This window comes from Peromyscus leucopus, chromosome 2, assembly GCF_004664715.2.
Source record: "Peromyscus leucopus breed LL Stock chromosome 2, UCI_PerLeu_2.1, whole genome shotgun sequence".
Taxonomy (NCBI): domain Eukaryota; kingdom Metazoa; phylum Chordata; class Mammalia; order Rodentia; family Cricetidae; genus Peromyscus; species Peromyscus leucopus.
Genome location: NC_051064.1, coordinates 35,038,695 through 35,182,873, shown reverse-complemented (window position 1 = coordinate 35,182,873; position 144,179 = coordinate 35,038,695). Strand labels below are relative to the sequence as shown.

Below are 144,179 nucleotides of genomic sequence, written 5' to 3'. Positions count from 1 at the left end.
AGTTACTTAATCAAGAAGATTCCTGGTTTTCAGAAGAAATCCAGAATGAGTGCCCATTTGTGTATCTAGCTCAGATGTATGGCCCAGGAGGGTAAGTACCAGTTTAATGGGAATGTAAATCTGGTGTCTTACACTAGCAGAGCATTCATAGCAGGAGTTTCATGTCTCAATTAGGTAATTAAAACTTGTTGAAATGAAATATCAACTTTCAATTGCCGTAATTCAAAATAAAGTAGCATGTGTAATTAAAAAATTGACTAGGGAAAGATGGAAAGAATAAAGTTTGTAAACAGGATGATAAATCTAAAAGTAATAAAACGAATTTCAAAATGGATGGGAAATTAAGAGGAAGTAAAGCTACCTTTGAAAACATTGCTCAATCTATAAAACTTGGATCTTAAGCATGGCACACTATTCTGGAGATAGGCCAAGCTCTAGATAATTTCCAATATTTGTTCAGCAAATATTTATTGAGTATCTACTGTGTGCCAGGTAGCTATTTCAAGCCCTGGCAATATAGCAATGTACAAAATAATCTTTGTGCTTACACAGCCTATAAATATAGAGTGGAGACAGTGAATATATGATGTGTCAAATATTGTAAGTACTACAAATAAAATGGAGCAGCTTCTAACTATTAAATACTAGTGATTGATAAAATAGACTAATCTGTTATTGCATTGTGCATGGTCAATATGGTATAGGATTATCTGCATCACTAATATATATAAAATTTTAAACTTTTGTTATTTTTATATGAGGGGTGTTTTGCTGGCATATATGTAAGTGCATCAAGGATGTCATATCTCCTGTACTGGAGTCATAGACAGTTGTATGAGCTTCCATTTGGGTGCTGAGAATTGAACCCAGGTCCTGTGGAAGAAGGACTGATACTCTTAACTGCTGAGCCATCTTTCAGGCCCAGGGTCATTGTTAGGATTTTTATTACTGTGGTAAAACACCATGACCAAAAGCAACTTGAGGAAGAAGGAGTCTACTTCATCTTACAGCTTGTGGTCTATCATCCAGGGAAGTTGGGGCAGGAATTCAAGGCAGGAACATCGAGGCGGGAACTAATGCAGAGACCATAGACTGAGCTGACTTGCTTGACCTGCTCTCATTTAGCACCCAGGACTACCTGCCCAGGGATGGCATTGTTCACAGTGACCTGGGTCCCTCCCACATCAATCATCAGTCAAGGACATGCAGCACAGGCTTGCCCACAGACCAGTCTGGTTTGGGCATTTTCTCAGTTGAGGTTCCTTCTTCCCGAATGACTCCAGCTTGTGTTAGATTGATATAAAACTAGCCAGGATAACGGAGTTTCCTTAGTCCAGTCTTAAAAATTCTCCAAGAGACCTGCCTGGACTGAGTCTACCAGGTTGATCTCAGTCCTCAGGGGGAGGCTTTGCCCTGGAGGAGGTGGGAATGGGGTGTAGGCTGGGGGGAAGGGTAGGGAGGAGGGAGGGGGGAGAACAAGGGAATCCGTGGCTGATATGTAGAACTGAATTGTATTGTTAAATAAAATAAAATAAAATAAATTCTCCAAGAACAGATATTGATATCTCTTTTCAGTTTAGTGACCATTGGACTTCAATTTAGAAAACTGTATTTATTTGTGTGTGTGTGTGTGTGTGCGCGCGCGCATGTGTGTGGGTGTACAGATATGTGTGCACAGGCATGTAGGGACCAGAGGTTTATGTAGGGCATCTTGTTTAGTCACCCTCCATCTTAGGTCTTGAGGGAGGGTCTCTCCTCCTCAACCTAGAGCTCCCCAATTTTGCTAGACCACATGGGCAGCAAGCTCCAGGGATCCTTCTGTCTCTACCTCTCCCAAACTGGAATTTCAGGTGTGTGTTACTATACTCCACTCAGATCCTCATGTGTGCATAGCAAACTCTTTACTTGCTGAGCCTCCCCCCCCCCACATCCCCCCTCCGCCCCGCAGCTTTTAGTTCAGAAAAACATATCAAAAAATTAATAGCCCAGGTTAATGTAGCCCCTTACTGTAGCGTGTCCTTTTGTGGGCTACGTTAGCTTAACAGCAATGGCTCTTTGAGCCGGGCTGACAAGGTATATTACATAACAGCAAGAGCTGCAACAAAGAGGAACACATTTAAGCAACAATATAGCTTGAATGTGTTTAAGTACTTGACCTCCTGCTTAGTGAGGCTGAACCTTTAAGAGATGAAGTCTAGCTAGAAGGTAGTCACTGGTGCCTGGCCCTGAAGGTGACAGCCTTCACTGCTTCCCGCCCCATCTTTGTTGACTGGATAGCTTTAGAGATATGACCAGGCCCCACTGCCTTTCCCTGTGTCTTTTAAACTGTGAACCAAAATAAACTCTTCCACTCTTTTTTTATCCATTGCTGTGATAAAACGCCATGACTAAGGAACCCAGTAATATATATTCAAATACTTATTTTATCTTTAAGTGTGTTGTGTATGTGTCTACATTAGTATATGCCACATGAATACAGGTACCCATGAAGGCCAGAAAAATGGTGTTGAATCCCGTAGAACTGGAGTTACAGGTGCTTATAAGCCACCTCCAGTGGGTTCTGGGAACTGAACTGGGCTTCCTGGAAGAGTAGAAGGAATTCTTAACCATGAAATCAGCTCTCCAGCTCCAAAGATCTAATTTATTTTTAGCTTAGTGTATGAGTGGAAGGAATGTTCAAAATTGAGCACTTCAGCAGGTATGATGGGACAAAGCTAGAGTGTGTATAAGGAGAGTGAGTTAAAATGATAAGATTTTATAGGTAGTCAGAAGTAAAGATGTTAGCTTTTTTGTTTGTTTGTTTGTTTGTTTGTTTGTTTTTCAAGACAGGGTTTCTCAGTGTAGTTTTAATGCCTGTCTTGGATCTCTCTCTGTAGACCAGGCTGGTCTCAATCTCACAGAGATCCACCTGGAGATGTTAGCTTTTATTCTGAAATATTTTAAACACAAAAAGGTATGATTTGACTACATCTTAAGGGAGAGTTATGGTTTTGAAGATTAAGTTGTAAAGAAACTGAAGGAGAAGCAGAGAGATTGAATATATTATTTCAACAGTAGTTCTTTTTTTAAAAAGATTTATTTATTTATTATGTATACAGTATGTTTTACTGCATGCCAGAAGAAGGCACCAGATCTCATTATGGATGGTTGTGAGCCACCATGTGGTTGCTGGGAATTGAACTCAGGACCTTTGGAAGAAAAGCCATTGCTCTTAACCTCTGAGCCATCTCTCTAGCCCTCAACAGTAGTTCTTATTTTGTTGCATTTCATTCTGAGATGGATCTACTGTGAGACAATTAGAATAATGTTAATACTAATCACATATTCTTTCTCATTTTTTTTCCAATTTTCCAATTTGAGTATATATCTTGAAGTAACTGTAGAAACCAGAACAGTGAAAAATGGTGTAGGGGGTGGGAAAGCAGCATAGAAGGGAATATCAGGGCACAGTGATCTGATGAGATAGTGGAAGGCTCTAATAGTGTACAGGGAAGATAAATACAAAAGAAGGAGAGAGGAGGGCAAAATAACAGTAAAGATATCTGAAAAAAGTCATGATGAAGCATACTATTAGCTATTTACCTACCTCCCTACAAATACCAATAAAATACATAAGTTGGTATATATATATATATATATATATATATATATATATATATATATATGAAATTTAAAAATCAATATATGAATGTACTTAAATAAAATTTTCCTACTGAGGATGACAGTGTTCACTCCCTTCGAGAAGGTACCATGTGAGCTTCCGAATGAGGGAAGCAACCACAGTCCTTCCCAGCTATGACACCTGGGAAATGCAATGACTACCATGGCATGATAACCCTAAGGGAGCAGCAGTGGCGTACATACCTTGGTGGTAACCAACAGCTCTCTAATTGGACTTAAGGCTTGCTCAACAAAAGGGAAATCATGCGTAGTGGTGGAAACCTAACCAAATATCCAGGGCTAATGATGTCATGGATCTTGGAGGAGAACCTACAATTACCACTTTACTAAACAAACTATATTCTAAATATTTGTTCTTATAACCACAGGTAAGTGTAGTCCTCATCCCTCATCAAGAAAGCTCCTCTTTGGAACAGAGTGAGACCATTATAGAAAACCACAACCAATCAAAATGAAGAGTTGTGGAGCCCAGTCTAAATGAATCTACAACACAGCTCTTTCACCTGAGGCTCAGGGATCACTGAAGAAGAGGGAAGAGAAGGAGACTGTAGCCAGTGGAACAGGGAATTTGTTGTGGGGTTGTGTCTCTTAGAAATATCAAAAACTACACCCATAACGTCTCACCAAAATTATTTACTGTCTAAACATGAGCTGAATAAGGACAACATGCCTCAACCCTACACAAAGAACTACAGGCAACTAATGAATACAGAGAGAGAGGGAGAAATAGTCTTACCAAGAGAAGAGCACATTAGTTAGTTATCCAATGCCAAATGATCATCCCTGAAAACATACATACAAGTAGCATGATACAGACTGAACTGGTTATACTTAGCAATAGGTATACATATACGTATGTAATAATAGTTAATGAAAAGAGAGACCATGAATTTGAAAGAGAGCAAGGGGGATATATGGAAAGTTTTGGAAGGAGGAAAAGGAAGGAAGAAGTTATGATTAATATTATAATTTCAAAAATTAAGAGAAGTGATTTTTAAAATATAATGTTTTAATTCTTAGACTGAGCAATAGACAAAAAAGAAATGAAATGGATACAAACATTTAAGCAAGAGGACAAGTAGTCCTATTTGCAGACTATTTTAAATATAGGATATTTATATAAGACCCTAAAGACTCCATCAGAAATCCCTTAGAATGAATGAACAACTTCAGCAAAGTTGTAGGACACCAAATCAACATATGATTTCAAGAGCTTTCTAAAAAATATATTTTATTTTATTTTATTTTATGGGTATCTTGCCTGTATGCATATATATACATATATGTACACCCACATGCTTGGTGCCATAAATCTCCTGTAACTGGAGTCACAGACAGTTGTGAGCAGCCATGTGGGTGCTGGGAATTGAACCCTGTCCTCTAGAGGAGCACCCAGTGCTCCTAACCACTGAGTCATTTCTACAGCCCCTCAAGAGCTTTTTTTTAATGCACTAGTAACGAACATGCTGAGAAAGAAATCAGAAAGATAATGTTGCTCACAATAGCTCCAGAAACTAATAAAGTATCTAGAAATAAACTGAACCAAGGAAGCAAAGCACCTCCACCATGAAAACTTTAAAATACAGGAAAAAAAAAAAAAAGAGAAAACAACAAAGACACTAGTCAATGGAAAGACTTCCCATACTCATGGTTTGGGGGAATATCATAAAAATGATAATATCGCCAAAATACAGGTATAGATTCAATTAAGCTAGCTTAAAATGCCAGGAATGCCCCTTATAGAAACAGAAAGAACAGTTCAAAAATCCATATGGATTCTCAAAGACCCCTAATTGCCAAAATGATTCTCAGTAAAAAGAGCAATGCCAGAGGTATTTCAGTAGCTGATTCAGATTGCATACAGAGTTGTATTACCAAGGCCAGCAGGGTACTGGCACAGAAAAAGAAGTACAGACCAACAGAATACAAGACCCAATAATAGTAAGCCATATGACTTCTGACCATGGTGCCAAAAACATATGTTGGAGGAAAGACAGCCTCTTCCAACAAGGGTGCTGGGGAAGTTTGAGAGCCATTTGTCAACAAAGGAAACTAGATTCCTGTCTCTTACTATGTACAGAAAAGCTCAAAATGGATCACATTTTTTTTGAATGAGTAAATATATTTTATTGAGGTGTACACCTCAACAATTTCAATTATTTCAAAATGTGTCAACAAAAGAAATTACCAAAAAGTGACATAGCCCATAAAGTTATAATAGGAAAACCGATGGAATTTAGCAAACATTTCTAAAAATAAACCAACTAAAAACCTAGTAGGGTAGTAGGGTGTGCTGATGCATACCTGTAATCCCTGTGTTTTGGGTGCTGAGCGAAGAGGATTACAAGTTTGAGGCTAGCTTGGACTACACAGCAGCACTCCTTGTTTTTTTTTTTTAAAAAAGGCAACAAAACAAAAGTAAGCCTTATAATTTTAAATTATATAAAAATAATTTCTAACCTGTATACTGTATATATAGCATTGTTTTCAGTGCCTCATACTTATTAAACTATTTGCTCTTCACCCTGTTTCACAGACATGAAGAAGCTGAAGATTTGTCCAAGGTGAGGGACCTGAAATAACAGAACAGGAACTTTACCTTAGCATGCTAGGCACAGAATCTGTATATCAAAGATCTTAATTCAGGACCTGACACTTGGAAATTGCTCAAGGGAAGCAGAGGAGACACTACAAGATACAGGCAGTTTAATACCTCCCTGAGAAGTGCTCCAGCATCTCAGGAAACAATGGCAAAGTTGACAAATGGGATTGCATGAAATTATAAAGCTTCTTCAGGAGCTGGAGAGATGGCTCAGCCTTTAGGAGTGCTTGTTCTTGCAGAGGTCCTGAGTGCTGTTCCCAGCACCCATCTGGTAGCTTATGATGGCTGATAACTCTGTTTACAGGGGCTCCACCATCCTCGTCCTCTACCTGAATGAGGCAAATGGGTGATGAACATATATACATACAGGCAAAACACTCACACACATATAGCAAAATAAATGACTAAATAAAATATGATTAACTAAAAAGCTTCTTTACGGCAAAGGAAACAATCACCAGAGTAAAAAATCAGAACAGGGAAAAAGTTACTAGCTTCATATTGGACTGGGGGTTTATAGCTGAGGCTGTTTTTCATGCCTGTATTACTAGTATTTGTGAGGCTGAGGTAGGAGAATTGCAATAAGTTTGTGAAACCACGTCTAAATTGAAAGAAAAAAATGGGAAGATGGAAGATTAAAGATAAACAGCACTGACCTCTGCCCCATTTCTCTGAAAGAAGTGAGACATGTAGACAGTGGATGGAGGAGAGCACTCATCAGCAGACTGTGAAATTAGATGCAATGCAGAAATACTAAATGCTAGGTTCATTAGAGGAGTGGCAGACTCTAACCCAAAGCACAGACCAGAACAGCAGCAAAGGGGGAGGGTTCCCCTCCCTCACTTTTGGCTAACAAAGAAAAGACAATGAAAATACTTAGAAACAAAGACAACTGAAACAAAATATTTCAAAACAGCCCCACAAGCTGCAAGAGGCAGCTAGCAAATTCCCAGGAAGGATAATAAGTCGGCTCAACTGAGTCTAAAAAAAGCCCCAAACTTCACTTCCACCTATAGGCAACACAAAATATGGAGAAGCACAAAATCACGTGCATACTGAGTACCAGTTGACCTGAACTGAAACCTAGTGGCTCAAATTCAAACTAAGTCTGCAGATGCTGACAAGTAACTAATCAGAGCCCTGGTAAAACTGGCAGTTAAGACAAAAGATCCAAGAATGGGTGAGGCCACAAATTTGAAACCCATCAAAAAAAAAAAAGTGTGACTACCAGTCCATGTAGAAACAAAGATGGGACTGCACTCCACCCTAAGAACCAAGAACTCCTGAGGAGGTGAGGCTAACCCTGGCTGACACCTGGGCAGACATTTAACAGGCAGTATCTGTTGGTTGCTTTTGCTCTTTTATGTCCTTTGGCTCTTTGGGGGACCTGCCACCCATCTCCCAAATAAATCACACATGAAGCTTATTCTTAATTATAAATGATCAGCCTTAGCTTGGCTTGTTTCTTGCCAGCTTTTCTTAACTTTATATTTTCTTTTGTCTTTGGACTTATACCTTTCTCCTGTGTGGTTAATTTTTTTTTTTTTTTTTGTGCATCCCAATAAAGCTTATCTGAGGATCAGAGGAAAAAGCCAGACACTTAGTAAATATAAAAGTCAGGCAATGGTAGCACAGGCCTTTAATCCTAGCATTCCAGGGGCAGAGATCCATCCGGATCTCTGTGAGTTCAAGGCCACATTGGGAACAGAGCCAGGCATGGTGACACATGCCTTTATTCCCAGCACTAGTTAACCATAAAGGTCTGGAGGTCTGTATAGACAGACAGGAAGTGACAGAACTGGGCAGAAAGAGGAAGTGATGCAGCTGGGTGGGTGCTGTGGATATCACTCTATGTAAATAAAACACTGATGGCCAGTGACCAGGCAGGAAGTATAGGCGGGACAAAGAGAGAGGAGAATTGGGGAAACAGGAAGAAGGAGGAGAGAGACTGCAGCCACCGCCAGGAGAAGAGCATGTAGAGATGCCGGTAAGCCACCAGCCACGTGGCAAGGTATAGATTTATAAAAATGGGTTAATATAAGATAAAAGAACAGTTAGCAAGAAGCCTGCCACGGCCATACAGTTTATAAGTGATATAAGCGTCTGAGTGATTATTTTATAAGTGGATTGTGGGACTGCGGGGCTTGGGGAACCTGGAGAGAAGCCCTCCAGCAACAAATGGCGCCCAACGGCTCGAGTTTCCACCTTAAACCTGAGAATATTTAATAACCAATTCTAAACAGAGCCAAAACCAGGTTCCTGCTTCTTGTCTCATACGGGCAGCTAGATGCGACAAAACGCAAGTTTGGACACTGGCGGGTTCCTGGCGGGTGCGTTTGACCAGCAGTATGGCGGAAATGAGGCATCTGCCAGCGGCAAATTAAGCTGTGTGGTAGATTTAGTCTTTACTAGTATTTAAAAAAAAAAAAAAAAAAAAAGAGGTTTCTGGGCTACACACTGCTTTGATAAAAGCTTAGACCCACTATTTCTGAGACTTGATGACTCCCAGAGCTGGCGGAAAACGTACCACTGCCATGTTGGGAAGCTGAAGTGGGTGGAGCCAGCAGCCACAGCGCCGTTTCAGGCTTACAATGGTACAGTTTAAAGCAATAGGCTCAAGGCTCAAGGTAATATAAAACATAAGCCACATAAAGATGGCTACCACACAGAGAATCTGGATTATGTTCTCTTTGATATTCATAACTAAAGAAAAACATTTGATTACAAAACCTGTTGAGTTATGCCAAAATGTATATTTTAAAGGTACCTTGACTTCAAAATTTGGATATAAGGATATGTTACTTTGGAAAAGAGGTTCTGCTTTTGTTTCCACAGAAAGCCAGAGGCTGTGGACTTGTTCCAGATTAAGACACATCAGGTTTCACCAGCCAAGACCCCCTGAAAGGACTCCGATGACACCATGGCCCAGATGATCCAACATCCAGATCGGTTTCAAGGCAACTGGTTCACACAATACAGCCTCACGGACTACCCCATAGGTCTAAAATTTTCTTTGCGTCCCCATAAGATACAGCGCCCCCCTCCAGCAGCAAGTAGTAAGAGATGCTACGCCCAAATTCCCAAATATACCAAGCTGGCTTTAGAGGTGGAATTGGCTCACTCCCCTCTAAACCCAGACATATTGCTTAAAAAAAAAAAAATGGTTAAGTGATTCTTGTGTCCCAAATCAGAAGAGCCCTCTGGTGTGGGACAGAGAAAAACCAATATTTTTATTTAAAACAGGTTGATTATAAATGTGATCTCTTTCTAAAAAACAAAAGGGGATATGATATATAGGAGGATATGGAGATGATAAGATAAAAGGGTAGATTAATGAACCTACTTTTAAAGAACAACTTGTTTAAAATGTTTTACATTGGTATAGAGTTTAGTTTATGTTTAAAATGTTTTACATTGGTATAAATTTTAGTTCATTGATACAAACTTGAAGTTAATTTTGTTATACTGTATATATATATATATATATATATATATATATATATATATATTTCTATTCTTGTTTGAGGTATTATGTTTATATAACTCATTTAAAATTGTAATGGATAATTAAAAAATAGATTAAGAATTAGTCATCTATGATAATCATATCTGTAGCCATGTTAGTTAAGTCTTCTAGGTATACATAGATATATTTCAGATAGATAGGTAATCTTCAAACACTTCATAGACCTGGAGAATATGGCATTTAAATAACTTAGATTTCTGTTGACGTGAGACACAATTGCTCCTGGCTACACCAATTTGATCCCAAGAGAATGTTGGGCTTCTAAGACATTTCCATTTGAAAGTTTGTCTTTTTGGCACAAAATGGCCTACTGGGCAAAGAACTGCCCTTGCCTTGATGGCTGACAGTACAAATACAATGCTGTCCTTTCTGGACAAGTGGGACACAAGGAAAGCGGCCACTGTACTCTGCCAAGACAGGGTAAGATGGTCTCTTAAAATTCCTGCTTCTAAAAATGGTCTGTCAGATACTCTAGGCCTGTAGCCAATTTGAATGCACCAACAATGCTGAGAAACATTAGGTGATTGTCCAGGCTGCCAGCTGTCTTGGTCTACTCTTGCAAGATTCCCGAAAGTTGCTTGCATCCATCTACCATTTCTCAGGTACCATTATGTTCCTTCTCAGGTCTTTGATGTGGTTGAAGACTAGATAGTCGTAATTTCCTCAGTTATGATAAAAGATAAGTTAGCTATAAAACCTTAAACTCACAAATATAAGATAGATAGGACATCTTCTTTAATATTGTAACTATAATTCTTGCTCGGTAATTGTTTTGTTATATGTAATTTTACCATGTTAAAGTTAAAACCTTCCTTTTTAAAAAAAGAAGAAAGGGGAAGTGCTGTGGATATCACTCTATGTAAATAAAACACTGATGGCCAGTGACCAGGCAGGAAGTATAGGCGGGACAAAGAGAGAGGAGAATTGGGGAAACAGGAAGAAGGAGGAGAGAGACTGCAGCCACCGCCAGGAGAAGAGCATGTAGAGATGCCGGTAAGCCACCAGCCACGTGGCAAGGTATAGATTTATAAAAATGGGTTAATATAAGATAAAAGAACAGTTAGCAAGAAGCCTGCCACGGCCATACAGTTTATAAGTGATATAAGCGTCTGAGTGATTATTTTATAAGTGGATTGTGGGACTGCAGGGCTTGGGGAACCTGGAGAGAAGCCCTCCAGCAACAGGTGGGAGGAAGTGACATGGCATAAACAGAAAGGCATGAGTAGACAGGAAGTAGGTCTCTTTGGAAAGCTGAGGAGTTGGTGAGGTAAGGTTGGCTGTGGCTTGTCCTATTCCTGATCTCTCGGCTTTCATCCCAATATTTGGCTTCAGGTTTTTATTAATAAGACTGTTTAGCAATTCATCTTATATTCTTACTTCTATATTTCTTATTTTCATTTTTACTCATGGCTAGCATGTGGATGGTCCCTAGCATCCTCCTCTCCTTGTTCTCTTCTTCCTTCTTCCTTTCTTCCCAGATTTCTCTCCTTATTTATTCTCTCTGCCTGCTGGCCCTTCCTATCCCTTCTCCTGCCTTGCTATTGGCCATTCAGCTCTTTATTAGACCAATCAAGTGTTTTAGACAGGTAAAGTACCACAGCTTCACGGAGTTAAACAAATGTAAGATAAAAGAATGCAACACATCTTTGCATCATTAAAGCAAATGTTCCACAGTATAAACAAATGTAACACATCTTAAAATAATATTCTACAAGTATCCTGGACCAATCTGTTCTGAATACACAAACAGCACACTTCTTACAGTACAATTTGCTGCCTAAGACATTTCAGGGGGAGGAATGACGTCATACCTGTTCTTTAAGAAACACATATTGGCTAATGCTAAAGTTCTTTAAATTTTGCTTCTCTGTCTCTTTGGCTTTATGTTTATAAATCTTATCATTTCTCAGTTGTTTTTGTTTTCACTTTTATATGCTCAATTACATTTTATGATCAGTCCATGTGTTTCTACATCTATTTCCCGATTTCTCTTTCTACAATGCATATACTTTTCTTCTCATTCCCACCTCCATTTTGTTTTATCCATCATACTTCTTCTTTTTGCTTCTAAGCCATACATTTTTAAAATAGCATTAATAATCTTTAAATCTCACTTATCCCAACATCTCAACTCTCTTTCCCTACTTTGACCTCCTCTGCCATTTCTCTGTGGCTCTAACACTAATTGCTAGTTTCACTAAGCTTAATTTTTCCCATTCCTACCTTTAACGATGAATATTATACTTCACACCAATGGCCTTTCTCTCTTCATTCCCCCAAATTTCTTGGAGTTGGTGGAATGATTATCTTTACTTGACTACTATGAGCCTACTCATCAGTTGCAGTTGCTGCTGTGGTCTGTACTGTACTGTCACAGTGATGCTGGAGATTGTAATTGGGGCTTTGAGCACACAGGCTATGTTTTGAGTTACTGAGCTACACACCTAGGCCAGTGGGAAAGAATTATACCTCAACCCTATTACAACTTAGTCTCACTTGAATATTATAAAAGCTTCAACTGGAAACAAAATGAGATTTAAAAGAGTCTAGGACTGACCTAGCCTCAAATGCATAAGTCCTAATTCAGAAACATAAGAAGCCAAAGCATCATGATTCCTCCAAAAATTAACAGTTCTACAGTAATTAATCCAATAAGCGTGAATTAATTGAAATTCTAGAAAAATGATTTTAAAGTAGTGTAAGAACATAGCACTAATCTTAAAAGGTCTTATTAAATAAATAAAAAAAAAGATATGGAAGCCAGATATTGCGGTGAATGCTGAAAGATCAGAACAAGCCACAGATAACCTCACCTTGCCAACTACTCAGCTGATCCTGTTTCCACAAATCCTCAGACTGGAAGCCTCTGAGTCCTCTCCTCACCCAGATGGATTTCAGCTGAACAGCTGCTAAAAGCCTAAAAGCTTAAAAAGCTTCTAGTCCTCACACCTTGTTTACCTTTCTATTTCCTGCTATCACTTCCTGGACTTAAGGGCATGTGTCTTTCCCAAGAGAGACATGAGATCTCAAGTGTTGGGGTTAAAAGTGTGTGCCACCATGCCTGGCTGTTTCCAGTGTGACCTTGAACTCACAGAAATCTGGATGGACCTCTGCCTGCGGAATGCTAGAATTAAAGGAGTGTGCTACCATTGCCTAACCTCTATGTTTAATATAGTGACTGTTCTGTTCTCTAACTCCCAGATAAGTTTATTGGGGTGCACAATATACCAACCACATAAGAACAATAAGAAAATCAAAGAGACCATATGCTCCTGAAGTAATTCATAGAAAATAAACAGCTGAATGAAATGGGGACACCAATACAGGAAATGAAAAAACAATTCAATGAGGAGAAAAAATACTGAAAAAGTTATGTTGAAATATTAGGACTGAAAAGCTCAAAAAAGTCAGATAAAATGCTCAGTAAAAAGCTAATACTAACAGAATAGATGAAATGAGACAGAATGTCAGGATTTGAAAACAAGGTAGATGAATTAGAACATTCAGATATTAGGAAAGTTAAAGTAATAATAAAGTTTGAGCAGAACATATGAGATGCTACATACACCAAAGGCCAGTGTTATGAATCATGAGTATAAAAGAAGAACTACAATGTAAATGCAACAAAAACATAGCAGAAAAAAACAAATGGAGGAAAAGAGATAGCCATTGGGAAAAAGAAGGCATTATAATGTCAGACAGACAAAAAAAGTCAGCTCCAACTAATATAGTTAAAATACTAATTAAACAGAGCAAAAAGAATGAAGCTTCAAGAGAGGCACCAAGTCACATAGAAAGGCAAACCCATTCATTGCAGCAGCAGGAGAATTCTCAATAGAAGTATCAATTCCAGGATGCCATAAAGTGGTACATTCTGAGATCTCAAAGACAATGATTGCCAATCCAAATCACAGGACAGAGAAAGCTATCTTTCAAAAGTGACAAAGAAAGAACCTTTCCAAGATAAATGCAAACTGGAATAATTCATGACCACAGGAAAGAACAAAGTGCAGAAGAAGAGCAAGGAAGCAATAAGGATTAGGAAAACACTAAGTATTAACACACACACACACTAGCAAAATGGCGGAAACTAATACATACCTTTCAACAACTACTCAATGTTAATGTTCTTAATTTTCCAATTAAAAAAAACCTAAATGGGAAGGCTAGATTGGAAAACAGAAACAATCTATTTGTTTTCTGTAAGCGGCACGCAGAGCAGATGGAATGAAGAAGCAAGCAGGGATTCTTACTTGAATACCAAAGAAAGCAAGGGGCGGAGCTGCACCTCCTGGGTAGAGGGCTAGTCTAACATACATAGAACCCTTGGTCCAGTCTATAATACTGCCAAAAAAAAAAAAAAAAAAAAAAAAAAAAAAGATAGGTGGAGGATGACTGGAGAGATGTCTCAGAGGATAAGACTACTTGATGCATAAGCATGAGGACCTGAGTTTGGATCTCAACATCCACATAAAAAGCTTGGCATGGCCATGTGAAAACCTGTAACACCAGTCCTATAAGGCACAAGACACAGGAGGATTGTTTGGTTACCAGTCTAGCTCCAGATACAGTGAAAGACTGTGTCTCAAAGAAATAGTGGAGACTGAAGGGTAAGATACCCAGTCTCTTTCTTTGACCTCGGTGAACATGTATAGGCATCCTTCCACGTGTCTCTACAACACACACACACACACACACACACACACACACACACACACACACACACGCTTATGGTTACACATGCTTTTAATATCAATACTGGAAAGGGAGAATTAGGTAGATGTTTGGGGGTCATTGGCCAGCCAAACTAGCTTAATCAGTGAGTTCCAAGTTACATGAGAGATTGTCTCAAAATATTAGATGAACAGAACCTTACAAGCAACTCTCAAGGTTGACCTTTAGCCTTCACATGCATGTGTCACACATGTGAAAGTGCATATTCAAACATAGACACACACACAAAGAAACATATTACTATGTACAATGAATAAACAATAATATAAATATATGAAAATGAATTATTGTAAATAATTTTAAAAATGAATTAATGTAAAAACATCAACATATATTATATATCCAAAATATATAATTCACAAATTATATACCAAACAACGACATAATCCAAGCAATAAATAAGCAAATTAACTGAATACATATTTCTCAAAAGAAATATAAATGTCTAATAAGTACACAGAAAAAAATTTCAATGTCCCAACCATCAAGAAAATGTACATCAAACCTATAAGATTCCAGGCCCCAATCAGAATGGCTATAATCAAGAAAATTAAGAAGTAAAAACAACAAATGTTTGCCTGCATGTGGGTGGGAAAAATAATTCTTACTCATTATTGATGCACCCAGACCAGCCATTTAACTGTTGCTTAGGTTCCCTATAGAGTTAAATACCATATGATCCAGGTATGCCATCCCTGGACATGGACCAGAAAGTCTTTCCATCAGCATGTAAAGGATTTACCCACATATACAATCCATATTTATTCCTGTACCATTCATAGTAGCTAAGTCTAGAGAATCAGTCTAGGTGCCCATTAATGGATGAATGCATTAAGAAAATGGCAGAACATATATACAATAGTGTATTTAGTCATTAGGAGGAACAAGACCAGATTATTTGGGGAAATGGGTGAAACTGCAGAAGTATCATGCTAAACCAAAGACAGATTCAGAAAGACAAATCTTGTCTACTTTCTCTCACATATGGAATCCTGATAGAAGGAAGACATGAGAGCCGAAGGCAGCTGTGAGGGAAGAGGAAGACACTAGAGGTTCCAGAGAGTGGGACCAAAAAATGTCTTGACTGTGAAAGGGAAGGAAGTGTATTGTGTGCCTATATTACAGAGTCACAATGAAACACTGTTTTGAACAGTTAATGTATGCTAGGAAGAAAATTACCATCCCCCAGATCAGCTGGAGTCACATGGTCTCTATCTGCCACCAGATTCTCAAAGTATTTGTGGACTAGAAATTTACCTTTTAGATACTCTTTCAGGTTTTTTTCCCCATAAATAATGATGTAAACAAACCTCCCAGTAACAACAGTATTTTAGTAATTTGCATATTTTAGAGCTAGTTAGGTTGAATTGAATATTAAAATCGAAAACAAGAGGAATATCACATTCTACTACTTAATCTCCCATCCATTTTAATAAGGTGGCATATGAATAAAGAAATGTTAAAATTCCATGGATCTGCCACAATTCTAAAAAAAAAATAATGAGTCAAAACTCAATAAAAATGGGAGAACAATGTGCCTTGTTAACAAAATATCAATAAATCAGCCTTAGAATGAGGACTTTACAGTGACAGTGGCTTTCGTAAGCTTGGGGGCAACTTCCCTATGTAACAGATGAAGAGACTGTGACTCCAAGTTAAATGAAGGCCAAGAATCAATACAGCACAGTCTGTACCACCATTTCTCCTGCTGCTTTACTGCTAGATCATAATGACCCAGCAACACTTTTAGTGGTTTATCTGATTTATTATGTCCCTCAGAATTCAGTGACAGTCATATTTGGGAAAATGTTTTTATTTTTTTTACAGCATGTAAGTAACAAAGGTCCTTCTAAAAATTTTGAGCTTAAACCAATGTAATTAGTGGTACATTTCTTGGAAGAGCACACCAATTGGTTATTCAGTACCAAATGGTCATCCCTAAAAAGATGCATACAAGTAACATTATACAGACTGAGCAAGTTGCAGCTATGGGTTCAGGAATACACACACACACACACACACACAACAACAACAACAACAACAACAACAACAACAATTAATAAAAACATGGCCATGAATTTGAAAGAGAGAAAAGCAAAGAGTATAAGGAAAGATTTGAAGGGATGAAAAGAAGGGAGGAAATGATGTAATTATATTAATCTCAAACAATTTAAGACATTTTTAAAAATCAAAATATTATTTCCTTTCCTGTTGACATATTTTGAGTACTTGGAGTGAGATGCAGTATTCACAGTGCACCGTGCTGTGGAATATTCCTTTACACTGTGTGAATATGTGTCACTGTGACTGGGTTAATAAAGAAGCTGACTGGCCAATAGCTGGACAGGGAGAGGTTAGGCAGGACTTGCAGAAAAAGAGAGTGTGAGGAAGAAGAGCAGGAGTCTGGGAGAATTGCAAGGAGAGGTGAGAAGGTGATAATCTGCTGTACTGAGAAAAGGTATTGAGCCACATGGCAGAGCATAGACAAGAAATAAGGGTTAATTTAAAATCTAAGTGTTCGCTAGTAACAAGCCTGGGATATTGGCCAAGCACTTAGAATTAATAAGTCTCTGAATGGTTATTTGAGAGTGGCTGCCAAGGTGCAGATAAACTCCGCCTACATTGTGTTACCTGCTTGTTCTTGTTCAGAAGTACAGGCTCCAAAAGGTTTTGAACGCCATTTATACTGATTCCCTACAGAAAAAGGAACTTACTATCTAATGACTAGTTTGACTACATTATCTTGGGCCAATAGAATACAAACAGACTTGATAACCAGTGTATCCATTTAGAGGCTTTTCTGATTCATTCCTGTTGTCCCCAGTGCTCTGCCACCACAGGGCCAAATTTTCAGTAGAATCTTTGATTCAGACTAGGTCCCAGGTGATATGAATGTGAACTTGGAGTCCTCTCTGCACAGTAGCTCCAGCAACACAGGACAGGCGTAGTACACCCGTGAAAAAGACATTCTGTTTAAGACCACTGGAATTTTAGATTTGCTACTCAATGTAGCAAATGTCTAATGAAACCTATGTGTAAATGGGCCTAAGTCTAACTCTGAACCAAAGACCTAGTGTCATTGTGGAAAGCTATCAAAGTAAAAACGATGAAATCCAAGACCAGGAATCTTTCCTATAAAAATGTATAAATATCAATGTGCCTACAAATGCAGTAGTGATAGGATGTTTTTTTTTTAATGTAGCGTAGAACATGATACATATTTGAATTATGGTCATTTGTGTTTAGAAATAGGAGTAATGAATCTATCTGACAATTCCATAATGTAAAATTATACCAACATGTAGAAAGGAAATGTCACAATTTATCTAGGGATATAATTTTCAAAGTCAATGAAAATTTTCAAACAATGGAAATATGGGGGCTTTTACAAAGTTACAAGCCCACAAACACACTGCTTTGCCAATTTACATGATTCATGTTAGATTTACATCAGTAAAAATAATTTGCCTTTCCTTACAGTTTTCAAAGCATCTCTTCGAGAGTCTGCATTTGCTTCAGATAATTACTGAACATGTTTGAGAAAGTTTTCTTTTCCTTTTTTCTTCAATATATCCAATGGCAAAGGATTCCATAGGTTTTGAAGGGCCACTTGACTACCAATCATTCCACCACTTGAGCAAAGCTGTCTGTCTTATTATGACTTTTCCCAGAAATTATGAGATGAATGTTTAAGAACTTCATCAGCTGTGGTGACCTGGAGCCAGTTAACATCAGCTCAGGAGAGCAAAGGCTGTGATCTCATCATGCCTCAGCATTAAGTGACTTCATCAAAGACGGCTTCCAAGCAGCCATGAGAGTGTTTGCATAACAAAAATTGGCAAGCCTACATGTCAGGGCTTCTTTTCTACTGTAAAGTGTTGGTTAACATTCATTGGTGAGAATCCTGGCTTGAGATATTCGCTGTCTGTATTGGTTACTTTTCCTGTTGCTGTGATGAAATACACTGACAAAGCAGTTAAAGAAAAGAGTTTCTTTTGGCTCAGATTTTGAAGGTACAGTTCATCATAATGGGGATGTCATAGTGACAGGAATGGGAGGAAGATGGTCACAATACTTTTAGTCAGGAAGCAGAGGGGGATAAATGCTTGCAATCAGTCCACTTTCACTTTATCCGTCTCTTTCGTTTGTTTGTTTGTTTGTTTAAGATATTGTCACACTATGTGGTCCAGGCTTGCCTCAAACTCACAAAGACCCATGTGCCTCTGCTTTCTAGATCCTGGGATTAAAAAACTGCACCACCAGAACCACTTTGCTTCCCCCTTTTTATGGAGCCTAGGTCCCCTGGATGTTGTACCTCTCTCATTCAGAATGAGTTTTCTCACTTCAATTAACCTAGTGACAAGCATGCCCAAAAGTATCCTGGGTGAGTTTAGAGTTTACCAAGCTAATTCTATTAACCACCACAACTCTAGCCTAGTTCTTCAATGAGCTCTGCTCACTTCTGAAACCTTATGAGCTGAGTCTTCGTGGTCCATCTTTCTCTAAGCACTCCTATCCTCCAAGCTCCCACCATGATGGTCCATTAAGCTCTGCTTGCAAGTCTCTAGTGCTTTTGTAGTTCACAGCTGTCCCACAAGCCAGAGGCCTAAAATCCACATAGTAAGACTTATTATGGCACTGGTTCCATGTCCAGAAGCACAATCTGTATTAGTCATGGTTCTCTAGAAGAACAGAACGAATAGAATTGCTGCAAAGGGAATATTAAACAGAGGATTTGTTAGGTAATGCAGATGACCAGGCTCTTAATTACCTCCAATTCCTAGCTTTCTGGGTGAAAATATAGGTTATACATCTTTTCTATGAAAAGATAACCCCCCACATGCTTAATATTCCTGTTTTCCCCAGTGATCTGTGGACATTCGTGCTCCCAATAGAAGGCCTTGAGGATTTCTAGAGAGCTGCTGGAGACTGGTTCTGGTATCCGTGAACAGGCAGCTGCAGTACTGCTTTTCTGACCCCTTTGTATCTAGTGCCAGAAGGAACTGCCCATGTAGGGGCAGAGTCTTCCCCTTCACAGAAAATACGCTCACAGACCCAGTCAGAGCTGTGTCTCTCCATGGATCCTAGGTCCAAGACTAACCATCACAGCTTCTTTAACATTTGATATTTAAATGTTTAAAATCGTTATTAAAGCAGCAGAATTTGGTTTATGAATGGGGTTTCCGGCTGGGAACTGACAACTAGCACTAGTGGTAAAAATAGGGAAGAACTCAAAGCACCAAATAATGTGGTCTGATGACATTCCAGAAGCGCTTTCTCACAGTCTAGACCCTGGGAAAACCGATGTATCCAGAGGAGAAAACGAAGCCCCTGGTGTTGGCAAACTGTGCAAGTAGAAAGCGGAAGATGTTCATGAGAAAGACAGAACTCCTCCAGCATCCTAAACATTTTCTCTTTGCTGTGTAATTATAGGTGGTCATACAAATGCTACTGATGGTGAGAATGCATGCTAGGTATACATACTGTGAAGCTTCCCAATTTTGTCAGCTATAAGTACTTAGGGATATTTATTTGGAGCTTGACTGGTTTTTAGTTTTTAGAATTAGTTTTTAGAACTTTTCATGTTACCAGAATTTCAAGACACACAAACTTTACTTATAGTGTCTGTCAGCTAAAATGTCTCAAGTAAGAAGAATATTATGCCAGTTCTTGGGCCTGTGTTGTATGTAATTGGATCTGGGACTTGTCAGTATTCTAGAGAAAGTGCCGCAGAAACAACCTCCCATGCAAAAAGATCTAACAAAATAAACACTCCTTTACTAGAGAGACTTGAAATAGTTGCATACGCATAAACATTTGTGACTACACATAAATGTGTCTGAGAAGAAACTATTGACAGATAATACAGAAGTCCCTTTAGACATTTCCAACTATCATTTGGTCTAAGATATCAAAAGTAAAATCTAATACATGGATAAAAGTTAAATTTAGTTACTGAGTCAAAGTAGAAAGCATCATACTGACTGGGTTGTTTTGTTTGTTTTTGCTGTAGACCCAGGAACCCACAGCCTAGAGATACACTGCAAGAATAATGTCACTAAGGTTTTAATCTACTTTTAGGTCTTAAGTGACATGTAAAATATTTTTATTGGTGATAACAAAGCATAGTCTTTGGCAGATTTGTTTAAAAGTTACTGTAGTAAATACTTATTACTATTTAGTACTACTCAGTGACATTTTCCAAATTATGTTCTGAAACACTAAAGTCTCCAGATATTAGCAGATAGTCTACGAGATCCTGGGAAACATTAGAAACTTTACAGCAGCTCACCACCAGAGTCTCCACTGGCTTCTCAAGGCCCTGAAGCTCAGTTATCGACACCAATTTAACTTCAACCAATACTTATTTCCCTAGAGTTTTGCCTTGGCACACACTGATTCTGAAAAATTCTCAGTGGACTATTATCTACACCATGTTCTGCTCCCCCAAACTGTGCCTGGCACAAAACCATCAATATGCAGACCAAATAGATGTACAACTGGTTTAGTTCATGACATTTATTTCATCCCAGCTCACCATAGTTTGCACATGAATAAGAATTTTGGAATAACAACATAACTAATAATGAGATTTGTTTCTACAAAAACCAAATTCATGATACTTTAAAAAATATTATTTTTTATTTTACGTGCATAAGTGTTCACCTACATGTATGTATGTTCACCACTGCTTGGTGCCCATGGAGGCCAAAAGAAGGCATCACATTCTCTGGAACTGGAGTTACAAATGTTTTTGAGCTGTTGTGTGAGTGCTGGGAACTGAACTCAACTCCTCTGTAGAAGCAGCAAGTACTCTTAACAGCTGTGCCATCTCTCCAAGCCCCATCATGATACATTTTTAAGGGAAAAGAGGACAATATTGTATCAAACTTTAGTTAAGGTTAACAAACCACACAAAATTTTAGTCGCAAAGAAGGTGCAAAGAAGTGCCCTGAGAACTAGTTTAAAGTTTACTTAATGGCAAACACAGATAATGAGAGTTTAAATTGCATCCATGCAAATGACGCCACTTCATGGTCTGAGGTTATCCTCTTCTAGATGAGCATTTCTAAAAAAATTTCCACCACTGACTCCTTTGTACCTCATAAATGTCCACATCAGGAGTTCCCAACCTGTGGGACACAACCCCTTTGCCAAACATTTATCTCCAAAATATTTATATCACAATTCATAACAGTAGCAAAATTACAGTTATGAAGTTGCAACAAAAATAATTTTATGGTTGGGGGTCACCACAGCACGAGGAACTGTATTAAGGATAACAGCATTAGGAAGGCTGAGAACCACTGTGCTACATGAATCTGAGTATATACTGGTGTATAAAGTAGGTATACCAGTCAAATGCTTATTGATAATATGTCATAAATAAACTTATTTTAAAATTATTCCATAAACAAAAATTTTACTATTAAGATGGAAACAAATGCTGGGTATCAATAAGATGGGTATGACTTATTTTTCCACAAAGAATTAAAATTTATCTGAATATTTGATTCTGCAGCATCTTCTACATTTCTAAGAGATGATCGATATTTTGCTTTATAATTGTCAATATTGAGAACACTGCTTCATGTAAATGTGTAGTATAAAATAGCAGGGATATGTTTCGGGTAATTTCAGACATAGTTGGAAATTCTTTTCTACTCCCAGGCTAAAATTTGTTTAATGATTTTGAATGAAACTGGTCAGCAACTCAAACAACAATTGTTAAAGTCAAACACTCATTCTGACACAATACAATTCAAAGATTACTAGTTTAGTACTTATATACTAAGAAATGACAGGACAATATTGAAAATCCTTATTCTCCACAATTACATCATTGTTTCTTTAAAGGCAGAGAATAGCTATGCACAGTAAAAACACTGTCATTCACAATTTACAAGAGTCTGGAATCTGAACCAAGGTGTTCCAGGCAGTTGTTGTTCACTATGGTTAATGGATGGCACCTACAGTGCAAAGTGCACATGTGTGTTCAGAAGTAAATTTTCAGAGAGCACACACTGCAGCATTGTTAAGTATTGCTAGAAACACCGCAGATTCAAAGTATATTCGATTTTGAGTTAATATTTGCCATTTGCACATTCGGAAATTTTTGACAGTAGCCTAATTATGCTACCTCCCATTCAGTTTCATCTCATGACCCATGGTTGAAGAAGCTGAGGTCTTGATTATAAGGGCTGTGATACAAATCAATTAGCCCAAACCTTCCATTATATTCTGCAGTGTCCTGAATTGATCAGCTTCAAAAGTGAGCCAGGGAGACATTGATACACATTATTCCAAAACACACCTCACAATTGGAGCCACTAGACATGAACATCTTATGCAAACAAAATGCAAGACGTCTTTTAGTTACCTGCACAGAGCCTTCCCTGCATCAGAAGAAATGGGTTTTGTATATTCTACAGTCTATCCCATCATAAGATGATAATGCTGTAATAATTCTCATTGTTTTCATAGTGACGTCGTCAGTCTTTATATCACTTTACAGAACACATTGAAAAACTCCCCTTGAAAGTGTCATTTCTGACAGAAACATCATTTTTGTTTAAAAAACTGTCAAATACAAAAACCTTATGTCCAAAATTCACATTTATAAGCAAGTGTCTTGGATATACTCTCTACTGTTCCAAGGGAAAAACCTGGCCCTTCCAATTTTTATAAGATATATAACCATTATGATTTGTGATTAAAATAATGACCTTTGCCAGAAGGCTAGCTCTCCCAACTGTGTCATATTTGAAGCCTAGGAATATAGCAATATATAGTCAGTATGCAAATAAGGCAGTGATTGGCATTTAAGGATCACTGACAAGATTTTCAGAGCAGTTACCAACTTATGACATATCACATCAAATGTGCCAAAAGAAAAGAAACTAAATATAATGCTGATAAATGGTTTAACAGTTTTAAAAAGTCTGCTAGCAGTAACACTCTACAATTTCAAGTAAACTAAAAGACAAACATTCATTACTAATAGATTCAGCAGCCACATGTAATTTTTACTGATTCCACTTACTTTGTTTCATTATCTCACAAATACAAGACTTTTAAAAAAATTTTGTATGTTTTCCATACATCCTGACTTCAGTTTCTGCTCTCTTCCACCCCCCTCCCCTATTGCCCAGACCCAGTCCTCCTCCATTTCCCTTCAGAAAAGAGCAGACCTCCAGGGATATCCACCAAATACATGTAACAAGTTAGAACAAGACTAGCCTCATATTAAGGCTGGACGAGGCAACCCAGTAGGAAGAAAAGGGTCCCAAGTGCAGGCAAAAAGAGACACTCCCACTCCCACTGTTAAGGTTCCCACAAAAACACCAAGCTAACAAACTTAAGAAATTCAGAGGACCAAGCACAGACTCATGCAGGCTCCATGACTGTCATTTCAGTTTTTGCGAGCCCCTATGAGCACTGCTTAGTTGAAGTCTGTGTGCTGTGTTCTCCTGGTATCCTCAACCTCTCTGGCTCCTATATTTTTTCCTCCTCTCTTCCAGTGTGTTCTCCAAATTACAAGGTGAGGGACCTGATGGAGAGCCTCCAATTTGGGTTCTCTCTTTGCATAATATTTGTCTGTGGGTCTCTGCATCTGCTCTCATCAACTGCTGGTAGTAGCCTCTTTGGTGACAGTTGACTAGGCTCTGATATATGAGTATATAAGGATATCATCAGGAATCATTTTATTGATTTTTGTTTTCTATCATACATCTATGAGCTATCCAGCCTCCAATTCCTGGTCATCTAGGCAGTATAGGGCATGGACTCCCTCTCATGGTGTGGGCCTTAATTATACTGGTCATTGGTTGTCCATTCCCATAAGTTATGCTTCTCCATTCCCCCCCCCCCCCCCCCGTACACCTTGCAAGTGGGATAGATTATAGGTTGCAGGTTTTGTGACTGGGTTGGTGTTCCAGTCCTACCTCTGGAAGTCTTGCTTGGTTACAGAGGATGGCCGGTTCTCCATTACTAGGAGTCCTTGTTAGAGTCATCTTCATAGAATCCTGAGAGTTTCTACTGAACCAGATCATCCCTGACCTGCCCAAATACCCTCCAATTCCAGTTGTTTCTCAGTACTCTCTCCTTCCATCCCCCTCAGCCCACCTGATCCCATCCACTCCCATTCCCAACCACTCCAAGTCCACCCCCAAAATCTATTCTATTTCCACTCCCCAGGGAGATCCTTGTGTTCACCTTAGAGCCCTCCTTGTTACGTAGTCTTTCTGGGTCTCTGGATTATAGCATAATTATCAATCTAACAACTAATGTTCACTTATAAGTGAGTACATATCATGTTTGTTTTTCTGGGTCTGGGTTACATCACTCAGGAAAATTTTTCCCAGTTTCATCCATTTGTCTGCAAATTTCATGATGTCATTTTTTAAACAGCTGAGTAACACTCTATTGTGTAAAGATACCACATCTTCTTTATCTATTCTTCAGTTGAGGGACATCTAGGTAGTTTCCAGTTTCTGGCTATTATGAATAAAGTTGCTATGACTCACATAGTTGAACAAGTATTTTTGTGGTAGTATGAAGTGTCCTTTGAGGCTCCAGTTATCTGAGGAACCACAATATTGATTTCCATAGTGGTTGTACTAGTTTGCACTCCCATTAGCAATGAAGGTGTATTCCCTTTGCTCTACATCATTGCAAGCATGAGCTGTCATTTGTGTTATTGATCTTAGCCATTCTGACAGGTGTAAGATGGAATCTCAAAAAGTTTTGATTTGCATTTCCCTGGTGCCTAAGAATGTTGAACATTTAAATGTTTCTCAACCATTATGTTTTTCTCTATTGAGAACTCTCTTTTATGATCTGTACCTCAGTTTTAAAATTAGATTATTTGTTTTCTTAATATCTAGCTTCCTGAGCTCTTTATATATTTTGGATATTAGCCCTCTATTTGATGTGAAGCTGGTGAAGATCTTTTCCCATTCTGTAGTCTCTCCTTTTGTCCTATTGATGGTGCCCTTTGTCCTTCATAAGCTTTTCAGTTTCATGAGGTCCCATTTAATAGTTGTTAATCTTAGTCTCTGTACTATTGGTGTTCCATTCAGGAAGTGTCTCTTGTGCCAGTGCATTCAAGGCCATTCCCTACTTTCTCTTCTATTGGGTTCAGTGTATCTGGTTTTAGGTTAAAGTCTTTGATCCACTTGGACTTGAGTGAAGTACAAGGTGGATCTGTTTTCTTCTACATTCTGATATCCGATTAAACCAGCACCATATTTTTGAAGACGCTTTCTTTCTCTATTTTGTATTTCTGGCTCCTTTATAAAAAATCAGGTGTCTACAAGTGTGTGGATTTATGTTTGGGTATTCAATGTTATTTCATTGATCGATGTGTCTGTTTTTATGCCAATACCATTCAGTTTTTATTACTATAGCTCTATAGCACAGCTTGAAACCAAGGATGACAATACCACTGGAAGTGCTTTTATTGTTTTAGCTATCCTAGGTTTTTTGTTTTTCTATATGAAGTTGAGTGTTGTTCTTCCAAGATCTGTAAAGAATTGTGTTGGAATTTTTATGTTGATTGCATGCTTTTGGTAGGATGGTCGTTTTTACTATATTAATTCTACCAATCAATAAGCATAGGAGATCTTTCCATTCTCTGATATCTTCTTCAATGTTTTTCTTCAAAGAACTTGAAGTTTTCATAATACAAGTCTTTAACTTGCTTGGTTAGAGCTACCTCAAGACATGTTATGTTATTTGTGGCTATTGTGAAGGGTGCTGTTTCCCTGATTTCTTTCTCAGTCTGTTTGTCATTTGTATATAGGAGTGCTACTGATTTTTTTTTAGTTAATTTTATATCAAGACACTTCACTGGTGTGTATAAGCTGTAGGGATTTCCTATTAGAATTTTTGGAGTCACTTCTGTATACTATCATATCATCTGCAAATAACAATACTTTGACATTCTTTTCCAATTTTAACCTTTTGATCTCCTTCAGTTGTCTTATTGTTCTAGCTAGAACTTCAAGTACTATATTGAATAGATATGGGGAGAGTGGGCAGCCTTGTCTTGTTCCTGATTTTTAGATGATTTGCTTTGAGTTTCTCTCCATTTAATTTGATGTTGTCATTAGGTTTGCTGCAAATTGCCTTTATTATGCTTAGGTATGCCCTTTGTGTCTCTGATCTCTTCAAGACTTTTATTTCTTTTTATTTTTTAACTTTCTTTTTATTTATTCATTGTATCTTTTATATCATGCATTTCAATCTCATTCATCTCCCCATCCCTTCTTATCTACCCTCTGCCCTTGCATGCTCCCCAACAAAGTACAATGAAATAAAATTTAAGAGAAGAAAAAAGAGAAAAGAACAAAAAAGAAAGAAAAATCTCATTATAGAAACTGTAGTGTGACACAATGAGTCACACAGTAGATCCTTTTGTCCATACATCTTCACTTGCAAGTGTTCGTTGCAAAGCGTCATTGGTCTGGATCCAGGCCTCTGGTTTCTGCTACACCATTGGTGTTGGGCCCTCACTGGGACTCCTCTTGGATATCCTATTGTTGCCCTGCGTCACAGAGATCCTGCAGCTCTGCATTTCATAAATCTTGTTCTGGGTCTGAGTAGTTGCAGGGTTAGTCATCTCAGCAGCTCTCCCCTATCTTCATCACCAGGTTGAGCTCTCTCGAATTGCCTGGCTTGTTCACCCCTTGCAGTGATGAGCAGGGAACAGGATTGGTTCTCCTGCTTTCCTGTAGAGGGGCAGGAACAATTTTTCTGTTCTTATGACCTCAGGGCCAACTCTCCTAACTGCCACAGGTGGGGGACTCCTTCACCCACATCACCATCTGGCAGATGAGGGGTGAGGATAGATCTTCCAAGTTCATGTACTCAGTGCCAGTTCACCCCCATCCTAGTCAACAGGGTCAGCTCTACTTTGCTGCTTGTGCGAGGTGCTGGGCCCCCTTTCCCAAATGCTGCAGCTGGTAAGGGGAAGGGTCAGCTCTCCCACCTGTCACAGGCAGCAGTGGGGGGGTGGGATGAGGGGGAGGAGGGCATCTTTTCCTCACCCATGCCACTTCATGGCAGAGGTGGGGCAGGGGAGGGGCAGGACCTGCTCTCCCATTCTCATGCCCTCAGGGCCAGCTCACCCATCCCTCCGCAAATAGGATCAGCTCTATTGTACTGCCCAGTTGAGGTGCAGAACCCGTTTTCAAGAGTACTGCATTTGGTGAGAGGCAGAACAGTTCACAGTTCTCCCCAGTGTTGAAGCCAGTGAGGGGCAGGGCCAATTCTGTTCAGCACTTTCCTCTTGCCTTTGGCAGTATCAGGAGCAACAGACATCAACACAGATCATGGCTGCAACAGGGCCATGAACCTAGTCATGGTCCCTGGTATCAGACTAGGCACAGACATTACCATGGCCCTGGGTGTCAATCAGTCCACCTCTACTCCTCACTGCTTCCACCTCTTCACATGTGCCTCTGTCCACTGAACATGAACCATTGTGTCTCTCTCTTTCCCTCCCTCCCTCCCTCCCTCCCCCTTCCTTTTCCCTCCTCTCTCCCTCCCCATTTCCATAACACATCATATATTTGTGTATCATCATAGTACCCGACTGCCTAGAGTTTCCTCCTTGGTGTCTGGGTGGAGTGCCCCAGGTCTGCATGTGGATCTCCTTGTTCCACTCAGTCCATAATGGCACTGAATAGTGCCACAATTCCTCTTCAGGGAAGGTCTGCCTGTGGGTCTGCTTGAGACACTCAGTCTTTAATCTCCAAGGCTTTTATAATGAAAGGGAGGGTTGGATTTTGTCAAAGGCTTTTTCAGCATCTAATGGGAGGACTGTGTGTGTGTGTGTGTGTGTGTGTGTGTGTGTGTGTGTGTGTGTGTGTGTGTTTTCTTTCAGTTTGTTTATATGGTGGATTACCTTGATTGACTTCCTGTTGGACCATCCCTGCATCTTTGGGATGAAGCCTACTTGGTCATGGTAGATAATCTTTTTGATGTATTCTTGGACTAGGTTTCCAAGTATTTTGTTGAATATTTTTGCATCTATGTTCATAAGGGAAATTGGTCTGTAATTTCTTTCTTTGCTGAATCTCTGTGTGGTTTGGTTATCAGCATGACTATGGCTTGATAAAATGAATTTGGCAATGTTCCTATTGTTTCTATTTTGTGGAATTACTTGAGAAGTATTGGAATTACTTCTTCTTTGAAATCAGTAGAATTCTGCACTACAGCCATCTGACCCTGGACTTTTTTTGGTTGGGAGACTCTTTTATTTATTTATTTATTTTTCTTTGTAAGCATGTATTTTATACTAACAAAGGTAAGCTATTATGTTACAAAGTAGATGTCTGTATAATGCTTATTTTTCATATTATGCAAAATTTTGAAATAGTATTTTGAAAGAATTTTTGTTTACATTTTGCTATAAACACTAAAAAACTTTTTATTGATTATTTGTGGATTTCATATTATGTATCCTGATCCCACCCATCACCCTGTCTCTTCACACCCTTTATCTGCCCTTGCAACCTCCTCCACAAAACAAAACAAAATTTAAAAGAACAACCAAAACCCCACCAACCACACACACATGCACCAAAAATGTCTTGATGTGGAAGCTGTAGTGTGACCCAGTAAGTCACAGAGTACACCTTTCAGTCCATATATTTTTACTTGTAAGTGTTCATTACAATAGGTCATTGCTCTGGCTCAAGGCCTCTGGCTTCTGTTGCTCTAATGATAATGAGCTCTCACTGGGACTCCTCTTGGATATCCTGTTGTCATCCTGTGTCATAAAAATCCTGAGGTTTTGGATCTACAGGTCCAGCCCCTTCACATGCTCCTGCAGTTTATAGATGAGGTGGATGTTGGGTGGGCCAACTCATAGCTCTGGTTCTGGCCTGGGTAATAGCTGGATTGGTCAGCATCCCACCCAGATGAGCTCTCCAGTACTGCCCTGGCTAGCTCACACAATGCAGCAGGCAGTAAGGAGTGGGCCAGTTTTCCTGCTCTCATGCCTTTGGGTCTGGCTCACCCACATTCATCCCACCAGAGCCAGCTCTACCATTTTGCCCAGGCAAGGTGCAGGGCCCACTCCCCTAATTGTTGTAGGGGGACTGAAAGGGGTGGGGAAAAGGGTTAGCTCTCCTGTTCTCACACCTTCCAGGCAGGATCCCCTGCACTCCTGCCCTAAGGTCAGCTCTATTGTGCTGCCCAGGTGAGGTGCAGGGCCACTCTGCCATGTGCTGCAGCTGGTGAGGGACAGTGCCATCTCTCCCACTCTCATGATCTCAGGTCCCGCTCTCCCACCTGTCACAGGTACCAAGGGGCAAGGGAGGGAGGGAAGCCTTTTCTCCCTTGCCAAGGCCACAATGTGGCAGATGAGGGGTCCGGCCAAGTCTCCCACCCAGGTTCACAAGGCCAGTCCCCCCTCCCCCCCCCAAATCAACAGAGTCAGCTCTAATATGCTGCCCATGCAGGTGCAGGGCCTGCTCTGGTTGAGAGACTTCTATTCAGTACTTCTATTTCCTTAGGGGTTATAAATATATTTAAATTGTTTACCTAATTTTTATTTAACTTTGGTAAATTGTATCTACTGAGAAAATTATCCACTTCTTTTAAATTTTCCAATTTTTTGGAGTACAGGTTTTTAAAGTATGACCTAATAATTCTTTGAATTTCCTTGGTGTCTATTGTTTTGTCCTTTTCATTTCTCATTTTGTTAATTTGGATATCTTTTCCTATGTATTGTAGTTAGTTTGGATAAGCGTTTGTCTGTCTTGTTGATTGTCTCAAAGGGCGAACTCTGTTTCATTGACTCTTTGTATTGCTCTGTTTATTTCTATTTTATTGACTTCAGCCCTCAGTTTTATTATTTCCTGCCATCTACTCCTCTTGGATATGTTTGTCTCATTTTGTTATAAAGCTTTCAGATGTGCTAAGTTGCTAGTATGAGATTTCTCCATTTTCTTTATGTAGGCACTTAGTGATATGAACTTTCTTTCCTCTTAGGCTGCTTTCATTGTATCCCATGAGTTTGGGTATGTTGTGCATTCATTTTCATTGAATTCTAGGAAGTCTAATATCTTTTTTTATTTCTTCCTTGACCCGATAATCATTCAGTCAATAGTTGTTCAGTTTCCATGAGTTTGTAGACTTTATGTTGTTTCTGTTGTTGAAATCCAGCTTTAATCTGTGGTGGCCTGATAGGATGCCGGGGTTCATTTCAATCTTCTTGTACCTGTTGAGACTTGTTTTGTGATCAAGTATATGATCAATTTTGGAGAATGTTCCATGAGGTACTAAGAAGAAGATATATTCTTTTGTGTTGGGTGAAATGTTATGTAGATATCTGTTAGGTCCATTTGTTTTATAATGTCTGTTAGCTCTAGTATTTCTCTGTCAGTTTTTGCCTGGATGACCTGTTGGTGAGAATGTGATATTGAAGTTTCCCACTATCAATGTGTGATTTAAACTTTAGCAATATTTCTTTTACAATTGTGGGCACCCTTTGGGGCATAGACGTTAAGAACTGAAATATCATCTTGGTGGATTTTTCCTTTGATGAGTATGTAGTATCCTTACCTCTCATTTGATTACTTTTGGATTGAAGTCTGTTTTGTTAAATATTAAAATGGTTATACCAGCTTGCTTCTTAGTTCCATTTACTTGAAAAAAACTTTTTCTAGCCCTTTATTCTGATGTAATATCTTTCTTTAATATTGAGATTTTTTTTTGTAAGCAGCAGAATGGTAGATGTTTTCACACCCATTCTGTTAGTCTCTGTTTTTTTATTGGGGAATTGAGTTCATTGACATTGAGAGGTATCAATGACCAATGTTTGTTGATAAGTGTTATTTTGTCGTTGTTGTTAGTGATGGTAGTAATGGTGGAATGTGTATCTCTGTGTGTGAATATTTGTGTGTTCTTCCTTTCTTTTGGTTTTGCTGGTGTGAGATTATGTATTTATTATGATTTCTTGGGTGAAGTTAATCTCCTTTGATCTCCTTGGGTTGGAGTTTTCCTTCTAGGACCTTAGGTAGCACTGACTTTTTAGGTAGATATTGTTTAAATTTGACTTTATCATAGAATATTTTGTTTTTTCTTCTATGGTGATTGAAAGTTTTGCTGGGTATAGTAGTCTGTGCTGGCATCTGGGGGTCTCTTGGAGTCTGCAAGACATCTATTCAGACCCTTTTGGCTTTTAGAGTCTCCATCAAGACGTCAGGTGTAATCTACTAAGTCTGCCTTTATATGTTACTTGCTCTTTTTCTCTTGCAGCTTTTATATATGCTTTCTTTATTCTCTATGGTTAGTGTTTTGAATAGTATGTGGTGAGAGGAATTTCTTTTATGGTCCAACCTATTTGGTGTTCTGTACACTTTATAGGCACCTCCTTCTTTAGGTTAGGAAAATTTTCTTCTATAATTTTGTTGAAATATTTTCTGGATCTTTGAACTGGTAATGTTCTTCTATTCTTATTATTCTTAGGTTTGATCTTTTTGTAGTGTTCCAGATTTCCTAGATATTTTGTGTCAGGAATTTTTTAGATTTAATGTCTACTTTGACCAATGAATCTATTTCTCCTATTATATCTTCAATGCTTGAGATTATCTCTTCCATTTCTTGTATTCTGCTGGTGATGTTTGAATCTGTAGCTCCCGTTTGCTTACCTAGAGTTTTCATTTTCAGAATTCCCTCTGTTTTTTTTTTTTTTTTTAATGGTTTCAATTTTCATTTTCAGGTCTTGAACAGTTTTATTCAATTCCTCCAATTGTTTGTGTTTTCCTGGATTTCTTTAAGAGATTTATTCATTTCCTCTTGAAGGACCTCAACCATCTTCATAACTTGGTTTTAAGATCACTTCCTTGTGCTTCAGCTGTGTTGGAATTTTCAGGGCTTGCTGTGGTAGGATAGCTGGTTCTGGTGGTGACATATATTGCCCTGGCTATTGTTGATTGTGCTCTTATGCTGACATCTAGGCTTCCGGGCTTGGGGTGATTATAGGTCTAGATGCTTATTTCTGTGTTTGTCTTTGTTAGGTGAGTGTTTTATTCCTTTGTTTCTGTTTCCTCTCTGGTCTTCTTGGTTGGTGTGTCTTGTGGTTGAGCAGGTAGATTGCACTTGAGTTGGAGGCTGGAATTCTAGTAGCCAGTGTGGTCTCTAGTAGAGTTTGAGGCTGGGATATGGCAATTGGGAGGGTGCAGGACTGGGTATAGCACAGTCAGGCACTGAGAGTGTGAGAGATAGGGGAGTTTGGTGGGCCAGCAGTCTACCTGAACTTCTGGTAGTCAATGTGGTCTCTGGTAAAGCAGAGAGTCTCTGCCTTAGTTGGCAACTGGGGTATAGTGATTAGGAGGGCATGGGACTGGGCATAGGCTGGGCAGATATTGAGATAGTGATAAGAGTGGGGGGGGGTTGACATGAGGGAAACTTACGTGGACTTTTGACAGCCTGTAGGGTTTCTCAAAATTTTTATTTCTGAGATTATATAATTACATTTCTCCTTTGCCTTTCTCCCTTCATTGCTCTTTCAAACTCATGACCTCTTTCTTTTTCATTAATTTTTACATGTATATATGAATACACACACACACACACACACACACACACTGTATTCCTAAATACAACCTGCTCAGTCTGATTAATGTTAACTTTTATGTATGTTCTAAGGGCTTACTTATTGGTATTGGACAGCTAGTTGGCATCCTCTTCCTTTTGGAAGACAATTTCTCCTGCTCTCAGCATTTCTTAGTTGTTCATAATTCTTTGTGTAGGGTTGTGACCTTATGGGCTTTTCCCCAACCACTTTGGCATGTGTACTGGTGTCATCCTTATTCAGCTCGTGTTTAGAGTATCATTCAGTATCATAGTGAATGGCTTTTGATTTTAGCCTTTGCTGCAGACCTGATAGTGTTTTGTAATAAATTCAACCAAAAACTCTAGGGCAAATATATATGAAACACATTTAAACATCTAGTTTTCTTCATAGCTTCATGTACTATCAACAGGTAGACAAGACCTGTACTCTCACATAAAGCTGTAGTTTAAACTATTTTGAGCAACATGTTAGGAGCCTTAATACAAATGCAAAGGCAATTTCCAATTTCCAAATCCACTCAAGTATGTGATAGAGGGGCTTCTATCCAACCTTCAATTGGAAGTGATTAATCTATCACATACTAACCAAAAATTCCATCAATGCCTTCCTTCCAGGTGATGAATATGCTTCATAAAAATCATTTTTCACTTACCTGTGTAAATATTTGGCAATGTCTATGTGTAAAAATTCTCTCTCTCTCCCCCCCTAGACATTATATATATGTATGTATATATATATATGTTTGTATACACACATCTATATATCTGTATAGATACATATATATGCAAATTCTTATTTTAGACCAGTGTCTGCAGATAAACACATAAGGGGTTTGTATGTGTGCTGGGCATTGAATATAGGAACTCACACTGCTAGGCAAGCTCTTTACCACTAACTACCATCCTTAGTTCCTGTAATTAATTTTGATGTTAGGAACATTTTAATTAAGTGAAATCTTCCCATAATGTATTTAATTCTTCTCATTAGTAGAGTCATGTGGCAAAAAGGTTTTCAATTTTGCCTCTTAGTTACCAAAGCCCCATAGTCACTGCGTAGCCCTGCAACAAGTTTCCTGGCCTCTGCTCTAGAACAGAAGCCACACTGAACACTTTCAAAGCACAGGTTAAATGCCCTGCGTTTCCTTGCTGCCTTTGTCAGCCGCTGATCATCAGCACTCATCAAGCCCTTTCCGCAGTGATTTCCTCATCTGTAGACATGGGTAAGCTATGGCAGCAATTTCACAGGTTAGTGAAAGGGTGACGTGAGTCAGCAAATACAAACCTAGTAATAGTGCTTGACACAAAGTAAGTAAGTATTCAGGGAAGGTAAACTGCTAGCTCAAGACACAAGCTTGTAATCAATTCTACATTTCCTACTCATTGGGTAAAACATCAGAAATGTTTATGTCCATTCAGAGACGAAAATAAAGCCCCAGTGCATGAAGATGGGAGCTAAGCAGGACTTCTCAGCATTCTTGTTTCCATCAAATAGGGGGCCAGGCAAGGCACACTGCAGTCTCATCAGGATGGTAATTCTCATACCCCTCTTTTCAGTGTAGAGAGTGTGTAGAGATCTCTTACTACTTTAAATTTCATATTACATTCTTTATAGTCTAAACAAGAATAAACACAGTAATAATAATGTATGATATTCACACTTTTAAAACATGACAACTCAAAATACATACATTACTCGTTAAATAAGCATATGCTGCATGCCTGCCATTTGCTTATGTATAAATTTACTAGCTTAACACCTTTGAAAGAAAAAGTGCCCTTATATATGTACTAGTGAGAGTTTTAAATGAATTACACTATGAGAAAATTTCAGCTATTGCTATCCAAAAGCTTTCTGCAATGATGAGACTGTTCTACACCCCCATGTCCAACATGGTAGCTACTAGCTGGTCACATTCACCTAATGAGCAACTGAGATGTAGGCCGTGAAAACTGAGAGACAGCATCTTAAGTTAAAATACAATTAAACAGATCATGAGACAGCACAGACCTACAGGATTACTGCAGGACACATGCATGTTGGCATATCACATTTTTGCCTTGAGTAGAAAACTCTGTTATACTCTAGAGTTAATAGGGCCCCACCTCTGAATGCCACGAAGGAAGCATTTTTGTCACTTTCTAAAGAGGAAAATTCAACCAATTCATTATGTAACAAAGTTTCCCTCTCCTCCTGACCCTGAATGACAGCTATTACTAATTCTAATTACTAAGTTTTGAATCATAGAAAAAGTATAAATGAGATCCACACATGTGTTGTTATACATGTAACTGAGCAGCCTTAAGTAAAGTCCATATATATGCTGTTATACATGTAACTGAGCAGCCTTAGGTGAAATCCACATATATGATATCATACATGTAACTGAGCAGCCTTAAAAGAAATCCATATATATGATGTCATAAATGTAACTGAGCAGCCTTACGTAAAGTCACATATATGTTGTCATATATGTAACTGAGCAGCCTTAAGTGAAGTCACATATATGATGTCATACATGTAACTGAGCAGCCTTAAGTGAAGTCACACATATGCTGTTATACATGTAACTGAGCAGCCTTAAGTCTCCGAGGTAAGTCTGTAGGGCATCTCATCTGCTTGGCAGCTGGGGAAAGACTTCAGTTAGCAGTTTACCACTTGTATTTGGATATACCTGTGTTTTTATATATCTAGCAGTCAAAGAAAGATGCAGAGAGAAGTGGGAAAAGCAGTAATTTTCCAGCTGAACAATTAATATATCAGCTTAAAAAGATCTCATTTGGGAGCTGAAGAAACCTGATGATGTTGGATTTGAGGCTAGCCTGGGTTACACAGCAAGCCTTGTCTCAAAATAAATAGCCAAACAACAACAACAACAACAAAAACCCAATTATATCTAAAAGCAATAGTCCTGGACAAAAAACAAGTCTCTCCAATTGAATTTTTTCACTTACTTTTTTGGTGCTTTGGTACTGGGTGAGCACTGTGGCTCTGAGCTATATTCTCGGTGCCTCTACTTTCAGCTGGCTCTCCCAATTTTGTATACAGCAAACAAAGTACTTGTCAGGTAAAAAAAGCTTAATAAAGATTCTTTACAAAGAGGAGATGTGCAAAATCAACTTTATTTTTCATAAATATTATGATTATTTTATTGTCTAAAATATTCCTTTAAAATAAATTAGAGCATTTCCATATTATTCCTTTAACATACAATTATTGATTAAAGCATATCACTGACCGACATAATGGGAAATAACATCAGCAATTCACACATTCCTAAAGAAAAGTGCCTGCAATATTTTAAAGAACATTCTTTTTTTTCACTTGATTTAATGAGTAATTGTACATTTCCTTTAAATTCTACAAATGTCTTAATTCTCAATATTATATAAATTAAGCAAAACAAAACCAAAGCCATCTCCCAAATCAAATCCCAGCAAAGCATTTTGATCTTAATGACAGAACAGGTGTGAAGTCACTGAGTAAAGCTCTTTTTTATGAATACTTTTGGAAAGCTGGCATTGAGTTCTAACACAGCCCTGTTATCAATTTGGGAACAGAAGGATACATCAAGGAGGGAAAGATCTTTGCAAGATTCCAGGAGCTTTCTCAGGGATGCTGGACTTACCATTCTTGTTCCTGTTTAAGAAAACAAAGCATCTATAAAAATGTGCTAATAAGAAGTTCCTTTATTTTTAATTTTAAGCTTATATAAAGTAAGTAAACTTTTAAAGCTAAGCATTTTTAAAACAAAATACTTTATATTAAATGGTTTTGCTTAAAAAAAGAAAAGTTGAATATTCTCTGACAATTGGCAATGAGAAGCTGAACCTTGTCAATTTTCTACCATCTGACGAGTCCATTCCTACTTTAACGCCTTCTGATTGTCCCTCACCTCCCTCCATCGTCACCCCAGTGCAAGGGGTTATTCCCACCTCACCTTACTTAACCCACAGGCTACCCATATGCTGCCCATTAGGCAGCAAAGCTGAAAATTCACCCTCGATTACAGCTAAGCAACTATCCTAACAGTCTTGAGCATCTATTTTAGGCCTGGGAATGAAAAGATGAGTGTGCCACATCAGCCTTAGGGAGCTACTGACCAAGACCTACAATAAACAGCACTACAAAACTCACTGTCTTAGAGTGGGGGGCTGGAAGACAGATGAAGGATGACAACTGATTTCTGCCTGTGTTAAATTTGAAGTGATTATAGTATATCCAGTTGGAAGCTAAATTTAATAAATTATGAAAAGCATATAATACATGATAGGCACTTAATAAATTTCAAATATTACATGAGTCTTAGAGATGCTCTTCTAAAACACACCCTGTTTTAATTACAGCTTTTCTGGGAGAAACAATCACTATCATAATACATATGCACATTTACTGACAGAAGTATTAGGATCTGGGTTATTTATTTGTTTGTTTGTTTTCTGTAATGCTGGTGATCAAACCCAGAGCCTTGTGTACACTAAGCAAGTGCTCTTTACTAATTTGCAATCCAGACCAGGATAACATAAACCACATTCCATGTAACTCCTTTCCACACCCCTTACTCTCATGGGCTCCCAAGATGTACTTATAAGGTACTTCCTGCCACCTGTTTGTACTTGGTCCCAAGCTAAACCTGCACAGATTCCTCCTGGAATTGGGATTCAGCAACCAGAAACAATGGAATACACAGTCTTCTCCCATGGAACCATCTATGGGAAGTCACATTCTAGGCCACAAAGCAAGTGCCAACTAATACCCATGACTTGAAATAACTTACCACCTCATCACAGTGGAATAAAACTGAAGTCAAAAGCAAGAAAAAGTAGAGAAATTCCTGGGGATTGTAAGTGATGAACAGAGTCACCAAAGAACTCAAGGAATATTTTTTTTAAAAAATTCCTATAACCAAACAAGAATTAAAGCACAACATACCAGAACCTTGGAAAACAGCTCAGGTAATTCTAAGAGGAAAGTTTAAATATTCCCCTGTTTTTAACATTAAAAAAAAAATAACCTATTGATACTTCAATGTCTTAGAAGAACAAGAATACGCTACACTCAAAAGCACAAGGTAGCAATAAATAGTAAAGATCAAGATAGAAAATAATGGAAACTAAAATAACAGTACATAGAATCAAGGACAGAAAGAGAGGTTTGAATAGATTCCAGTGAAAACCAGGAACACCAGAGAATGCTTAGAAAATGTATAAGAAAAGGAAGATCTGGAAGTACCTGACAAATTCCTAGACATGCATGATGTACCAAAATTAAATCAAGAACAAACACATAAGCAACTTAAATCCATAACAAGAAGACTGAAACATTAATAAGAAAAAAGTCTTCCCACAAAGGCAGGCCAAAGACCAGATGGATTCACACCAAATTCTACCAAACCTGAGGGAAGAGATAAAGATGAACACTCCTTCAATCATTCTACAATATGGAAAAGAAAGGAAAGCTACCAGATTCACTATATAGAGCCACTATTACCCTGCTATTAAAACTGGATAAGCCCACAACAACAAAAACACTATAGAACCATTTTTTTTCCTGATGAACATAGATGCAATAATTGCCAATAAGATACCTCCAAATCATGGGGCCAATGAGATGGCTCAGTCAGTAAAGAGATTTCCACACAAGCATGAAGATCTAAATTTGGACCTCTCATAACCACAGAAAGCAGGCACAACAGTACCCATCTGTCACTCCAACACCAGGGAAGGGAGTAAATTGTGGTTACCGATAGTGATAGTAGTTGAGCTTGGGGTGCAGATAGGCAGATCCCTAGAGCTCACTGGCCAGCCAGTTTAGACAAATCAGTGATCTCTGGGTTTAGACATCCTATCTCAAAAAGTAAGATGGAGAAGTGATTAAGGAAATTATTCAACAATGGCCTCTGGTCTCCACATGCAAGGGTGTGCAACTCCAAAACAAACCCTCCTTACATATACATTTATATGTATACTTTAAAATTACATTTAAAGGTATATGTAAAAGATCATACACCATACTTAGTTGGTTTTATCTCAGGGATTCAAGGATAGTCCAAAATACAACAATCAACAAATATAAAAGATAAATGACTAAAGGAAAGGAATAACATGATCACCACAATAGACATAAAAAAATCTTTGATAAAGTTCAATATCCCTTCATGATCAGAGTCTTAAAGAAACTAGAAACAGAGAAACATGTCAACATAATAAAGGCTATATATAACAAACCAAAGGCCAAAACACAGTAAACAAGGGAAAACTCAACAACATAAATGAGGTAATGATATTCACTCTCACTACTCTTATTCAATACAACATTTGTAGTCTCAGTAGAGCTAAGATAAGAAACCAAAGAAATACAAATAGGAAAGACATCAAAGTACCCTTATTTACAGAAGACAGTGTCCTAGACTTAAAAGACTCAATGATTCCACAAAAATTCTCTTAGATATGTCTGACAGACACATTCCAGAAAGTAGCAAGTTACATAGTCATATAAGGAAATCATAAGCCTTCAATATTGCAAAAATGGCTATATAATGCAATGCAATTCCCATCCAAATCCCAATCACATTCTTGAAAGAAATAGAAAAAAGTATCCTGAAGTTAATACAGAATTTAAAAAATGTGGGAGGCCAGGTCCTACCTTTGAAAAGAGTTCCTATGAGGATGAGAGAGGGATAAAAAACTTTTAGATAGAAAGATAGAGAAGAGGAGAAAGACAGAAGGAAACACAGGATAGCTTCAGGAGGACATGGATCAAACTGCAACAGCCCCTTCTGTCTTTTCAAATGGACTTTTTACAACAAAGACCTCCCACTTGCTAGATCAAAGCACACCTCACAGCCAAGTGTAGATCCTTCCAAACACATGGTAACCACATCCGTGGTCAAATCATTCCCTTATGCAGCCCTGCTGGGTAAAGCAAATTCAGATTCTTGGACCCTGAGTAAGTACCCTCTGTGGGTCTCTACAAAAAAAAAAAAAAAAAAAAGACCAAAAAACAATCCTAAGGAGAAGAGCAATGTTTTGGATATCATAATACCTAATGTTAAACTGTATACTACAGAACCACAAAAACCAACTGGCATGACACTACTACAAAAACAGATACTCAGACTGTTGTTGTTGGGTCTTGGCAATGTGACACAAACCTAGACATATCTGGAAGGCAGAAATGTCAACTAAGGGACTGCCTCCATCTGACTGACTTATAGGAAAGTCTCTGGGGGCACTTTCTGTATTAAAAGATAACTGATGTGGAAGGGCCCAACCCACTGTGGGCAGTGCCACTTTCTGGGAAGGTGGTCTTGGGTTTTATAAGAAAACCACAAGGAAAGGGCAAGTAAGCATCGTGACTCAATAGTCTCTGCTCCAGTGTGGGCCTCCATGTTCCTGCTTGAATTCCTGTCCTGACTTCCCTCAGCAATGGACTGTGAACTAAGAGCCGTAAGATGAAATACACCCTTTCCTCCCAAGTTGCTTCTGGTTGTAGTGTTTATCACAGCAATAGAAAGCAATCGAGGACAATGACCAATGTGGTAGAATACTTATTAAATAAATGTACATATTTTTAGCCACAGATGTCAAAAGCATACATTAGAAAGAACACTCTTCAATAAATAGTTCTAGGAAATCTAGCTCCCCACTTGTAGAAGAATGAAACTAGATCCCTATCTTTTATCCTCTGCAAAAATCAATTCAGAATGGCTCAAGAAAGACCTCTGAAAGTGCTAAGGGAAAATACAGAGAAAACACTCCAATATACAGGGATAGGCAAGGACTTTCGGAAAAAGATTTCAAACACAGAAAATTATTCCAAGATTGACAGGATTACATGAAATTTAAAAACTTCAGCACAACAGAGGAAATAATCACTAAGAGACTGCTTACAGAATGGGAACAAAATCCTTGTCCATGGTACACTGGAAAGGATATTGGAATCTATATAAAGAAACACCCAAAGAACACCAAAAAAGGAAGCCATCTAATCAGTCAGTGTGCTAATGAAATGAGCAGCCAGTTTCAAAAGAAGAAATACAGTTATCCACTACATACCTGAAAAAGTGCTCAACATCTTCAACCATCAAAAAAATGCAGAGGAAACTTCTTTGAGAGTTTATCCACCCCCATCCCCAACACCTAAGAATGGCTAACATCAAGCAAACAAATGACAACACGTGACAGTAACTGTTAATGAAGATGTGGGGAAAGAGTAGTCCTTATAGTCTGTGGGTGAGAATGTAACTGGTATAGCCACTATGGAAGTCAGTGCTGAGGTTCCTGAAAAAGCTAAAAATAGAACTAACATATGATCCAACTGTACTACTCCTATGTATATATCTGAAGTCAACATACCACAGAGAAATACCTTTATAGCTATGTTTATTGCTGCACTGTTCACAGCAGTGACTCCAACCAGCCTAGATGTCCATCAGTAGACAAAGGAATGAAGAAATAATGGTAAATATACGTAATATGAAGATAATGAAATCATGACATTTGCATGAAATGGAAGCCTTGGAAGATAATTATGTTAAGCAAAATAATAGATAAGTACCCCAGGTTCTCATATGTGTACACTAGATTACATTCATACATACTTGTCTATGTTTAAATAGGAATTCTTATGACAGTAGAAAGGTGAATGCGAAAGGAGAATAAGAAATGTTAAGGGAGACAGGAAGAAAAATAAGAGTAGTGGAATACATTTGCTCTGAGGGCAAAAGCAGGTACTCCCTGGGAGGAAGATGAGGACCAGGAAGGGGACTATGGTGTGATGAAGGGTTTGGGGGAGAGGGAAATGAGTAAGAATAAAGTAAACTAGTGTATAGGTATGAAAATTCCAGAACAAACTCCATCATTTTGTATGCAAACTTAAAAATATTTCTATATTGCATGTGCCCTTACCTAATATGTCCAGTTGCTGTAGTCTGGTACAATTAGATGCCAGCTCTTCTATGTCTGCGTCACACACAGACCTGTTAGCTGTAAGAAAGAGTTTCTGCAAGTTTGGGAGCTGGCGTGCCAGTCTGGCAAAGCACCCAGTGCTGCTCTGAAGGGTGGGACACCAGCCGAGGTCCAGCTCCTCAAGAAGCACACACCCAGAAGCCAACTCCGCTATCCCATTCTCTGTAATATTCTTGCATCTCCACAGATCCAGGGTCCGGAGGTTTTTACACTTGGCTCCTATCATGCTGGCTATCACATCATAATCTTCAATCTGAAAGTCAAACAATTCCAATCTTTTACACATCATATGCAGGAATAAAAACAGCTCACAACATTTTTCTTTTCTTCTGGTTTTTCCAGACAGAGTTTCTTGGTGTAGCCTTGACTGTCCTGGAATTTACTCTGTAGATCAGGCTGGTCTTGAACTCACAGAGATTTGCCTGCCTCTGCCTCAAAAGTCCTGAGATTAGAGGCATGTACCACCACTGCCCAGCTGTTTAGAACATTCTTAATCATCTCTTATTGTTGTTTTCAAGTAAACATACCCATGTCCTTGTTAATCCCCATTTGTTTACTCATCCCACATCTCCCAGTGCATCAAAAAGTATGAGTAATGAGCTGGGCAGATGGCTCATTTGATAAAGTGCTTGTCATGTGAACATGAGGAATTGACTGTGATCTCTAGCACCCATGCAAAACCTAGGTGTGGTAGTATACACCTATAATCACAACACTGGAGAAAGAAGAAATAGGGGATACCTGGGGCTTGGTGGCCAGATAATTTAGCCAAATAGGTGAGCTCTAGGTTCAGTGAGAGACTGAGTCTCAAAAATAAAGTGGAGTGCTACTGAGTAAGATGCCCACATTAATCTGGTTAACAATGGCCTCTGATCTATACATACATGTATGTGCATGCACATCTTCACAGACACGTGTACACTCACATACACAAAGCAAAAATAATCACTTAAATATCCATTTACCAGAATTAGATAAAATATTAATGAATTAAATTCCAAGGCAGTCCTCAGTCTCTCATGACCAATCCGAAGGGTATGTGGTATTCTTTGTGCCTACAATTTTAACACTGCCACAGCTTTCTGTTGACAGGGCCCAGTTTCTTCTACTCTATACATGATTAATGTACATAGGTACTTCATCACTCCCTGACAAAAGTGCACACTTTGGTAGTCTCTAAACAGCATGGAAACGCTGAAAGTACTAATTAGGATAACAGTTTGGGGTTAAGTAAGGATTTACAGACTGAGCATGCAATAGAAAAGAACTTTAGACTATAATATGCTAATCACTGTCAGGGACTAGAAGTCTCCAGTAGTTAACTCATGATTAAAGGATAAGCATCTACTATCCAAGGGTTAAACATTCCCTACCCTTGTGATTTCTATGCTCTAATGTTTCTTTAAGGAGGTTCTCTTTAGGAGGTCATGTGATTTCATTACAATCAGGTATCAAAGTTACTACCAGAAGTCAGAAGGAAACAAACAGTATTTATAATGACTTTTTTCTTTTTTTTTCATTTCTTTATTCATTTTAAAGAAATATATATGCAATCACTATCTAACAGACCACCCCAGATGCTAGGAACAAGAGTAACTACCCTCATCCCCAAGACATTTTGCTTAGTTTTAGGAAGACACAGAGACAAATAAATGAGGGAAAACAGTTCAGTGACAACAAGTGTGAAACAACAAAGCAGAGTGATGTAGGAACCCTCAGAGTCAGCAGCTGGGGGTGTGAGGGTGGGGATGGGTCTCCAGGTAAGGGTAGGTGCATTCAAGGAACAGCGACGAGATTGGTGCAGCTGAGAACAGTGGGGGAGATGACAGGCTCTGAAACAGAGTTAAGCAGGGCCTGGGGATTTAGCTATGAAGGAGCTGAATTTTTATTTCACACACTGAGGAAGAAAAGGAGTATTTCAAGTAACACAATGGCTATAAGTGACACTCAAGCAAATCCCTTTCTGGCCTTTGTTTGGAGGATGGATGGCCTGTGGTAGGTGGGAATGGAGGAGGAAAGGTACCTGAGTGGACTGAGAATGTTCAGGTGAGACTACAGGGTCCTCAATAAGGAAGACACTGACTAGATCTGGGGCTATTTCTGAGTAGGAACTAAAGCTTGACACAGCAGGTGACTTCTAAGTTCTGCGATAACAAAGCAAGTGTATCCGGTGGACTCATGCAAAGCCCACAACAAACAGGTCGGGGGAACAGAACCACCTCTACAAGAGAGTTCACCTGCGTAATACACAGCTGGGAATTAGTACATCCAATCAGTATCTCTAAAAGGAGCAGCCGATCTTTCTGACAGCCACGGTTATGAGAGTACTGATTCTGCCTTTGGGAAACTCACCCACATGCAGAATGAGTCTCTGCCAGCACACCACAAACGTGAAATTCCTCCAACAGCCCTGGTGCTAAGTTTTTCACAGCATCGTGAAACAAACAAAGACAACAAAATTCAAAGCTGAAAAACTAATCTAACTGCCCATTTTTGCTAAATTGAAAGCAACCTATTCTTTTCTTAATAATTATAGCTTATTCTAAATTACAGAAATAACTGAGAAGTGTTTAGCCACACTTATTTTTTTATTTAGTTATTTATTGAGATAGAGGGGCTCACTGTCTACCCCAGGCTGGTTTTGAACTCCCCATCATCTTATCTCAGTCTCTCAAGTGCTGGGATTATAGGCATGGATCACCATATCTGGCTTTCATTATCTAATTTTAAAAAATATGACTGATGTCTCCAAGGAACTACCAGAACGAAGACAGCTAACTTGACTAGGGGCAAACAATTAACAGGAAACCTAAGGAAATGCAAGCCAGTTCCAGGCAATTTTAAATTACTTCAAGAAATACCAAATAATGCAAAGAGTACATAGACTGTTTTTAATCAATCTTTACATAGCAAAAAAAAAAATCAAAATTAATTTCAACAATACATTTTCTCTACACTACATTTCAATACACTACCATTTCAACATGTTATCAACATTAAGATATTGCAATGTTTTACATTTTTTTGATACCAAGCCTTCAAAATTTGGCATATATGTTACATTTGCATCATACAAAAATCGAAACTAGTGTATTTACAACTGGCCATCAGCTACCAGCCTGGACAGCAGAGCAGCAGAAACTACAGATGAATGTAGAGTACTCGCCGTATTACATGTGTTCTCTTCCTACACATTTGTTCCTCTTCCTAGGACCTACTGAGTAGAAAGTAGAGACAGAAACACATCCACTGAAGTTTTTACTTTTCTTCTGAATTTTGCCTGCTCTCATGACTACTCAGGACACAGATTATATTTCTTAGCTTCTCCTGCTACAAAGTGTGCCATATGACTGAGTTCTGGATAGTATAAAGTAATCTCAAAAGGCAGGAAACTTCTAGAAAGACTCCTTATGGGAGTCTGTGTCTTTGTCCCTTCCATACAGTTTGACATGGGAACGAGATGGACAGAGCTCCAGTCCCGACCTGGAGGTCAAATGTGTGAACATATAGTCTTCAAGAGCGGAGTCTAGATCTCTCAGATGAATGAGGAGTCAAGATGGCAAATCAGCCTGGGTTGTTCACTTCCTACACTCCATTTATAGGTCAGAGAAATAAACAGTCTTGTAGAAGCAGTCATTGATAGGTTTTACCCAATTATAATCAGTATGCTTGCAAACTTGCCAAAAGATTTTAAAGATGAAAGACCGAAATGAATTATTAAAGCAAGCTTCAGATTACTATGAGGCTTTATTACCTCCATGGCCATTATTTTTTATTACGATAGATAATAAAAAGTTGGCTGTATATGGATGGTGTCCCAGAGCCTCTGGAGGTATGCTGGGAATGTGGCTTCTGTGTCGTGCTGGCTATGAGTGCATTTCCAGAGGGAAAGGAGGCAGACAACTATTCCTACAGCTGATGCTGTTTATGCTTGAAACAGAGCTGAGCTCTCCTTGGGAATGAGGTATGCGTGGGCGTATCAGACCAAAACAGCAGGAAAGCCTGGTGCCATCCAGAAAAACCAGAGTAATGTGGAAACAGAGGTACAGTCCTGCTAAACACGGAAACAACCTTCCTGACAAAGCTGCTGGACACAAGTTCATGTGATACTGTGCTCCCTGGGAATTTAACTAATGGGAAAGAAATAAAAAACTAGATTTGTACTCTAAAAAGAAAACAAACCCCAAAACTTTAAAGAGCCAATTGTCTATTCAAAATAATAGTTTTGCTCTCTTCACAAATTACAGGAAAACCTAGTTTCCAAAGAGTGCTAGCAACTAGAAGAGGATCTAGGCATGTTAGTAAATGGATCAGTATAGCAGCATCTCAGTGGTAACCACATACTTCATTTTAAAAACAGCCTGTTTACCAACAGGCTCCGTTTCCTACAGTGTGCCACATTTTAATATATGTAATATGGGCAAGTGAGTTCAGTATTGAGGAAGGTTGGAAAGCAAGGGTTAAACAAAGGCAAACTGTTTCTTTGTAGGGAATAATACTATGGTAATACCCCAAAGGAAAACACACCAGTGTCATTTCCTAATTTTGATTAGGAATCCCTGATCTGCTCTCACTTACATGTAAACTCTTTTATAATTGAATATTCTTCAGGGCTAATTTTCCACAGATCAATTCTGGGAAACACTGAATTAAAATACATGTAATTTTAACTATAAATATTTATGTACACACACACACACACACACACACACACACACACACACACACACACACAAAATCTGACTCAAGCTGTGGCCAGAGGCCTGCTTTCCCAGAGAATGGTGCTCCAATTTAAGAAAGGGTTGAAAATAGCAAACAGAACAGAATACTTGGAATAAAATGAAATAGAGCCCTTACCAATATTAGTGGGGCAGGCTAGCAATATGCAGAGAGCAAAGAAGGTGATCTCTTGTCACAGAAACTGCCATCAAGGGCCACTGGGTTCCTCTGGATTAGCTACTACAGAGATCCAAAGAAGTCTATGAAATAGCTTACAAAAGTAAGAATTTGACTTGAAGTATGAAAATCCAGTGAATTCCCAAGACTGTTTCCAGGAACTAGGACTGTTTGAGTCCACACTTGCACTTTAATAAGACCTAGGCACTGAGGTTACAGAATATGATATGTGAAATACATCATTATAAAAGGTTTGTTTAGACTACACTATCAAATTTTTGGACATCTTTGAAGCAATTGCTAAACTACAAAGATGTCCAATTAGTATCCAAACCTAGGATACCAGATTTCCCTGACTGTCAGCTTAGTTAGGGCCTGCAACTAAGTGTATGCAGTGCTGGACAAGTCTGGGAATCCACGTCTGCTTTGGACAGGTACTGGAGCATATAGTAATGGGCTGCTACACAGGAAGACTCACCTCTTTGCATATGTAGGTGTGCACACACACAGATCCCAATAGTTCAACTGTCCCTTAAGTCTCAGAATAACTTATAAGCCAGTTAACTATATAGTTTAGATTAAAAAATTTTAAGTTTTCTCATTACCTCTTCCAGGACACACAAACGCTGAAGGCCTTTAGAAGTTTTCTACTCTAAGAATCAGAAATCTGGGACGGCAGTGGCGCACGCCTTTAATCCCAGCACTCGGGAGGCAGAGCCAGGTGGATCTTTGTGAGTTCGAGGCCAGCCTGGTCTACAGAGTGAGTTCCAGGAAAGGCGCAAAGCTACACAGAGAAACCCTGTCTCTTAAAAACCAAAAAGCAACAACAACAAAAATTTATTATGATCTGGAGGAGATGGGAATGGGGGTGGGATGGGGGGAGGGGGAGGGGGCGAGAGTGGGAGAACAGGGGAATCTGTGGCTATTATGTTGAACTAAATGATGTTGTAAAATAAATTTACTTAAAAAAAAAAAAAGAATCAGAAATCTGAATTTCAGACTAGTAAAATTAAAAAAAAAAAAACACAACTGATTCTTAATACAGGGCTTCAATCTTTTCATTGTGCTTGGTAAAGAAGAAAAAATCCCCACAGAAACAACACACTTATCTTCTATTATATTTCTAAGAACTTTAATCTCAGGATTCAAATTGAATTTTGTAAAAATCTAACTAAACCACTGACGTCTGGGTGTGATACCTGCCCAACACTTTTTGAAAAGGATCCAGACAGGTCAACAGCCTGAGACAGCACTCTTTCCACACACTGTACTCCTCTCTTTTTGTGGTAAAAGAAAGTGCTTCAAAGACATAACCTCCAATGTAAGGGGGAAAAATGTTTGAATGTGGGGTACACAGAATGTGGATATGTACACGGTGGGGTGGGTCAAGTAAACCTCACCCATGGGAACAAAAAGAGAACAAGCCATTGAGTATTAAGAATTTTCAAGCACTTACCATCACACAGCTGCCCAAGTTGAGGTGCTGAAGCTCTGCACAGAAGTTCAAAATGCTCAGCAGTGCTGTTTGCTGCCATTGGGGACCACATCAGAGGCAAAGGCAGAAAGTGAATGAACGGGAAACAAAGAGAAGAGGTCAATTAGACATTAAAGGCTGTCACTGCTTTTCTTGAAACATAGCTGAAAACCTAGGTTACAGAGTCCACAGATGCCATTTAATGAGTCCCCAGGTGCTCCCACCATTGACTGGCCTGGTTTCGAGGTAATCATTAGCAGTCTCCATGTAAGTCATCACTTAGTATGGTTTTACATACTCTAAAGACATCTATATTCCCCATGGCCTATCAGTTTATTTCTCAGGTAAGCATTTGGAGTCTGCTTAAGAACAATGAGAGAGAGCTAGAGGTAGAGTGAGAAAGCAATAGAGCAAAAGCAAGAGAGTGACAGAGGGAGAGAGGGAGATGGGGAAGGAGGGAGGAAGAGAGGGAGAGAGGGAGGGAGGGAGGGAGGAAAGGAAGGAGGGAGAGAGGGAGGAGAGAGAGAGGAAGCAACCCCACAGGGGGCTGGTGACACTCATGAAGAGCAGCTGCAGCTCTGACATTCACTGATCAGCTGCAGTCTGATGGAACTGCCAATAGAGTCACCCCAAATCAAGACCGAGCTGGTGACGTTAATGTCAAAGGATTCTCTTTGCTGACAAGGATACCAACAACCATTGAGCACCTGTCAGTAGCAGATGCTGACGGAAACATATCTAACATGCACTTTCTAGTCATGTTTCTGCCATTTAATCCCATCTATCCTCTGCAATGAAAATGTCTGACCATTAAACCTCCACAGGTATGCTAGACTGCTGTATAGTCGTAAGTCAAATGTATTTTCAATTTTTAGTGTGTGTGTGTGTGTGTGTGTGTGTGTGTGTGTGTGTTGTGTGTCCTTGTGCCCACAAACGTACATTCTGTGGCCAGAGAAGGATGTCTGCTTTCTTCTTCTATCCCTGCTCTCTGCCTTATACCTTTGAGACAGGATCTGTCACTGAATGGAAGCTCACCGTTTCAGCTAGACCAGCTGGCCAGGAGCTTCCATCTGCCTGGTTCTCCTTTCTCTACCCCATTGCCAGGTTCCAGGCACATACACTCATGTTGTACTTTTTACATGGGTACAGAGGTTTGAACTTAAGTCCTCACACTTGCATGCCAAGTACTCTTACCCACTCAGCCATACTGTCAGTCCTAAAAATATATTTAAGGTGCCAACTCATTTCATAACACCTCTACCATGAAAAATTATAAAAAACAAACAATAGCAACAAAAAGGCAAAAGGCATTCTAGTTTCTCTTTTATTAGAAGAAAACTATTCAAATGTGCATGGCAAACTTTCTTTCTAAACATTTAAACTAAATTTTTTTTGTGTGACAAATTTAAGATATTAACAAATTGATGGGCGATATCATTCTGTATGCTGTGAAAATGTGTTGGTCTGAGTAGTTGATAAATAAAGCTATTTGGCCAATGGTGAGGCAGAATAAGGTTAGGTGGGACATTCTAAAGAGAGAGGAAGAAGACAGAGCAGGGGAGATGCTGCTAGCCACTGCCAGAAGAAGCAAAATGTAAAGGTACCAGTAAGCCACGAGTCACGTGGCAAAGTATAAATTTATAGAAATGGGTTAATTTAAGATGTAAGAACTAGATAACAAGAAGCCTGCCATGGCCATAGTTTAAAAATAATATTAGCCTGTGTGTGTTTATTTGGATCTGAGCAGCTGTGGAACTGGCGGGTGAGAGAGATTTGTCCTGACTGTGGGCCAGGCGGGACACAAAGAAAACTTCAGTTAGAAATGGTGTCCAGGATGATTTTTTCTAGATCCATCCATTTGCCTGCAAACCTCATGATGTCATTGTTTTTCTCTGCTGAGTAGTATTCCACTGTGTATATGTGCCACAATTTATTTATCCATTCTTCAATTGAAGGGCATCTAGGTTGTTTCTAGGTTTTGGCTATTACAAACAATGCTTATATAAACATAGCTGAGCAAGTGCTCTTGTGGTATGATTGAGCATTTCTTGGGTATATGCCCAAGAGTGGTATAGCTGGATCTTGGGGGAGACTGATTCCCAGTTTTCTAAGAAAGCGCCATATTGATTTCCAAAGTGGTTTTACAAGCTTGCATTCCCACCAGCAGTGTAGTGAGAAAGAGGAGGGTTTATATGAGCGAGAATTGTTGAAACCAAGGTTGGATAAAGCACAGGGACAAATAGCCAAACGAATGGAAACACATGAACTATGAACCAAAGGCTGAGGGGCCCCCAACTGGATCAGGCCCTCTGAATAGGTGAGACAGTTGATTGGCTTGATCTGTTTGGGAGGCATCTAGGCAGTGGTACCAGGTCCTGTGCTCAGTGCATGAGTTAGCTGTTTGAAACCTGGGACTTATGCAGGGATGCTTGGCTCAATCTGGGAGGAGGGGAATGGACCTGCCTGGACTGAGTCTATCAGGTCAATCTCAGTCCTCGGGGGTGGCCTTGATCTGGAGATGGTGGGAATGGGGGGTGAGCTGGGGGGAAGGAGAGGGGGGCAGGAAGGGGGAGAACAAGGGAATCTGTGGCTCTATGTAGAACTGAATAGTATTGTAAAATAAAATTTAAAAAAAAAGGAAGAAAGAAATGGTGTCCAACATGCGGCAAGAGTTTCCACCTAAAACCTGAGAGCTTAAAAAGAGAATATAAATGTAGCTAAGAGCACCTTCCTAGTTCATGCCACTCATGGCGGGCCTAGGTACGATGATGTGTCCCCTGGCTGTGACAGGTTCACGGCATTTGGGCTGGAACTACAGCATGGAGGATTCCGGCCGAGTTACATGGAGGTTTCTACAAGGTGCTCAATATGGTGTGTGATGGATACACCTTTTGCTACTAAAAAAAAAAAAAAAAAAAAAAAAAAAAAAATGTTTTTAGGTTATATACTGCTAGATGGAAACATAGACCCACTGCTTCCCAGAGAAATTGTTCTTGCCTGGACTGCTTGACAAAATGTTGTATCAACTGGACATGAAGGACCCACAGGAAGCTGACCACTGAACTTTGCAAGGCAAAAATGGTCCTTCAGGTTCCTGCTTTGCAGAAGAAACTGCCTGACATTCTACATGGCCATAGTTTACAGTACTCTACTCGTGTTTGCAGTAGTTTACACATATGTACACATGTTATCCAGACTCCTACCTTTAAGGTACAGGGCGAGCCTCCTCTCTTCGGAGGGACTCCCTTTTAACACACAGTGTGCAGCAGATATGACTGGTGACTGGACATGACTGCACAGAGTTCACAGATCTTTGATCAAATATGATGCTGGGTGTTTCTATGAGGGGCTTTTGGACAAGATTAACATTTAAACCAGTGGGCTGAGTAAAGCAGACTGCCCTCCCTAACATATCATCTAATCAGTTTAAGCCTTAAACAGAACAAAAGAGCTAACCCTTCCACCAAACAGAGGAGAGAGCCAAGGTCTGAAGAAGAGTTCTGCCAGTTCCCAGGGAGTGAACCCAGAAGCCACAGTCAGCTTTGAGATGCACAGAACACCAGCAGGTAACCTTGCTGCAATTTCCCTTCCTTGAGTTTCCTTAGAGCCAAAACTACCAGCAGCGGGAACACTCCAGATTCCCCAGTCATAGAACTGCGTGAGATGATAAATGTAGGTTGTTTTGGAATAACTGATATATAATGAGGTAAATAATACAGTGATTGATACAGGGTGAGTATAACATTTATTAAATGAATGAATAGGGTTCCCTTTGAGGATTAAAAATACATAAATTTATAGCAGTGCCTAATGTTCACTGTGTCTCTAAATGAACAGATTCCTCAAACTGTGCTAATTCAGCAATTTATTCTTTGCATCCAGTTTGGAATTCATCTCCTTTATTGACTTTAAAATTCCAATAAGCATCATTTATCTCCTAGACTTCAAATCAGTTCCTTCTTACAAATACGTGTTTAGTCTACTTATATTCTGTTAATTTCTAGGTTTTGTTTGAGACAGGATCTCATTTCATAGCACTGGCTCTTCCGGAACCTGCTATGCAGACCTGGCTGGCTTCAAAGAGAGATCTGCCTGCCTCTGCCTCCTGAGTGCTAGGACTGTGCACCACTACACACAGCTTTAGCTTGTTTTGAAGAACTATTTTCATTTACTTCTTGGAACCTCACTCCCAATCCCCACTTGGTATTTTTTAGTGCACCTTGATAACGCCTTTCTAGGACCAGGACTTCTAATGAGGTCCCGCTCTGCAGGACACATGGGGACACTGCAGAACCAGCAAGAAGCTTAGCTCAGTTCTGACCATAACACATGATCAAGATGCAAGGTCCTTCTTGGTATATCTGCACAGGGGCAAATCCTTCCTTTCTCTAAGATTCTCAATCAACAGCCTAGCCCAGAGTAGCCTGGAAAGCCACATCACTCAGATCTGCTCTCCAGCCCCAGGCTGGAACAGTAATGTTCTCTTAGAATAGTTTGAGATAAAGCATTTTAACTTGTCTAGGCTATGCCTTAGAGGAAGCATATCCATCACTGGGTATCTACCTTAAAGACTATAATTTTTTTAAAGTATGGTTTTATTCTATGAAAACATGTATACAATATATCTCGATCATTCCTACCCCTTCTCCCGTTCCCTACTTCTCCCAGACCTCCCCTACTTCATCTTCCACTCCCAACCTTAGGTCATTTTTAATCTATTAAATCAAATTAGCTGCCTATATGATGTGCACGTGTGCAGGGACATCCACTAGACCATGGGCCATATATCAGGGCCAAATCCTGCAAGAAAACTGACCCTCTCACAGCAGCTATCAATTGCCAATAGCACCTCAGTTAGGGGTAAGACTTGGTGAGTCCCTTCCCTGTCTACAATGATTAAGTGTCTTCTTGCTCTGTACAGGTTTTGTGCAGGAACCATAATGACTGAGGTCATGAATACAAAGGTTCTGTCCTGATCAGGAGACACTGTTTCACAGCAGTCTTCCACAACTTCTGGCTCTTACCATCTTTCCACCCTCTGTTTAGTGGTCATGTTCCATGAAAAGACTGTAACTTCAAGGCATAGACCCAACAGTACATCTTCCCAACTCATTTAAAGAACGAACAATTTAGTATTTGTTTTTATTTTATGTATGTGACATACTTGCATGTGTTTATGTTCATTACATGTGTGCCTTGTGTTTATGCAAGCCAGAAGAGGGCATTGGATCTCCTGGAACTGGCTTTATAGAGGATTGTAAGTCATCAAAACCCAGGCCCTCTCCAGAGTAGCAAGTGCTCTTGACATCTCTTCTTCCTGCCCAACTCACTTTTGAACTAAGAGTCTAGTCTAGAAAACATCTTGATGCATTCTTTCCTCTGAACAAACTTTTTTCCTTTTTAAATGTATTTTTATTATTTAAAACAATTTTTAAATCTATATTTGATCATATTCTTTCCCTCCCCAAGTCCTTCTCTATTGTCTTCTACTTCTTACTCATATAATTTTAAGTTCTTTCTCAAAAAACAACAAAATATACAAACCACAACCCCTCAAAACAAAAACCAAAATAAAACCACAGACCAAAACAAAATAAAACAAAACAAAAAACACCAAACTGTAACCAAATGAAAGCACACACACAAAAATCTGTGGAGTCCACTTTGTGTTGGCCAACTACTCCTGAACATGAGGCCTACCCTGGAGTAACTGATATCCCCAGTGTCATTCTATTGAAGAAACCTAACTTTCCCTTTCCCAGCAGGTATAAATGACAGTTCAGCTGTTAACCTTTACCCTAGCAGCGAGGTTTTCATTCACTGATTCATTTAAAAAAATATAACAAAATATAAGAAAAAACAAAACAAAACAAAAAAAACTACCACATCGAAGATGGACAAGACAAAGCAACAGAAGGAAAAGAGCTCAAGAGAAGGCACACGAATTAGAGACATCCACACACTCAGGGATCCCAAAAACACACTAAACTGGAAGCCATAATACAGAGGACCTGAGGCAGACCCGTGCAGGCCCTGTGCATGCTGCCTCAGTCTCTGTGAGTTCATACGAGCTTTGCTCATGTTGATTTAGAGGGTCTTGTTTTCTTGGTGTCTTCCATTCCCTCTGGCCTTTACACTCTTTCCACCTCCTCTTTCTAGAGATTCCCTGAGCTCCGAGGGGAGGGATTTGATGGAGACATCCTATTTAGGCTGAGTGTCTGCACTAACTTTAACATACAGAAAAGGAAGTTTAGTCTGAATGTTTTGGCAAATATTTTACACAAATTTAATCAGTCTTCATATTAAATTGGAAATCACAAAAGTTATGAATAGTAAAGAAAACTATCATTTTTATTCTCACTTTACAAAGGAACTATCATAGAACAAAAGAAGTTTCCTGTTTAAGGATCTCATTCATCTTTGCTGAAAAAGAGATCAAAGGAAGACTACAATGCAGAAGGATAAGAATAATGACAAAGGAAGGGCTGCTGTGAGAGACTTAAGAAGCTAAAGGAAGAGAATCCGAAGGCTGGGATGTAAGAGTGAAGTGGGCAAATATAAATGACCCTCCTTTCAATGTTCTCTCCAGCAGGACTAAGGAGTGGTAAGCCAGGCCCAGGTTAAGAGACTATCTGTGGCATCAGTTTGCAATCTCTCTCCATCTAGTAAACCTGCCTCCTCACAAAACAGTTACACAACAGTCTTTGTCTACACATTCAGATTTAGAATTAAGGAAATGCTACTCATGTCAAAGCAAAGAGAAGAAACTAACTCTTCTGATAGAAGACGGTCAGATTTGGGAGTCTCAACAGTTTAGAGTAAGAGCCGGCAACTACAACTCAAAGGGGAAATACACTTTGCTACTTCTCTCGTAAATAAAGTTCTATAGGAATCATTTCAGCATTGTCTATAGCTGTTATCTCATTTAGCAATATAGTTTCTGTGATGAAAAACGTAAGACCTACAGAATCTAAAATATCTACTCATTCAAAACAATTCTACCATAGTAAGTATTTGCAACATTTCTATACATCTACAGCATACCAACAGGTGAATCAAAACTGTATAAAGTGTACTATTAAAAAAAGACATTTGCCAGGTGATGGTGGTACACTCCTTTAATCCCACTACTTGGGAGGCAAAGGTAGGTAGATCTCTGTGAGTTTGAGGCCAGCCTGGTCTACAGAGTGAGATCTAGGACAGCCAGAGCTACAGAGTGAAACCCTGTCTTCAAAAAACCAAACCAAAACAAGAACAAAAGATGTTCAACAGTTGAAGTAAAAAGTTTTAAAAGACTCTTTTTAAGGCTCTAAGTACCCTTTTAAGACTCTAAGTCCACAAATCCTACTGGCTACTTCTGCAAAATTTACTCAATAGAAGCACATATAACTTTAAATAATTTAAATAGCAGCTTTAAGAATGCAAGGTAGCATATTCACTTTTAAACGAGTTTATAATTTTCAAGCTTTAGTCAAATTGCTACAAGAAGGAATATACTAAGGAGTGATTAGAACCATGTTTTCTGCATAATGATCAAACCATACTCTAGGAAAAGGATGTCATCTAGTAGAATATATGTTCAGAAAAGAAAGAATTCTTCTCCACTAGAAAAAAAGTCTACCTAACCTATTCAGCAGCTTTAGAATTCAATGGACCAGTATTTGTAATAAATCAAGTTTGTCGATAAAGCTTCATAACCCAGTACCATATTGTAAGAATAAATATGTAATCAAAAAAGAATAAATATGTAATCAAATATTCAGGTAGATCACATAACTATTAGTAAGATACAAAGTAAAGGAGTAAATGACAATGTACTGTAAAAGGTTGTGAATAGAGAGAAAAGCAAAAAGCAATCAGGCAAAAAACATAGAATGCATGCTCATAGGACTGAGGTGCCCGACCACATTCCAGTTATCACAATATGCTAAAGCCTCCTTCTCCGGCCTCTGTTCCCAGCTGCCCCTCTGTTTCTTTAGCAGTGTTACTAACAGTGTTCTCAGTGAGGCCTCCAAATAGTCAGATGGTGTAACAGACACTTATGAAACATAGAACTTCACAGCTATTGGTCCACAGTTCATGAGTTCCCCATGGGACCAGACTAGGCCCTCTGCATAGGTGAGACAGTTGTTTAGCTTGAACTGTTTTTATTTTTATTATTAAGAAATTTTCTATTCATTTTACATACCAACCACAGATCCCCCCTCCTCCCTCCTCCTGCTCCAGGCTTCCCCTCCAACCCATCCTCCATTCCCATCTCCTCCAAGGCAAGGTCTCCCATGGGGAGTCAGCAGAGCCTGGTACATTCAGTTGAGGCAGGTCCAAGCCCCTCCCCCCTGCACCAAGGCTGCTCAAGGTGTCCCACCATAGGCACTGGGCTCCAAAAAGCCCGATCTCAAAGCAATTTCACTAAAATCAGGAATAAGACAAGACTGTCTACTCTCCACATATTTATTCAATACAGTACTTAGAGTTCTAACTAGAGCAATAAGATAACAAAAGGAGATCAAGGGAATAAAAATTGGAAAGGAAGAAGTCACTTTCACTATTTGCAGACAATATGATAGTATACATAAGTGACCTCAAAATTCTACCAGGGAACTCCTACAGCTGATAAACTTCTTGAGTTATGTGGCAGGATACAAGACTAACTAAAACAAAACAAAACAAAACAAAAATGTCAGTAGCCCTCATATATATGATAGTAACAAAAACAGCTTGGTACTGGTGTAAAAACTGACATGTGGACCAGTGGAATCGAATTGAAGACCCTGACATTAATCCCCAAACCTATGAACACCTGAGTTTTGACAAAGACGCCAAAACTGTACAATGGAAAAAAAAGAAGGCATCTTTAACAAATGGTGCTGGCTTAACTGGATATCAACATGTAGAAGGCTGCAAACAGATCCATATCTGTAGCTATGAACAAAACTCAAGTCCAAGTAACTTGAACTGTTTAGGGGGCCCCCCGGCAGTAGGATGGGGATTCGTTCCTGGTGCATGAGAGGGCTTTTTGCAGCCCAGTGTCTATAGTGGGACACCTTGTGCAGCTTTGGTGCAGGGGGAGGGGCTTGGATCTGCCTCAACTGAGTGTACCAGGTTCTGCTGACTCCCCATGGGAGGCCTTGCCTTGGAGGAGGTGGGAATGGGGAGTAGATTAGGGGGAAGGCTAGGAGGTGGAAGGAAGGAGGAGTGGGGTATCTGTAGTTGGTATGTAAAATGAATAGAAAATTTCTATTTCTTAATAATAAACAAAACCCATACAACTTCAAGGAAAGCATTGACAAAGAACGGTTAATAGACAAGAAATTTTGGTTTAAGCCGATATGAAGTCTCATGTGGTTATAGAGAGTTATTACTAATGCCTTTCTATTACAAGGAAATTTATTAATAGGTAAAAGAAGGCATAAATTCAAATCTTCACTGACAATTTTTTAGGAAATGCCACCTATAAGCTTCATCACTTCTCATCTTCTAGACTTCAAAAGTGCTAAGCAAAAACACTTAAAATGATGACATTTATACTTACATAACTTTTAGAAAGTCTAGATTTATGGCTTAGTAGAGTCACCTGAGACTTTGTTTCTTATTGTATGGTAATCCAGGCTTATAATTGTCACAACTAGATGGTACCTTTTTTTTTTTTAGCTTGGTGTTAAAAATTGTTACTTATTTTTAATAAAAGAATGCAACCTCCAATTACACACTCAATATTGAAAGACAGGATTCTAAATCAGTATTCTCTACTCTAAAACATGATTCCTAGAAAGCATATTGATAAAGGGGCATTAACAAGTTTATATATTACAGACAGAGAACCTAAAATATGGACTAATGACATTCATGATTACAAAAAAATGTCATTTCACCAATGATAATATCTTCCAAACACTTCAGGGCAATATCTCCAAGTAATAAATTTGGATTTTATTAAAGTATATTCACCAAATGAAAATTCATAAATGTACATGTAGATAACTTTGATGAAATTCAAAAAACACAGTCACTCAGCTTAAAATACATGCACACATGTGAATTTCTCTGAACATTTTTTATCTCTTGAGTGCCAAACTCAGTAAATTTGAAGAAGGGAAAACTTGAAGTCTCTTAAGAACTATTTTGAGTATTTCAAACTATCTATACACAGAAGGAATCATTATTCTAGATTATTTAAATTTAACAGATTTCCTATAAGCTATCTACTATAAATTATTCTCTTTATAGACTTCAAATATGTAACATAATTACAACTTGAAAATATTGAATTTTAAGATCACTAATACTGTGGTGGCAAAGTTAGACTTCTGCTTAAAAAGGTCAAAGATCATAAATGATATAACTAAATCTTACCCAGACATTTGATGGGGAAAAGGAATGTTCTCTAAACCTAACTACAGACCAACACAGCCACTCAAAAGCAGAGCCTCAGAACTTTAGCTTCAAGTTCCAAGTTCAGTACAAAGTTCAGATGCTTGCCACATTCCAATAATCTGCATGTATAAAGGTATGCAATCTAGGACTACATATTTACACCTCAGTCTTGCTCAACCCTCTCCCATCAGAACTTCTTCTACCATGGTATCTTTATACCATATACACACCATAAATACTTGAATTTATCTTTCCTTATAGATGAGTGAATTGATCAATTTCTTTTACAACTCACATGGATGAAATCAGAAAAGTTTCAGTAAAAAAAAAAAAAAGACATGGTCATTTTACACAATGGATTTGTCAATATCCTTATTGAAAATGTAAGTCATGTTTCTATCAAAGGGCAAGGGGTTAGGCTGGCACAGGAGCTTAAAAGGAACACATGCTGTTGACACTATCCATCTAAATGATGCCCAGCTAAGACACTTTTATGCACCTTATCTTCTTCCAAAAGTACTTCTTTCCTCTTTGTTAAGGTGTCACAAAATGGTATTGTGAACCTAGCCAACTACCCGTGGCTGGTGAGGTCATGGACTCTGGAGAAGAACCCAGTATTGCCACCTTCTTAAACCAGTAAACCTTCTCACTACACTTAAAATACTTATCCTTATACTCACACAAAAAGGAACTCTCATCTCTCATCAAAGAAGTTTCTTTTTTGCAGCAGATGGAGACTATTACAGAAATCAACAACTGGTCAAAATTCAGAGAAAGACTGACTGTGGGTACCCAACTCCAACTAATACATCTATAACATAACTCCTACAATTAAGGCTTAGTGAATATCATGGAAGGGGGACGGAAAGATTGTAGAGCCAGAGACCCACAATGTCTGCTCTGACATACAAAGTGCCTTCGATATATGGTAAGAAAGTTTCATCCATTAAATCTCAACAATGTGGTCACCTAAATAAGACCTACATAATGACACTACTCACTGATATGCCAACCAGGTTGGGGAGGAGTCTCATAAGGCCTCCACATAGATGGAGAACTCAAATAAGGCAATTATTGGGTGCCAAGAGACAGATAATATGCCACAAGAGCCAGGTTATGAAATCAGCCAGGATAATCATCACAAGTGAAAGGAAAAAAGCAATGTGGTATATACTTAAAATACAGTATTATTCAGCCATAAAGAAGAGTGGGATTAAGTCATTTGCAGGTAAATGGATGGAACTGGAAATCATGGTTATAAATTAGACAGACTCAGAAAGACCTGTTCTCTCATATCCACAAATCCAGATTTTTAAAAGTACACATTAAAGTAGAAGATGAACTATGAGAAAGGGGACCAGTGGGGTGAGGGTAATGGAGCAATGGTGTTTATCAAAGTATATATCATGTAAGTATAAAAATGTTATAATCCACTGTTTTATACAACCGGATATGCACCAATAAAAAAAGACACCAACCTCTTTAATGTTGATGTCTTAAGAACTTTAATTCACATAACTCTTAGTGTCCTTCCATCCTCATCAAACAAGTCTTATCATGCCCTTAAGATATACCAATGAGAATGGGTACCTTAATTCCTTTTTCTGTTACTGTGATAAAAGCAACTTAAGGGGAAAGGGGTTTATTTTTACTCTCAGTTCAAGGATGTAGTCTTTCATGGCAGGCATCCTGGTTAATTTTTTGTTAACTTGACACAAGTCAGAGTCATTTGAGAAGAGGGAATCACCATTGAGAAAAATGCCCCCACTAGACTGGACTGTGAACAAAGTTGTGGAGCATTTTCTTGATTAATGATTGATGCAGGAGGGACCAGATCACTGTGGGTGGTGCCACCCCTGGGAAGGTGGTCCTGAGCTGTATAAGAAAGCAGGCTTAGCAGCCACAAAGGGCAAGGCAGCAAGCAGAGTTCCTCCATGGTTTCTGCTGCAGTTCTTGCTTCCAGACGCCTGCCCTGCTTGAATTCAGGTCCTGACTTCCCTCAGTGATGGACTGTTACCTGAAAGTGTAAGCAGAAATAAACTCCTCCTCCCCAAGTGCTCTCGATCATTGTGTTTTATCACAGCAGCAGAAACCCCAAGACAGCAGGTAGTCAAGGCAGCAGGAAGTGGAAAGAGCTGGTCAAGAACAACAACAAATCCACAATCAGAAAGCAGAGAAGGATGAATGCTGCTCTGCTCAGTTATTTTTCTCCACTTATTTAGTGCAGGATCCCAGCCAGTGAATGGCACCACCCACAGTGGGTAAGTCTTCCCACCTCAATTAATGCCACCAAGATAATCCCCCACATCCTTGTCCCGAGTCCCATCTTCCAGTTCAATCTAGATTCTGCCAAGTTCACAATCAACCACCACAATGAGCTAATCAGTAGTGCCCTTTCTTGGCCAAACTTTTGGAAATTTCTTATACTTGGCTTTGGTCACTGTCATGACTATGGTCAATGAGTGTATCGGTGGGATAACCTCCTTCCTCACTGTAGTGACTAATCAGGTCCTGTTACCCTGACCACAACAACCTACTCCCTTAAGTAACACAAAAGTAATGCCACCAAAAGCCTCACTGTTTCCTTCAAGACTTCTATATGGACAATCAGGAAAGTAGAGCACAGATAGATTCTAGCCTGCAGACATATATCAAGGACTACAAGAATGGCCATTAGCTTTATTATGCCTTCATTAGGTTTTTGTCAATTTGACACCAACTAGAGTCACCTGGGAACAGGGACCTCAGTTGAGGAATTGCTCCTAAAAGACTGGCCTGTGGACAAGTCTCTGGGACATTTTCTTGACAGATGATTGATGTGGGAGGGCCAAGTTCAGTGTGTGTGGTCATGGGTTGTAAGAAAGCAAGCTGAGTGAGCTGGGGCAGTAAACCAGTAAGCAACTTTATTCCATGGCTTCTGTGTCAGCTCCTGCTTCTGGGTTTCTGATTGAGTTCCTGCCCTGACTCCTCTCAATGATGGACTTGAATGGGATGCGTATGCTAAACAAACCCTTTCCTACCCAAGTTGCTTTTGGTCATGGTGTTTTATCACAGCAACAGAGAGTAAACTAGAGAGGGATGAGGATTTAAGTTCTCACATCCCACCCCTAATCTCCCCAAAGAATGCCACCAAATGGGGTCAAATGTTTAAATACTGGAGCCTCATTTAAACTGCTACAATAATGTTATAGTTAATAAACTTGATTCTTTTAAAAACACATTACTAATATCCCATTGTCTCATGTTCACTAGCTAAATCAACCTATCTGAAATAGAATTTTAGATGAGAGCTAATGGCAGCCTGCATTAGATACCATGGGCAGCCAAAGTTGTTTCTTCCTACCAATTTCAACTCTTGATCTTAGCATCAGCATTGGCTCTGCTAAGTGAGAAGCCATTCCCTTACTGTGTCTGTTTGCTAGTTGCACTGTGCCTACCAGCATACAATATGTTTTTAAATCAGGTTAAAAAAAAAAAAAGCAGTAAGGAAACTATGGTATCTGAATGTCAGAAAGTGAATTCATGGTACCAAATCACATCATACTGCTTTTGATAGACAATTCATGTCTTTTGTGAAAAAAAAAATCAAGGCACTTTCACCAATAGGTTGGTATGAGGCTTTACTTCGCAGAATAAAGTGGCATATGAGAAAGAAAAGAGGTACGCTGTTCCCCAATAGAAGTGAAGATCAACTACTTTTGTTGCACACTGGTTCGTCAAGATGTAAGCAAAGGGGTCCTTGAATCTGTTGACACAGCCTATGCGGCCGGTAAACAGCTGCTGAACTATACTTGTGGATTAGTGACATATACCGGTCCCCCACAAAACCTATAATCAGTTTTTTCACTTCCTCAGATTCTTTCAATTTATGCTCTATCATTCTTGAAGTGAGGCAATCAAAACTGGATGCAGGTGTTCCATTTATAACTCCAACTTTTAAAAACACTCTTGGTTTTCTTGCCTGCTGCTAAGCAACAGGATGGCATCCTTACTGAGATATCTGTCATTCCATTCTCATTTCCCACTCCACATATTTTTTTTCCTCAAAAAAAAAAAAGTGTAAACAGGTTCAAACTGTTAACAATAACCCAGACGGTTCTAGGAAATGCATGGGACTAATCTGCAAGACACAAATTGTAAAAGAAAGTCTGGTAACTGATAACTGTTTTGTCCTTTAAAACAATTACAGGAATGAATTATAAACTTAAGAAGTCAGAGTAGGGATAATAAAATCTGAGTATTATAAAAGCAGCATGGGAGCTCATAATAAATGAACTGTGTATTAAAATAACACTATAACTATGCAATTAGTATTACTTATTGCTTTCCTTATATCATAAAGGTAGATAATCTTTCCAAGTTCAATGTGAATGAATTACAAAGTTTTTACACGCAAAAATACTAAGTAAAAAGTTTTTTTAAAAGCAATGCATTGAAAATATAAATAAATAATTGAGGCATTATTTTATTCAGAAGGTTTCAAACTGTATAGCACACTGACCAATAAAGTACAGATTTGCTTAAGTCTTAAAATAACTAGTTTATTAATCTAAATTATATAGTCACATAAATTATAACTATCAAGCACAATAGCTTAAAGCATATACATTAACAAATTGTATGTGAATATTATATATAGTAAGTATAAAAATAAAACCATGGCATTTCAGAATGGATGACCTATTTAAGAAAATACAGTTGAAAAAAAATTTTGGACAGTTGAAATTTTACACCCACATAAATAATGGCTCACCTTTCCACAGACCACTGACGCATGGGCTATCTTTAAAGTGGTACTCGGGAAATCTCATTTTACAAATAAAAAAGTCTAAGAATGGGAGAATGACTTAGCCTAGATCACAAAAGGTTACCACTGGCAGGATCATAACTGGAATACTCTTTTTCCTATGATCCCAGATCACCTCTTAAATTCCAACTCAACAATCTGCACCAAACTGTTCCTAAGTGTATTTAATCAAAGCTCCCATACACAATTTCAAGCTTCTATAAATTACAGGGGGGAAACAATAGTTAACATCCCCCATGAAACCAAGTGTCTACTCTGATCTACTGCTAAAAATGTTGTCAGCCTACATGTTTTTTAAAGTGTCTGTCTATTCACACTTATTCACGTTACTTCCAATCAAAGAGACAATTTCCTAAATACTTTACTAAACTGTGATAGCCCAAGCCTGATTAAGAATGAAAAGATTACAACTAATCTCATCGAAGACAGCAGATGTAACCAACACGAATAAGCATAGAGCTTACTGTGAATCAAGCTCTGTAGTAAATGCTTCCCATGCACTAAAACATTGAATCCTTACAGCCTTTCAACGTGGTGTATGTCTCCAGTTTATAAAAGGGAAGTACAGAGAGATAATGACCTCAAGGTACACAATTAGGAAGTGATCATCAGCATCCATAACCAAGTAATATGGTTCCAAAATACTCGGAAACCAACCTAGCTAGGCAGTAAGTTTAAAACACAGAGGCAGTATGGAGTACAGCTTTGTGGTAGAGGGTGTATTTTGCATATTCAAGGCTCTGGGTTCAATCCCCAGCTCCCAAACATCAACAACAAACCACAAAGGAATTACCCAGCAATATAAGGACTGTGTTAACTGAGGCCCAGAATTTTAATGTACTTTATATAAATTCTTAATTAAAAATGGATATCAAAACCACTTATTAAAACATAATACTAAAAAGTATAAAAACAGTAAGCTGTATGAGATGTTGTCTGTTTAATTCACTAAGAGTTCCAAGCACCTGAAACCTAATAGGTAGTCAAATATTTGTTATGTGACTAAAAAAAAAGGAAATATTAGAGATTCCCACTGCATTAGGAAAAACACTAACAAATCTCTTAAAATTCTATGATTCTACATCATTTACAAAATTCTACCTAATAAGTAATACTTCAAGTCCTAGAAAAAAATATTAATTTCCAGCCCCTTCCTCTAAGTCATTCCCTTGGCTCACTCCCCCACCCCTGCTCATTTCTTTCCCTGGGATCATGGGGACCATCCCATTAGTATCATTTAAAACCACAATATATGATAATTTTGCAGCAACTAACCAAGTTCTAACTATAAGTAACTATAAGAAAATCTAAAAGTTGTAAGTGAAAAATGACTAGATTATAAGCATCAGTAAGGGGGACAGATAAGAGAAAAATACATTTAAAGATCCAAATTTCCCTATATATTAATAATAGCCAGTGAAAATTAAATGAAAGTGAAAAATAGCATCTGAAAGTGTAACATGCAACACTTAAGTGGAGCCAGAATTACTTAGTATCTAAGTGAAGAAAACTACAATGTATCTTTAGATGTAAAACAAGACCTACATGAGCAGATGGAAAGCTTTATCACAGAGAGCAAAATGAAATGTAATGACTTCTAAATGAAATCCCTGATGAAAGACACACCAGGTAGAATAAGCACATAGATACACTAAAAGTTTTTGAATAGAATAGTGAGGAAAGACTTTCCCTTCGCAGTAAAACATTATACTACAAAACTCCTGTAATAATGTTACATGCCCTTTAATAGTTGCTTATACTCTCTAGGAACTGCCTAAAATACATTACATATAATTTAGTACTCATAATGACCCAATGAACTCTGTATTTTTATCTTACAGAGAGAAACTGAAATACCAAAGATGCCGAATAACTTGGACCCAGTAACATTCAAGACATGTAAAGGTCCATTATAGTGGGTAATACCATTTCAAGAAATATAATTTTATTTATTCACTTAGTAAGTATTTGCTGATGGCCAATCTTGACCAAATTCTATTCTAGAATCTGGAAACAGCATGATGAAAAAGAAGGACGTCATTCAACGCCCTATATAAAATTACATGTCCTAATGTGAAGAGACAGAATACAAGAAGGAAAATAATGATCATGCCAGAGCACTGTAGGGATGTTGAAAGGGAAATAAAACTGGGTAATATAAGAGATGTGAACCAGAAAAGAGGCTTCCTTCTAATCAGTATCCAAGAAGCCATCTTTTAAAAATTTAAATGAGCTAAAACTTGGCTAATTATTAAAAAATGTAATATGCTGGGAATACATTGCGGATAAAGAGAAGAACAAAGGCCTGAGTTGGGATTAAGTAAGAATGCCGAAAGAACCAAAAGCAGCCCTCCATGTCTGGAGGAGGAGGAGTAAGCAAACAGAAAGTCCCTGTTTATTATGGGACCTTTGCATCTCTCCTTCAATCCAGAAGTACCACTGTCCCGTAGGGACAATAGTAAGCAAATGGAAACCATATACAGAAGACTGCTACTAGTTAGACATTTTATAAAATGAACATGCCTAGAAAAATAAAATGATCATTTAAAGAATGGTTAGCAAACTGTAGTGTAATACAAAATATACAATTAATGCAAAGTCAGAAACTAGCACATACTGGCCTGGAAAGATGTCCTATAGACATATGTGAAGAAAGCAAGCATCTATATGACATGATTCTGCTTTACTAATATGGGAATTTGGAACCACAGTGCCATTAATTTTACCGCTATGGCTACTTCTAACACCATGCATTTTGCTTCCTCCCAACCAAGCACAAGTCCTCCCGCATGGCACCTGCCAGCCCCTTCCTCTAAGTCATTCCCTTGGCTCACTCCCCAACCCCTGCTCATTTCTTTCCCTGGGATCATGGGGACCATCCCATCAGTATCATTTAAAACCACAATATATTATAATTTTGCAGCAACTAACCAAGTTCTAATGATTCTAGAGTACACAGATGATATCATAACCTTAGCTTATAAATGAGAAATCACATGAATAATTGAAGGCAATTAAATATTCAGCCAGATGTTTCATTAAGAAAAACACAAATGAGTTACTCTTACCTCTACTTTCGTCCGATAGAGAATGAGCCGCTTAAGGCTGTATAATTTGGCAATGTGACCGAAAGCCTGAGGTGGCAGTTTATCACAGGACGAGAGATTTAAGTCTTGTAGATTTGGGCACATTTCGGAAATAACCTCCAAGCAAGTTTCATTAAGGAAATGGCTGCAAGCTAACTCAAGGCGTACTAATTCAGATCCACACACCTTTAGAAACCTGTGAAAATAATATTCCATGGAAATTATATACAATTTGTAAAATATTTTTGCCAGAACTTTGAAATTATATCACCCTTTAACAGACATGCTTAGGAGAATAGATTCTACTAAATAAAATACATAACTTGATTCACTGAAGTTCTTACTGCATGCTGAAATGTTCATGGCTAAGAAAAATCAAGTTGAGAAGGTAATGAATTCACATGGTACAAAGTCACCTACTATTAAGTGCAAATTAAGATGGCAGAGAAGATAGCTCTACTTACCTGTAATTCCCATCTGAGTTGTAAAATCAAAAGTATAAAACCCTAGGCTCTTGGGATATATCACTCTCTTAACAATGCCCATTCAGAATGGGGTAATATCTTTTGAATAAAGCATACAAAATGACAGGTTTAATTAAATGACTTTGAAATCAGTCAGACTGGCTTCCTTTTAATTCAGAAAATATCTAGATTGGCTTAACTATACTATGTTCCCCTAGTTGCTGCCATTTAGCAACTGAACTGCTTGATTTCAGAATTAATATAAAACATCCAATTGTAACTTCCCACAAATACATAGAAATAAGAAAAGATAAAAGAATAGAAAATGTTTCATCAGAAATTGCATTATTTATCTTGACTGCATGAAAATTGGTGTTGAAATGTTTGTTCGGAGCTGTCACAGAAAACAATGTTAAGATTCAGCATGAATGTGAAAGTGTACAAATCTATGAAGATTATCAACTGGGCAAGCTGCACCCTCACACCCGCACCCACTACCCCTGGCCAGCACTACTTCAGTGCCACACAAACAACATTAGCATTCTGAACTTCCATTACAACTTTTTTCTAGGCGATTTAAGAACCAGCAAAATGCACATTCAAAATAAAATCCAACTAAATCGGATAACTCACATTTTTAAAAAATGACATGGGGCTAGATATCAAATATGGATAATTTTTCTTTTGTCCTGTTGTACTCTTTTTCTATCAACTACTGAGGTGTGAGGCAGGGGGATTCACCTACTGTCTTATTCGGTTCTATTGCTGTGAAGTGACACCATGACCATGGCAACTCATACAGGAAAACATTGAGTTGGGGTGGCTTACAGTTTCAGAGGGTTCCCATTACCGTCATAGTGGGAAGCATGGGGGCATGCTGGCATACATGGTGTTGAAAAGGAAACTGAGAGTTCTGCATCTGAACTGGCAGGCAACAGGAAGAGAAGAGAGCAAGCCATTGGCCTGACTTGGGCTTCTGAAACCCCAAAGCTCACCTGCTAATGACACACTTCCTCCAACATGGCCATATATCATAATCCCTGTCAAGTAGTGCCACTCCCTGAGTATTCAAATACATGAGCCTATGGGAACATTTTCATTCAAACCACCACACCCACATCTCATCATTTTCTGTTATCAAAGGCAGGCTTGAAGAGTACTTACCATATTGCTTCATGGTTTTGAACATTAAATAGTATATGAAAGCAGTTCGCAAAGTAAAGCACCCCACAAACATTAAAAATCTAAGATAAACCTTGGCTAGCAAAGTTTTAACTTTGAAAACTGTGTGTGTGCAGGAGTGTAGTCAGAAGATGACTTTGTGAAGTCAATTCTCTCTACCTTTCTGCTGGTCCTGGGGATGAAACTCAAGTCATCAGTCTTGTGCAGCAAGAACTTTTACCAGACTGAGCCATCTTGCCACTCCGGACCTCACTTTTAAACAAAGAAATTTGGTTGTTCCTGATTATCTTTAAATAGCATAAAAGCCCCAGTAGCCCACACATTTACATGTGAAATACCCATTCCTTGTTAATCTTCTGCAATCTGTATTCAGCTCTTCCCAATTCACCTTTTCCTTTCAAACTCTAAATTCCAACAGCCTGTCTTATTAGTGTGATTATCTGTGACATTTCACACAACTGCTCACCCTTCCTTAACACTCTGATGCTTCCCCTGTGACACCGTTACCTAGATCTCCTACAGCTTGATTTCCTCTGCTAATTATATTACCTAAAGTGCAGTCTTCATCCAGCACTTTCATTCAATCAGTAAATATTTATTGAAGTTCCACTATGACATGCAGTGTATGCCGGGAGACATCATGGATAAAACATAGTTCCCACTTTCATAAAGCTGACTTACATTTTAGTGAGAGGAGACTAGAAACAAAGAAATAAGTAAAATAGACAATATATTAGAGAGTGAAAAATGTCAAGGGGAAAATAAAAGCAAAATAGTGCAATAGAGGCTTGGTCAGAGAAGTCTTAGCAAGTGGGCAAGGTAGGTCTGAAGCAAGAAGAAGTAACCAAAGCAGGCATCCAGAGAAGGAATATTCCAGGCAAAGGGAAGGGCATTTGAACTGGCTGGGTCAGAAACTGATGCAGGAGGCATGGGGTGAGGAGCAATGAGGACATCAGAGGACATGAAACACTTTCCTGTGTCACTATAAAGACCCTGGCATTCATTTGGGGAGAGAATCTTTGAGCAGAGAAGTGATGTCATGCCGGGGTTCTACCAAGATTGTACTGGTTTCTGTATAACTTAACTAAGAGGAACAAGGGCAAGAGCAGGATGCCATGAGGACACTCTCCAACACATACAGATAAAGGACAGCCCACTGGACCCACAAGGTAGTACCAAACATGGTGATAGCTAGGTTCTGAATCCACTTCTAAGGTGGCAGTGCTGAATGGTGAGAGACTTCCATCACACCAGATTCAACTCCAGCACAGTCTGTTTTCCATTGCTTTTCTAAGGACAATTCACTTATTTACTAACATTTTACACTGAGTTCTACAAGCTTTTTCATGTCCTTCAGCAACTGAAACAGATCCTTAGTGCATATATGTAGCTGGAGTTTTCTTCAGTCCTGCCTGGCCCAGGGTCAGGACAAATCTCTCTCACCCACCAGTCCCACAGCAGTTCAGACCCAACCGAGTAAACACAGAGAGACTTATATTGTTTACAAACTGTATGGCCGTGGCAGGCTTCTTGTTATCTAGTTCTTATTTCTTAAATCAACCCATTTCTATTAATCTATAAGTTGCCACGTGGCTCGTGGCTTACCGGTATCTTAACATGTTGCTTCTCATCACTGTGGCTGGCAGCATCTCTCTTCCTCAGCCTTCTAGTTCCCAGAGTTCTCTTCTCTGCTTTTTCCTCCTATACTTCCTGCCAGGCTACTGGCCAGTCAGCATTTTATTTATACAGAGCGATATCCACAGCACATATAGTCCTTAGCATTACTATAGGATGATGGCTAGTACTGTCAACTTTACAAATGAGAAATCACTGAGAAGACAAGCCTCTGGGCATCTATGAGAGATTATGTAGATTCCATTAGCTTCTGGGAATCTGTGATGGATTACTGAGATTCTATCAGCCTTTGGGAATCTGTGTCTATCAGCCTTTGACTGAGGTGGGAAGAGCCAACTTTCCCTGAAGACAGCACTATTCCAAGGGCTGGGGTCTTGGTCCGAATAGAAAGGAGAAAGTTGCTGCACACCAGCACTCTGCTCTGTGCTTCCTGACTGCAGGCACAACGGGACCACCTGCTCCCAGCGTCTGCTGCTATGACACCCTGCACCCAGAACTGTGAGCCAAACAAGCTCTTCCTTCAGATGCTTTTCTCAGGGGATTCTGTCACAGCATCAAGACAAGAGATACATGTGGTATTTAAAAAGCAGTTGAGTAAATCTTCCAACTATAAAGATTCACTTCATAAAATTATCTATCCTTTTTATTGAAAATAGATTTTTCATACAATATATTCTGATTACAGTTTCCCCTCCTCCAACTTCTCCCAGAGCCTCTCCCTCTCTATCCACCCAAATCCATGTCCTTTCTCTCTCTCTCTCTCTCTCTCTCTCTCTCTCTCTCTCTCTCTCTCTCTCTCTCTCTGGAAAGGAAAGAGTAACAGGAAAAAAAAGAGCCAAAGAAAGAGCACAAGAAACACATACAGCCACAGAGACACACACATTTACTCACACAGAAATCCCATAAAAACACAAAATCAGAAACTATAATATATAAGCAAAAGACATTTGTAAGGTTGAAAAAAAATGTCTAGACAAAGCATTATAAGAAAAATAAACTTCCAAAAATCCCCCTGAGTTCATTTTATGTTGGCCACCTCCTGCTGGACATGGAGCTTGCCCTTGGGTGGGGTTTGTTTACCCAGTGGTACTCCACTAGAGAAAACGAATTTTTCCTTTGCCGGCAGCTGGCAGTTAGAGATAGTTTATGGGTTAGGAATGGACACTCGTGTCTGCTTCCTCTCTCAGTGCTGAGGTCCTATCTGGCTTTGATCTGTGCAGACTAAAGGTACTTTTAGTGACTAAAGGTACTTTTCTGTTCACGGGTTCAAATTACTTCCCCAAATTGGGTAAATTAACATTGCTACTTCACTTTGTATACACATTAGTTATGGTGAGTGATTCACTTATAAAATAGCAATCTAAGAATGAATGTTGGCTTTCAAAAAAATCAAAAAGTCTTATTTTTAATTTAATAATTTCTAAAATGATTTGCAGATTAGCAAAGTTAAACAGAAGTATGTGAGCTCTGAGGACAAAATGTATTAGTTTTCTTATCTCTTTATGGTCTTCGCTACTGGGCAAAGCACTTTTATTTATATTTCTTTTTTATACTTGGGTTAGAATGACTTGACATTTCTTTTCTTCCTTTGCTCTCATTAAGGAAAACTTTTCCTCCAAAGAATGTATAGAGGAGTGTCAAGCTAATCACCGGAAACCTCATCATTAACAGACAGGAAAACTTCAGGCTGGTGATAGATGATGATAGGTGATAGACTTGGAAAGTACAAGGAAGACAATGGCCATTCTTTTTTTTTCTTTTTTTGACAAAGTTTTTCTGTGTAGCCCTGGCTGTCCTGGAACTCACTCTGTAAACCAAACTGGCCTTGAACTCACACAGATCCACCTGCCTCTGACTCCTGAGTGCTGGGATTAATGGCATGTGCCACTACTACCAGATGACAATGGCCATTCTTATATTACTTTTACCTTTTCCTCTCTCCCTCCAAGATTCAGTTATGCATTATTTTTACTCTTGAGTAGGTTATCTAATTAATATGTTCATATTCTCTCTTTCCGACTTTACATAATATATCAATGTCACAAAGGCAGCAGCAACAGACTCAATTAACCATACATGAATTGCTTACATTAATGTGCTCTGTAGTGGGTAGCTATTCCAGCTTTGACCTGGAAGTACTACCCCCATTGAGGTAACTAGGCTTCAGTAACTGTCATGCCTAGAAGGCAGAGGCAAGAGAGGAGCCCTGAAGACCCAAGATCCAGATGTGCTCACTCTCTTGGTTCCTGGAACCTGGATGCTGGAGGGAGACTGAGCAGAATTCTCCAGAGAGCACTGCTGGACTGCGCTTCACCTTTCCCAGACCTGTAACCTATCCCTTCACTTGTAAGTTACCCCACAAAATAAACCTCCCTTTTAACTACATGGAGTTGCCTTAATATTTCAACCAATAGCACTCCATGGAAGTTTTATATTAATGAAGTTACACAGATATTTTTGCATTAACTAGTTATCAATTATGACATGGGTCATATGACTTGGAAGGAAAATAACTTATTTCCCCCAGCCTGCTTGTTCTACATTGTGAAGTCTCATCTAGTATTACTCGATGTTAAATTTTATTTACTTTTTTCAGAACTTCCCTTTTTAATTTTTCTCCTTTTATTAAAAATAGATTCTTGCTCAGCAGCACTGGCACACGCCTTTAATCCCAGCACTCAGGAGGCAGAGCCAGGTCGAACTTTGTGAGTTCAAGACCAGCCTGGTCTACAGAGCGAGTTACAGGATAGGAACCAAAACTACACGGAGAAACCCTGTCTCAAAAAACCAAAAACAAAAATAAAACAAAAAAACAAAAAAACAAAAAAAAAAAAAAAAAGAAAAGATTCTTTTCTATATACTATATCCTGATTATAGTTTCCCCTCCCTCTACTCCTCCAAGTTCCTCCCCACCTTCCTTCCCATCTCATTAGAAAAAAACAGGCTTCTACAAGATAACAACAAAACATAAAAAAATACAATATAAGATAAAACAAAAACTATCACATCAAAGTTGGACAAAACAAACCAACAGAAGGAAGAGCCCAAGAAAAAGCACAAGAATCAGAGACCCTCTCTTAGACACTAAACTGGAAGCCACAATATGTACTCAGAGGATCTGGTGCAGACCCCTGTGAGTCCTGTGCATGTTGCCTGTCTCTGTGAGTTCATGAGGTTTCTCACACTGATTTAGAGAGCCTTGATTCCTTGGTGTCCTCCATCCCCTCTGGCCCTTACACTCTTTCCACTTCCTCTTCCATGGGGCTCCCTGAGCTCTGGGGGTGGGATTTGGTGGAGACATCCCATCTGTATGTTCCAAGGTTTCTCTCTTTAAGGGTTTTATGAGCCTATATTCTGAAAGACAATCCTGGATTAGGTCTGCTGCTATGAAAAAGGGGGGTTCCTGGAAGAAATAAATTGCTTATTCTTACAAGCTGAATGAATAAGTCTAGAGCAGTGGTTTTCAACCTTCCTAATGCTGCGACCCTTTAATACAGTTCCTCTGGTAGTGGTGACCCCCCCAATCATAAATAATTCCATTGCTACTTCACAAGTGTAATTTTGCTACAGTTATGAATCATATGTAAATATCTGATATGTGACTTACAAAGGGGGTTACAACCCACAGTTTGAGAACCATTACTCTAGAGGAATATATATATATATACACACGCATAAGGAATACTTTACTAAATAACTTGTACCCTAAAATAATTAACATCACATGAATGAGTATTTTAACGTGAGTGTATTCATCACAAAGTGAAAGGCAGTGATGATCAAAATCTGCCTGATGCATAGAGATAAGGACAGAATTAAATATAAATGTCCATGGTTTCTGATTTTTAATACTATGTTTTGCTAGCTGAGCCTACAACTGTTATAACACAGCAAACTTAAAATATTTTAATTCCAAATAATTCAGAACATTATTTAATATATATAGTTTTAAAAGAAAGTCATTAAGCCCAAAACTTCTTAGTTATTCTATATGGTACTACCCACCAATGGTAGCTCTTCTTGTTAGGGTAACTATTGCTGTGATGAACCACCATGATCAAAATCAAGTTGAGGAGAAAGGATTTACTCAGGCTAAAATTCCAAATCACAGTCCATCACTGAAGGAAGTCAGGGCAAGAACCCGGAAGCAGGAGCTGATACAGAGTCCATGGAGGGGTGTTGCTTACTAGCTTACTCCTCATAGATTGCTTAGCCTGCTTTCTTATAGAACCCAGAACCACCATCCCAGGGATGGGACACCCATAATGGGTTGGGCCTTCCCCAATCACTAGTTAAAACTTTCATTTGAGACTCTCTCCTCTCCAATGACGCTAGCTTGAGCCAAGCGGACATAAAACTAGCCAGCACAGAGCGACAGGAGAAAAACAAGTTTCAAAACTGTGTTTACTAGAAGCCAATAAGCTAAGAGACAACCACTTACAACACAGGCAGGTAAAAGATACGTACACAAAAGGTTTTAATATGCTCCTTAGGCTATAAGACTCAATATCTGATTCCTGTTCTTTCTGCCTCCTCAGTGTAATGTACAGTCAGCCTCCTCCTCTTGCTCCCATGCCCTCCCCATTTGCTGCCATACCCCCCTCACCATCATGGGCCATACCCCTCTAGAACTGTGAAACAAAATACCCCCTTCCCCCAAAGAGCATTTTATCTTAGCAATAAGATACCAAATTAGACAATAACCAATAAAGCTCTTGAACCCAAAAAGCATCCAAGAAATGTTTCCTGATGAAGTGAGTATGAATTACTTAGAACAGATATAGAGGCCAGGGATAAAATTCTCCATAGAGGGAGGGATATCAGAGAGACTCGGCATCTACTGATTTAAATGGCACTGCTAAAGTGGACCCTAGGTTTTTAAGCAGAATATTATGATTAAGCTTTAAAGCACAACAGGCAGAGAGGCAAGTGAATACACAAGACCTTAGAGATGGGATGTATAGCAAGAGAATTAAATAGTATTGATTTTCACTAGTAAAAATGATATGCATGGGTAGTACTCATAAATCTGGGGCTGGAAGCAGCTTTTAGTAACTGATTAAAATTTTCTTTATTCCAATTTAACCATTTTCTCTGTTCTTCTGATGATAAAATGTCCTGTAAGTTCTTTAAAATCTACCCAGTTATAACTTTCACAAATAAGATTTTTAGACCACAAATGACAGCTTTTCCAAAATACGCATCCAGAACAGCACCAGTGGTCTCTACCATAAAATGTGCTTTTTTTCTTTGACATATTATATAAATAAATCTTCACAGTAATGCATATAAATAGAGCACTACTTATTCATAGATGATTCATTAATAATCAAGCCATGCATATTTATTGTTTATTCTGAGAAGGCTGCCTCCAAGTCATAATGACTGTCAATTCAGTCAAGTCGAAGAGCCAAAAGCAATCAGCAAAGTTGCAACATGCCCTACCCTACCTTTCTCTCTTTGTGTTTAAATACATTTCTAAATGTGAACAGAAGCTGTGCTGAAAGAAATGCTAGCAAATGTATGGTTTGACTGGATGACATACTGCAATAAGATATGGGTAACTTAAATGGATACGTAGTCTGTGATCATGCAGACAGCCCCAGAACAACACATTTAGGTGAACGGAAAACCAGAGGCAGAACTGCTGATAAGACAGCAGACTGGAGCTCTAACTGCAAACAAGACCCTATTCACTGCCAGTCTAAATAAACAGCACAGTTGAGATTCCTCCTCACGACTGAGGCTTTTTCTCTTGCTTATTCAAACTACAGTTTCTAAAAACTTGTTTGATGTAACTTTTACAGTGCACTCACTGTTGTTATGATCACACACATCACTGTGTCAAAGTCATACCTCAGTTTCTCACCACCATTTTCCTTAATGTCTATATACAGTCACTAGCTGCCACCCTGTTATTTATTTATTTATCTATTTATTTATCTATTTACTTATTTATTTATTTGGTTTTTCAAGACAGGATTTCTCTGTATAGCCCTGGCTATTCTGTAGACCAGGGTGGCCTCTAACGCAAGAGATCCATCTGCCTCTGCCTCCCAAGTTCTGGTATTAAAGGCGTGAGCTATCACCATCCAGTACCCTGTCATTTTCTATGAAAGTATGCAAAGACTATGCTTACACGTTTATCTTCACAGCTTTTTCTTCATTTGTAGAAGGAAGTTCTATATTAGATGTCGCAAGTATCTTTTTAAATGGTCAATAATACCTGCTACCATGCCTTGACACATAGGGTGAAAACAGTTAAGGATCTACTTTAAATTGTTTTTATTACACTTATTTATCAAAAGTGTCAATATGTTTGGGTGCATGCACACCTTATTGTCTGTGAAAATCAGAGGACAACTTGAGGATTCCATTTTCCCCTTCTATCTTGTCGGTTCCAGAGATCCAACTCAAGTTTTTGGCTTAGGCAGCAAAGAGCCCTTATCTACTAAGCCATCTTGCCAGCTCCTAAATTCCTAAGTAATTTTAAAAATAGAAAATTAATTTCTCCAGTAGAAATCACTGAGACAAGAGCTGGACCTTTATAATGTAAACCAGTCATTACTGACACCACTTGTTCCATCTCATATTGTTTGCTTAAGTTTATGATCAACAGTATATGCTCAAAACAGTCATAATTAGTTTCCGTTCTTATCCATCTTATTAGCAGTAAGGAAAATTTGAAGATGGAATGTTTGAAACAGAGAGAACTAGCATTGGACTAAGACCCTGCTGGAATTCAAGGACCCAAAAGAGAAACTTGGCCTTCGAAGTACATTGGAAGGGCAGTGGAAGGTCTCAGAAGTGGCCTCAGAAGCAAAGTTTATCTGGCTTCTCCTGCCTGCTTGTCTCTTCCCCTTAGACTGAGTCACAGAAAGCAGCATTCCTCTTACCCAAGATAGGTTAGAGAAATGTGACTTCATCCTCCCAATTCACCACAAAACCTAAACCTATTACTCTAACTTTTCCTTATCTCCCTGTCCATAGTGAAGCTCTCTGGCTGGCCCTACCAGCACAGCCCTGCAATCCCAGCTGCTTAGGGGGCAGAAGCAGGAAGATTCCAAGCCAGATATCTACTTGGATTACAAAGCAAGTTCAAAGCCACCTGGGTAACTTAGCGAGACACTGTCTCAAAATAGAAAGTAAAATAACAGTAACAAGAAGAGCTAGGGATATACAGATCAGTGCACAAGCAGTTGCTTGGTATGTGTGAGACCTTAGGTTTAGCCCAGCAACAGGATAAAGGAACATTTATTAATTTAAAATAACAGAGACTGTCTCTAAAGTTTCTCCTCCATGTTTGACTTTATGGAAATGATGGGATCATATGGCACATACAAGAACAATCATCAAGGTTAAGAGAAAAGCACCTGTTTGGATCCTAGGAAAAATTACTATGGCATTACTAAATGAATATGCACTTCTGCAAGCTTTCGAATGTTTAACAGGTGACATTTAATAGTAAGGAAACTAAATGCTTAAATAGAAAGGAGCAGAAACACCTGGGCAGGTCTGCAAGCGCCGTCCTCTATTTAGCATGCAATTTCATTTTCAACATAATTAGCTTAAATGAGCTTCTAAATTTGGGTGATGTATTGCACATGTAATTAAGATTTAATTAAAAATGTTCTGTAATAAATTGTTTTCCATTTCTGACAAATCACATTAGAGAGGTAGATTTTGATTTGGAAATAGTTTTTTAAATGTGTTAATCATCTGTGCTGAAAATATGAGAAAGAAAAAAAGCAGTTCAGTTGAAAGTCACTTGAGATTTAAATAAGAAGTAAAGGATACAGTTGGTCCTTACATCATTATGAAGTTTAGCTGAAGAGGAAAGTTCACACTCATTCGTTTTTATAAACATCAATATTCTAACCATGCACTTGATATCTTTTGATTCTTATAAAAACTGTACTGTGAAAGCACTTACATACAAGTCTAGTCTCTTGATAAAAAGCTTCAGCAAGGTTTTGTAACTACCTGCTAAATCCCGGCACGGAGATGAACCCCCTGTTGCCAGTCCAAGACAGATTAAGCCATTGGACGAGAGCACAGCGAGCCTGTAGGAACTCCAGTGAGGCGTCGTCTAGCTTCGCCCAGTACGGCTGCAGGTTGAGGTGGAGATACTGCAGAGGGTCGCAGCAATGCTGGTGGAGAAGTCTGCAGGTCTGTGCTAATCTGCACAGGTCTGGTAGTGAGAGATGATTCAGAATCAGTTGAATGAGCTATATAAAACAGAAAGCCAAGGTCATCGAGAGTGAAGGACGGTGTCACTTTTTACAAACACAGACTGTGGTCTAACGAAGAGCAGTATCACAGTTTCAAACAGTATCTTCACAAAACAGATAAATCAACATTCACCAAAGTATCCAATAGAAACATACTACACATACATACTATACATACATAGACTTGACTGAATTTAAAAACCGCTCAAATTCTCAACTCATGTTGACAACTCATTTCATACTGTACAAAGATACATACACTGGTAATTGTTGAATAATAAAAATGTTCAGAGACGACATTATCTACATTCAGGTCACTGGTGAGAACAAAAGAAAAGAACTTCCACTCTGTACTGGTGGAATCAGTAAGCAGGATGTTTTCCTAACACTGACAAAGATAAGCACACAGTGTCATTGAAGCCCTACCAGGACCTGACTCCAGAGAGCAAGTATACTCCTGCCAGACAAGTGCCATTTATAGGTGGGGGGCAGGTGAAGAGAGTCCAGTGGTGAGAATGGGCTTACCCAGAGCTTCTCTGGATTTACCTGGAAGCAATGAGGACTGTGGAAAGGATTCAAACTACAGTGGCACAGTACGTTTTGTGAAAGAAAAAGAGTAACACAGGGGTGCTCCAGGAAGCTGGAAGGGGGCAGCTGGGAGCCGACACAGAATTCCAGGACAGGAGAAAAGAGGAATCCCACTGAAGGCAGCTAGCAGCAATGATGGGACAACATACATTATTAACAAAGTGGAAACAAAAGATAACTTTAATTACAATTATCCTCTTTGAACTAGTCTAAGATTTGTTTTCCAGTTGGGGCTTTCTAAACTAGTTTTCAAAGAACAATGTCTTAAGTGGCCTAAACTGAACCAAGAATCATAACGAAAATTGCATATTTGCTTAATGATAAAAAAAATTAGATGAGAGAAGGTAAATTTTTTCATTTAACACAATCTATCTGAATTTTCTCTGAAGTAATTATGCCCTTTAGCATAAATGATCTTCTTCAACTGATCATATAAATTCAGTATTAATGTCCAATCAGAATTTCATTGTTTGGTGCCAAATATTTTAACATTCAGATGAACAATATAGTCTTTAAAGTTTCAAGGGTATTTATAAAACAAGAGCAGTTGTTGATTAACATATTGTATTTAATAAGGCTTGCTATTTATTTTTAGCATTGAACTTGGCTGTAAAAATGACTTGAGGATGTTGTACGTTTGCATACATACTTATTAGAAAAACGGAAATAAAAATTATTTGCATAAAAGCTGAAAAGATTCTCTCTTTGACCAATACTTAGTTCGTTTTCTAGACTCTCTCCTGGGCCTAATTTTTGCTGCTTTATAAAATCCAATTTTACCAAAACAAACAAAATACAAAATCATCAAGTTAGCAAGAATTCTCATCATCCTCCATGATGACGTAGGTATAGTTGGTCTACCTGTCTCTAAGTACAAATCCCATTAATTCAGGTCAGCTTAAATCGTCCCTTCTCCTGATAGTGCTTTTTAGCAATTTTCCATCCCCTGATTCTCAACCTGCTCACTAGCTTCAAGTATCCATGATGTATTCAATAACAGCCCAGTCTCCTTAAGTGAAAAGTACCACTGAAGAATCCCTATCATACTCAAACACCTTAACAAATTTCCATCATCCAGATAACCTTGTTGACATATACAAACAAAAGCATGCAGGTGAAAAATCAGAAAAGTCAAACACAGAAGAAATGTGGAAAATGAGGTAATACTCCCCCAATACACAAACACCAGAGGAAAGCACTACTAATAGTTCTTTTCTGATCTCTTCCAGATAAATGACCGTCTATTCTTGGTTATGCACTAAAAGAATGAGACTGTATTCACTGCTTAGCATCTTGCTTTTCTTATTCAATGACATATCCTGTAGATCTTTATCTGTACAAACAGACCTACCTTATTCCATTTCATACATGTGACACAATAACAATAAAATAGTTGTATATTGATGTATTTCCTGCTGTTTTCTTATTGCAAATAATACTGCAATATCATTGTGTGTATATATTATGTATTCATGTTCATCTTGGCAAACTGGCAATATATCTTTAGAGTAAGTTACACACATTTAAAAGTTGCTCTTCTGAATGTTCACATCAATTTATATATTCATAGTGTATACAAGCATCCATTCACTTACATACTTGACACTACTGGTATTAAACTTTACCATTCTGTAAGGCACAAGGGCGGGGAACACACTGAGTTGTCTTTATTCCTCCAGCCCTATTCTTCATCCTCCACCACCTCCTCTTCATATTCCTTTTTATTTTTGCTACTGTTGTTAATTACAGAAATTTAATCCCAAATGTTTTCTTCTTTCTTCTTGGTCTATTCAAGGACTCAACTATTTATCTATCCACCATTTCTCTCATTTCAATAACCTTCAATGTGAACCAAGTTTTCTACAGTTTAAGTGTATATGTTAGAATGAAGGTGAGAATCGTGACCACTTTTCCAGAATTTTCTTCATTATTTTCATTTTCTTAGGTGAACTTTTCAAATAAAAAAAAATCTGTTTATATTTCAGTTGGGACTGAAGCACATTGTAACTTTAAGAAAAGCTGACACTGTATTTGTAGGATCCATGTGTATGTGGATACATATGCATGGCACTTTTATCTTATTGTGTCCTTCTACTCAAGGGCATTGTATGACTTAACATTTAATAATCTTTTATGTCCCAGGAGTTTCTAAAGGTATTTATCTATAACTCTGACATCTGTCAACCGATTTTTATTGCCTAATTCTCCTGAATGTTCTAACATATAATCATTTTGTCTGTAAATGATTTTATAGCCTACTTTTCAAAAATTATACCTTTTATATCTGTCTCATGTCTATAGTACTAACTAAAACTTTTAGAATGGTATTAAATAACATTGTTTGTGATTCAATTTAATTCAATTCACTTAATATGAGCCGTGAAGGTGAGATACATATGTAGTTTCAAAACTTGAATAAACATATTTTTTAAAGACAGTCTCATTCTGTAGGCCTGGCTGGCCTGCAACTCACTTTGTAGATATCTCAATTCAGCTACATTTTTTTTTTTTTTTTTGATTTTTCGAGACAGGGTTTCTCTGTGTAGCTTTGTGTCTTTCCTGGATCTTGCTCTGTAGACCAGGCTGGCATTGGACTCACAGAGATCCACCTGCCTCTGCCTCCCAAGTGCTGGGATTAAAAGGTGTGCGCCACCACCGCCCGGCTCAGCAACCTTTTTCAAGTGTCTCAAGAGTACATAAGGCTAGTGGCTACTATCCAGGACCTGGGATTTCTAGTGTTTTATAACTATATATTAGCTAGGTTAACAAATAATGAAGTACTTACTTTAAAAAATGGATAAAAATACAGATACCTCTCCAGCTTTGACTCCTAGTTTTGCTACCTACTAGAGCAGAGCCTGAGATTTTGTCCTTTGACTTAGTACTGTAGTATTATCATCCTGACTCTCTAATATAAAAATATGCTTAAATACCAGGAATAAATCTTTAATGATCTTTGTATTACTTTAAAATAATTCTATTTTGCATATTTTATTTATGTAGCAATAAATAAATATTAACAAAATGGTCTGAAATCATCTATTCTTGTTTAGTCTTATATAGTAATACACTGATTCATAAAAATTAATTCTTCTTTATTATATGTAAGTTTAATATTCATAGACTGTTAAATGCTTGAAAGAAAATATGAATTGTCTGACCTTGGCAAATGAGGTACCTTAAAATTTACAGAATAATGTGTTTTTTACCAAAAATATTCAAATTAATTTTCATAGAATTCTTTTCTTTTTCTTTCTTTTCTTTTCTTTTCTTTTCTTTTCTTTTCTTTTCTTTTCTGATACAGGGTCTCACTATGTAGCACTGGCTGACCTAGAACTCATAGACACCCATTTGCCTCTGTCTCCTGAGTGCTGGGTTAGGGTATATACCACCATACTATCTCCATAGAACTTTTAAACAGTTAGTATAAAAAGACATTCTGGATCAGATGATGAATAGCTCATTTCTTCCTGGTGAGTCAATGCTTAAACAAACTCTAGCATCTTCTGGCATAGTCCAAACCAAAGTCTCCATATTAAAAGGTATATACTATGTGAAGATATAAAATATTAATATATGACATTCTGATACTTAATATAACCTTTTGAGAAAATATCAAATATAAAAAGAATGAAAAGTCACTAAAACTATGACACTAACATGTGAAGGAGCTCTTTTGGAGTTTGATTAAATAAAAGATGACAGATTTTTGACCAAATAGACACAGCTCCTAATCGTCACTAATACAGTATCTACTGTCTATTAAGCTGTGTTCATAGGGACATCTTACCTTGAAGCACCTTTAGAGGAACACAATGAACAGAGGATGTGATGTGTTCAAAAGGATCTGAAACTCAGCTGATCGACTGGCTCTTGAACCTCAATCTAGTCCATGAGACTATTCAGCCCATTTTACAACACTGATTCTTTACCTGACACCCTTTTTCATCACACCTAATCAATGCCCCTTCCAGAATACTGGTTCTTTCTCCTGGCTGCTTCTACAAAGTATGTTGTATCATGTATTTGAAACTCTACAAGCTCTTACCTTTCACCATATAAAGAAGCTAAAATTTCACAATCCATTCCACGGAGACCTTCCTACTCTACTGAAGCTCCCATTGCTTCCTTTCACTGAGGCAGATTACACCTACAATAAATTTATACACACCCTCTCTCTCATTTATACCTCTCTCATTTATACCTTTTTGTTTGTTTGTTTTTGTTTTTCGATACAGGGTTTCTCTGTGTAGCCTTGGCTATCCTGGAACTCACTCTGTAGACTAGGCTGGCCTCCAACTCAGAGATCCGCCTGACTCTTCCTCCCAAGTGCTGGGATTAAAGGCATGCCCCACCACTGCCTGGCTCATTTAGATGCTCTTAATTGTGGAATAAAACACATATATAAAATTGCCTAAATATTATGGGCAATTTCTAGAATATTAGCTATTATTCTATATCCTTCTCTTCCATTCAAAAACATAAAGCATGAAATTATAATCATGTATCTTCTCTAGATATTTAGCAAATTATTTACTAATTAAAAATATCCATAACCCCATCCCAACCAATTTTACTAAGTACTAGAGAATCACAGCACCCTACGGCCCACTGGCTAGCTGGAGAAAAGTGCAAAGCTCTTGGTAAACTCTGAGGATGCTCTTTGATGCAGTAGAGCAGGTGCTTCTGCAATGCAAGCAGTCCTGTAGTGCTGTCAGTATGAATGTGGCCTCTCCTGCACTCTCCTTGTCAGATCTAAATGCAGACATGCAGAAATGCTGGTATTCCCATCAGGCTATAGCTGTTCTTCTCACCTCTGAATAGTCACTTCTCTCTGCCTCCATCACTCCTTTTAATGCTATAAGCTAGGTAGTATCAGGTTTTGATAAAACTCAAAATCATTTAAAATATATTAAATCTAAATTCCTATCTTAACCATTTTTGGAAGTAGGTAAAAATGAAAAGTGATTCACTTTCTAGAGGTGAACTGCTTCCAAGCAGATCTCAGAGCCCCCAAGGAACAGCATATCACCATCTCAGCCCATCTCTCCCTACTCAATCTTCCCATGTAGCCTCTCTCTCCCCTGAAACGTATGGATGACCTTCCATAATCTGTGATATTCCTGTTCTGAACGGACTGGGTGAAATCCTGGGTCCGTGTCTACTGACTGACATTTTAGACCCTTAAATTTTATACCTAACAACATTAGCCACTTTAGAGATGTACCACAGCATTTTAACTGTAAACTGTTCAACAGATGTAGTTACTATACCTCCTTGGCATTCATGAGGCTGCCTAATCATTCCATGCAAGTTTAGCTACTTGTATCATTATAATCAAAAGTAAAATACTCATCCACTTATAAGAATGATATCTAGATGGGTTTTTGGATCTAAAATTTTCATATAAAAAAGGATTATACTGTATTTTAGCAGCATACAGTTTTCAAAGGAAGACAAAATGCCTAGTCTACTTGACCCTAGGGCATTAGAAACAGGTGGGCAGATTTTGGCATCACACAGCTACAGAATATTCCTGGCATTTGATGTCTGGAGCTAGGGAGGTTAAATAACCACAGAAAGACTCCCAAAGAGACACACTGAAAACAAAGTTTCAAACTAGATATCAAACAGGTATTTCTAATAAAAGGAACACTGGGTCAACCTAGACCAAAATTCATAGTTCGAATATAGACTAGAGATGGTAAAGAAGATGATCCTCAGGGACAATAACTGTGCTATTAAGTGGGATAAGCATTCTCCTACTAATCTTCAGTCTAACAGGTATAAAGTCAGCTATAGACTGCTATACTATACAATTAAGAAAAGGAAAGTACAGTTTATTATGGTTATGTACTGGGTTCTTACCAAGTACTGACAGAACAATACATGTTTAAGAGTTTATCCAGAGTCTCTGAAGTCAAACCAAAAACAAAAGTAAAATTATTTAAAATAAGTTTCTTTAATTTTTTCCAAACCGCAAATCTCTAACACATGAGATTTTATGTGTCTCACCAATACTATTCCTCTGATAGCTAGCAAAGTAAGCATTAATTTCGGCATTAAAACTTTGTAGTGCTATATTCAATATGGCAATTACTTTTGGCTTACCTCATATGGTAGTTTATCGAAATACCCATTATTTGGCCCATCCCCAAGGGCAGCACTGCTAAACTTTTTGTTAAGACCATCCATTCCACAGCTATCCTTTTCTTCATAGTCATCATCTTCTAGATCATTCATGTCAACAAGTGAAGTCTTGAGAGAGAGCAGTGGCTTGTCCTCCGTACCATGTAGCACAACTGCATCTAATTCGGTGTAATAATCCAGAAGAGAACTATTTACTTCCAGTCGTATAAGATTTGTGGGGAAATTTATCTGCTTAATACAAGGTTTAAACTGGCGAGCCTGGGAAGCATTCACCTTCGTAGGTCTCTCTGACCAAAGAATCTCCCATCTGCCAAAGAAAGAAACGTCCCTACAGTTTAGAATGAGATCTACCAGTACTGTTAGGGTACAATTCCCCATCCAACTAATACAGTGTGAAATAAAGGAAACAAAAAGGGTGAAATCAAACACAAGAGTCACTGCAAGAATATTATTTTTAAAAACAAAAAGAACTAAATGTCAGATAGCTCTACTTAAAATACTTTTACAAGCCCTCTAAAATTCTTTGTATTTCCCCCAAGATTTCACATTGGTTAAAGACTAGAATCAATAGTTAAAGGTATCTGAAGAATCAAATTCAGTTTTACAGAATAATAAACACCGAGAAAGAAGACACACAGAGGACAAAGACGCCCAGTGTGCGCATTCTCAGCCAAGTCAGAAGCAAAGCTGATCCTTTTACTTCACAAAGGTCTCCTTTCCAGCATTTCTATTTTTGTTACTAGCCTCGTACAAACTCAAAATTCCATACTCTTTCTGGGTATGGGAGTGTATATGTGTGCAGGTGTCTGTATGTGGAGAAGAGAGGATAACCATGAGCATCATTCCTCAAATACTACCCACCCTGTCTTGTTTTGTTTTTAAAGACTGCCTCCATCTCTGCCCACACTGAGCTTACAATTGTACACCACCATGCTCAGCAGTTTTCACATGGGCTCTGGGAATGAAACTCAGGTCCTCAGGCAATTTATTGACTGAGCCATCTCCCTAACCTTCAAGCAACGTTTTCCTGGTTTTGAAATTCAGTCATTAAATTTTGTCTAGATTTTGTCAGGAACTGTCTTATATGTCCCCATCCTGAATTGTCATTTCATTATCCTTTTAGTCACACCTATATCCCTAACACATAACAAAAGAATATCTAACAAATAACAAAAGAATAACATTCTCTCCTGTCCTTACAATAGGACTCCTACTTCTCAGCCAAATTATCCTTACTTTTTTCACAGTATATTTAGAACTAATTTGAGTCTAAGGTCATGATGTCTTCTCCAATAGAATATCCAATGTACTTCTATTACTCTCCCATGTCCATGTGAGTCTTCCTATAAAACTATTCTTCAAAATCCACAAATCTCATCCCCAGTTCTGTAGCACAACACCTGTAGCAGCCCCTCCTCCCTCTCTGCCCCATTCCCAGATAACTAAGCAGACCCCATCACCTCCTTCTCCTAGCCCATACCCATTCCTATGTGTCAGCTCCCAAAACCTAAAAAAAAAAAAAAAAAGAATGACACCAATTTCTCAATGGAGACTCTAAAAGCCAAAAGGGCCTGGGGCAGATGTGCTGCAGATTCTAAGAAACCATAGTTGCCAGCACAGACTACTATACCCAGCAAAACTTTCAATCATCATAGATGGAGAAAATAAGACATTACATGATAAAACCACATTTAAGCAGTATCTATATACAAATCCAGCCATGCTAGAAGAAAATTCTACCCCAAAGAGGTTAACTACATAAAAGAAAACAGAGGAAATAAATAATAGGAAAACACAAGGGAATAAATAATCCCAGACCAGCAATGTAAAAAAAAAAGGGGGGGGGGGACAAACACACACATACACCATATATACACACACACAAACACCACCACCACCTACAACAATAACAATAAATAACAGGAATCAACAGTCATTGGTCATTGATATATTTCAACATCAATGGTCTCAATTTCCTATTGCTGGTGGGAGTACAAACTTGTACAGTTGCTATGAATATCAGTGTGGTGGTCCCTCAGGAAGATGGGAATCTATGACTCTTGGGCATATACCCAAAGAATGTTGCATCCTACCCACAGAGATACTTGCTCAACTATATTTCATTGCTGCTCTATTGATAACAGCCAAAAAGTGGAAACAACCTAGATGTCCCTCAACAGAAGAGCTGATCAAGAAAATATTGTACATTTACAAAATGGATTATTCTACCAGTTAAAAAAAATGAAGTCATGAATTTTGTAGGCAAATGGATAAAACTAGAAAAAAAAAATCCTGAGTGAGTTATTCCAGACCCAGAAAAACAAAATGTTATATATTTATTTATATGTGGTGCCTTGGTCAATGTTCTATTGCTGTGAAGAAACACCATTCCCATGGCAACTCTTATGAAGAAAAGCATTTAACTAGGGCTTGCTTACAGTTCAGAGATTTAGTCCATTATCAGCACAGTGGGAAGCATGGTAGCATGTAGGCAGACATGGTGCTGGAGAAGGAGCTGAGAGTTCTACATCCGGACTGGCAGGGAACACAGAGAGTGCCACTGGACCTGGCTTGGGATTCTGAAACCCCAAAGCCTACCCCTAGTGACACACTTCCTCCAACAAGGCCACACCTACTCCAACATGGCCATACCTCCTAATTCCCCTCAAGTAGTGCCAATCCATAATGACCAAGCATTCAAATATATGAACGTATGAGGGCCATTTCTATTCATACTATCACATTTCATTCCCTGGTACCCATAGGGTTGTAGCCCTATCACAATGTATGCATGCATTCAGACCAACCTCAAAAGCTCCATAACAGTCTCAACACTGTCTAACAGTTCAAAGTTCAAAGTCTCTTCTGAGACTCACAACTATCTTTTAACTATAATCCCTACAAGATAAAAATCAAAAAGCCAGTCACATACTTAGAACATGCATGGCACAGAATGAATATACATTATCATTCCAAAAGGGAGGCAAGGGAACATAGTGAGGTGGACCAAACCAAGACTGAAAACCAGCAGGGCTGAAGCTGCCAAGTTCTTCTCTTGCTGGAGCTGGAACTTGGCCTCCTGGTTCAATTACATCTGTATCAGCTTTCTTTTGTTGATGATTCCCTTCTCTGCTTAAGCTTTTCTTTAATTCCTTTTTACAAGCTGGAGGCTTAGCTAGGTAGGGTCTTGCCTGAGGCTACCACTCCCTTTATTTCATTCAGGGTCAGGCTTTTCTTTAAACTTTTTATCTCCTTGAACACAGGACTCTGTTCCATTCCATTTCCTGCTGCCCCTTTTCTCCTCAAACTGTACATTTTGTATTTTTCCTTGTTCCTTTTCATTATAAATCTGCATAAGAGTAGCCACTAACAACCACAGGACACAGTCAAAAATTGGCTGTCTTGAAATCTCCTCTGCCAAAGCCATTAATTCACAACTCGTCAATTTAGCTTCAGGCAGACTTTTAGGACAAGTGCAGAAAGTAGCCACATTCTTCACCAAATTATCACAAGAAATTATCTCCAGGCCACTTATTATTATTCTTCCCCTCTGCCATCTCTTGAGCCAGGCTGTCATAATCTACATTGCTTTCAGCACCACTGTCTTCCATGCTTCTACTTGTATGGCCCATTAAGATGACATTTAAAATGTCCAAATGCTTTCCTAATCCAAAGTCCCAAAGTCCACGTTCCAACAACAAGAAGCAGGATCAAGTCTGTCATAGCAAATATCCTGCTCCCTGATACCAACTTCTGACTTCGTCAGTATTCTATTTCTGTGAAGAGACACCATGCCCATGGCAACTCTTATAAAGGAAAGCATTTAATTGGGGCTTGCTTACAGTTTCAGAGGTCTAGTTTATTATCATCATGGTAGGGAGCATGACAGCAGGCAGGAAGACATGGTGCTGAAAAAGTAGGTGAGAGCTACTACACACCTGATCCACAGACAGCAAGCAGAGGAGGGGCAGCATGGCTGACTTGGGCTTCTGAAACCCTAAAGCCTATCTCCAGTGATATACATATAAGGTCATACCTACTCTAACATGGTCACACTTCCTAACCCTCTCAAGTGCTACTCTCTAATGAGTAAGCATTCGAATACATGAGCCTATGGGGGCCATTACTGTTCATATCATCACATGTGGATATTAATGTCAAGTCATTGATAACCAAGCTACAATCCACAGAACCACAGAGGGTAGGTATAGTATTAGGGACTAGAGTATACAGATCTCATTAGGAAAGGGAAACAGAATAGCTAATTATGAGTAGATGGGAGGGCTTGAAGGAGCAGAATAAGTGGGGAAGGTGAAAGAAGAGGGAGAGAAAGGAGAGAATACAGGGAAAGATAACTAAAATTAAGTGCCATTTGAGGAGTTGTAAGGAGACCTAACATAGTTGAAACTTCCTAAAATATGTACATATATAAAAGTAACCTAAATGATATCATTAAATAGGGGAGACAGAATACCAACTGTCCACCTTTTCTCACCAAAGGAAGTAGGATTCAATTATATATAATTGAGTTGTTAGCCAAAAGGGGTCCCATGGGAAGCCTCAAACAACCCAGACTATTGCCAAGACAATACACCGCTCTCCACAAACTGACATTTGTGCATGCATTGCTGAAGACAACACCTACACAACTCAATGAACATAGAGAAGGCACCTACACATGTAGCTGCTGTCTTCATCCCTACATTCTAACATCTTTGGTAGAGGAAGGTACTCTGCACATTACTAAAAGAGGAAGGTAAACACCAAGCCTACCACAACCCCTTTGATCTAAAATGGTGTCCTGACTGTAAGATATGTTAGGGCACTGGTGGAACAAAGCTTGTTGGAAGAAACAACCAATAAATGATTTGACTTCAGGCCCACTCCACGGAATGGAAGCCATACCCGACACTGCTTGGGTGATCAAGAACCTAAGCCAAGACAGCCCAGAGACCTAGGTTAGAACCATATACTATAGGTCAAAAGATCAGTGATAACATGACTCCAATGACATTCTGCTATTCTCATAGATCAGTGCCTTGTTCAGCTCTTATCAGGGAAGCTTCCTCCTGTAGCAGGTGGGAACAAATGCAGAGACACACGGCCACACATTACGGGGAGAAGGGGAAGGAAGGGAGGGAGAGAGGAAGAGAGAGAAAAAGAAGGAAGTAGAGTGAGAGAGACATCTTGGAACACTCAGACATAAATGGATGTCTCCATCAAATCCCTGACCTCAGAGCTCAGGGATCCCTGTAGAAGAGGAGGTAGAAAGAGTGCAAGAGCCAGAGGAGATGAAGGACACCCATGAAATAAGGCCTCTAAATTTACATGAGCAAAGCACATATGAACTCACATATGAGCTCGTATGTTCTGCCATGCTTGGTTGTTTTCTCCTAGAAGTCTGTTCTTTTCTAATGAGAGACAGAAGGAGAGTGGATCCTGATTAGAAGGGAGGTGGAGAGAAACTGGGAGGAGAAGAGAGAGGGGAAACTGTAATTAGAATATATTATGTGAGAAAAGAATCTATGTTTCAATAATAAAAAAAGGAATACTTTAACTCTCTATGTACACTATTTAAAAAACTGCTTTCGCTGGGCAGTGGTGACGCACACCTTAATCCCAGCACTCGGGGAAACAGAGCCAGGTAGCTCTCTGTGAGTTGGAGGCCAGTCTGGGCTACAGAGTGAGTTCCAGGACAGGCACCAAAACTACACAAAGAAACCCTGTCTCGAAAAAACCAAAAATCAGTCAATCAATCAATCAATCAATAAAAATTATTTTCCAAAGAGCTTATGGTAGGCAATATAAAAGAATGACCACTGCAAGCATCATACATTGTTTATAGTAGTCTCTAATATCATGAGTCATTTCTTCTTATGATGGAATCTGTAATTAATAATATTTATTAATTTTTAATATATTATCTACTAATACTGTTTGTATTATATAGCAAACTGTTTATTTCCTTGACCCAAAGGAAAAATAAACTAGAATAAGGCATGTAGAATAGGAAATAGACAAAAGTTTATAAAACTCAAGAAGGAATCTATACAAGGGAAGCCACTGATGTGTAAGTATCCTGATAGTTTTTTGTTGACCAAAATGGAACTAAGAACATATGGCCCTAACCCTGAGAGAACAGAGATGGGAAATATGGTCATTTCTACTTCAAGAATCGAAGCATAAGTTCAAATGAGAATTACTTTTTAAAAAATTTTCTCTAGCATGCGTTTATGGGAGCTAATATGACATTTCAAATACCCATGCAATATATAGTGATCAAACTTAGGTTCCCCAGTTTACCCCAGACCCCTATACTACTACTCTCAATCTCTAACAGTCACCATTGTCCTTTTACACTGACTTTATTTATACGGCTTCCATATCTGAGGAAGAGCACAGAGCACTGGTCTTTCTGCATCAGGCTTACTCCACTTAACTGGAGAACACATAATGTCCTCCAGTTCCACCCATTTTGCTGCAAATGACAAAATTTTATTCTTCTTTATTGTTAGCTAATATCCTAATACTTTATTGTTAGCTAATACTGAGCATGTATGCCATATTTACTTATCAATGCATCTGTTGATGAGCACTTAGACTGATTCTATGGGTGAGCTATTATGAACAGTGCTGCAGTGGACATGGGAGTACAGCTGCCTTTGGTAAGATGATTCTGGATACATTCAGAAGTGGAATGTTCCATGGGGAATTCTAGGAAACTTATACCCAAGGGGATCACGAACCACAAAACAAAGAACAGCAACAGGAAATTTTATAGTCTATAAATAATAATAATAACAATAATCACCCCTCTGTTTATCTTTTGAGGTTTTTCTTCTGAATATTTAAAAACAAAACACATCAAACAAAAGACCTTGCATGTGTACTTAGAGACAACAGTCCAGCTCATCGCTAACTGGAAAGTAACACACTGCCATTCCCTGTGAAAGGCCTGGCCAATTCTGACTTCGGGCCTTGGGCTACAAGGACAAGGGAACTGGGATTTGGCAGTTCATGAAACTGCTGCTTAAGCAACTTCCTATGGCAGCAAATTCTCCCATGGCGGCTCCACTCTCCTGTCTTCACTGTATTAGAAAAGTGTTTGAGGCACTCAAATCCAAACACACGAATCTTTAAACTTTATCCTCCGAATAACACAATCCCAGTTTCTGTGGTATGACATCAACTTGTCATTTTCTGCCTTCTTCCCCATCCTCCTTCTCTTCCCTCTAAACTGTAGCCATGAGTGTGGAGGAATATTATTGTAAGGTGTGTTACTTTTGTTTATGTTGCATTTGTTTAACTCTGTGAAGGTGTGTTACTGTGCCTGTGTAAAACACCTGATGGTCTAATAAAGAGCTGAACAGCCGATAGCAAGGCAGGAGAAAGGATAGGTGGGACTGGCGGGAGAGAGAATATATAGACGGAGAAATCTGAAAGGAGGAAGAAAAGAGATTGAGTAAAAAAAAGAACGAGCCAGAGAAGGAGGACTCCAGGGGCCAGCCACCCAGCTACACAGCAAGCCACAGAGTAAGAGTAGGATTGACAGAAGTAAGAGAATGGGAAAAGCCCAGAGGCAAAAAAGGTAGGCAGGCTAAGTTAAAAAAGCTGGCTAGGAAAAAGCCAAGCTAAGGCATTCCTAAGTAAGAAAAAGCCTCTGTGTCTTTATAGGCATTCCTAAGTAAGAAAAAGCCTCTGTGTCTTTATGTGGGAGCTGGTTGATGGACCCCCAAAAGGAGCAAAAACAACAAACAACACCTGCCTGAGATAGCCTGTTTTCTGATCCTCAGCCACACGTAACTCGGTACAATCTCTTTTCTTTTCCTTTTAAGAAGGCACTAGGCAAAAAGCCAAAAAGACACCGAAATCCAGCAGAACTGCCTATAACTTCCTATGCTGCTGGCTAGCAATGAAAATCACAAGAAATAGGAAAGGATGGCTTTTAAATTTTTGAATGTTTGAAGCTATATGAAGTTCATTTCCTGCATATAATTCCTGGACTACTCCAACACACTCTAACCCAGGAGTTGGTTTCAATTCCTAATGTTATGAAACTGGTCAATTAAAACAAGAGGCAACAGTCCAGTACATGACAGAGCTCTCCTGAAAACAAGACAAAGGGAATTACCTTGTTATGTGCATACAAAGATACACAAATTATTGTAAAACTGTTCTTTATTCAAGAGTCATACTAATTTGATACAAGTGGTAGCAATTTGATGATGAATGGTATTGTTATTTCACTTGTCTTCTAATGCCTGCATATTTAGCAAAGTCGGTGATCTGACAATTACCTAGTTGGCAGTAGCTGACTCCTTTCTCCCACTCAGCCTCTGGTCTCTTCTTGCATCCATCCTCCAGACAGTCTTGCTTTGCTCTTTGGGACTTTCATCTGTGACCCTGTTCACAAAACTATCATGTGCTCCTGAGCAGCAACAACCCAGTGTTTTTCAGTCCTTCATCCATCCCTACAGCCACTCCCTACACAGAATTGTACCTGAGCTTCCCCCACCCTTGCTGATATCTCCCAGAACCCCTTCACAGCAAATAACTGCACAGGAGTAGGAATCTTCCTGTAGCTTTCCAGACAGTTTTCTTTCTTTCTTTCTTTCTTAGACAGCTCTAAGATCTCAAATTCCAGAAAACCCAGTTTAGATTTTAAATTGTTCTCCCGACGTTTGCAGTCCCCAATAGCTTGGGCTTTTCTCACTTCTTCAAACGCTGATCTCATACCACTGAAGGTGCTGTCCACTTTTCTTAGCCCTGCGGGAGCCACCCTCAACCCTGAGTGAATTCACCTCCTTGAAGAAACTACTAGATTAGACTTTCTAGAACCACACACACATTAGGTTTTCCCCTGGCCAGTACATGTCCCCTAAAATGTCACAGTCCTCTTCCAGGATGGCCTGTGAGCTCAGAACAAAAGCCATCTTTGTGTGGCTCCGTTTTGTTCCCAGCAGAGAAAGGACGTTCAATGTTTCCCACAGTCCTAGGAAACTCACCAAAATAGTAACAGTCATGAACCTGAGCAGAACTGTAGGTACCTTTCTTCTCATTCTGTTTTTAGACAATGAAGCATCTATTGAGCTCACAACCAGAGGAACTGAAGGATGCTGCTTTTGAGCTAAGTGTGGAGGTTCATGTCTGTAAGCTCAGCACTAGGAAGATGGAGGAAGGAGGACTGCTCTAAGTCCCAGGCTAGCTCGGGGCTAGAATGAAACTCTGTCTCTAAAAACCAAAACAAAACAAAATTTCTTATGCTGCAGGAATACAAATTGACATGACCCCTTTTCTCTTAATATTTATTCAAGTTTTCTGAGGAATAAAGCTAATAATCAGCTGCTGTGGATATTGCTCTATATAAATAAAACACTGATGGCCAGTGACCAGGCAGGAAGTAGGTGGGACAAGGAGAGAGGAGAATTCTGGAAAGCGGAAGGCTGAAGAGGGAGACACTGCAGCCACCGCCAGGACAAGCAGCATGTAAAGACTCTGGTAAGCCACCAGCCATGTGGCAAGGTATAGATTTATAAAAATGGGTTAATTTAAGATAAAAGAACAGTTAGCAAGAAGCCTGCCACGGCCGTACAGTTTATAAGTGATATAAACGTCTGAGTGATTATTTTATACGTGGATTGTGGGACTGCGGGGCTTGGGGAACCTGGAGAGAAGCCCTCCAGCAACAATCAGCCAAGCAAATCAGAGGCATCGACAAATTTTTAAAATTACACAGTCAAATCGGTTATGCAGCAATGTTTGGGATCAGAGAAAAGGCTGTGCATGTTTCATAGATCTCAAATCTGTTCACATTTTTTAAAAATGCATATAACTTTATGTGTATAACTTTATAAGAAAAGCAAAGAATGACAGAAAAGCAAAGAATGACAGAATATTATAAATAATTCTCACGAGAAGATCTTGTCCAAATTCCTGCTTTTTTTTTTCTTTCAGGAAACGGCCTATATATAAAGGATGATCGTTTTGTGTTTTCACTAACACTGTGCACAATAAATTATCAATGCAGTTTCCAGCAATAGTTGAGCTGACCTCTGGATTTATTTCCTGGCAAGATGGGAATATATTCCCTTAGGACTGAGGACGGAGATACAAGCCAGCAGTGTGTCTTGGGAGCTGCTCTCTGCTCCACTTCTCCTACACTAGCATCTGGGATCCCACAGCTCATTGGTCCTGTTCAAAGGTACCTACAAACCACTGTCAGCTGGAGTGAGCGCACAGGGCGAAGGCTTTTATTCTGTGCATTATTGTTGATGTGTCCTCGATACTCAGAATAACATAGAACATGACAGACACTGTAGTCAATGAATGAATAATTTAAGATTGACATAAAGATCTAAAAACCAAAGGTTGACAAGTACCAAGGAATAGGCAAATAAAATGATCAGATAATCCAAGGAAAAGGTTATATAAATTGTTCTTAGATATAGGAAAGGATATTCAACCTCAGAGACAATGAAATAATTTTAACAAAGAAATAAAACATAACATTTTCACCTAATAATTACAAAAGTATTAAACTTACTAACACTGTGAGTCTTTTGGCAAAGCATGTCCATATTTATACTTCTTGTGGAAATATAAACAGGTACAGGCCCTTTATAGGGAAATTTGGCTCTATGCATCAAAATTACAAATATGTATCTCCTTGGCCAAGCAATTCTTGAGACGCTTATCCCACACAAAGACTTACAGAAGAGTGAAGTGATGTGTGGTTACTTTATTCTCTGCATTAGTGTTTATAATAGCAGAAGACTGGCAAAAGGTAAGTACCTATCAGTTAAGGAGTAGTTCATAAGCAGGGCACACAGGTGGCCACATTACATGCAGCTATAGGAAAGAAACAAAAGAGCATTAAACTTCACTGCTACTGCTCAGTAGTGAAACAAATCAGAGACAAAATGACCTGAGTAGTAATTACTGTATAGACAGAGAAAATGCAAAATATATTTGATTCTTTTATATCTGCACAGAGAAATGAAATGATACAAAGAAAACTTTCCAAGTGGTTTCTTTAGGGGATAAGGTGGGTTGCAGGCACAAGGAAAGCATATGTATTAATGGCTACATTGTGTACATTTAGACAACTGGCCTATGTGAGCATATCACCTCCTCAAGGAATTATACAAAAACAAGTAATAAGGGCTGCTCGACAGGTTAATGTTGTAAACAGACTTCCAGGGGAAACAGCAATTCCTTAAAACTTAGCATTTATTTTTAAATGGATGTGCTGACTATGGAAGCATTCACCAAACATCAAGGCTAATCTCCTAAGGACCCATCTTGAGTTGTACGTAAAAACAATCAGCGTGATGATGGCTTGAAAATGAGTTTAGAAGTCCTGCTACCTAATGACACTGCAGACTGTACCATTACCTTAAACTGTGCCTTCTCATTCATGGTAAATTCTGTGACAAGCAAATAACACAATCTATAACTATCACATGTGGTGTTTTAGGTAGAAAACATGCATTAAATTTTCATGTGAGTGATCACTCTTCTTCATCATGATCTTAAGAAAATAAATCTCAAAATCATAGGTGTTTAGGTGATTTAAGAGGATGTTGCCAAAAAGAAAACAGAAAAAAACACTTCAGTGCGGATACAACCCCAGCCTTCCATCCACATGACTTGGCTCATTAACAATGAGAAAATGAGTCTCACCTTACTTCGGCCGGGGGGTTTGGGGAGTAGGGATTTGCTGAACAAGCCAGAATTCTGATGACTGCTCCAGGATGGTAGGTCTCCAGCACATGAACAGCTGTAGGATATACTTGTTGCTCAAATGTAAGTTCCACATAGTCCTGGCTCTGAAAATTGGATGGTGTTCTTCTGAATGGCAAGGAAGCACTAGGACACTGGTCCCACCAGGTTCCGTAAGTTCGAAACACGGCTGTCTGAGTAAAGTCACCAGAACTTGGGAAGACATTTGGTACACCTGCCAAATTCCACATAGTGTAGGATATGCTATTCTCACTGCCATAATGGGAACTGAAATCCACCACTTCTTTGGCATACTGGACCACCTCTGCATTGAGAGGGGAAGTCCGGCTGTTGGATACTATAGTCCTATGGCTGTTCATCATGTCTCCTCTTGTAGCTGTCCTGGCTCGGCGCCGAAGGCACATATAATAAAACATGGTCAGAACTGTTAACATGGGAAAGACTGGTGACATCTAGTCGTGAATTATGAAGCTTCAAGAGGTCAGGTGTCCTCAGTGAGATGCATGAACTCTGAGGGATGGTCTACAAAATGAATGGGTTGGTGAAGTAAAATCATTTAAATAAACAAATAAAACAAAACAAAACAAACAAAAACAAATGCATGGATACAGCAACAAAGAGGCTTACCCCAGTGTCACTTCCCAAACTGAGATTTGAAAATGCAAGTTTCCAACTATAAATATGATCTCTGGCATAAACAATTTACCAAACGTAATTTGTAAGAAACTTACATACTTTATGCTAAAGGGGGAACAAACTGCTGATATAAGGCATTGGAAGACATATGAATCCCAAAGCCATATTTTATATAAAATAATCACCACTCAAGAAATACCAAATCCATGAACTTTTAAAATTAAAATTATTTAAAATGTATAGTGAACTATTAAAATACTACTTTTACCCCAAATAATCTTTGGCCCTGATATTCTTTGACATTTTAATGAACAATCCCCTATTGTCAGGCACAGCGAGCACCTTCACCTGCTAGGTCAGCCACCTGGTGCTATGTCCCTGTTCTTAATTATTCGTCATTCCCAGACGTGCTATGTTCAGATTCTACATTATGGGAGTAGTTTTTTAAGATGACAGTTAATTCTGACCAACTAAATCAACTGCAATATGTATCGAAGACCAGTAGACAGTATTTCTTTTCTACCCACATCGGTACTTGTTAGGGCAGTTCTCAGCTGCCAGGCATCTCGTTTGTTACCAGCTACTCTTAGGCATCACTCACCCTAGCCAGGATGGTCACAGAGCACACACAGGAAGTGCTGGAGCTGGCACTCATCCACGGATCTGAAACACACATGCCGCTTTCAAGGTACAGATGCTGAAATGAGACAGCCTGAAACAGAGTTTAAACAAACACTTTCATTTCCATGTTACAAAGTATTCTTAGAGAAGTATGTTTACAAAATATTGACATGTTGACAGAAAAGTGATATGGGGAAAAAAAGCATAAAATAATTAAAAAATAAAACCTTCCAACTAAGGTATATTTTTTAATAATTTGTTTATCAGAATTTGCCGAAAATATAACAAACCACACCTAAGTGGAGGTTTTTAAACTATGGTTTTGTTCCAAACTATGCCTGAAGAAATATCTTAGGAGAACTGAACAGTGTTTTTAAATTTCAAGACTAGTCAAGAAGACGCCAGGAGGCCACACGTGTTTCAAGCCATCTCTACTCACTTGCAAGGCGTCCTCACCAAGGAGCCAACACCCTGTCAGTACGAACAAGGAAAACTAACACAGGTTTTGTACTTGTTAAGTCCCGGCTCCAGCTTCTTCTAAACAGAACTAAACAGAAGGAGAATACACATACTTTTTTTTTAGTATGGCAATGCTCTAGCCTCCAAAACTTGAGCACTAGCACTAAGATCACATTATATGACCTGTATTAACTCATTCACCCCCTCCAATGACTCTTTCTGATATGCAAGATACAATCTACATTCCTTATATTAAGACTTTTCTCAAGGCAGATGGCACTTCTTTGCTAACCTAGAAAATCCAGGGGTTTTTTTGTTGTTTTTTCTTTTCCTTTTTCTTTCTTTTTTTCTGAGGCAGGGTTTCTCTGTGTTATCTGTCTGTCCTGGTGGTACTCACTCTGTAGACCAGGCTAGCCTCAAACTCACAGAAATCCACCCTCCTCTGCCTCCCAAGAGCAGGGATAAAAGGTGTGTGCCATTCTGCCAAGTAGAAAACCCAGTTCTAACCCTTATATTTTACTGCGTATCTCAATACTTGCGTCTTTTCCACCCACGAGGCCTGGAGGTAGCAAACTTACTCTCTGGTACCAAATAGTCCTGCATTTTTCTCAGAAGACTTTTAGCAGGTTTATATTTAGGAATACTTTTTTTTTGAAGCAGTGAACCCAGGCAATGATCTTTATTTCTTTCCATTTCTTAAAATTAATTAATTTTTTGGTTGTGAGCCTAGCCTTTAACGGCTGAGCCATCTCTCCAGCGCGGATCTCTGTGAGTTCGAGGCCAGCCTGGGCTACCAAGTGAGTTCCAGGAAAGGCGCAAGCTACACAGAGAAACCCTATCTTGAAAAACCAAAACCAAAACAAACAAAAAAAAAAAAAAAAAAAAAACAAAATTTTTTTCATTTATTTTATGTCCCGAAAGCCATTTTCACTCCCACCTCCCTTTTGCACTCCCCAAATCCACCTCCTTCACCTCTATTCAGAAAGAGAAGGACAGGCCTCCCATGGGTGCCAACAAAGCATGGCATATCAACTTGAGGTAGAGCTAAGCTCCTTTCCTTATGCTAAGGCTGGGCAAGGCAACCCAGCAGTTCTTCATTTCCTAATATATAGCTTGGTGTGTACTCTGTATTTCAGCATGTGGATAGAAAAGTGATGTGGAACAGAACCAAAAGAGCATGAACTAGTCTAAAAATACACAGCAGTATCTTCTGCATCTCAGTGCCATCCTGGTCTAAACACACTGAGATGCTATATAAAATGATAACTAGTGCAATAGTAAAGGGTTAAGCTTAAAACACATGTGGAAAATGCATTTGTGAGAAACAGAGCAGAAGACTGACTTGGGCTAACCTGACTCGGGTTGTTTTATCAGCCAGAATGGTTACAACAGAACACACTAACCAGAGAGAAAATTACTAATGTCTACAAACCCAGGTATGTTTGGAAGGACCCAACTCAGGAGAAATCCTGTCCATGGAACCAGGATCAAAACCGGCTCACTTGCCAAAATTCCACAGGCACAGTATCAACTCAATCAGGTATGTGCCATGCACAGAGCCTGAACTTGCACCACCTTCATAGTTTGGAATTCCTCCCAACAGAGTGAAAAAAAACTGGAAAAACAAAACTAGTTCCAAACTGGGGACATTTTTGGACATGGAAGGCACAAATATGAAGCTTCTTTGTAAGGTCGTTTTCACACTGGAAAAAAATGGAACCCTTACTGAAGATGCATGCCAGTGAAAAGTCAGTCACTATAAAAAGAATTACAGAGGGGTCGGTCAGCTGGTAAAGCCAGCAAAGAGGAATTTGCACCCTCAGGGACAAGGAAATTTTGGACAAGCAGAGCAAGACCTTGTGGGGAAAGGCGGTGAGGCATTCAGGGAAGGAGAGCCATGTGCCACATGACAGCACTCTGGTCAAGTGGACAAGTCAGCACAGTCTACAGCCATCGCCTCTCACTCCAAACTAAGCTCCTTTTCCTTCATTTCTCCAAACTGTCACTCAGAAAGCAGTCAGTTTAATGAAACCTAGGAAGCGTCTACAGAACAAGGTATCTTCATTTATGTCAATCCTCACAACCACTCTTGGCAAACAAAACAGTAAAAGTTAAATTTTGGTTGATGTACCATGGCACAAACTTTATGACGGTTTCTCAACTAGTTTTTACCATTGCAGATTACAGGATAATATAAAAATCAACAAGACTGTCATATGGGCAATATTATTTTTAAGCTGTGTAAAAGTTAAGTAAAATTTGCATTGAAGCAACATATGTAAAACCTGAGTTATAAATTGTAAATATATGTTATACTGTCAAGTTTCATCAGATTAGAAATGTAAAATGGAAATTTTGTTTTCTTCAATTCTGGATAAAAAGAATCTTTAGTTAATTTTTGTAAAATAAAGCTAAAATTGATATGGAATACTGGAATACTACAAAAAAGTGATTATAAAGTGTACCTTTAGGGAGAAATTTTCAAGTTCATAGAAAAAGCTAGTCTAAAGACTCTCATAGCATATAAAAATATGACTTTGTAGTTAATAAGCCAAAATTAGCAACAGAGTAGCCTTCATTTTATTGTTGCTTAATCCAGTTTCTTATCAATAGTGATTATGAGGTGAGAAACTGTGGGGTTCTCCACAAATGGCCAGCACAGGAACAATTCTTATAAGGCAAGAAGGAAATCAGACTCAACACGACTTAGCTGCTTCAAGCTTCTACAGTCTGACACCAGGCAGTTTATTTTAGACATATTTAAGTACAATACAGTTTTGGAAAAAGGTTTCCTGGTAACAATTATTCCAATCCCATGTGCACAATAAAGCTATGGCATGACTACATCAAAACTCTGCGCAAAGTACATGCAACCTCTACCTGAGTTCTATAGCTGAAGAGCCTAGGATCTGGTGTGGTCTTGGTCATACCCAGAGGTCACCAGGCTGTAAAGTACATGTGATGTCTCCCCTAAAGATGGGTTCTACTGACTGAGAAACAAAGCTAAAGATAAAGGTCTAGGGAGGAAGGGTCGGGAGTAAACAATAGTCTGGGGAATTCAGGTTTGGCCTGGCCCTACAGACAGCACACATCACCAGGCGATTAACTACATCTACTCCCAGCCTTGTGTTGAAGAGACAAGCCTTCATGCTTAACATTCCCGGTTTCCCTAGAGCTTACCCTCTACAAGAGACTCCCCAGGACACAGCAAATGTCCCACAAGTACTATAAGAAACACAAAGCAACTGCCATTTGAAGTTGTATCTTGAGACTCTCATATCCCTTGGGAAACAACCTGTGTTATACAACATGGTTCTAATAAAATGCAACTTTATATTCTATCACATCTTCCACATTATAAAGTGCTTAACCAAGTTAAATAATACAATTACATAGAAAACATTAACAGTGGAAAAGAGGTGTAGGCTGTTAATATTCGATCTGCCCCTTGAAATCCCACCCGTTGGCGCTGCCCTGTGTCCTGACATAAAAGCCTCATTCTAAGGAAAAACTCCTCCCCTTCTCTCTCTCTTCTGCTTTTCCTCCCATGAGGTACACACCAACCTCTCTCTCTCTTCTCTCTCTTTCTCTCTGTCTCTCTTTTCTATCTTTCTCTTCATCTCCTTATTATAATACTCTCCACATGTATGTATCCTTGGGTCCCCCACCCAATAATTCATAACATTCACCCAAAGTTGCCAGGCAGTCCCACTGCTTTCTCCTGCCCGCTGTCACTCAGGCTGATGTTTTAGAGGGAGGTTAGGGAATCGCCTCTCACCACGAATTGTTTCACCATTGTTTTAAGGGCCAAGGGAAAGTCCTCTGGCCTTGGCCTAGCGTTCCCCAGCTGCCTCTCTCAGGCACCAGCCATCCGGGCGGGGAGGAAGTCCAGTCTCAACCTGCCATTCATTCCTCTAGTGTGGGCGGGGCCCAGAGGCATATGTGCTCCCCTCCAAGGCATCAGAGGAACCACATGCAGGCAGTATCATTACATGAAGATTTTAAATTTCATATTTTAACATTAATACAATTCTGATACACTTTGGGCCACAAGCTCAGGATTTTAAATTTTCCTTGGCTACTCATTACCTGTTTTTCATGATTTGGATTTCAGTACTGACTGATAATACTAATTTATCTAAAACTTTTATTTTTTTCTTCACTTGTCTATTCCTAAGGATAGTATTATTTTCTCTCTCCTGGTCTTGGGACTCCTGCTCTTCTCAATTACTAAGACTATGGGCCAAAGGCTCCAAATAAATTCATAAATTTTAACTTCCATCTCTAGTCTATATTTAAGCCCGCTGGCAGAAACATCAGAGCAGTAGTGTGGACCACAACCTGCAGCACTTTCCCTGCTCTACAGATGTCAGCAGAGATTCTTGTCTACGTGATGTGGACCCCAGCCCAGCCAAACATCCTTGTTCCCTGTCTCTACAGCCAGGTCAGATAACCACATGCCTGGGTTCCCTCCTTACCTTTAGCTAACCAGAGTCCTCCTGACCACCTGTGCCCTATTTCAGCTTGAAGTAGCTATGGAGAACATGTCGTCCTGTGCTCCCAGTTCCCAGGACAGGCTGGAGGGCTAGGTTACGGATGGAAACCCTGGCACAGAGTCCACCAAGAGGGTCCTTTTCCTTTTCTCAGAGTTGGGCTGCACCCTGACTCACAAGCCCCTTTTCTCTTGTTCTCATTCAGTCTTGGGATCTTTCCCCTGTCACTCTTCTTTGCCTTCTCAGAAGACAGCTTAAGAAATAATTATTTCTATATAAGTCATTCAGAATTATAATCTGACTATACTCAAAAAATCAAAAATACAGATACAGGGCCTTAAAAATGGTAATAGATTCAGATATCACTGCCAACAGTTTAAAGAATGTCTCTCCTTACTTAAGATCTATTTGGGCTTAAGAATGTGAACCTCCATGTCCTTGCTAATGTCATTAAGCTGTAACTAACTGGGAAACCTGTATACTCAGATTTAAGTCATATATATGCTCTCGAAGTTATAAATACATCTAACAGATTTTGTTCCCCCAGTCCTCAAACACATGTAGAGATCTGAGAACCTGGCATTTAATATAAAAGCTTTTGATGATAGAGAGACATGTCAGCTCCTGGCAGCATCCTGCATCTCTTCCAGGAAGATAGATGGCCGCAGAATAACTTCCACCCAAAAGCTCATGGCAGGCTGGCCATAAAGCCAAAAGCTGAGATTCTGTCCAGACTGTGAATGAGTGGAACAATGGAGGACCGAGTGCCCCATACTGCAAAGTCAAGGTGGGTCAGTCTCCCCAAATTTTTACTCCACAGAAAAATCTGTCAGATCTTCTGGGTCTAGCAGTTGAACAAGTGCTGCCTTTGGGGCTTCTGTCTCCCCCAACAGCCACAGAGAGACTTGAGATTGCTGCCTAGGTAGCTGAAAAATTTTTTAAAAATTTTAAAATTAAAATTAATTCTTAAATTTATCCTTCTCAGATCTGACAATGTTTGATGACTACAGTATCAGTTTAACAGCCCCAATCCTAAGATATTTTACACACACACACACACACACACACACACACACACACACACACTCCAATTACAGACAGGTATGCCTCATTCACAGACTTCATGGTACAGGATAGACCAGTTTCAGATATAACTCCAGAGGTTCAAAGTTTTAATACTGATAAATGCAGCTTTGATAAACTGATAGAACACTGACTACAAAAAGTTCTTAAGAGTCCTTAAATGAATTTTTAGCCCTTTTGCCATGATGTAAATCCATTCCAGCTGTCTTACAGACAGCTCCTGGGAAAAGTTTTGCTACTGCATCAAGAAATCTGGTCTGATGAAAACTAACACTCTCCAGAGCCCATTTCTGACCCCCTCTATTTTTTGAGCACATTTTGCAAATTCATTGTTCCTGCCTGACCTCCAGAGAAGCAGCAGATGCCATGGCTTCTATACTCCTGATTTGGCATGCCATTTCCCCTCAAGCTTCTGGAACACCACTGCCGTAACCTGCCTTCTCAGCTCCCTCAAGGAATATTCCTGAGATCTTCAGTCGTGCATGACTCCCGGATCTCCCTTCCCTACTTCACCCCTTGTCAGCCTGAAGTAGCCTCGAGAATTCAGTGCCCTTGTTCCCCTACTTGCTCCTATAACTCACCTCTTTTTATAATAATCAAAATGGAGGAATGTTAATATTCTGATCTGCCCCTTGAAATTCTACCCCTTGGCTCCATCCTGCATCCTGACATAAAAGCTTCATTCTAAGCAAAAACTCCCCTTTGTCTCCCTCTCTCCCTCTTTTTCTCTCTCTCTTCTTTCTTTTTCCTATCTTTCTCTTCATCTCTCTATTATAATAAACTCTCCACGTGGATGCAGCATCTGGGTTGTGAATTACTGGCTGCCACTGCTGCTGCTGCATCTGCCCAACCCACCACTGCATCTGCCCAACATGTTTCCTTGCACCCATGGGAATACCCTCAGCACCCTCCCCAATGCCATGCAATAATTCATAACATAGGCAAGGGAGGACACATGTTTCCTAGTGAGACCTGAAGTGAGATGAAGTCAATAAAGCAGAGAGAAGCAGGATGGCAGGAGCCACTAGAAGCTGGATCAGGCAGTCATGCTCTGGCACAGGAGAGAGAAAGAAGGGACTTTACAGAAATAAACAGTGGTGGCAGAATGATCCACGCCAGAACAATGCAGGAACCTGGAAAACAAGCTTAAAACTCAAAAGTCGATTCTCAACTTAGAAGAAAGTGAAAAGATCCGAGAAAAGAGAAGATGCAGGCAGTAAATTGCAGGCAGGTCACAAAAATCCTTAAGATGCCGCCCAGAGATGTGTCCGTAAGTGACAGGAGAAAGGACAGAGAGCAGCCTGAAGCACAGTACCACAGCAGCAGCATGAAGAGCACAATGACAGATGAAGGAAAGGTGCCACCATTTCTGAATCTGATTGAAACTTGTCAAGAAGTGCTATTCAAGGAAAGGACTCTGGGGTCCAGTCTAGAAATCCACATGCGGATGAAATGTCACAAGAGTGGGATTATATTTGAGTGTGGCTCGCACAGCACTCAACTAGCTGTATTTGAATCAGTTCCAACATGCAAGACTGTCCCCTCTAGACATGTACAATAACACGCATCCTTATGTCCTCTCTGCTTTTCTAGGAGCTTCTTTTCAGTCTCCCCCAAGGTGCTCTTCTGCCTTCTCAACTGTACAGAAATGAGAAATGTTCAAGGAAGGGTTTAGGATATAACATGTACCACAAAGTTCAACTCCCTTGCCATCTGTCTTCCCTAACCCTTCTCTTCCCCTGGGCCCATTCTTCCTGTCTTCCCCGTCCTTTTTTCCACAGCCCCCCCTCTTCCTGCAGACCCATCCCCCTCTTCCACAGCCCCACTCTTCCTGCAGACCCATCCCCCTCTCTTCCTGTAGACTCATCCCCCTCTCGTCCTGCAGACCCATCATCCCCCTCTTCCACAGCCCCACTCTTCCTGCAGACCCATCCCCCACTCTTCCACAGCCCCCACTCTTCCTGCAGACCCATCCCCCACTCTTCCTGCAGACCCATCCCCCACTCTTCCTGCAGACCCATCATCCCCCTCTTCCACAGCCCCCCCTCTTCCTGCAGACCCATCATCCCCCTCTTCCACAGCCCCCACTCTTCCTGCAGACCCATCATCCCCCACTCTTCCTGCAGACCCATCATCCCCCTCTTCCACAGCCCCACTCTTCCTGCAGACCCATCATCCCCCTCTTCCACAGCCCCACTCTTCCTGCAGACCCATCATCCCCCTCTCTTCCACAGGCCCCCACTCTTCCTGCAGACCCATCATCCCCCTCTCTTCCACAGCCTCCCCTCTTCCTGCAGACCCATCATCCCCCTCTCTTCCACAGCCTCCCCTCTTCCTGCAGACCCATCATCCCCCTCTTCCACAGCCCCCACTCTTCCTGAAGACCCACGGTCCTGCCCACACTGCACTGAGTGCCCATGCCTGCTATCTTCAAGTCTTCAGCTGAGGTGAGGCTGCCATGCCTCCCATCTCTCACCAAGGTCAGGTTGAGAATGTATGTACCATTCATGTTTCCTTCACCTTCTCTTAGCCCTGTTTCTCATCTGCAAAGATGTTTCCTTCCCAACAGATTATAAATTCCTCAAATTCAGAGAATGTATCCTACTTTTAACCATGCCTGATCTAGAATATGCCAATATGAGCTCAACAAACATTTCCTGTTTTACATAGATTTACTACAAGAAGAAGAATAAACAACTTTAAAATAAAAAAAAAAATTGGTGATTCTTCAAGACAAGGTTCATATTAAAAAAAATTCCCTATCTTGATATGAAGAAAAAGGAGGAAAATGGATAATAAAAACTGAAACACAATAGGAAAGAATCAAATGCATGAACTTCCCTGCAGCCATCTGAGAAGGAACAGTATACATATTGAAATTTTACTGTTCAAAGAGAATGTAAAAAATCGGCAACTTCTGTTAGTACAAAAGCAGCCCCTGAATTCATAAAAGAGACTTGACTCGGGCCACAAAGGAACTCTGATTGAAATTAAAGAAAGATTCATGAAAGAGATGATTGCAGAAGTAAAAGAAAGCTATTTCCTCAAATATGAGGTAGAGTTAGCACTCCAAATCTGTGATAAGGCCTTGAGGTAGTTATGGAGAACTAGAAAAAAAAATACAATAAAAAAGTTCTCAAAAAGAGAGAGAGAGAGAGAGAGAGAGAGAGAGAGAGAGAGAGAGAGAGAGAGAGAGAGCAATAACCTAGGAGCAATAGCCTAAGATGAGAGACAACCCAAGAGGCCGGACTAGAGGGGAAGAGTATAAGGCAAGGTTAACGCCGCTCTGGAATTCGATTTGCTATTCAGTAGCAAAGCTCAAGAGTTAGCCTCTCTTTTCTTTCATCACAATTATTTACATTCCAATCCCACATGTTTAAAACATATGGAAAAAGCAGCACAGTAAAAAGATATGAAGATGGCATCTTAACCCTTTCAGTGCCTCTCTTCCTCTAAGTAAATGATCCAATTAAGCATTTTATGTTTGTTAGCTTGCTTATTTGTACAGGGAATTGGTGGGGAGATGGCCCAGCCATTGGGAGTGCATACCACTCTTGTACTGGACTGGCGTTAAGTTCCCAGCACACATCTCAGGTGGCTTACAACCACCTGTAACTTCAGCTCCAGGGAATCCAACACCCTCTTGTGACCTCCAAGAATACTGCACTTGTGTACACAAATCCACATACTAAAAAACACACACCGACATAATTTAAAATAGGATTTTTAAAAATGTCTTAAAAACAAAAAGATTTTCTTACAAAAATCCACCAAGGCCTGCTCTGGTTTGGCCCAGGGTCCCCTGCCCCTGCCCCAACAAAGCTGATGTGTTGAAGGTTTAGTTGCCTGCCTCTAAGTACCATAGAAGATATTCAATCCTTTAAGAGGTGAGGTAAATTGAAAAGTGGTCCTCATAGCCAAGGCCCTGAAGAGAATATGGGGACCCTAGACCCTTCTAAGCTTCCCAACTTCCATGAGATCAACAGGCCGTCTCTACCACATGCTCTGCCATGATGTTCTATGCCACCACTGGCCTAGAATAACAGGGACAAGTGACCATGACTAGAACCTCTAAAATCCTGATTCAAAATCAATCCTTCCTCTTCTTAAGTTGATTATCTCAGGTATTTTGTTACAGTGACAAAAAACTGGCAATCACAAAGCTCCAATATAGAGAGAGCACACAAGAGAAGTTCTTAAATGGACTGACGAAGAAAAACGACTCCTGGCCAGTTTGGAAGCCTCTAGAAAATCCAGGCAAATGAAGTAAGGGGAAAAGGCAGGAAATCTACATGATGCGAAACTTAAGAGGAGTGGGGGGACTCTCTTCCAGTTTTCAAAGCATCCCTAAAAAAGTAAGGAGGTGATACAGAGTCTGGACGCCAGTAGGCTCTTTGTATCACTGCTGTCTACAAGCCCTGCCTCCTGAGAAAGTGAAGCATGAGCTTGGACTCACACTCTATCTGCTATCATTCCCTGACTCTCCAGGCTTCTTGACTCTCCAGGCTTCTTTAACAAGCAAATCTAAACTTCTAAAACATTTCACCATCACACATTTGTTTACTTTAGTTACATGAATAGAAAACAAGATTTAAATAGAAAACAAGATTAAAAAAATTAAATTAAAATTAAATAGAAAACAAGATTAAAAAAAAAAAAAGCAGATCTGAAGGATGAGTTGAGTGATGCTTTTCTGAGGAATGGATGTGGAAAGCCTCTTCCTGCCTGCCAGGCTGTCTGGCACAGTGAAGGTGTCTGTAGACACAGTCTACAAGACAAAGTATCTTACAGTATCTTACTAACATACAGTATCTGCATTTGACCTTTTTCTTCATTGTCTCATCATGGATAAAAAAGAGTAAATAGTGCTATGAGCAAGAGATATGGAGACTATGATTGGAAAAAGTACAGAGACAACTAGCCAAACTAGTGGAAACACATGAACTGTGGACCAACAGCCTAGGAGCCCCCATGGTACTGGACTAAGCCCTCTAGATATGTGAGACAGTTGCTTAGCTTGAACTGTTTAGGGGGCCCCCAGGCAGTGGGATTAGGACCTGTCCTCAGTGCATGAGCTGGCTTTTTGGAGCCTAGTGCCTATGGTGAGACACTTTGAGCAGCTTTGATGCAGGCAGGAGGGGCTTGGACCTACCTCAACTCACCTATGCTGACTCCCACTGGGAGACCTTGCTTGGAGAGGGTGGGAATGGGGAGTGGGTTGGGGAAGAAGGCTGGGGGATGGGAGGAAGAAGGACAGGGGAATCTGTGGTTGGATTGTAAAATGAATAGAAAAATCTCTTAATAAAAAAAAGGGGAAAAAAGTAGGAAAGACAGGATTTAGAAGAACCCTTAATTTTTTTTTTTTTTTTTTTTTTTTTTTGGTTTTTTCGAGACAGGGTTTCTCTGTGTAGCTTTGCGCCTTTCCTGGCACTCACTTTGGAGACCAGGCTGGCCTCGAACTCACAGAGATCCACCTGCCTCTGCCTCCCGAGTGCTGGGATTAAAGGCGTGCGCCACCACCGCCCGGCCAAGAACCCTTAATTTTTAACACACACACACACACACACACACACACACACACACACACACACACACTTAATTAAAATAGTAAAAACTAGGCATGTGGGCCGGGCATTGGTGGGCGCACGTCTTTAATCCCAGCACTCGGGAGGCAGAGCCAGGTGGATCTCTGTGAGTTCGAGGCCAGCCTGGGCTACCAAGTGAGCTCCAGGAAAGGCACAAAGCTACACAGAGAAACCCTGTCTCGAAAAACCAAAAAAAAAAAAAAAAAAAAAAAAAAAACCAAAAAAAAAAAAAAACTACGCATGTGAGGTTGAAAAAACCAAAATTAAAAACCCAGCATCCCCAATTGTTAACACCATACTAAGTTGATGAATTTAGTTTAACCGAATATTAGCTATCTATTTTTGTATTGCAAAATAGAGTATATTTACTTCATTAACAAAAAGAAAGAAAGGAAGGGCTGGAGAGATGACTCAGAAGTTAAGAGCACCAAATGCTCTTCCAGGGGACCTGGGTTCAATTCCCAGCACCAACATGGCAGCTCACAACTGTAACTCGAGTTCCAAGGGATCTGGCACCTTCACACAGACATACATATGGGCAAAACACAAAAATAACAATAAATAAATTACTTTTTTAAAAAAGGAATATTTACAGATATCCTACCTAGCAAGAAAATTCAAGTTCAATATCATAGGTCTCTACTAACTAAAATGATACAACTCTTTTAAATTAACTTTGAGTCATAATTTGCATTCCAAGAAATATATAATTCCAAGAAAATAGACAAGAAATCATATTAAAGTGCAATATGAGTTGAGAAAAATACAAGCAAGATAATTATTTATATAGCAAAAGCTCTCACTCAGAAACAATTAAAGGGAGCAATAAGGGCTGACAAGATGGCTCAGTGGCTAAGATGCTTAGTGCTCTTCCAAAGGATCTGAGTTCAGTTCCCAGCACCCACAGGAGGCAGCTCTCAACGGCCTGTAACTCTGGCTCCAAAGGAAGAATATGACATCCCCTTCTTGCTTCTGCAAACACTCACACACAGGTAACATACACAGAGCAACACACATACATATAAATAAAAATGAAAGTTAAAGGAAACAAGACTGAGAAAAATATATATGAATGGACTGTCAAGTCTTAATGGGCCATTATATAAAGAGGTGTAACATGTCAATAAAAGAGGAGCACTTTAGCATAAAATAAACAGAGTATGTTACATTACAAAAATTTAAATGACCAGTAAACAAATACAGATTATTCAACCTCATCAATAAGCAAAGAAATGCAATATTAAAACAATAATAAGATAGCATTTTTCATCCCCAAATGAGCAAATATAAAAAGTGACCATATTATCTCAGCAGTAACTGTTCAGGTATAGAAGTTTCTACATGTCTCAAACACAACTGCACTGGTTTTTATAGCCAGCAGCTTTGACAGATGAAGAAGTCTCCCTAGGAAGTAACAGCATACAGGTTTTACAGGTTTGTTAACTATCCAGGAAAATTACCATCATGTCTCCATCTTCAGGCAGGTTTACTTGCAGCTCACTATGAAAGACTCAGGATTCCCCCCCTTTTAACCCAGTTGACAACTAGTGTCATACAGCCCTGTGGACAGTGCTTTCTTTGTCTCTGATCCAGGAGCCCCACACCTTCCAAAATCATCCACAGACGCCTGACTTCCAAGTAGGACATAACCACAAACTTGTAACCATTCTCAGCAATGATATGACAACAGCAGTATTATAAACTGTATACACTTGGTCTTAGTAATCTTTTTTAAAATTGATTTTTTAGATTTATAGATCTTATTTATGTGCATGAATATTTTGGCTGCATGTATGCATATATACCATGCACGTGTCTGGTGACTGCTGAGGTAGAAGAAGGCATCCTATCTCCTGGAACTGGAGTTACAGGTGGGTGTAGGTACTGGGAACCAAATCCCAGCTCTCCTGCAAAAGCAACAGACACTCTTAAGCACTGACCCACCACCCTAGTCTCCCTATCAACAATCTGTTTAAAGAGCACCATGGCAAAATCTCTGCAAATTTAAGAGCTACAAATAGCCTTTCACCCAGCAATTTAGTTATTTGCACCAAGGAAAAAAAATACGCAAATATATACAGTAATGTCTCTCAACCTCTAGGAGAAGCTTTAAGAGTCCACTGTGGACCAGGTGGGTAGCAGAGAATCCAATACATACAACACTTCCTATACATACATAATCATCTAAGGAAGCACTTACTGGCTAGCTTCCCTTTGACATACTTGAATTTTGAACATTAGTACTCTTGAGTCAAACTGGGCAACATGAAATAAAAAAGGGTTACTTGAACACAGCTGATCTGATAGTCAGGTATGTCACTGAATACAGCAAAGGCACACGGTTTGCAGATGGACTAAATAAAGATATGGTTCACAGATCAGGAAGGCATACAATTTAATCGCACTACTCAGAATAGTGCATGATTTCAAACTGTTTACTCTTAGAATTTTCCACTTAATGTTTTCAAACTAAGACTAACTGAAACCAAGTAAAGAGAAACAGGAAACAAGGAAGGGCTACTCACACATGGAAATCATCCTGTAATTTCACTTGTAACAGAAATAAATCTGTAGGATTCTAAATATCGAAAGAAGATTGAAAATGTTAGGTTGCTCCTACAATAATGAAACAAAAAGACTTTTAAAAGCTAAGAATACCAGCACTCGGGAGACAGGGGCAGGCGAATCTCTGTGAGTTCAAGGCCAGCCTATAGAGTAAGGTCCAGGACAGGCTCCAAAGCTACACAGAGAAACCTTGTCTCAAAAAAACCAAAAAAAAAAAGTGTGTGGTGGCTTAAGTCCTGTGCTGTTTTCTGTGAATACCTCACATTGGCAATATTTTACTCTATATATTCTGGCACATATTTCTCAGGAGAAAAAAAAGGTAAGATGTCTTACATATCTATATAAAGTCTCCATCATCAGTGATTATTACTAACTAGAAACTGCAGAACGCTACACCACAAACTATATGAAACACACTTATACATGTATTTTTTATGTCTGGAAAGAAAAAATACTAAGCAGTGTTTCTTATTTATACATCTACTATAGCAGCACAGGAAACTGATTCCATTTGGGATACCCTATTGGAATGATGACACTCAAGGGGACATGTGAGAGGAGCATTGAGCTTGCAGAGAACACAGACCGTTGTATGTTAGTACTCACAAAGATAGATGCCCAAGTCAGCAGACGTGCAGACTGTGAATCAGCTTTCGTGTACAACTGTGAGAAGCAACTCTGCAGGGTGAACTGAGTCAGCAATGGAGGGTTTATTTAAAAATGGCCCTTAATTCAACCGACCAAGGGGAAGGCAAACTTAGAAAAATAAAAATTCAAATACTGGCAAGGCAATTTAGGGGAAGGAGCAAGGCACAAAGGAATTCAGCCGGGTGTGGTGCTGTACACCTTTCGCCCCTGCACTCAGGAGCACCAGACCTGTAGGAGAGCCAGCCAAGGCTACAGAGTGAGCTCCATCTCAACAAACAAACACAAAAGAAAGGAATCCAACTTGCTCCCAGCTAAGTTCACTACAAAAATATTCAGTAATGTTCACAACATGCCAGGCAAGGTTCAAATCACTAGACTTTAGAACACATTTTAAAGCTGGAGTAACACGAGCTGCATGGCATGACCACAGGAAGTAGGTCACTGCTGGTAACAGTTCAGAAAGTCTCATGAATACACAGGAACAAGTGTTACCATATGTAAGCACTGGTCAGGAAGAAAAAAAAACAGAATTCAACAAATGACGATGAAGTCATTGGCTAGTAATAACCAAAAAGGCACAGCATTTTTTTTTTAATCTCACACCAAAACTGAGTAAGACTTCGAACCACGGGGTTGTGGAACTTTACACGCAATTCATATGATGAAAGACCAAAAAGGATTCCAGAGTTAGATCCGTGAAGATGGCAAATATTAACTCCACCAAAATTGAGAGGACTGGGCAATGAGACTGGCTTGCTAAAGAAGGACAGGGACACTTCTGTTCAGGGACCGAATTTGGAAGCAAAACATCAGCTGTAAACAACACTGTAAGATAGTGAGCGAGGAACACAACCAGCATCAAGGTAATGTTCCTCGTGTAACATGAATTAACTATCTTATGCACTCAACTCTCCGACTTTCAAATAAAAAATAGAACAGGGTTCAAAAGAGCCAAAACGTGGGTCAGAAGTTTCAAAAAACTGGTGCTCAGGTGTGGAAATAATGCAATTCAATGCATACTAAGACTAATACGGTGGCTCTCAACGCCACTAGTTAGACTGCGCTCCCACTCAACTTACTCCAGGATAAGGGGCTTTGAGGGGCGGGCCCTCTATGCAACATCGTGTAGGAAAAGAGCATGCAAGATAAGCAATGTGCCTGTGTTCCGATCTTAGACCTGGGAGTGTTGCGGGAAGCAGAGGGAGCAGGTGGCTCCCAACAGAGCAGACTAGTGAGCCACAGCGTGCAACGAGCACGTGACCCTAGGCTTCACCCACCTAACTTCCTAATCCTCCGCAGATTACAGGTAGGAGGGCTTCCCCAAAGCTCTGAGGCTAAAGGCACTTGGAAAACCCAGGGAAATGCAGAACCAGCCCCACGGCCAAGTACAGTGGCAAGTGGCTGGGCCCACCCCTGACGGTGGCAAGAAGGCTGCAGCCTGGCATCTCGCGGCATGGGCCTGCGTGCACAGAAACCATCCGGCGAGAGAGGGACAGTCAGGACGGCTTGGCCCGCGGGCCCCGTGTCCGCAGGTGTGCGCGCCAGGCCCAGGAGAGCCGCGAGGAGAGTCCGCCGCTTCCCGTCCCGTCCCAGCCAGCGCAGCCGTGCAGCACCGCGGATGTGCGTGGGCCCGGGGCCTCCGCCTCGCGCGCCCCCCGGGGTGGCGCGCGCCCGGCCCCGCCCACGGCCGCGGAGACGTCAAGACCTTGAGGAGGGAGGAAGGAAGGAAGGGCCGTACCCTGCAGGGTCCGGGACGGGCGCGCGCAGGGCTTCGCCCCAAGCCGGCGGCGTGGGCAGCCGAAGGCCGCTCCCAGGATCCCGCGCTGCTGCCGCTGCCGCGAGCCCGGCCCAGCGCGACCCGGAAGGAAGACCGAGGCCGCGGGACGGGGCGGGGCCGAGCTTTGTGGAGGGGCGGGGCCTGGTGAAGGGCGGGGCCTTTTGCTAGGTCCCGGGTGGCAGCTCCTGAAAGGCTCTTGTGGCCTGAGCTGCTTAGCAAAGCCAAGGTGGTGATCTATAAAGGGCCTGTTTGCTCCGGGGCTAGCGGTAGTTGCAGAATCTTCACAGTACTCGTCCCTCCAAGGACAGCCCTCCATGTATAGTGTAGTTCTTCTGGAGCTTCTTCGGAGTTGATGACTCAACTCTGGTATTATGCAAAGGGCACTTCTGCACAGGAGCAGTGGGATGTTTGCTTTAAGTGCTCTGCAGGCACAATCCACCAATTGATTAACAAACTCTTCGGCCCCAGAAACAAATCCTCCATGCAGGCTCATATTCACCCTAACATCCAAGCCAATGACTGCTACCTCTGATGAAGATGCGGTTAAGGGTCTTCCTTAGTCGTTTCATTTCTTTTCAGATGAGCTTTTCAATTAGTTGGCGTTGTATTTGTCTTTCCACAAGGTTTCCATTACTGAAAAACTTTTTAAAAGATTTATTTTAATTTTTTATTAGCGTGTGAGTGCTTGTCCCTGGGCACTCAAGTACAAATGGAGGTCAGAAGAGGACAGGTACCCCGGAGCTGAAATGACATGCAGTTGTAAGCTGCCAGATGTGGGTGCTCGGAACCGAACAGGTTCTCTGAAGGAGCCATCTCCCGAGCCCCAATAGTGGGAAACTTTCAATAATATGCTCATCTTTTCCAAATTTCTCTTGAGGAAGCAAAAATAGAAAGGATGCTTGTTAATTTTATACACATGGTATATTACTTACTTGTCTATTGCTGTGAGGTAGCATCATGACCAAAGCAATTCATGGAAGGAAGGGTTATTTGGGGCTTGGGGTTCCAGAGAGTTAAGAATCCAACACAATTACAGGCAGGGAACATTGGAGCAGGCACCAGCACGGTGACGTGAACAACTGAGAGCTCATGTCTCCAACTGCAGACAAGAACAGACTGGGGGTGTCGTGAGTCTCTGAACTCTCAGGGTCAGGTCCCAGTGACTTACTTCCTCTAGCAAAGCTGTCGCCTAAACCTTCCCAAAAAGAACAACTAGGAACCAGGTATCCAAATGTCCCGGAATACAGGAGGTAGATCATTCAAACCAGGACATGAAGTGAAACCATTTATAGTATACAGTGTAAACAATACAAAAGTGATATTTTTATCAAGAAATTCAGACTAAATTTCCATCTTCCACACTTACCTGTGGCTTTTAGTAGTTGCTGAACTGCTTCCTCAGAAGAGAGAACTGGAGCCAGGGGTCGTGGAACATGCCTTTAATCCCAACTATTGGGAGACAGAGGCAGGCAGATCTCAGTGAGTTTGAGGCCAGCAGGAAGGGCTTTTCATCTTGTTAGCATTAAGATGGGACCAAACAGTCAACTTTTCTGTACCTCTCAATCTACTCACCACAAGGTTTTTGTAAATCTGAATTTATTCTAAAATAAAACTTGGGTTAAAATTACGTTCATGTATTAAAAAGTAAAACTAAAAATAAAAACCTGCTCCTTTTGTACATCCTGATAAGACCTCAATTAATGCCTATAAAGAACTCAAGCCCTATTTAAACTACCAAAGTTTCTCATTCTAAAATGAAGTATGATTTCTAATTGAAAGATAAAATACTGTGGTGGTTTGAAAAAAATTGACCCCCAAAAGGAGTAACACTATTAGGAGGTGTGGCTTTGTTGGAGTAGGTATGGCCTTGTTGGTGGAAGTGTGTCCCTGTGGGGATGGGTTTTGATGCCTCCTATGCTTAAGTTACTCCCAGTGTCAGAGACCATCTCCAGTTACCTGCAGGTTGTAGGACTCTCAGCTACTTCTATAGCACCATGTCTGCCTTCACGCTGCCATGCACCCCACCATGGTGATAATGGACTGAACCTCTGAAACTATAAGTGAGCCACCCCAGTTAAATGTTTTTCTTTATAAGAGTTGCCGTGATCATGGTGTCTCTTCATGGCAATAGAAGCCCTAATTACGACAAATAGATTCAGAAAAGGGCACAAAAGCAGGATGTAGTGGTTGTACACCTGTGTACACCTGTAATCCCAGCATGTGGGAGGCAGAGGTAGAAGGATCCTGAGTTCAAGGTACGTCTCAACTACATAGCAAATTCAATGCCTTCCTGGGATAAGTGAGTGAGACCCTGTCTTCAAAGAAGGGAAAGATAGAGAGGAAAGAGAAAATGAAAAAGAAAGTGTGTGGAAGGAGTCTGGTGGAAGATCCACCTCAACTCCCCTCCCCTATCTCTTTCCCTAAACCTGCCTTTTCAAAGCCCACCAAACACAGCTCCTCCCCGAGAGAGGCTCCAGACCCCTCCCACAGGGTAGATAAGCTGCATCCCAGAAAACAGACACACGGTTCTTCCGGTCTCTCCTCCGGGCCCCAGAATCACCCATTAAACCTGGGCTTTTCCCAATTCTGTCTGACTTGGTTGGCTGTGTCAGCAGAGAAGCCTTCAGAGTGCAGAGACTTATCAGAAAGTGACACAAAAAGTGACTGTATAGATGGATAAAAATGGGAACACGGTCATTTAATTAGTACTCAGATCAAAACCAGATAATTACTAGCAAGAAGCCCCCCTATGTCCTTCTGAGTCTTCCTATTACCCCTCCTCCAAAGTAACCATTATCCTGACTTTTTTGGGTTTTTTGCACTTTGTTTTGTTTTGTTTTCGAGACAAGATTTCTCTGTGTAACAGCCCTGGCTGTTACTCACTCTGAAGACCAGACTGGCCTTGAACTCACCAAGATCCACCTGCCTCTACCTCCTGAGTTGCTGGGATTAAATGCATGCACCACCACCACAAAGCTCTCCTGGCGTTTTTTAAAAAAGAGTTTTGCCTGAATGAATGTGTGTGCATCACATGCATTCCTGGTGCCAGTGGAAGTCGTTAGAGGTCGTCAGATTCTAGAACTGGAGTTAGAGATGGTGGTTAGCCACCGTGTGTGCTAGAAACTGACCCTGGGTCCTCGGCAAGAGCAGCAAGTGCCCTTAATTGCTGAGCCATCTCTCCACCCTTATCCTGACTTCTAACACAAGAGATTAATGTTGCCAACTTTTGACCTTGAGATAGATGGAATCATATACATTATCTGCTATGTTTGATCTGATTTCTTTCAGCATCAGGTTAGTGGGAATAGTTCACGTTGTTGAGTGTAGTGGTAGTTTCTTGAGTTACTCTTATGTAAATAAACCACTGTTTATCCTTCATGGACATCGAGCAATTTTACTTTTTAATTATTACAAACTGCTGCTTTTAGCATTTGTGTTTATGTATTCTGGTGCATGTCCTTCTATACACATCTTAATTTCTTCACTTTCTACTGTTTCAAAGATGTAGTTGATGCTATTGTGTACTTTCTTTTGGACTACATGTAGGGGTCAGGGTGACAGGGATTGAAACCAGGGACTCCGAAGTTTTGTTTTCAATGTCCCTTAAAATACTGCTTGCAAAGTAGACAGGTTCATATTTAAGGAGAAGAAACACTCAGAGCAAAGTTTCATCTCTGCAACTAAGTGGAATTAGCATTGCTCAGGCAAATCTCCCTTCCCAAGGGCCATCCTTTGTTTTCTGGACAGGGGCACAAGGGAGACCAAAGGAAAAGAGTGATGCCTATCAGTTAGTGGTGGCCTGATTTAGTGGGTGAACTGATGCCTAGTTATTAAATGGAATGCTTTTCAGAGCTGAAAAGCATCCCACGCTGTAACGGCACTATTAAAAATAAAGTCCCAACAAGGCTTGATTGTGCATAAAGTCACCAGCTCAGCAAGTTGGTTATGATCCATCTATGTTAGTTTCAAAAGTTACAATGTTCTACTGCAGGGGGGAGGCGGGGACAGAAGCAGCAGGTTCAAAACTCCTCTTTGTCCTGACCTCTTGAAGTACCATCCTACCCACCACTATTCTCAAGTGGCTTTTCTTCATCGTAAAACGAAATGTCTATCAGTCAGATACCTTTGGGGATCATGAGGGTGCATGACCATAAAATCCTATATCGAGAAGGCAAAGACATCATTCGAAATGAAAATGTCCCCACAATGAGCTCCTCTTAGTTTTCTGTCTTTAGTTTCATGAGGTTGTTCTCTCTAACCAAGATTTCTTAGAAAATGCAACTCCATGCATTTTCTCCTCTCTCTCTCTCTCTCTCTCTCTCTCTCTCTCTCTCTCTCTCTCTCTCTCTCTCTCCCTTGTGTCTGTGTGCCCCTGTATGTGCTTGTGTGTGCCTGTGTGTGCCCATGTGTGTGCCTGTGTGTGTGTGCCTGTGTGCCTGTGTGCCTGTGTGTGCCTGTGTGCCTGTGTGTGTGCCTGTGTGCCTGTGTGTGCCTGTGTGCCTGTGTGTGTGCCTGTGTGCCTGTGTGTGCCTGTGTGTGCGCGTGTGTGCCTGTGTGTGTGCCTGTGTGCCTGTGTGTGTGTGCCTGTGTGTGTGTGCCTGTGTGTGTGTGTGCCTGTGTGTGTGCTGTATGTGTGTGCCTGTGTGTGTGTGCCTGTGTGTGCTGTGTGCCTGTGTGTGTGTGTGTGCCTGTGTGTGTGTGCCTGTGTGCCTGTGTGCCTGTGTGCCTGTGTGCCTGTGTGTGTGTGCCTGTGTGCCTGTGTGTGTGTGTGCCTGTGTGCCTGTGTGTGCCTGTGTGCCTGTGTGCCTGTGTGTGTGTGTGTGCCTGTGTGTGTGTGTGCCTGTGTGTGTGCCTGTGTGTGCCTGTGTGCCTGTGTGTGCCTGTGTGCCTGTGTGTGTGTGCCTGTGTGTGCCTGTGTGTGTGCCTGTGTGCCTGTGTGCCTGTGTGTGCCTGTGTGCCTGTGTGTGTGCCTGTGTGTGTGTGTGCCTGTGTGTGCCTGTGTGTGTGTGTGTGCCTGTGTGTGTGCCTGTGTGTGCCTGTGTGCCTGTGTGTGTGTGCCTGTGTGTGTGTGTGCCTGTGTGTGTGTGCCTGTGTGTGCCTGTGTGTGTGTGCCTGTGTGTGTGTGCTGTGTGTGTGTGTGCTGTGTGTGTGCCTGTGTGTGCCTGTGTGTGTGCCTGTGTGCCTGTGTGTGTGCCTGTGTGTGTGCCTGTGCTGTGTGCCTGTGTGTGTGTGCCTGTGTGTGTGCCTGTGTGTGTGCCTGTGTGTGTGCCTGTGTGTGTGTGTGCCTGTGTGTGCCTGTGTGTGTGTGTGCCTGTGTGCTGTGTGCCTGTGTGTGCCTGTGTGTGTGTGTGTGCCTGTGTGTGTGCCTGTGTGTGCCTGTGTGTGTGCCTGTGTGCCTGTGTGTGTGCCTGTGTGGTGTGTGTGCCTGTGTGTGCCTGTGTTGTGTGCCTGTGTGTGTGTGCCTGTGTGTGTGTGCCTGTGTGCCTGTGTGTGTGCTGTGTGTGTGTGTGTGTGCCTGTGTGTGCCTGTGTGTGTGCCTGTGTGCCTGTGTGTGTGCCTGTGTGTGTGCCTGTGTGTGTGCCTGTGTTGTGCCTGTGTGTGTGTGCCTGTGTGCCTGTGTGTGTGCTGTGTGTGTGTGTGTGCCTGTGTGCCTGTGTGTGTGCCTGTGTGCCTGTGTGTGTGCTGTGTGTGTGCCTGTGTGCCTGTGTGTGCCTGTGTGCCTGTGTGTGCCTGTGTGTGTGCCTGTGTGCCTGTGTGTGTGCCTGTGTGTGTGCCTGTGTGCCTGTGTGTGTGTGCCTGTGTGTGCCTGCTGTGCCTCTGTGTGCCTGTGTGCCTGTGTGTGTGCCTGTGTGCCTGTGTGTGTGTGTGCCTGTGTGTGTGCCTGTGTGTGTGCCTGTGTGCCTGTGTGTGCATGTGTGCCTGTGTGTGTGCCTGTGTGTGTGCCTGTGTGTGTGCCTGTGTGTGCTGTGTGTGCGCGCCGCCTGTGTGCCTGTGTGTGTGTGCCTGTGTGGTGTGTGCCTGTGTGCTGTGTGTGGCCGTGTGTGCCTGTGTGTGTGTGCCTGTGTGTGTGTGTGCCTGTGTGCCTGTGTGTGTGCCTGTGTGTGCTGTGTGTGTGCCTGTGTGTGTGTGTGCCTGTGTGTGTGCCTGTGTGTGCCTGTGTGTGTGTGTGCCTGTGTGTGCCTTGTGTGTGCCTGTGTGTGTGCCTGTGTGTGTGCCTGTGTGCCTGTGTGCCTGTGTGTGTGCCTGTGTGTGCATGTGTGTGTGCCTGTGTGTGTGCCTGTGTGTGTGCCTGTGTGCCTGTGTGTGTGCCTGTGTGCCTGTGTGTGCATGTGTGTGTGCCTGTGTGCCTGTGTGTGTGCCTGTGTGTGCATGTGTGCCTGTGTGTGTGCCTGTGTGCCTGTGTGCCTGTGTGTGCATGTGTGCCTGTGTGTGTGCCTGTGTGTGTGCCTGTGTGTGTGCCTGTGTGCCTGTGTGCCTGTGTGTGCATGTGTGCCTGTGTGTGTGCCTGTGTGTGTGCCTGTGTGTGTGTGTGTGCCTGTGTGCCTGTGTGTGTGCCTGTGTGTGTGTGTGTGCCTGTGTGTGTGCCTGTGTGCCTGTGTGTGTGCCTATGTGCCTGTGTGTGCCTGTGTGTGCCTGTGTGTGTGTGTGTGCCTGTGTGCCTGTGTGTGTGCCTGTGTGTGTGTGTGTGCCTGTGTGTGTGCCTGTGTGCCTGTGTGTGTGCCTGTGTGCCTGTGTGTGTGCCTGTGTGTGCATGTGTGCCTGTGTTGCTGAGATTGAGCCATTGAACCCACGTCATCATACATGTTAGACAAGTCCTCTTAAAACTAAGATACCAAGTCTTCTTTTTGCTTTTTATTTTGAGACAAGGTTTCCCTAAGTTTCCCAAACTACCCTTGAACTCACTCTGTAACCTAGTCAGGCCTTGAATTTGCACCCTTCCTGCCTCCCCCTCACACTCCTGAGGAGTCTGGATTACAGGCCTGCACTACCTCCAAGGTTGGTGCTGTGAAATCTCAAGTGAATGAATCTGTTGAAAAGCAGAAATCAGGCAGTAGTGGTAGTTTATGATTTTCAATATGCTAATGGCCAAAGCGCATGAATCACAGCCACTGGGAGTAATGTTTTAGTCTATGTTTTCAACATCATACTGCTGATAAAACTTTTTCGTTTTAATATTTCATGATGTTATCTAAAAATCACCATAGTAATTAATAAGAAAATCAGACTTTTAAACAAGAAGAAAGTCATTAAGAAAAAGTCCCAAGCTCCCATAGTCCAAATCCCCTTTTTACAGGCCTGGAAGCAGACTCTGAAATTAGAAGATTTGCCCACATCATAGTGTCAGAGCTAGAGCTAACAATGATACCTGGTTCTCCACCTCTAAATCAAAAGGGCTATCTGAAAACGATAATGAATTACTTTACAATTCAATAACAACTAATCATGTTTCCATATTACCATAACCTTGAAGTTACTGTGTGCAATAGGGAGAAAAGTGAAATGTGCTTGGGAGCAGGAAGACCTGTCTGCCCAGCATTGTCATGTTCAGGAACCTGTGATCCTAGACAAGTTATAACTTCCCCGAGCTTGTTGGCACTTCTGTGAAATGTGCCTAATTCACAGACACTGGAGAAATTTAAAAGAGATCATATACGTGAAAGCACTTTGTGAGTGATAAAGTAGAATGCAAATGGATGAATATTATTAATATTTATTAAAACATGTTGAAGATCAGTAATTGAGACTCTCCAATGCAAAATGTCACTGTAGAGCCTTCGAGATCATTCTAGTTTAACTTTTTAAATTGTTATCAGGCACGAGAAACGCCTAAATCGACTCAGTGATTTACCCAGATTTAGAGTCGCAGCAGGTGCCTATAAAGGTGAGACCTAAATGCAGCCTCCTTGCACCTTCCAGTGAACAATTTTAAATATATTTAATATGTGAACTTAAACTCAAATCACTAATATGGGTTAAAACAACCTCATAAAGCTGTACGCCAAATTGGCAGAGGCCTAAAAGAAATATGTTAAAATACATTAAAGAAATAAAAACCTACTCTGATTGTACAGTTTTCATTTCTACCTTTCTTTTCATGCCTTTCTTTCCTCCATTTGTTTAAAAACAGCATTTATAACAGTTGTCAGTACTGGGGAATAATATGAGAGAAGTAGCATGGAGATGGGAGATGAGACTTCCTAGATCTTTTTTTTTCCCAAGGTAACTTCACTTCTGTGGTTCCAGGAGGGATAAAACCCAAAGCCAGGAGACTCACGGCAGATTCTCGTGTCCCCAGCCTCCGTTGCTCCCTCCAACTCTCTCTTTTCTTTATGTGGTGCCACTTTGGAAAGATTTGTGTCTGCTTTTGGAATGTCATTTATTCAGAATGACAAGGTAATCGGTAGAAAGACAATGACTTTCCGCTCCTTTAAAGCAGCCATGATCGGTGGTCTGTGCACACTTTCAGCTTAGACATCGATCCAGATGAAGGTCTTCAGTTTCTCACCACTGGTATGTACCTCATTGGAAGATCCTTTTCTCTCTGAGGCTCAAACCCAAGGTCTCACACATGACTGACAAGTGTCCGACCCAGACTTTCAGTAGAAGATTTGAAGAGAGCAGATTATTCTGATGAACTTTCAATATTTACCTATCTATTTGTACATCTGCACAATGATGAGTATCCCTTTCCCATGTTAACATAACCTATACATTTAAATACAAAAAATCTAAAGACCCTGATTTTCTGAGTTACCCATCTCCCTTGACATATAAGACATATATCCTGTTTTTGTTATCGAATCATAAATATATCTTCATATTCTTAAAATAAATAATACAATTTATATTCTTAACACAAATGATTCAAAATGGGCTTTGTGTAACTTAAAATTAATCTTTACAATAGCGGGTGAGCTTTTATTACAATGTTTCTGACCTCCATAGTGGATATCTGTTTTATCTATGACCTTGAGGTACAATCCCTCGAGATACAGCAGGTAACTGTTCTACCTATAACCTTGAAGTACCTGCCCCTGGGCCATGACTTCAGGGCTACCCTTAAGACCTGAGATGCACATAAACCACTCTCTTCTCTCCCACAGGGGCTTGGATGGTGGGGACTGACTCAGGAGGCAGAATAGCGTGGGATGTACCCCACCCTTCCAGGACCATCCAGAAGATTCTCCTATTCTGTTTTAGTGAATTTTTTTTCCTAATAAATTCCTTTTACCCATTAAGCAGGCTCCAGTGGATTTCTGGAATTAGTTTCCCCTGAGCCCAGTACCTTTTGACAGTACAGTCTTTATCATAAATGCTTGACTTTGATGTCTCTCATGAATACTTTGTTAGAAGAAAATGAAAATCTCACAAGAATCTCCTTCAAAAGTGCTTCTTTAGGGGCTGGAGATGGCTCAGTGGCTAAGACCACTTATTGCTCTTAGAGAGGATCTGAGTTCAGCACCCACATGACAGCTCACAACCATCTATAACTCTAGTTCCAGTGGATCTGACACCCTCTTCTGACCTCCATGGTCACCAAGAATGTATGTGGTGCACATATATCCATCCAAGCAAAACATTCATACACAAAAAAGATAAAACATCTAGGAAACCTATTAAATACAGTTTTAAATATCAACATTTGTGGTACAATTGCTGAGCAGAGTTTCTTTTCTTTCTGTTAGACAAGGTCTTGCTGTTTGGCTCAGTCTGGTCTTGAACTCAAAGAGAATAAGTGATAAACTTTCAATATTTACCTATTTATTTGTACCTCTGAACAACTATTAATATCCCTACCCCATGGTAACACAACCTGTAGTAGTTTGAATGTAACTGGTCCCCATAAGCTCACAGATAGTAGCACTATTAGGAGGTGTGGCCTTGTTGGAGGAAGTGTGTCACTGTGGGGACAGGCTTTGAGGTCTCCTATGCACAAGCTCTGCCTAGTTCAGTTCACTTCCTGCTGCCTGTGGATCAAGTAGTAGAATCCTCAGCTCCTTCCCCAGCGCCATGTCTGCCTGCATGCCACCATGCCCTGCCATGATGATAATAGACTAAACCTCTGAAACTATAAGCCAGCCCCATTTAAATGTTTTCCATTATAAGAGTTGCCATGCTCATGGTGCCTCTTCACAGCAAGAGAAACCCTAACTAAGATACAACCTATACATTTAAGCAAAACCTCTGGTGACTTCACTTCTGTAGTTCTAGGATGGGTGGAACCCAAAGTCAGGAAACTCAAGCCAGAAACTCAAATGTCCAGACTACAGTCCTCACTCCAACATTCTCTTTTCTTTATGTGGTGGCTCTTTTGAAAGAGTTGTAGCTGCATTAGTTAGTTGTGTCATCTAATGGAGTGCTCAGACATAAGTGGACATCTACATAACCCTATCCCCCAAAGATTCAGGGACCATTGAGAAGAGGTGGCAGAAAGCAGGAGTCAGAGGTCAGGGGGACTGCCACAACTCAGTGTCTTGTGGGCATTACAGGGCCATTGCACCCACGAACCTACAGCAACTGCGGTTATATGCATAAGAGTTGCCTAAGATCAAAATGGTCAACTTCCAGTGTTGAAGCAGAAGAGCACAGGAGGCCCCACCCCCTAGCTGGGGGGCTACTGCATTTGATGGCTATTGGAGGAGGGAGAGGCACTCTTTTTTAGGGGTGTAGCTCCTGGTAGGTTGACCACGCTCCAGCGGACGGCCCCACTCCTGAGCACATGTGGGGGCAGCACTGAAGGGACTCAGTGGATTAAAAAAGGAGGCATGAACTTGAGAGGAGGAAGTTGTGGAGGAGTAGAGAGGAGAAGTGCAGGGAGTAGAGTGGATAAGTTCAAAATACATTGCATATACCTACATATTTCTTCAAGAATAAATAAAAAAACATTATTTCAAAAAATTCCTCACGCTTCAGCTTCACAGGTGCTGGGACTTACAGTCTACACCACCACGTCCAGCTTTATCCTCACACCCCAGCTTAACAGATGCGGGGACTTACATTCTACACCACCACGTCCAGCTTTATCCTCATACCCCAACTTCACAGGTGCTGGACTTAACAGCCTGTGCTACCATGTCCAGCTTGGAGTTTCTTTGTTAAGTGCTTTGGTACCTTTTTGGGAAAAAAAAAAAATATCCATTTCAAAATCATTAAAAAATGTCAAAAACTATTTTTAATAATTTAAATAAACTTTCATTTTCCCTTCTGGCTAAAAATGGGCAGAAAATTATCAGAATTTTAAGGAAGAAGTATCCTTGCTTCTTTAATAAATATCAAAATATAATCAAGAATAAGCTTCCTTAAAACCCAGTATTCTCTTACTATTTCTTTCCTTGCTTATTATTTCAGTCTTAATGCTAAAAGATTTGGTTGCTCCAGAGTAGGAGGGTTTTTTTTTTTTTTTCCTCCAAATTAAATGACTCACAGAGGCCACTGAGCAAAAAAGGGCAAGGGGCCAGGATCTGCTACATGTAGGCCGCATTCCTCCTTCTGCCTGCTCATGGCCTCCTGCCCGCCCCCCCACCCCCCAAAGCTTGTAGCAGCCAGGACAGCACAGACAGCTTGGAGATGGGCCAGATAAAAATTAATGACGGTCAGTTGGGATCAGTCTGCTAGTGAACCCAGCACTCTATTTACTATGTACTAAGCACATTGCCATTCGTACAGTGTTGGGCTACTGCATAGATTGTGAGCTAATTTCATATGTATATACCCTCTCTCCCTAACGATGACTACTTTTCTATAGCTTTTGGTGCAGATGAAAGAAAACCTCAAAGCAGCCACTGTAAAGTACCTTCCTGGAGGACCAAAACAAACATTTAAGGGCAGAGATTCAAGCTACTTTCTTTGAAGTCAGATCTTGATGATGGGAATTTTACTAGTTACTGCTCTTGTTCCTATGACTCAAAATGTGCAAGTAACTTAAAGGACTATAGTGTTTTAAATGTGAAATGTCCCCCAGAGTCTCATGGACTTGACCACTTGATCACCAGTTGGCAGCGCTACTGGAGATGACTGTGAGACCATTAGCCAGCAGAGCCTTGGCCCAGGAGGACCACATTATGGAAGGGCTTTGAACAGTTCCTACCTCCTTTCACTTCCTGTTCACTTTATTTACTTCCTGTATAGACAAAAATGTCCTCAACCCATTTCCTGCTCCTGCCGCTGTCTGTCCTTGCCTGTGGGCTTCCCACCAGGACAGGTGCCATCTCTCTGGAATCACAAGCCAAAAGAAGCTCTTCCCAAAGTTGCCTTTTGTCAGGGTGTTCTATTACACAGCAATAGTAATTTAACCGATAAGAAGGAAACCATTTGTGTTGGCCACCCTTTGCGGAAACACACAGTACATCATGTTGGAGAAGGAATGTAGGCTGGAGTAGGAGGTCCTTGACTACATTGCACATACAATCAGAAAGCGGGTGCAGCTGTAAAGTTCAAGGTCCACTCCCAGACCCACTTCAAAGGTTCCACAGCCTTCCCAAACAACACTGCCAACTAGAGACTTAGTGCTCAAGCCCATGGGGACATTTCGCAATCAAACAGAGTTGTTTGGGGGAATCACAATATCAATAGTCTACTCATTCACTAATAAAAACTTACATTCAGCCGGGCGGTGGTGGCGCACGCCTTTAATCCCAGCACTTGGGAGGCAAGGCAGGCGGATCTCTGTGAGTTCGAGGCCAGCCTGGGCTACCGAGTGAGTTCCAAGAAAGGCGCAAAGCTACATAGAGAAACCCTGTCTCGAAAAACCTTACATTCAAGCCAAGTTATGGCACAACAACAAAAACCCACAGGCCAATAGCCCTGATGAGAATAAATGCAAAAGTCCTCAATAAAATAAATACCTGCAAACTGAGTACAGTCATACATCCAAATGATCACCTGCACCGATCAAGAGCTGACTTTACTCGGGAGATGCAGCGATGATTCAACATGTAAGTCAATAAACGTAATAAATCATATAATGAGCTTAATTCATCTCAATAGATAACAGAAAAATCCAATATAACTACATAATAAAGAGAGAGTAGGGAACATACCTCAACATAATAAAGGTTATATATGACAAACCCATAGCCAGCGTCATCTGAAATGGAGAAAAACTCAAAGCAATCCTATTAAAATCAGGAGCAAAACAGGTCTAACCACCTTCATCACTCCTTTCAATATAGTGCTTGAAGCGCTAACTGAAGCAATAAGGCAAGAGAAGGAAATTAAAGAGATACAAACAGGAAAAGAAAAAAGTCAAATTATCCCTATTTGCAGAAAATACTGTACATAAGATACCATCCACTCAATCCACCAAATGTGAGTGCTTTTAAATACAGGTGTCTGATATGACAAAGATGCCAAGAACATCAGAGAAAAGAGAGCCTCTTTAGCAAATGGTGCTGGAAAAACTTGATGTTCGGATGTAGAAGAATAAAATTTGGCAGGGTGGTGGTGGCACATGCCTTTAATCTCAGCACTGGGGAAGCAGAGCCAGGTGAATCTCTGTGAGTCCAAGGCTAGCCTGGTCTACAGAGCGAGATCCAGGACAGGCACCAATAACTGCCCAAAGAAACCCTATCTCAGAAAAAAAAAAAAAAGAATAAAATTTGAGCTGTATCTATCACTCTGCATAAACATTAACTACAAATAGATCAAACACATAAGCAAGAAACCTGAAACACTGGAACTTCTAGAACACACAGTCAGTAAGTATCCTACATGATAGAGGTGTAGGAAAGGGTTTTCTGAAAAGGACTCCAATTACCCAATAATTGAAAAATGGAATCTAAAAATAAACAGAAAAGCTTCTGTCCAGCTAAGGAAACAATCATTCAAGTGAAGAGGACATCCCCAGAATGATTGAGCATCTTTGCCAGCCGTGCATCTAACAGAGGAATAATATCCAGAATGAATAGAGAACTTAAAATCAACAAAACAAACAACCCAAATTAAAAATGGGCCATAGGTCTGAACAGAGAGTTCTAAAAAAAATATAAAAAGAAAGAGAAAATAAATAAATGGCTCAGATATACATCAAAGAATGTTTACCACCCTTAGCAATTAGAGAAATGGAAATAAAAACACCTTGAGGTTTCCTCTTACCCCATCAGAGTAAGATCAACAAAATGACAGACAACAAACGCTGGAGAGTGAGGAATCCTCATTCATTGTTGGTGGAAGTGCAAACTGGTGCAGGCACTCTGGAAATCGGTGTAGAGAAAAGCTAAATGGAAGACTGGAGAGATGTTCCAGCAGTTTTGAGCACCTGTTGCTCTTGCAGAGGACTCAGGTTCCCAGCACCTATATAGTGGCTCACAACCATCCGTAACTCCACTTCCAAGGAGATGATGCCCTCTTATGGCCTCCTCAAGTGTAAAGGATGAATGTGGTATACATACATACATGCAGATAAAACATTTATACATATAAAATAAAATGAATAAATCTAAGATAATAATGATAATGATAAACTAAAAATAAATTCACCATATGGACCTGCTGTATATGCTGAAAGGTCTTGAAATTCTATTCCGTAGATAGTTGCCAAGCAAAGCTCATTGCCTCTCTATTCACAATAGCTAGGAAATGCCAACAGACAACATGTCCTTCAAGTGATGAATGAGTAAAGAAAATGTAATACATAGGGAATCGGGTAGGCTGACTGCAGATCATCACATATTCCTCAGATTCTCCAAGTCCAATCTGCCAGTCTTATCCGACACCTGAAGAAGACTACCTACTACAGCATCCCTTTCCCTCTGCCCTCATCTCCAGAGGGTCACACAGGCCTTCCCCTCCTAACTTCCCTCCCCCTTCTAGTTGCTTTATCCTGTACCTCTACCCCAGCAGGCACTCCCTAGGAATCCCCAGGGAACACTGACCAGGGAAGACCAGGGAAGCAGGTAGGCTAACTGCCTCTTTCTGCTCTCCTGCAAGTCCAACCCTTAAGTGTCATTCCCCAGCTCTGCAGCAGAATAAGTGGTATAGCCTTTCTGCTGCCATTCCCAAAGGACGAAGCAGATCCAGGTGGAACAGCCTGTTTTCTTCCCTCCTGTGAACCCTATCAGGCCCTCCCTGCCATCTCATTTCCATTCCTAAGCGTCAGCTAACAATACTCAGAAATATGTTTTACCTGGAACTCCCAGTGGCCATACCTATCAGGATCCTAGAATAATTTCCTACCAGGCAATACACAGCCACTATATTCTCCTAAAAACAAGAGAAGACAATAGAAACCAAGGTAAAAAAAAACAACCACCTAACAAAGACAAATTCATATATCAGCCCCTAGAATCACAATCTTTCCAAACCCAGAGGTCTACAGCCAGAACAATATGTCTCTACTTGAGTCCAACAACCCTGATACAACAGTACCTGAATATTCCAAGATAGCTGAAGCCCAGGAAAAATATCTTAAAATAGCTTTTATGAATACAATAAAGGTGCCCAAAAAGGAAATGAATAAATCCCTTTAAAAAATCTATGAAAATACAAACAAACAGTGGAAGGAAATGAAAAGTAGAAACAGAATTAATTGTTTAAAAAAAGCCAAACTGAGGGAAATCTGGAAATGAAAAATTTAAGTATTTGAACAGGAAGCTTAGAGGGAGGCAATTTTCACCAACAAAACATAAAAGACAGAAGAAATAGATAACTTGGTCAAAGAAAATGTTAAATCTAAAATATCCAGGAAATCTGGAACACTATGAAAAGACCAAATCTAAGAATAATCAGAAAAGGAAGGAAAAGAAACCCAAAGACACAGAAAATATTTTCAACAGAATCACAGACGAAAATTTCCCTAGCCTAAAAACAAAGATGCCTACCAAGGTACAAGAAGCATACAGAACAAAGTAGGTTGGAACATAAAAGGAAGTTCTCTTCGCACATAATAACCAAAACACTAAATGTACAAGAATAAAAATAATAATAAAAGCTACAAGGGAAAAAGACAAAGTAACATATAAATCCAGACCTAGTAGAATAACATTTCTCAATACAAACTCTGAAAGCCAAAAGGGCCTAAATAGATGTGTTGCAACCTCAAACAGACCACAGATGCCAGCCAAGACTACTATACCCAACAAAACTTTCAATCACCATAGATAGAAAAAATAAGACATTATATGATTAAAATCAAATATCTACCTATAAATCTGAAGGCACTAGAAGGTAAAGTCCAACCTAAAGAGGTTAAACACTAAGAAAATGTAGGGAGTAACAAATCCCAGACCAGCAAATCCACATATGGAAAACATATACACACCACCACTACCACCACCACAACAAAAAAAATATATAATAAGAACCAACAAACACTGCTCCTTGATATCTCTCAACATCATTAGTTTCAATTCTCCAATAAAATGGCACAAACTAGCAGAATGGATGTGAAAATAGGATACATCCTTCTGCTGCATCCAAAAATCATACCTTAACATCAAGGATGAATATAACCTCCTGGTAAAGGGATGGGAAAGATATTCCAAGCAAATGTACTTAAGAAGCAAGTTGGTGTAGATACTTCAATTTCTGACATAACAGACTTCAAACCAAAGCTAATCAGAGGAGATAGGGAAGGACACTACACACTCATCAAAGGAAAAAGTCCAAGAGGACAAGTTTGTATAAGAAACACTACCGCAGTGTTTCTGTTTCAAATCACACATTGACTCTCACATACTGATAGTGGAAGACTTCAATATACCACTCTCATCAATGGACAGGTCATCCAAACAAAAACCAAATAGAAAAATAATGGAGCTAACTGACTTTATAAACCAAAATGGCCTAACAGATAATCACTGAATATTTCACCCAAACACAAAAAGATATATTTTATTCTCAGCACCTCATGGAACTTCCTCCAAAATTGACCTCACATACTAAGGACACAAAGTAAGTATTAACAGATACAAGAAAATTGAAATAATTCCCTGCATCCTACCTGACCATCACAGACTAAAGTTGGATATCAACAAGAGAAACTTTACAAACTCATGGAAAATAAGCAACTCACTACTGTATGAAAAGTGGGTCAAAACAGACATTAAGAAAGAAATTAAAGAGTTTCTATAATTCATTCAATGAAAATTAATACACTAAATACCCAAACTGATGGGACATGATAAAGGTAGTTCTAAGAGGCAACTTCACAGCACTAAGAGCCGACATAAAAAACTTGGAAATATCTCATACTAGGTAACTTAACAGAACACCTGAAATCTCTTGAACAAAAAGAAGAAATCACACCCAAAAAGAGTGGATGAAGGCAAGAAATAATCAAACTCAGGGCTGAAATCAATAAAATAACAAACAAACAACAAACAAGCAAACTAACAAAAACAATATAAAGAATCTGTGCAACAATACTTGGCACATGGAGAAAATCAATAAGATTGACAAACCCTGATGGGGGAATGTCTTCCTGTAAGCTGCAAATATGTGTTGCTGTGATTTGTTGATAAATAAAGCCGTTTGGCCTATGGAAAGGCAGCTTAGAGGCAGGTGGGAAATTCAAAGAGAGAGACAGAAAGAAGGTGGGGAGAGACGCCAGTGAATGGCCCAAGGAGCAACATGTAATGGGACACAGGTACGGCCACGGAACATGTGACGACACATAGATTAATAGTTATGGGCTAATTTAAGATATAAGAGCCATGGCCATGTAGCTATAATTAATATAAGCTGCTGTGTGTTTACTTGGGTCCAAGCAGCCGCAGGACTGGTGGGTGAGAGAGATTTTTCTTGACTGCTGGCCAGGCAGGACACAGAAAAACTTCAGCTACAAAACCCTTCTCCAAACTAACTCCTGGCTGAGAGAGAATACAAAAATTAATAAAATTAGAAATAAAAAGGGGACATAGCAACAGACACCAAGGAAATCCAGAGAATCATAAGAATATGCTTGAAAAACCTGTATTGCATCAAATTGGAATATCTAAAAGAAATGTTTCTCGATACATACCACTTACCAAGGTTAAGTCAAGATCAGATAAACAAATTAAACATACCTATAGCCCTTAGAGACATGGAAGTAGTCATTTAAAAATGTCCCAATCAAAAAACATGCAGGGTCTCATGGTTTTACTGCAGAAGTCTACCATACTTTCAAAGAAGAATTAATGTCAATACTCCTCAAACTGTTCTACAAAATAGAAGCAGAAGGAACATTTCCCAATATGTTTTATAAGGTAAAAGTTACTTGTAGCTGGAGAGCTTTCTTTCCAGGTCCCACCAAGCCCCAGCAGTCCTACAGCTCACTTATAAAATAAACACATAGACGCTTATATTATTTAAACTGTTTGGTCTAATGGCTCAGGCTTCTTGTTAACTCTTCTTATCTCTTAAATTAACCCATTTCTATAAATCTATACCTTGCCACGTGGCTCGTGGCTTACCGGTATCTTTACATGCTGTTTGTCATGACGGCTGGCAGTGTCTCCCTCTCTGCCTTCCTGTTCCCTCAATTTTCCTCTCTGTTAGTCCCGCCTATACTTCCTGCCTGGCTACTGGACAATCAGTATTTTATTTATTAACCAATCAGAGCAACACATTTGCCATACAGAACATCCCACAGCAGTTACTCTCATAATCAAACCTCATAAAGACCAAACAAAGAAAGAAAATTACAGACCAATTTACCTTATGAACATAGTTGCAAAATTTCTCAATAAAATACTTGCAAAATGAATCAAGAAATATTATCAAAAAGATCATCTACTATGATCAAGCAGATTTCATCCCATAGATACAAGGAGGGTTAAGGTTCAACATATATAAATCAATAAATGTAATCCACCATTTAAACAAACTGACATGATCATATCATTAGATGCAGGAAAAACGTTTGACAAAATTCAAAATCACTTCATGTTAAAAGTCCTAGAGATATTAGGGACACAAGCAACATGCTCCAGCGTAATAAAAGCAGTTTACAACATGCCTATAGCCAATATCAACTTAAATGGAGAGAAATTCAAAGCAATTCCACTAAAATCAGGAATATGACAAGGCTGTCCACTCTCTCCATATCTATTTACTACAGTACTTGAAGTCTCAGGTAGAGTAACTGTAGCTAGAAGTTTTCCTGATCTTGCCTGGCACCAAGGTCTAACAGTCATTTATAAAACTCCTGTGTCCCACCTGGTCCTGCAACTGCTCAGACCCAAGTAAACACACAGAGGCTTATATCAATTCCAAATTGCATGGCCATGGCCTATAGCTCAAGCTTCTTGCTAGCTAGCCTTTATATCTTAAATTAACCCATTTCTATTAGTCTATAAGTTGCCATGTGGCTGTGGCTTACTGGTCTGTTGGGATGTTATTCCTTCAGTGGCGTCTGGCATCTACCTTGCCTCTCCTTTCTCTCAATGTGACCAAGGGGATACAAATTAGAAAGGAAGAAGTCAAAATATCTTTATTTGAAGATGGTGTGATATTATACATAAGTGACCCTTAAAATATCACCATGAAATGCCTACAGCTGATAAATACTTTCAACAAAGTAGTTAGATACAAAATTAACTCATAAATATAAGTAGCCCCTCCCCCCCATATACAAATGACAAAGGGACTGAGAAAGAAATCAGAGAAACAACACCTTTTACAATAGCCTCAAATAATATAAAATAGCTTGGGAGTAACTTGAACGAAGCAAGTGAATAACTTGTATGATAAAATAATTGTCTTTGAAGAAAGAAATTCAAGAAATCAGAAGATGGAAAGATCTTCCATGGTGATGGATTGGTAAGATTAACACAGTAAAAAATGATCATCCTACTAAAAGCAATCTACAGATTCAATGCAATCTCCAACAAAATTCCAACACAATTCTTTATAGACCTTGAAAGGACAAGTCTCAACTTCATATGGAAACACAAAAAACCCAGGATAGCTAAAATAATCCTGAACAATAAAAGAACTGCAGGAGGTCTCACCATTCCTGATTTCAAATGGCTGAGAAGCAAACTATTCAGCATCCTCAGTCATTAGGGAATTGTAAACCAAAAGTACTTTGAGATTTCATCTTACACCCGTTAGAAAATCAATTAAAGAAATGACAGCTCATGTTGGTGAGGATGTGGAGTAAGGGGAACACTCATTCATTGCTGGTGGGAGTGCAAACTGGTACACTCAGTATGGAAATCAGTGTAGTAGTTCCTTTAATAGACAGTAATTGATCTACTTCAAGATCCAGCTATACCAGTCTTGGTCATGTACCCAAAGAATACTTCATCCTAAACCAGAACATTTGCCACGGTGTCCACAGTGCTCTATTAGTAATAGCCAGAGATTAAAAATCACCTAGACCTTCCTCAACAGAAAATGGATGAAGGGGGAAAAACTCTCTCTCTCTCTCTCTCTCTCTCTCTCTCTCTCTCTCTCTCTCTCTCTCTCTCTGTGTGTGTGTGTGTGTGTGTGTGTGTGTGGTGTGTGTGTGTGTGTGTGTGTGTGTGTGTGGTGTGTGTGTGTGTGTATGGAGAGAGAGAGAGAGAGAGAGAGAGAGAGAGAGAGAGAGAGAGAGAGAGAGAGGAGGGAGAGAATTTAAATAATTTAAGTGAAGTTACACCACTTGGGGCAATATTTCTCCTCTCAAGAGTCATAGACTAGCTAACAAAACTACCAGTACCAGGCATGAGAAAACTCCTTTCAAATTGTTAGAGCCAGCCAAGAGACTCCCAAAATAATTTAGGCTATTTCTGTTGCCCTTGGTTATGTCTAAGAAGTTGAGGTTAAGTTCCTATAATGAAAGATACCATACACTTCAGAGATAGGACTTGAAGGGGTCAAGCTGGATTCTACCCCAAATCCTCCTTCCAAGGACTACTTTACATAGAACTGAAATGTGCTATGCTAGCTGCTGGTGAGGAAATCAGTCAGTAATCCTAACCAGATGTAATGCCTATGAACTACAACAATGTCCAGCATGAGAAGATATCCCTAAAGGTGAAATAGTGGCATTTGTATCTTGTTTGTAACCAACAACTATCTAAATGGACATAAGGTCCACTTGGCAGGAGGGAAATCATGTCTGATACTGTATTTAGCCAACCACTCAAGGCTAGTGAGATCTTGGATCTTAGAGGAGGACATACAACTGCCATTTTTTTTTCACCCAATATAATTCCTAACTGCATTCTAAATAATTATCCCTGTACCTATAGAAGAATGTAGCTCTCACTCCTCATAATAGAGACTTCTCTTTTGCAGCAGAGCAGGATCATTACAGAAAGCCACAACTATTCAAAATGAAGAGATTATATCACTGTGGGGTGCCCTTCCACAAATAATGCATTTACAACATGATCCTCATTCTTAAGGTTCAGGAAACATCACGGAAGAGGTGGCAGAAAGATTGTAAGAGCTACAGAACCTTCTGTAGTCTGCTTCAAGATTATGTCTTCTAAATGTGATAGGGAAGACACACCCATGAAATTTCAAAATGTGGCCATCTAAGACCAGAACAAGACCTGAACAATGACAATACCAGTTGACATGGCAACATAGATGGGGAAAATCTCACAGAGGCCCAAACCCAGATGAAAAGTATATGCAATTAATGACTGCTAAGAGAGAGACAGTTAGTCTTCCCCAAGGATAAGCTCCTTGGTATCCAATAGTAAGTGGTCAACCCCCAAGACATATACATATATAAAACATGAAAGGTGATGCAAGATAAAAGCATGGGGTCATGACAGGAGTAGGTATCATTTCAATCTCAGAAGATTTCAGCTGGCCCAATCAGTATCACAGAAATCAAGACATCTAGTAGCCAACATTAACAGAATTTTAGAGATAGAATTTTGGCATGGTTGTATTCATATATTTATTAACAATAACAATAAAGAAAAAGAGACCATAAACTCAAGGTGGTAGGGGAATATGAGAGAGGTTAAAGGGAGGAGAGGAAAAGGGGAAATGATGTAGTTGTTTTAATTAAAGTAAAATAAAATTTAAGAAATTATGCTCACTTCAAATGAGGGGTGGATCTCAAATATAAATTATTAGTATAGTCTATTTCTATATTTTGTGCCCTTAACTATGGATAAGAATATGACCAGGTATTCTTTTATGAGTAGTGCCCAGTACTACCCAAGCTTCTTGTGCTTATGAATCTTTCAGAGATCATATTAAAAGGAATAATTTGATTTTGGGTGTGGCAGGTTCTGCATTGTGAATTTATAACAAGCTCCCAGATGACATGGATGCAAAAAAACCCAACTACATCTTGATTAGAGAACTTAAGGTCATTTGACTTATAGAATATTATGCCTAAATGGTGAAGACTTGCCATGAACAGGCACTAATATTGCAAAGCAATATTTGAACTTCAGCTGGAGACTGGACTGAGGCAAATAAATCAGTTCATGTCAAACATTTGTTTTCATCCCTTTAGACCGTTTTGGATGTCTCAAGAACTGGAAAAAGTCAATCCATGTTCTATGTTCATTTATTATGAAACCTGATGCAAGATAAGAGTCATGAAGTGATGGCATGAGAAGGTATTCTTTTAATCTCAGAAAACTTCAACTGGCCCAATCTCACAAGTAATCGGAAACCCAGTAGCCAGCATCAGCAGAATTTAGGGGATAAAATTTTGACTCATGCTGTGAATATCCGAGTTTGACACTTTGACTTCTACATGTCAGAGCTCTAATACAGTAAGGTCACCTCTGCACCTGCTGTCCATTCTGGCCTGCTTTTGTTTTCAGCAAGTGTGAGAGCAGCCCAATGCCTTGGAAATAAGGGTATAAGAAAAAACATTACACTTGTTATTCAGAACAGCAGCTCCAAGTCCAGACAGCTTCGAAGTAAATCTGCATAAGGACTTGCTGTGACTTTGTGACCAAAGTCTTAATGTTCTCATACCATTAGTAAGCTCTGGCACTTTATCAAACCTATGATATTGAATAACTACCAGTAATTGCTGATTTATGGCCAAAGTTTCCTCAGTCTGTTTTCTTCAGGAATCTAATATACTTTTCTCCTTTGGAAACACGTTGATTCAGTCAGGTCACGTTCTCTGCAAACTTTGCTGTGTACATATATAAACAGAGGACATTTTGCTCTCTTTCTTGGTGCTGTTGATATGACCTCATGATGCTTCACTTAAAATTAACCACATTTCTATGTATTCAAGAAAGGCAAGTAACCAGAATATAACACTTAGGGGATACACTGAATTTTTAAATGATTTTTAGAAGTGTTGTCCAATTTGGTAAAGGCAATCATATACATAGAAAGGTTCCTGAAGCCCATGTAGTCCAAGATGGCAAATGATTTTTACTTTTAGTGCCATAGGGCAGAGAAATATGGGTAGCTATGCCTCTTAGTTTTCAATCCAGAGCTAGCGCCAACCTTAACTATATGATCTATAAAGATCATTATTTTCTTTCCTCTTCATTATCTGCCACTCTTTACCTAGATGCATGTACCAGCCACACATCAAAATTAGGCTCATGCCAATTGTCTGACAACTCCAGCACTTTTATTTTACCTTCAGTTTCCTATACCCAAGCATTCGAGGGCTTCCCAGAATTGCATCAATGACCATATCTGCCCTCCGAGTTTTTCAGAGAGGTCTCTATTACCACAGGACACTTTGTGTCAGATTCCACACTCCTGAGTGGCCAAGTGACTGAAATCCTTAAGCCGTAATATTGAGTATTTATGATCAAATTATCACTCACAATAGTTGGATACACAGTGTGTGACAGATTTCTATCTATATCATTGTCTGAAGTAGGGCCACCAAACTCCTGTGGGGTGCCTTATCATTTGCTCCCCACCCTTTCTCACTCACTACATGTGTTGTTGGGTGGAAAGCAAAGGTTGGTGACAGTACTGTTGAGACTCCACAATAGCCTGGAAGGGTCCAGATATAGAAATATATGGTTCTGAGTATATAAATTACAGCAGACTATCTAGCAGTGATTTAGATCTTTCTCTGGCATTGTGACCTTGGCTGAGTTGCTTCTCCCTTTTGATACTTTGTCAAGTGTGAACAATGACAGCTGCTCTTAAATGTGGCTAATCAAAGCAAATATGCAAAAGACCTGTGCCCTTCCCACAGGAAGGTTCTAGTCCATGTAAGAAGGGAGAATTATTAAGACATTAATATTTTCAGACTGTGCTTCATGTAATGGATTTTTTCACCCTTAAATGTGGATGTGCAGTGATGCTATTATTGATGGGCTGATTCTTAGTATATTCGTGAAGAACTATGTATAGTTTTCTTGATTAACTCATAGCTCAGGACTTGTTACCTCAGACACCAAGCAAGATGCGGCTTTTTGACACATTGCATCCAATATCTCAATTATTCATTTTAAGAACTAGTGTAAAATTAGCACAGACCCCTGTTCCTACGAAAATAGATGATTATGTTAATTGGAATGCTATAGCTGGGAAATTTTGCATAATGAAAGGATTGATATTAATATCTTTGAATGGATGATGTATATTATACTGTTAGTGAGGAATAATTCATTTATGCACATGTGTTCTAAACAATTATTTTATATAGTTTATCTGACTCCCAAAGTCAAAACTCTTCAATATATGGAGTAAATACTTTGGAATAGCAAAATGCTAATGATTTTTTTAAAAATTTTAGGGTAAGAGTGAAAAGTATTAAAATTTACTTTTTTTATATTTTCTATCACTTATGATGTTCAAATGTTCACCCTCAGATGTTACAAAGATTTGCTAATTCTTTTTTTTTTAACATGTTTCTTTGGAAATTTCACACCATGCACCCCAATCCTGCTCACCTCCCAATCCCTCCATATCCTCCCCTTACTCCTGCAGTATGCCCTCCCAAATTAATTAAAAACAAAATAAACAAAAAACCCACCTTAAACCTCCATCTTTCCAAGATCTCTTCATTCGTCCTAGTGGCATCAGGAGCTGTGGTGTGTCACGCAATAAACACTTTGTTTGTACAATCAGCCCCACCCCGCAAAGTGTTCATTGCAATGATGCATTGATCTGGTCCAAGGCCTCTGGTTTCTGGTACACCATCAACACTGGGCCCTCATTGAAACTCCTCCCAGATATCCTGTTGTTGCTCCCAGTCGAGGATGTCCTGCAGTCACTGTTCTGCAGGACCAGTCTCTTTGCCCATTCCAGCTAGTCACAGATGGGGCAGCTGTTAGGGTGGGCCAGCCCAAGGCCCAGGATGTGGGTCTGGGTGGTAGCTGAGCTGGTTGGTCTGGGCCACTGGAATCACTCCCTCAGGGGAGGGGCAGAGACAGCTCTCCTAGGCCCACACTGTTGGGGCCAGCTCTCCTGTTTCAATGTCTAGCTAGGAGTAGGACCAGCTATCCAGGGGCCAGTGAGAAACGGGGCTGGCTCAGCATGCCCTTGAATTTCAACACGAATGATTCCTATGACACCCTGTGGTAAGCCATGGACATCAGTCCAGACCCTTGCTGCTATTGGGGTATTTGTTAATTCTTAAATTGAAATAAGTAATTACTCTGAGCTTCCACTACCCAGATTAAACACTAAGTAAGTGCCAAAGCTTTTCCCACTAAAGTTCTTTGGAAATATGTAGGTCTTTAGATATTTTTCTGAATTTGCACACAAAATAAAGGCCATATAATGAGAAAAAATAGTTTCTAGGCATACTGAAAGAAATGGCACATCAACTTTTATCATATGTAGATATATACATATGCAGGCAACCCTAGACTCATATTGATACTCAAAAATCGTAAATCATATTCTATATGGTATGCTATATAAAACTTACAATACTACACCTTCTATTTCATCATTTATTTTCACTAGAAATTTAACTCAACTTGCTCCAAGGATCTATCACATGAAAGGCATCAAGATAAATCCTGAAAGGAAGTAACAATCAGCAAGGAGCTTGTTATCCAGGTAAGAGCATCATCTACACTCAAATAATCACAAGAAAGTCTAAAAACTATGAACAAAGTTCCATAGAATGAAAAGGCTGGACAAGATTGTCACCAGGCTACTTGAAGGAGTTGTTATTGTTAACTAGGCCCCACCAGGTGGTGTTGGGGATTTCCAGACAGAGGCACCATCGTGAACATACAAAGCAGAAGAAAACATTCTGGGACTGGTAATGAGAAAGGAATGAGGGGAATGAAGGGTGTAGGCCCTTTTACAGTACCCAGAACCCTGTGGTCACTTTGCTTCCCTTTCATGGATGCTGTGTAAACATTGCTCTTGAGCACAGACTGCTCTGAGAAAGCTTCTAAAGTAGAAAGTGATTTTCTTTTTTCAAGAGAACAATTTGTGGGGTGGGGTTCCCATAATATTTAATTATATTGTTGAGATTGAAAACTTTCCCTTTATTGACTTGTCAGATGCCAATAAGTAGACATTTAAAATGATTTGTTTTTTCTTTTGTTGAATTACATTCTTTTCTCATGCAGTATATCCTGACTATAGTTTCCCTTCCCTCTGCTCTTTCAGTTCTTCACTACCTCCCCTCCCCTCCAAATCCACTCCCTTTCTGTCTCTCATTAGAAAAGAACAGGCTTGTAAGAGATGACAACCAAACTTGATAACATAAAATATAATGAGATGGAGCAAAACCTATCATATTAAAGTTGAACACAGCAACCCAAGAGGAGGAAAAGAGCCCCAAGAGTTGGCACTAGAGTCAGAGAGCCACTCATTTTCATAGTCAGGAGCCCATATGAATACTAAGCTAATAGCTATACTGTATATATAAATATATATATACTTATTTATAAGTATATAAGCAGGAAGCACATGTCTATACAAGTATATATATATAAAAGTATGAAGGGTGTAGGCCCTTTCATGGATGAAAGGATATATATATATATATCCCTTTCAGGATATATATATATATATATATATATATATATATATATATATATATATACTTGTATAGACATGTGCTTGCTGCTTCAGTCTCTGTGAGCTCATATGTACCTTGCTTAGTTGATTCACAGGACCTTGGTGTCCCTGTGTCCTCCATCCTCTCTGGCTCTTACAATCTTTAAACCTCCTCTTTCATGGAAGTCCCTGGGCTCAGAAGAGAGAGATTTGATGGAGACCTCCAATTTAGACTCCCTCTAAACATAATGTCTGGCTGTGGGCCTCTGCATCTGTTCCTGTCTGCTTCCTGAGGAAGCCTCTCTGATGGTGACTGGACAAGGCTCTGGTATGAGTATAGCAGAATTTCATCAGGAATCATTTTATTGATTTTTTTAAAGATCAGTCATATTTGGTTTTACCTAAGTCTCTGGGTTACCTAATTTCTAATTCTTGGTTACCCAAGCAGTATTGGGTATGGGTTCCTTCTCATGGAGTAAGCCTTAGATCAAATCAGACACTGATTGGCTTCTCCAACAAGTTCTGTGCCACCATTGCCCTAATATGTTTTGTAGGTAGGACAGATTGTAGGTCAAAGGTTTTGTGACTGGGTTGGTATCCATGTTTCTCTTTTGGTACTCTGCAAAGCACCTTCCCACACCAAAGGGGCTTGAATATAGGGGTGAGGGTTCCATACAGGAACCAACTCAACTTTTTCATGTTCAGTGAGTTTTGTGGGTGTTGTCTGTCAGTTTACAGAGAGCAAACTTTTGTCTTGGCATACAATACAACCTGGGTTGTTTAGGGATTTCCATGGGACACTCTTGGCCAACAACTCAAATGAATGTAACCTAGTCCTGCCAATGGAAGTCTTGCCTGGCTACAAGAGATGCCAGTTGAGACTCTGTATCCCCCATTACTAGGAGTCTTTATTAAAATCAACTTCATAGATTCCAGGAAGTAAGCACTAAGTTTCTACATGACCCCCAAATCCCCCACACACAATTTCAGCTGTATCTCCCCGCATCTCTATATCTACTCCATCTCCTGCCACCTGATTCCCCTGTTCCCATCCCACCCACACCCAGTCCAACTGTGAAATCTATTCTATTTCCCCCTCCCAGAAAGATCCCTGTATCTTCCCCCTAGCCGTTTTGAGTCTACGGACTGTAGCTTGGTCATCATTTACTTAATGGCTAATATCCACTTATAAGTGGATATTACATATCATATTTGGTATGACTTTCTAAGTCTGGGTTACCTCACTCATGATGATTTTTTTCTAGTTCCATTTGTCTGAAATTTTCATGATGTTGTTTTTTTTAACAACTGAGTAATACTCCATTGTGTGAATGTACCATATCTTCTTTATCCATTCTTCTGTTGAGGGACATCTATGTTGCTCCTGGTTTCTAGCTAGTATGAATAAAGCCACTATGAACATAGTTGAGCAAGTGTCCTTGTGGTAGGATGGAGTGTCCTTTGGACATATGCCCAAGAGTGGTATAGGATATTGAGGTAAATCAATTCCCAACTTTCCAAGGAACCACCATATTGACTTCCATAGTGGCTATACATGTTTGAACAGTGGAGGACTGTTCCCCTTGCTCTACATCCTCACGAGCATTGGTTGTCACTTACATTATTGACCTTAGCTCTTCTGACAGGTATAAAATGTAATCTCAAGTTGTTGGTGGCCCAGGATCTTGAATATTTCTTTAAGTGTTCCTCAAATTATGTGAGACCCCTCTATTGGAAATTCTCTGTGTAGAGAGAGCTGACCTGAGCTGGTGGAAGTCATGGATGCTGGACCAACAGGTAGGGACCCTGCATGAGACAGACGTAGGCCCTCTGCGTGTGTGTGTGACAGTTGTGTACCTTGGTCTGTTTGTGGGGCTCCTAACAGAGGGATCAGGACCTGTCCCTGGTACTTGAGCTGGCTTTTGAGAACCTATTCCCCATGCTGGGTTGCCTTATCCAGCCTTGATGCAGGAGGAGGAACTTGGTCCTGCCTCAACTTGATGTGCCATGCTTTGTTGACACCCATGGAAGGACTTCCTCTTTCTGAACAGAGATGGAGGAGGAATGGATGGGGAGGGGAACAGATGGGAGGCCGGGGAAGGGAGCAGGAGGAGAGGAGGGAGGGCAATAAATGAAAATGTAAAATAAATGAACAAATTTAATAAATAAAAAATTAAAATAAAAAAGGATGCTGAGCATACACATAGCTTTGGAAATCACTTAATTATTTTATTTATTAACTAATTAAGAAAAAAAGAAAATTCTCTGTTTAGCTCTGTTCCCCAGTTTTTAATTGGCTTACTTGGTTTTTTGATATCTAGTTTCCTGAGTTCGTTATATACTTTGGATATTAGTCCTCTATTGGATATGTAGTTGATAAATTTATTTTCCCACCCTGTAAGCTGCTACTTTATCTAATTTACAGTGTCCTAGTGTCCTTTGCCTTACAGAAGCTTTTCAGGTTCATGAAGTCCCATTTATTAATTGTTGATCTTAGTGCCTGAGCAATCAGTATTCTGTTCATAAAGTCTTTTCCTGTGCCAATGTGTTCAAAGCTATTCTCCATTTTATCTTCTAACAGGTTCAGTGTGTCTGATTTTATGTTGAGGTCTTTGATCCATTTGGACTTGAGTTTTGTCCAGGGTGATAAATATACATCTATCCGAATTCTTCTAGTTGGAGATATCCAAGTTTGAGCAGCACCATTTGTTGAAGATGACTGTATTTTTCCAGTGTGCATT

The 144,179-nt window shown here is 39.8% G+C and overlaps 1 protein-coding gene across 2 annotated transcripts; it reads right to left on the bottom strand.

The window, feature by feature from the left end:
- Positions 1 to 36,233: 36,233 nt before the first annotated feature.
- On the bottom strand, positions 36,234 to 114,698 carry Fbxl4 (F-box and leucine rich repeat protein 4). 2 transcript variants are annotated; one of them, XM_028877996.2, is made up of 9 exons: positions 114,559 to 114,698; positions 97,968 to 98,078; positions 96,671 to 97,252; positions 84,950 to 85,295; positions 78,003 to 78,247; positions 66,721 to 66,934; positions 48,454 to 48,525; positions 42,042 to 42,354; positions 36,234 to 36,771 (listed from the first exon to the last, which is right to left on the bottom strand). In XM_028877996.2, exons 3-9 carry the CDS (start codon positions 97,180 to 97,182, stop codon positions 36,608 to 36,610), a joined length of 1,866 nt encoding a protein of 621 aa, XP_028733829.1. In that variant the 5' UTR covers positions 97,183 to 97,252; positions 97,968 to 98,078; positions 114,559 to 114,698; the 3' UTR covers positions 36,234 to 36,607. The 2 variants fall into 2 exon arrangements, with proteins under 2 accessions (XP_028733829.1, XP_037058368.1); XM_037202473.1 differs by lacking the exon at positions 36,234 to 36,771 and adding an exon at positions 60,863 to 60,980 and having other exon boundaries at positions 42,267 to 42,354; positions 114,559 to 114,684.
- Positions 114,699 to 144,179: the final 29,481 nt, after the last annotated feature.

What these genes read in the sequence shown, in the direction of transcription:
- Fbxl4 (XM_028877996.2), bottom strand. Translation starts at nt 97,182, where the DNA reads ATGTCACCAGTCTTTCCCATGTTAACAGTTCTGACCATGTTTTATTAT. An exon ending in ACTTGGGCAGCTGTGTGATG is followed by an intron (nt 42,355 to 48,453) that starts GTAAGTGCTTGA and finishes TTTGACTTTCAG; the next exon opens with ATTGAAGATTATGATGTGAT. An exon ending in ACAGCAACTGGACATATTAG is followed by an intron (nt 36,772 to 42,041) that starts GTAAGGGCACAT and finishes TTTCTTAAACAG; the next exon opens with GAACAAGAATGGTAAGTCCA.